This window comes from Accipiter gentilis, chromosome 6 (genome assembly GCF_929443795.1).
Source record: "Accipiter gentilis chromosome 6, bAccGen1.1, whole genome shotgun sequence".
In the NCBI taxonomy this organism is placed as follows: domain Eukaryota; kingdom Metazoa; phylum Chordata; class Aves; order Accipitriformes; family Accipitridae; genus Astur; species Astur gentilis.
Window position 1 is genome coordinate 30119030 of NC_064885.1, and position 139459 is coordinate 30258488.

Here is a 139459-nt window from a genome sequence, read left to right on the forward strand (position 1 = left end):
ACCAACGCCTCTGATGGAGATCACCTCGCCAGCAACAACAGTCATACTTAGGGAGACGAAGAGCTCTTCCCAACACAGAGCACACTGGTGCATTCCCAGCACTGCTGCCAGGCCAGAACTGCTGCAGCCACGTGTTGCACAAGCAGTCGCACAATGAGGTTGGCTGCATGCACCTGGCATGGCCCCTATGCTGTTACCTTTCCCAGGCAAGTGAACCGAGCATGCCAGCCAGGCGTCCCCTGTGGGACATCATTGCAGGCTTGTGCTGGCTGTCCCCATGGCCGTCACAGTGGCCTTTGGGGTCTTTCCTGCCTTGTGGCTTGCAGCAGAGGTGAGCTGAGCACCCGCTGCTCCCTGCTCTGCCAGGGGATGTGGTTTGTGGGGTGTCTGGACCCACTCAAGAGGTTCTTTTGGCCCTCCCAGCCCTGCTGGGGAGGGTCCCTGGGCAGCCTTGCAGCAGCAAGGAGTGGAGAGATGGCAGGAGTGACCTGCTCTCCTCCCTGCAGCGATGCTCTGCAGGCGGAGGTGGGCTTGTGGGCTGCTCTTGGGCTTCCCGGTGAGATGACATAAGCTCTTCAGGCGATGAACTTCTTTGCCCTGGGACTGGGAACAACGTGTCTCCTGTTGCAACTGGTATTTCAGCCACTGAGCTGCCCCTGTGGTCAGGCTGAGAGTCCCTGAGATGGTCAGGACGGCCACTGGCTGCACTGGGTCCTTCATCCCACGGCAATGTGAGGCTGACTGCTTTTGAAGTGCCCCGCACCACTCTTGCACTGCTGTTGGACAGGATCTGAGCAGCCATTGTGCAAAGCAAAACAAACCCTTCCTATCGTGTCAGAGGCTCGGAGGGTGGCTCTGCTTCCAGCTGCGGGGCTGAAGAGGGAGCACAGCCCTGCCAGAGCCCGCTGATAACCATCTCCCCTTGCAAAAGAGTTCAAGTCCCTGCTCCGGCCGGTGATGTCACCTTATCAGCACTTGAAGGCTCCCGACAAAGGGATCAACCTAACTTCAACCGCATTCCCACCTGCAGACACAATGTACAGGGCGCAGCTAAAGTGAGTGGGGCCAGGGCACCGCATGCTCTTTCGCCTTCGGGAGGGTCGCAGCTGCCCAGACCCCGCACGGTGCAGCGTTGGGGCCGGGAACAATAGTGGCGGTGGTGTTGCTGCGGCCAGGGTGGGCGATTACCAAAAATCATGTGCTTACCCCGGCCGCGACAGAGGCAATATGTCAAAGTCCCATTCTCCTTTCCCTGATAAGATAGGGCTCGTGGAGCACAATAATGCTTTCCTGAGATACAATTGTGGCTCTTCTACCCGGCACACACGCAGGGGAGGCTAATTTTGGCCTTGCTGGGCTGGCAGTGGGTGAGAGGAGGCCTCTGTCTGTGCCAGGGCTGCAGTCCAAGGGGCAAAGCGGCTCTCTGAGCCCCGAGGACCAGGACAGCCCCGGGGACAGCAGGGTCACGCTGGCTCCTGTGGGCTGGCACGCTCCCTGCTCCTTGCTGGCACTCCTGGAAGGTGCCATGCCTGCAGAAGCAGCTGTTGTCGCTGGCTTTGTGATATGGAGCCCACGCGATGCGGCACAATGCTGCAGTCCTGCCAACACCTGGTAAGCCCTGCCTGAGGCTGGGGCAGCCACGATCATCAGCACTCGCCCTTACCCTTGCAGACACCTAATGCATGTAGCTGCGCCCTCACACCCTCTTCCCTCCCGTGCTTTGAATGTTATCCCATCCTAAAGGCAGCACCGTGATGCAAGGCCAGTGTTCATGCCCTGGCCGAGGAAAGCTGCCCGTTCCCAGCTGTCTGCACCATGGCTCGCTGGCCAAGCACGGGCAGGAAGGCGATCTCGGCTGCTTGCTGCAAGCCAGTCCCTCCGCAGGCAGCTCCAGTCCCGCAACAATCTCAAGAAGAAAGCACTAAATGGCACCACTGACAAAGTCAGACCTTATGAAATCCCCAGCCTCCCTGGGAACCAGATCTTTTTAATAATATATATAATATTTGTAGGTGCTGGATCTGGCCTTCCTCAGGAGGGTAACGAGCAGCACACCCCTCCGGCAGAGCCAGTGTTTCCATTTTGGCGTATTGCTTGGGATGCACTTTCTGCACAGTTTGAAATCTGAGCATAATGCTATCTTCATGAACCACATTCACCAGTCTGATAATGTGACCCGACAAAAGGTCAATGGAAAAGTTAATATAATTTATTGGCTGATTTAAAAAAAAATCTAATCATCTGTTTTTCCTTTTTCCTGACCCCCCACCCGCACCCAGCGCCCTGCTGACATTTTCCAGCCATTCCCAAAACAATAGCCAGGGTGGGAATGCTCTGAGTGGGCGCAGTTTTGGAGGAGGCTTTTCCTGAGGGGCTGCAGCCACATCTGTCTGCTTGGCTCACCCCCCTCGAGAGGTGTGCAGGGGATGCTCTGCTCAGCCAAGCTCACCAGCCTGGCCAGGGACAGGGCTGGCACCAGGTCAGGTTTGAGCAGACCTAATGGTTTCAGTACATTTGCTGGGTGTCCTCTGCTCCATGGAGTGACTTGAGCTCACCTGCTTTGGGCTTGAAGGGGGACATTCATCTCTGCTGGTTTTGTAGCTGTGGACAGGAGGGAAGGAGGGTCCAGCCAGGTCCCTGGGTGTCAGGCACAGCTGCTGGAGCAGTGTGGCCAGATGTCTTGGATGAAGCCCTGAAGAGCCCCAAGAATATCCTTTCCATGGACACAGCTCTTTGGGGAGGTCCTATCAGCACATGCTATGCTGCCTTGCGGTAAGACTGCAGGAAGCCCAATGCGGTGCATAGGCGTGTGCACATGGGTGCATTCCTTTGCACATATGTGTGAGCAGGTGCTGTCACGCAAGCACCCCTCTTCCTTGCACAGTCTTCTCTTTGGGTTTCCCAGGCACCAAGAGCATGCTGCCGCTCGCTCAGCCTGGGGCAGGGGGGTGAAATCTGCTTCACTCCATAGCTACTCGGCAACTGCTTGTCTCCTCATGCCCTGGAGCCTGCGCTGTCTGCAGAGCCCCAAGAGATGTCTGGAGCAATCAAGCAGCGAGATGGTTGTCAGGGCATGACCTGTCCTGAGGAGGTAGATGAGCTTGCTTCTGTAGGGCAGAGCTGCAAAAGTAATTAGTCATTTCTTATGCTCCTACCTTACAGATGCAAAAGAAAGGACCCCAGAGGGCAAGGGATGGTGGAAGGGATCCAGCAGCATTAGCTGGTGCTTAGAGGTGGTGGCTTTGGAGCTGTCACCCTGCTGAGCTGTGGGAGGGAGAGCACGGGGAAACCATCTTCTGGCATGGGCTGGGGGAAGCAGAAAGCCCAGAGCTGCCCATTTCTGTCAGTCTGCAGCAGGGCCAAGCTCTGTCATGGTGCTACCATGGCTGGGCACAGAAAACTCTGGCTCCTGTCAGCAAGTGACTGTCCTCCCCAGCTTCTTCACAGCACTGTTTCCAGGCCTGGCTGTTACCAAGGGAAGTCTGGAGAGATGGAGGGAGCCTGAGCAGTGTGGCTTGGCAAGCAGCATGCAGAGGAAAAGCAGGTAACTTCTGAAGTCTGTAGTTTCAGAAGAGCAAAGTGAGCCTCAAACATGATCTCACCTTGTGTTTTGTAAAGCTGGTTCGTGCACGTTTGTGCATGGGGCTGGCTGTAGCTCCGGGGCTCCCCAGCCATGCAGCTCTGCCTACTGCCCGCCCTGCCCAGTGCTCTGGGGTGCTGCTGCCTGCCAGCAAACCCAGCCTCCCTGACATGGGGGAACTGGGCTCCCGTGCTGGGGACGCTCCCCTGCCTCATTTGGGGAGCTCAGGAAGGGAGGAGAACTGGAGACAGAGCCCCAGGCCTGGGCTCTGTGGCAGGTAGCCCTGCATTTCTCCAAGCCTTTCCCAAGCAGGAGCCTTTGGATGCTGCTGTGCCCACCAGCCCAGCACGCAGGTACACCTCACCAAGGCCAACAGCAGGCATCCCTTGTGCAGAGCTGCCTGCCTCTTGTTGCTCTGCAGTTACCACCAGACTGTGCTGCTTGTGTTCTCAAGGCTTTCTGCCCGCCCTAGAAACTGCTTTTCAGTGTCTTGGGGGTGAGCTGATCTTCTCTGGCCCTTGCACAAGATGTTCTTTGCCCATCAGCACATTTAGCTCCTGCTCTGTTCCAGCTGGTGCTGGGCCACGCAGGCTGGGCACGCCGGTCTTGATGGCAGCGAAGCTGCCGGTCTGCAGGGCGAACAGGGAGCCACCGGGGCGGCAGAGGGCATTGCAGAAGCACAGCTTCTCAGACCGTAATAAACTTGTGGACTTTGCCCATTTAGTTGAAATAACTGAGATGAAAAAGTTATTAATGAGAATGACTGACAGCGGGCCAAATGACCAGACAGCATAGCCTGCCTAGCTTCCTTCTCCAAGGCGCTGTGCCAGGGAGAGGAGATGCACGCAGGCTCTCTGTGCTCTCTGAAAGCAGGCATGGCCCAGCCTTGCTCTGGAGAGCATGAAGCAGAAGAAAGGCTTCCCAGCGCTCCGCTTTGTTGTAACAGCATCGTCCGCCAGTCTGCTGGGCAGTTTCCCAGGAGGTGCTGTGAGAACAAGGTTGCATAAGTCACTTCAGCAATAACTCCGCTTGCTCTGCCCTGGACCACGCTGTTAAAATTGTGTCCTGTCTCCAGGCACAGCAGGGGTTAGGAGTTGTTCCTTAGCCTGGGAGGACAGGGGCATCTTGGTTTGAGATCCGTGATGAACCCCTGGAGAAGCTGTGAATGCCACCCCACACCCCGTCCTGCCCATGTTGCAGTCCCTGGTGGCATGGCAGTAAAAGGCAGATTTGGTTTTGATTCCCTGATGGGAGGGTATGCCAACTGTCTCCTTGCCCTGGGTTTCAGTGCACTTCAGCTCCTTACTGCATGCTTGCCTGCTCTGGGCCAGCTCCCGTCAGAGATGGCCAGGACGGTGGTCTGCATGGACCTTCAGCGTGGCTCAGGATGGCTGCAAGAGCTGCTGCTTCTCTGCAATTGAAGTCAAAGGACAGAAGGTGAAAGCAACTGTTGCATATGCTATAAAAATCACATCCCGGGTTTTTTTGGTTCAATAGGGAACTTTGCTATCATAAATATGCCTCTGAAACTGGGAACCCAAACAGAAATAGTTCAAAGACATTTTTCTGGTGCTGCAAATCTAAAGCTGCTCATCACGGCGCAGCCCTTGTTGGGCTAAGTGTAACAAGGATTGTACCCCTGCTTCCCGCCAAGGGTATAAAAGCAAGGCACTAATTTGCAGATCTTGAAGAATGTGCCAGTGGTATTTCAGCAGCTCTAATGCTCTGCAGCCTGTGAAGGCTGCACAGTAACTGAAAGGAAATATCTTTGTTTTTATTCACTTGGCCTTATTCCTAATTCACTCTTTGATGCCATCAGCCTGGGATAATACGTTTTCAGAGATATGCTCGAAATTAAGGAAATGAGTCCGATTAAGTCCTTTAAACATACTTTGAGGGAGAAACGTACAACAATAGAGGTATTAAAGGCCCTATTTTCAAGCAATTCTAATATGAAATCAAAACATCGCGCTGCTAGATGGCAAGGTCCATTAGCGGTGTGTATGCATTCTTTAGCTGGAGAGGATCTCTGCTTCTCCAGCTAGGAAAGTTGCCAGAGCTTGAATCTGTCCTCTGCGCTGGGTGGACAGTGAGAGGCAGATTCATTTCACAGTCCCCTTACTTGCGGCCAACTAATAAATGCACAAGCAGTCGCCCTTTGCCAATTGTACTCTGCTAGGTAAAAGTGATGGTTTCTCAAGAGTCTTGTGTTTGAGGTTTGCCTGCATATTTTTTTTTAAACTCTGTTTAGAGAGTTGCTTTATTTTTCTCAGCTGTCCTGGGGTAGTTTATCCGTAAATAGGTTACCTAGTATTGCCGTTATGCTGTCCATTGGTGTGGGTGGAGCTCCCCCCATTTAGGGGGATACTTCCCCGTGAAGTCAGTACCTTTGCAGACACCTGCTGGGTCCCCTTGGCAATTTTTCCCTCTGGCTGGGAGAACTGCTCCCAAACTTAACCCTCCTTCACAGTGCGACAACTTTTGCTCTGCTGTTACTATCACAGTGCTGATGTGGTGCCCAAGGATTTCAGTCTGCCCCAGGGGCTGGATGTGACAAGCCCTGTGCAAGCCCTCAGGAGATCGGTGTCCTCAGTGGAGACGATCCATCAGCGAGCTTTTGGGTGTGTGCTGCATGGCAGCATTAAGAAATAACACGGTGCAAGCATGAAAGCAGGTAAAGGCACCCAGATCCCACTTTTTTTTTAGGTATGATACGGGCCAGGCAAAGTCTGACAGTCCTATCGACTGAAAGGCTTCTGCATTATTTAAAATAAAGAGGGGGAGGGGGGAGGGACAAGCACCAACAAAAAGGACATTTCAAGTAGCTGCACAGTGATTTGGCTATGGCTTTGTGAAAGCAGGGAGCCAGGAGAGGAGAGGGGATGGTAACTTCTGCAGAGGGAATAGTCTTCAAAGGGCCTGGGAAGTAACCTGGCACCTCCTTTACTGCTTCCCATGGCAGTTGTTGGACTAGTGAGAGGAATGGGAAAGCACAGTATTATTTATTCCATCCACTATAAAAAGTGACTATTTAAGATCTTGTTTGAGTAAATGAAGCAATGAATTCCCCTTTCACTCTGACTGCTGCTGAAGGCATGTGACTTATTAGATATGCTGCCGTTGTAATGGAAATAACTAGCCAGGCTATTTTAAACCAAAAAGATCTGGATGTCTGGGGAAAGAGGGGAATAAGGATTGGGTGGCACAAGAGAAAAGAGAGGCTTCATCTGTGACAATCTTGGACACTTTGTACAAGTTGCTCTTTAAGCTGTTTCACAAGCTCTTCTGGCAGAGAAGAGATAAAAAATTGTTTAACAACTCAGGCTTGCCAAAGTAGTTTAAGGAGCTTTCAAAGGAGACTTTTAAAGACTTGTGGCCTCCAACTGCATGTGAATCATCCTCTTGAAGAGTGAAGCTGTAACTGCAGATTGCTAACCACTATTTCATGGGTCACCATGTACCTGTCTGTGCGCTCAGGAGCTCTGGCACTCAGTTGGAGAGTCAGATGTTCCCGTGCAGATCCCATGCCCACATCCAAGAGCCCAGCATGGCAGTGATGCTGTTGCTGTTGCCAACCTACTGAACTTGAAAATCTCAGCTGGCAGAGCCTGCAAACAACTGAGGTCAGGGAAAATGCATAAAGGTAGGAGGAGGAATGTCATGTCCACCCACAGCCAATTCCTTCCCCTCTGTGACTCGGGGAAGGCATGGAGCCTTATCCACTCTCAGCCCTGTTTCTTAGGAGGCTTTTTTTATTTGCCTAAGGATGTATGGGGATTAGAGACAGTGGGCCAGGGGAATTCATCCCCTGAGCGTATAACACCCTTGCCAGGAAAGTCAAAGGAACAGGGCCAGAGGTGTCCCACAGGAGGCCCCACGGCTGTCCCCAGGGAGGGCTGGGTGGCACAGGGCTAGCAGAGGTGTGCTTGCAGCTTCTGGGACCAGATGTGGCCAGCTGCGCGCCTGTGCACCATGGAGGTGGGTCCCATAACCTCCTCTGAGCTAAGGCACATATTTATACAGCCCTACCAGAAAAGGCAGGGTGGAACACACTAATATATACACATTAAAGAGACTGAATAAATAAACAGTAGGTTTTGATTTATTTTCTCTGCTACTTGGATATCTTAGTTTTGGCACAAGATAGATTTCGTACACGAATGTGATCTCCAGATAGGTTCTTGTCCTGGCTGATTTAGAAATCATGTGCAAAGGAGAAAAACTTTGCAAATGTTCTTAAAGCAAAATATTTACACTGTTTACCGGGGAAGCATGTAAAATCCTTGGCCCCCTGTCAGCTAGGTAATATACAACAGGTAACAAAGCTGGTCTCCGCCCTGAAGGATTTACAGTTTAAGATGAGAGATAACAGTGCATACAGTCAGACTGGGAAAGCACATAAAATGTGATTAGTCAGCCTGAGACTCACTAAATGCTGTAAACCTAATGAGCATTGTTCAGCAGATCTGTGCCTCGCCTGGGAGAGTGCAGGGTTTGGTGAGGCAAAGCTGGACACGGAAAACAGTGTATGCCCTCAACACTGGGGAAAAGGTAGTGGAAGGGTGCAATCAAGAAATGTCATGCTTGAAAAATGTTCTAATCACAGGAAGTTGTAAAGGAGCTGGTAAGTTCTACTGTGGTACTTGTACCCAGTGCAGGTGGAATACATGTAACTGTGAAATCAAAATAGTCGTGGGAAGCCTGCTAAGAAAGGCTGCAGAACTTACTGCTCCTTCTGTCCTCAAGCCTCAAGCTGCTTGCCTGCTCCCACATTATTGAGCAAAGTCTTGAGGAATTTCACTGGCTGTGAATGCCCATAACATTGCCAGAAGGGGTGACATTGCTGGATTTTGTGCTCTGGCTCATTTCCTCCTGTTAACCACTCTCAGTAAGGTGAACTGAACAAAGAAAACCTGTTGTTTCCCTTGTCATTTTTTTTTCTTGTTTCTACCAGGTTGAACACCCGATGCTTTAAAAGCACTGAACACCATGATTTCTAGGTCTATACCTAGAAATAACTTGTCATGCCCTGTGACCCATCCCTTCCCTAGAGAAGCTGCAGCCAGCGATGCTGCAGGAGAGCAGGGGTTGCCAGGCACTTCCAGCGGTACAAACCAGAGTGATGCCAAGAGAGATGGAAAGCAGCTGAGAAACAGCTTAAGGAGATGGGTGGAGGGAATGTGCCAACCACAAAATTAATCTCTGAATTAATAAAAGCCTGGATGGTTTGAGGTTTGTGAAGCAATAAACGAGTTGAAATTTGCCAGTGACTGAAAAAGAAAAGCAATTAGGTATTAAGGGAAACCTTCTAATGGGGATAAAGATAATACATTAGAACATGCAATGGGTTGAAAAATGTGATGAGAAATTAATCTGTAATTGAAAATGACTAAAGGAATTTTGACGAAGAACATAGAAATGTATGTATCAAAGCAAATCTTTTTATTCTTATTACAAATAGGGAATGACAGAATAAGAGCTTCTGTTTAATGGCACTAATAACTTTGTAATATTTTTCCTTTGAGTCATATGGTAGACTCTCTTTACCAGTCAATACTTAGTCAAAAAAGTCTCCTCTTTGGCTTCTCTTCATCATAGTCATGTTTTTGGTCTGTATGGATGTCTGCTACTTCTGCTTACGTGTTTTGCCTGTTTTTTTCTTTCCATCAATATGTGGGCAGAATGGTACCCATTTCAATCTCCCTGCCTTCGTATGACCCTACTGGGGACACTGCTGCCCACTACTGAAAGGCTAAAAGCAGTTATGAGCAAAAGCAAGCCTGAGGAAATACTTCAGAGTGACCTGAATGCTAATTGGGGGTGTTCTTCACCAATGTGTTATTAGATGACTCCAATGCTCATGATTTCAATGTCACCAAAGGAGGCTTTTCTGGTTTTAAAGTGAACCAAAATATCCTGCTCAAAAGGGGAGGTATAGGCAACAGTAAAGTATTGTATATAGGTGGAAATTTGGCAAGCTGATAGCAATGGATAGATCAACAGTTTGGAAACAGGGGTAATAAATTAAGGAAATTCAGTGAAAAAATATATGGCCAACATGACTGATCACCACCCAGTGGCATTTCCTTGAGGTGCAAAGCAAATCCTAGCAGTGATTTAGGTTGGATGTTAGACAAAGACAATAATTCAGTAACACAATTCAGTGAAAAAAAGCTGAAATTATTCGGTAAATTTTTCTGTTCTTTGTTTGGAAAATGGACAGAATGATGTCCCCATATTTAACGGAGGTATCTTTCTCTTCCACGTGTAGGCAGAGTGAATGAAAAACACTGGTTAATACCCATCTTTAAAACTTGTACGCAAAAGTATTTTCAAAATTGCCTGAGAAGATCACCAAACCCTTAGTGCTGATTTCTCAGCAAATACTGCATCACTGAATTTCCAGAGAATCAGGGGAATTAATGATTTAGTCATTATATAAAAAACAGTAACTGATGTGTCCCAGGTAAGCAGGAACCAAAGCTGGCTAGGCAGATGCCAGCCTTTGGCAAAAGCAGTAAGGAGGTTGCTGAAGCACGCAGTCAACAGAGAATTAAACTGTGAGAGTACTAGATTTAACATGTTAACAGAAAACAGATGGTTTTCTTTTTTTTTTTTTTCAGTAGAGGAAGGTGGCCATTCTGATTTGACTCAGAGAAGCTCAGTATTGTGCCTGATCAACGGTAGCTGCCAAAAGGGGCAGTTTTGTTTCTCCTTTTCTTTTCCTCTCATTCCCTTAAATAGTGGTCACATGCCTGCCTGTTGAATCAGTTCAGCTCACTGGGCCAACAGAAAACTACGCTTTTTTCTTTCTTTTATTTTTATTTGTTACTGGCAAGAGTTTCCTCCTGGATCCCTGTGCTGACCTGACTCACCCCAGGGCTGTGGGGTCACTGGAGCTGGCACGGGAAGCTGAAAGCGCTGCTGGGGTGATGGGATGCTCTGCCAGATGGATGTAGCCCCTGTTCAGTCGCTGCTGGGGTTGTGTGTGATGAGATACAACAGTCAACGGCTCCCTTAATCCGCAATGGAGGAAAAGTATTGGAAAAAAAGTAGTACTATGAGAAAATATAGACCCTACTGTGGTTTACGGATCCCTTAAATGGTTTCTAGCGCTCTTCAAAATCTTTATCTGATGCATCTGGAAACTTAACCCATCATCCACCCGAGGGTATGTTTAGTGAAGTCACACAGATGTCCGGTTTTTGGCCTTACAATGTTGATTATTTTTATATGTTACCTGAAGATAGTCAAAATAATTTCTGGTATAGTGTCTGGAGAAACGTGTAAGTCAGTGGGATGGTAATTACGAGTAGGCCACCAGGCACGCCACCTCAGCTGGCTTTCTTGGCTGGGCATATACGAGCAATGTGAATTTTACAACATTAAAACGCCGGCTTCTAGGCACTGAGAGCAGAGCGCACGCAAGCGCCAGCTGAGCACACGGTGGAAAGCCGTGACGCAGGAGAGGGCTGCCGATGAGGGAAGCAATAAGCACGTGAGCGCTAGGCACGTTCCTTGGACACCATTACATTTCCAGATAAGCCTATCATTAGCTGACGGCGAATGCAGCTGACAGAACCAGAGATGGGTTACGAAAGGCAGGCGTGTATCGGACGGGGGCTGTGGAAAGACCCCCCTGGCACTCCTGTCAGGCTGAGGGGAAAAGGAGACGAGCGATCTGCTGGCTTTTTCAAACTGAGGGGACTGGGTTGTGTGGTGCCTCTGCTGAGGTGTCGCAGAAGGGACTGGGGGGGTCCCTGAGCCGCTCCCCACCCTCTCTCACCTCCACGTAACATAGGCAGCGGTCCCTCGTAGTCACACAGCAGCCTGCTCCCGCGGGTGCCGCGGCTGACCGACCGTCAGGCCTGCCGTGGCATGGAGTCCTGCCCGGGACAGGGGCCAGCTCCTCCAGCCGAGGCCCGAAGGGCCTGGGCCCGGTGCCCCCCGCGGTGCCGCTCCCCAGCCCACCGCAACTGAGGGCCCAGCCGGCGTGACTCGGGGGGGGCGGGGGGTAACTCGAGGAGTTGGCCCCCAGCTCCACGGGGATCTCTGGCTTTTAGGGGCAACGTCCAGCCCCCAGCCCCCGCGGGACGCCCCACAGCCAGCACCTGCGGCCCGGGGGACACCCGGGAGCCGCCGCTCCCCCCCCCGGAGTGAGGCCCTGCAGCCCACCGCCGTGCTCGGCCGAGACCACCGGCGCTGCCCCACGCCTGCGGGTCCCCAGGGCCCCCCCCCCTCTCCGGCGGGCCTCCCCGGGCCCCGCTGCCCCAGGGACCCCCGTCCTGCCGCACTGACTCTCCCCCCCGCGGCTCCCCCCTGCCCCACGGCCGCCCCCCGCACCGGCAAAGCCCCGCCCCCTCGCCGGGCGAGGCCACGCCCCCCACCGCCCCCTCCCAACCCTGGAGCCGCGCGGCCCCCCGGTCTTCCGGCGCGTGGCGCGCGTGGCGCGCGGGGCGGGGCGGGAGGGGCGTGCCGCGGCGACGTCTCTTCCGCTCCCCTCCCTGCCCCCGCCCAGCGCGGCCGGCGCGTGGAGCCGGTTGGCGGCGGATCCGGTCGCGCCTCACGAGGCAGCCGCGGGCGCGCCGCCGGGCGGGCGGGGTGGGGCGGGGGAGAGCCGGTGCCGCTCCGGTCCCGCGCCCGCCCCGCCGGCATGGGGCTCAGCTGAGGGCGCCGCCGGTGAGTGGGGCCGCGGGGCGGCGGGCCCGGCCCGGCCCGGCCCGGCAGGTGAGGGAGGGTCCGCGGGCCGGGCCGGGCCGGGCCTCCGGCGGCGCCCCGCCGCCTCGGGCTCGGCGCGGCCGTCCGCAGCGCCCTTCAGCCGCGCCGGCCTCTCCTCCGCCCGCAGCAGCCCCCGCGGGGAGGCCCGGCCCGGCCCGGCTCGGGCGCGGAGGTCGTGGCGGGGCCGCTGCCGTGTGTAGCGGCCCCCCGCGCTGCTCGGAGCGGGTCCGGCGGCTGGGGCCGCCCCCGCCGCCCGGGGAGGGGGCGGGCGGGCGGGCGGACGTGCGGCCGAGAGCCCGTGCGCGGCTTGCCCGGGGTCTCCCGGCCGCCGGTGTCTCCGGACACGTGCGTCGCCTCCCCAGCCAGCGGCCCGGTGGTTCCCCAGCCCCTCCCGCTGCCCGGCTTCGCGCCAGCCGCGGCGGTCCGCTCCCGAGGCCGGCCCGGGCTCTCGCTGGCACCTCCAGCAGCTGGGGCAGAAGTCCGATCGCGCTTCTTCCGTCCGCTCTTGCCCGGCGTTGGGCTCTGCCTGCGGGTTCTGGTGACCGAGCGCCGGCCCGCAAAGCGCTTCGCTGCTCGGGCACGCGTGCCCTGATTTTGTCGTGGCAGGGTCGGTGGGGAACGCTAGCCATTAGGTAGCAAAGAGAAACTTCCCCAGGAGAGTGCAAGATGAGGACTCGGAGGTTCTCATCCGTTTTTCAGCAGATGAGTCGGTGCGTTGTGCTGCTGGTGGCAGAGGCTGCGGAGCACTTTTCTGTCAGCTGGGCTGTGGAGATGGTGATCTCGCGCTGCAAGCACCTCTGACAACCACAGCTTCGTCCCGGAGAGGAGGCCTGTTTATGCTTGTTCAGGGATAAACAACTACTCGGTGAATTAAACACTGAAACTTGAAAGGGAAGCCGTGAGGCAGTTTTAAAAACTGCACTGATACTTCAGGCGAAGAAGAACAACTTGAGTATCTGCAGCGTTGGCGCCAAAAGCTTGCCGCTACCACTAGTGCTCTGGGGTGCCCGCGGGGATCTGTATCCCTGCAGGTGCTGTGGTTGGAGGAGCTTTTGGAGCCCTTCAAGAAGCTGTTGTCTCCCTCTGCTGAGGTAGCATAGCCTCCAGCAATGGGAGATGGTTAACTCTGAACTGTTAGAACAGGAGTGCAGCTAGTTGTCTGGCCATGCCAACTGACTGCTTCCTCTTCATCTGAGCTTGCTGAGAATTTTGTTACAGTTTTAGAATTCATTAACGTGTTTTCTTTGCCGTATGCACTCGCTACAACTGTACAGTATTTTCTTAGCTAGGGCAATTAAGCTTAAGTTTCATTTAGCCTATTCATTCCTCTGACTTTTTTTTTTTTAATTGTAGGTGTCTCAGCCGTTGTATGTATGAGATTTGTCCACACACTGGCTCTTCAGACAGGTTAGCTATATTTTTCTGCATCAGTTCCGCTATCTCTGAAAGAGTTGCTGCTTTTGCCTTTTATTAAAATAAAACTGACTTTTGCACAACACTGTGTTATCTCCTGTAGAATACCGATTTTCTTGAACCTATGGAGAAACAGCTTTTTTTGGCGTTATATTTAAATATACTGTATGGCATAAGTCAGGCCCTCATAAACTCAAGTGTCCATGTAGCAGTGTCACACATGACAGATAGATTTTGGCTGCATGTACACTGAGGAAATGTTTGTCTTGGTATGTAGTGTGGCAGTAGGGGCCACATACTGCTAGATTTGTAAGCTGCTTTTTCTTGTTGGCTAAGTACAAATACAACTTTACAAAGTTCAAAGATTGACTGTGTAAACTTTGAACTGTATAATTGACTCGGAAATTTATTGGTACTGACTTAACACTTCTTAGAAGTCAGGAGAGTATGGTTGAGATGGCTTGGTGAAGTAAAAATGTTGTGTATTGTTGGTGTAGTCACCTGTGAGGAAGAACACTGGCTTCTGGCACCATGGAGTGTTCCAGTGTGAGCGCCTGGGTTAGCTAGGAAAGACTGATGTGCTCCGAAGTACTCAGCTTTTAAAGTGCTTTGGAAAACGGGTAAGAGGGATCTTGTTGACTTTGGCTTTGGCCAAAGCTGATTGTCTGTGCCGCAAAGAGGAGAAAAGCAGGGAAGGGGATCTGAGGAATTCTGCAGAGGCAGTCTCCACCAGAGCTGCTGGACAGCAGCTCCTGCCTTCCCGAATACCTCCCAGGAGCAGCGGTGCTGTTCTAGGTGCTCTGCTTGGTGTCTTCTGGTAGTGGTCTCTAGACTTTGAGCTCATTATGCTCTCACACCTTAATTTTTTTGTTAGTTGTCTTCTAGAATCAAGTGTCTGTTCCTGTATTTGTTTTTCATTCATCCCTTTCTCCTCTAGGGAGGGCTTGGTGGCTAGTTTCATCAGGCAGGCACTAATTCATTCGTAACCTGAAGAGAGAGGGATGAAAGGTCCTAGCTGCCTGGTCAGGCAGCTTGCAATGCCTGACGAGGGAGCGTGGAGGCTGCCTAGCAGGGAGGGAAGTTGCATCACGATGGCTGAGTGTGATTGAGAAACTTTGTGATTCAGTCCTCTTCTGCTAGCGTGCCATGTGACAGGCATGGTGCATCAGACAAACTGCTTTGCTGTGGTCCTAGTAAATGACTGTAAAAAAAGAAATTTAAAAAAATCTGTATTGACATGCATCCCTCAGATTAATTTTTCTTATTTTCCTTGAGGACGTAGCATCCTCACTGTCTTCAGTGTGGAGTATAAAACAGCCAACAAGGCTCAGATTTTCAGTGGTATGGAGACAAATTCCATTTATTCTGTGGGAGTAAAATACCTTTTTATTGTTAAAGCCAGATCCAGGCGGGTTGCCAGGTCATAGAGGAAATCTGTACTAGAACTGGGAACTGACATGGAAAGGCCAGGTTTTCGTCAAGCGTCTTAACCATTGCACCCTTGTTCCCTTTTTCTGGAATCCTTCAGATACTGTTTGCTTTATTTCTGTAAAGTACCAACAGTGGATTACTTTGCCTTAGCTTGTCCAAGGTCTGTTGTAGGAATTATTACTTATGCTGTGAAAAATGTTTGAGTGGTATGCTTAAGCATCTCTAACAGCAGGCCAGGGAGAACTTTTCTAACACTTTCCCTATTAAATGTGTGTCTGGTATGAACCTGATGGTAGCTGGCATGGAGGGAAGAGGTTTCATTCCTTTAATACCTTGTGAAACAAAGTCCTTTAGTTAATTCTTCTAAAACTATGAGTTTTGGAAATTAGAAAATTTCTCAGATTTCATTTTCTCAATGCCCAAACAGCATCAGCGTGATGTAAAAATGTATGTTTCTTTAGCGTACATTTAGAGTCATCTTTTGAATGGCTTAAAGACTTGCATTGGAGAACTGAGTGTGTATGTAAGTGTATGCCTTTTTGGGCAGGGATTACCGGTTTCCACAGCATGGCATCTAGTACGGCCAAGACTGCTTTTGGTCTGTAGGCAAGGTATTGTGCAAATTAGTAGGTCTTGTGTTCTTTCAGTGCCAAAAAAACCCAGGCGTTCTGACTAGTGCTTGGATCTGGTTATGTTTAGCATGGGAGAGTTCGTACAGAAGAAATCCTAGTTCAAAAATCCTAATTTCCCAATTAGACACTTAAAAAAATATTTTAAATAAGAGTAATGCCAAAGTGTTTGCCTTTTGTGGTTACACAATGAGCTAAAAATAATTTTCATTCATAAAAAAATCTACTTCCTTTGTTAAATAATCTGCTTAGCAGAGAACAAAAGTTCAGTTTGTAGTAAACTGTAGTTGTATTATAGCCTCAAGTCTGACACCTTTATTCCTGGTTGAAATAAGACTGTAAACTTTAATCTCCGGTAGCTGAAAGGCAGACTTAAATAAAAAAGGATGGGTGATGCACAGTTACTGTTCCGGAGTTACGGATGTGATCTGCACAAAGATCTGAAGTGCTGTATCTTGCTGCTCCTTTTCTAAAATAGATAACTTTAGCACCATCTGCATGGAGCGCTGTGCATGGGTTGGGATTGGGTCTCTGTGGCCGTGGAGTCTAGCTGCTTGCTCTGAAGAGGTGCGGTGTCAATCATGTTCGTAATCCTATCAGTCCTACCAGAATTAGCGGTATTTTGCATTCATTCTGTATTTTTATTTTTTCATTGTATATTTTTCATTTGAAAGAATTTAGCCCTTTTTTGTGGTTCTGGTTTATTAGAATTGTGGCATTGCGTTGTTCATCTTAAAGCAGCTCTTTGGAAGAGGACCAGGTACTGGAAATGGTAGCAAGTCCATTACTACTTAGTTGGGTGAGATTTTATGTGGTATTTAAGACCAAAAGACCATCCTTCAAAATCAAAATACCTAACTCTTGACCTTTATCAAAGTTATGTGATGGTGACATTTTCAGTTTGGAAGGTACATACAGCAACAAAAATGACAATTCCTTTAGATTTTATTCTAGCTAGAGGATGTCAAAAAGAAAGGTGATAAATGGCAACGGCTATGAAATCAGAGCTCATGATCCTTATAAAGGGTAGGAGACAGAACAGCAAAATGGGAAGGCTTTTGAGAAGTAGAGAAAGTAGTAAGACCAACTTATGACCTTTTACTGACTTTGAATGTAAGAAAAAAATACATGTAGAGTTTGAAAGTAAGTCACATTATGAAGAACATGTATAAAAGAATATTAGAGGCAGATATTGGAAAGGCCAAAGTGCAAATGGAATTGCAACTAGCAAGAGGCATAAAAGCTAGCAAGGTTCCTGTAGAAGTACGTTAATAGCAGGAGGAAGACTGGGGAATGTCTCTCGATTCAGTGGAGAACGTATGCATCTACAGAAGGTGCAGAACATTTAAAGTGCTCAGTGCCTATTTTGCTCTTCTTCTCTAACATAGTGTCATGCAGGTGCTTAATCTTATTAATGCTTGTGATGAGGTAGTATTTTAAACTAGAGTGTGCTTCCACTAGATGTTCCTGTGTCAGCTGGCCCTGATAAGCTTCACTGTACGATTCTCAAAAAATGCAAAAATATTATCTAGAAATAATCTGAAGTACTAGAAGACTAGCAAAGGATGAGTCTTCGGAGAGCTCTAATGGAAGAGAGCTGAAGAAGAGGAGTTGAAGTCTGACAGTTCACTTTATCTCATTTTTTTCTATCAATTGAGATTAGTAGGCAAACATTCTATTTTCAAGTGCTTGGAAGATAACTACAAGAAGAATAACAGCATGAACTGATTTGTGGGAAAACAATTGCGTCCAAAGTCTAATACCTTTTTACTGCAGAGCAGAAGGCTTTGTGGCTATGGTAGAAGCAGTGGAGTTCTTGTCCCTGATTGATTAATTGGTTTATTTAATAAGGTTTTCCACATCTTGATGGCCTCATAAGTAAATGGAGACATGATCTGGGGAAAGTAGTCTAGGAAACATGCAAAATTGGGTAGAAGATCCTATTCGGAGAACAGTAATTAGTGATTCAGTGTTGAAATGAGAGGTTATGTTGAAGGGTTCTGTCCTGGGTATTGTTGCCTTTAATGAAAGCATCAGTCAACTGGCTGATTAAATGTGCTTATTAAATTCTCAGGGACTGTGTGTTGGAAGACATGATGAGAGTTCAAATCGACCTGAAAAATAGGATGACTTTCAATAGGGACAAATGCAGAGTACTGCACTTAGGCAGGAATTATCAGCTGTGCAAATGCAGGGTGAGGAATAACTGGTTAGGCACTAGAAAAAGGACCTGGGGGTGTACTGGATCACAAGTTGAACATGAGTCAGTGTCATGCTGTTTGCAGAAAAGGCAAATATCTTACTGGGATGCGTTAACAGGAGTATTGTCTGTGAGATGTAAGGTTTAAGTCCGTTGGCTTTATTTGCTGTTGGTATACTCTCAATGTGCAGACAGCATCTGTTCTGGGTGCCAAAATTCTAGAAGAATTTGGACCATTTGGAAAGAGTTCAGAGGAGAAAAATGCAAATGGTCAGAGTTCGAGGAAACAAATTCATAAAGATGGAAGAACATCCAAATTATTTTGGCAAGAGATGAGGCGGTTAAGGGGACTGTGAGAGATTTCAAGTATTTAAAAGATTTGTAAGAAGGAAATGCTATTTTCAATGACCATGATGGGCAGATTGAAGTGGTATTAAGTTTCATCAAGGAAAACACCGATGGAGCTTTTGACTTTATCACAGTAAAAATGGTACTTTAAGAAGTCTTTTATTGGTGGCCATGAAGAACAATTTAGTGTGTTGAAAAAGACTGGTATAGTTGGTTAAGGTTGGGGAATAGACGAAAAGTTGGTTAAGGATGGGGAGTAGACTAAACTCTCTATTGATGTTCGTTTCATCTTGTTTTATAGGATTCTAGTTTTAGTTTGGGCCAAGGAGAGGGAAATACACAGAATTCTTTTTGTCCATTGCTTGGTCAGTCGTGGTTTTAGACTTTGCACAGGTTCAGATAGCTAGACCATGGTGCTTGTATCTGTTTGGAAACATACGATGTTCTGGATGTTACTCTCTTCTCTGGGATGCTGCCTTTTGCAAATGGAACAAGCTTTCTTGTGCTGTCACGTTGTTCTAAACCTCCATGGTGGAGGTACTACAGGGTGGCAATGTGTGTGTGTATGTAACTTCAGTGTAGCAGAGCACTGAGGAATTTTCAATCATTTTACTGCTCTTAGTAGCTTCAGATTACTGCTTTAGACTCAGGTGGTAATCCTAATGCTTCTGATACATACTTAGAAAGGTCCACCTTTGGCTTTGAAGATCTTTTTGAAGAACACATGCTTTGGTATATTCACCAGTACAGGCAGCCTAAGTGAGGATGGACAGACTTTGAAGTGGAAAGTCCAAATGCGAGTATAGCCTTGTATTTTATATATCATTATTTTCAGGCACTCTTGTAATTGCTTTTGATTGTCTGCAGTAGACAAAACAAAGGATCCAACTAGTCCTTCTATTTCAGTGATTGATATGTAGGATAACTGGAATGTGGGGAAACATTTCAATTAACTCTATGCATTTTGCTGTCATACCAGGTCTCCAAATCAATGAAGAAAAGTACGGTCACCCTTGTGAATTCTGGCCTTTAGATCTGCCACAACATATATTGTAAACAAAATCCTCATTCTGGAGGATATGTGTAATGTGGTAGTAGATAGCAGGAGCTGAAAGTTCAATGGTGTAGATCAGGGTTGGCCTCCAAGGTGGAGATTGTACAGTGCGTTGGCAGTTACGTTGCGTTACCTGCCTGACTTTACCTTCACCCTGTAATAGTATTTATTGAACTGTATAATTTCTGGTACAGAAATCGGATGATTCCTGAAAAGTCCTATTACTGTTGAATTGCTAGAGAATTTTTTTCTCTGAGCAGAGGGATAGTTTTTCTTACCTCTGTTTCTCAAACAGGGGAACTATTTTTATCTTAGAGGAGTGGAGGAATCTTAACATATCTGCCGTTTTCACTAAGTTGTGAAGGCTTGATCCAAAGCCCAGTGAATTCAAAGGGTTATTCCATTGGCTTGGGCAGTCTTTGGCGGAGGGTGCTGCTGTCTAAAACTGGTGCTTCTGTCACTATAGCAGTACTGCAGATCTGACAAGCCAGCAAAAAGTTCTTTTCAGACCAACTGGTAATTCAAACAGGAACATAAAAGGGCTGTCAAATGTGCAGTCTTGTGGAGTGCATTCTTTGGATTAACCCTATCTTCGGTTGGTCCATTTGGTGAGGACCACAAAAAAGTTAAGTAGTGTTTCAAGAGAAGGTCATGATATTACTTCCCTGCATCATAGCCGTGCTTTATTGCTAGGGGCAATCTCCTGAGCCTTAATACTGGCAATATTGAAGATCTGTGGTGTGGAAAGGTTTGGACAGCTGGGCTTCTGCCTATTTGTTGTTCTGTACAGTTGTAATGCTGTGACAGTTATCTAGTGTTTGGGTGAGATCAACCCATGGTGAAGGGCATGTGTGTGGACCAGAGGCAGATGTAATGTTTCTGAGTGAACAGAAGCACTTGGAAAATGACTGTTGTGCAGTCTCCGTTGGTTGAAAGTGTACTTGGGCTCTAGACTTCTTAAGTTCTGTTAGTTCATCTACAAATTTTATTTTTTGTTTGCAATATAAATTGCATTTTTCTTATGACCATGTCTTTTCCAGCAGAAGCTTTATTATAGTAATAAAGAGGCAAAAATGTAGGAATACAAATATTGTCTCGCCACACAAATTGTATGCCTTTTGTAGGGGGAGAGCACAATGAAAAATAACTTAGAGTCTTGTCAGCTTGACAGAGTCCTTACTCTATAGCATCCAAATATAGGTATGCTTATAGCGTTCTTCTCTGTGCCACTCTTTCCTATATCCAGCAACATCCCTTCTCCAGAAAGACAGCTTTTGTCAGTAATGAGACTGGTAGCATAATTGCACTCTGAGGATGTATTATGAAGGATTTTTGTGCCTCAAGCTGATACTGGTATGCTAGTAGCATTTGTAACACCAGTTCTTAGCCTGTGGTCATTTCAGTAGTGATTGCCTGGTACATTAAATTGCTGCTGTCTCTTTGCTGGAGATTGCTGGTCCAGTAACTCCATTGGCAGAAGGGATCATAGGAGTGTTTTGCTCAGGTTTCAATGCAAAGTATTTTGAATTTGCGTAGTCTGCATCTTGCATGTGGAACAAACACAGAGTGCCTCAGTTTCTTCTGCTTGCTGTTATCCTCTGATGGCTTAAATGTCTGGGAAGCAATAGTATGTTAAATGCCATAATTGTCTTGTCCAGCTGAAGTCAGGTAACATTTGTTATATGTAACATTGATGGATGTGGTAGGAGAACATGCACAGACTGTAGTCAGATAGTAATTGTGTTGGTTGATTAGCTACTGTCAACAGAAGCTGTATCAGGTTGAGAATATTTTGGTGTGCACCCTGAGAAACTGCTTTCTGTTGAGTTATTGCTAAAGTGAAGTAATTTACCTTTTGTAAAGCTCATTTTCCTTGCAGGCTGTAATTTTTGATATTCTGGACATTGAGTTCTACATAGGCAGTGTAAACTTGAGTTTAAGTTCATGGGGCAGTGTTTTGTGGTGAATCATCTGTTCGGTGTTTTCACTGTGTCCTCCCATCTTATCTTTGCTAGATTCTTGAAGCGTGTGTTTTATATCTTTGCTTTCCTCCATCAGGGAGGAAATCAGGAGGAACTTCCTCCTTCCTTGGGTGGGCTTGATACCTATAACATCAGCTTGAAAGATAGTAAAAATACAGTAACTTGTGGTTAATTCCCTTCTTAATGTTCCATAGAAATAAGGTAATGTTCAGAGCTTCAGTCTTTTTTAAAACCTTTTTGATCGTTTTGCTTTCATTCAGATAAAGTAGTTGCTTGTGAATTTCCTTTCCCAAGTGCTGTGGCCAAGGAGAAACCAAAGTGCATATTCATACAGCTAGTTGTGATAGTGTTTAAGTTGTGTCTTTCCTAAGTTCTTTTGTTCTACCTTGATAAATGAAGGCATTTAAAAAAACTCTGAGGTGAGGTCGTTGGTACGTTTGCAGGTAGGATGGGAGGTAAGTTAATGTCTGTCAGAAAGTTGCACATGTGGATTTCTAACCGTATTAATCACACTGGTTTGCTTGGTATCTTGGATGAAGCCTACTGCATCTGGAATCAGGCTACTCTGCTGTAGTTTCTGTAAGGAGTGTATGAATTTGAGGATTCTACAGAGCCTCTACAAGGGATTCAGTTTATGCTTAAGTCTTATGATCCAGTCGAAGCTTCAGGGTGAGTTGTCAGCTTTGACAGAGCTGCCCTGTGGTCACTTTTACGTAGACTGTGAATGTCTACCCCCTCTTCCTTTGCGTAGAAAGCCAGGCTAAAAAAACATTGCTTACTTTGTGTTTCAAGTGTTTTCAGATATATGGTGTTCTGCCCGTGATCCCTTTACTGTGGGGTTCAAAGTGTGAGATGGGGATGGGGCTTTGGATGCTGTGACACCATCTGGAGTGGAAGTCACTGGATTTGGAGAGTCTCCTGGGAAGTATCATTATACGACTCTACCTGTGATGTCTCCTTGACTGCTGCTCTTCAGAATGCTGGGCTAAGTGCACATTTGATCTGATCTTTCAGGGACTGTTATTTTGTTGCTCTATTAGCCTTCAGCCAGCCTTTCTATTCTTTGGTTATTTTCATTCAGAGGGTATAGAGTAAAAGCTACTTATGCATTTAATGTATGTGGAGGATTGTGGCAGTCCTTAATGGTAATTTGGAAAGCTGACCTCTGTTTTCACCTAACGATTATGAAAAAACAAGGCTGATGGGGGAAATCTGAGTAGAGCATCTGGACCAGAGGTGTCTGAGAAGAGGCTGCTTCTGAATATTTGGCTAGACAGTGGTGATATTTCAGTTTGTGAGGTCAACGCTTGAGGAAAGAGTGCTCCTTCATAGGTTTAATGTACTTACTTGGAACACTTCAGTCTTGGTTTTAAGAAAAATAACTTTCCTCCTTACAGCAGAGAAGGTGGATACAGTTACATCTCTTAGTACTGTTATAAAAAAGTTTACAGGCTAGGAAAAAAAAAACCCAACCTTCTAAAAAAGGTAGCTCAAATGCAGATGTAAATATTGCTCTAGACATGGAATGTTAAAGGAAAACTTCTCCTTTTAGGTAAGTCTGCAGGATAAAAGTTAACTATAAATAGAGTGATAGCCAGAAGCTATTGCTTGCTGGGAGAAGCAAGTCTGAAGACCTTTACTGACTGTCATCAGTGCTGAGAAGATTGCAGTACTTGAAGGGAGATCACGTGTTAGATTTTTGCAGAGTCTATTTCCGTTATACAGAAGATGTCTCCCACTGCTTATGCTGCGGAAATGATTCCCAAGAGGTACACATGTACTGCGAAGTATCATTTGGACTGAGCTATATAAGGCAATGATGAAACGTATTGTAGTAGGCTGCTGTGAATTCATGTAATTTCTTGGATTGTAGAAGTCCTTCTCTGAGGTATAACTGTTTACTAAATATCTAAAGCTCTTCTGGGTTTGTAGGACTGTTCTGAATGACTGGGATATAGTAGCTAGATGGATGTGGGCCAAAGTTTACATTACAGGCATGCAGGCATTGAGTTAAATGTTACAGTCCTGTATGTCTCTTCTTTTCTTGTCTTTGTCAGACTTCTGTTCATGGACCTAGAGAGTGGAATTTCTCCCCCTCAATTTTTTTCCTCTTGCCTTGTCTGCAAGTAAATTAATCATTTTCAGGAGCTAAGCTGTCAGGTTGTATAAATTCCTGTACGTAAGAAAATAGTCTTCTACAGCAGTCTAATCTCTGAATGGAACTTGTTTGCAGATTTTTCTGTTACTTATTTCAGTTACTAGAATTTGATCAGGGCAAATAAATTGTCCTGCTTGACATCTTAAATTCTTTGATACAACCTTTTAACTTTAATTTTTAGTGTTGTAGAGTTTTAGCAATTTGTCATGCATAGCATTTCTATTGATTGGTGGTTTGGTTGCACGCAAGAAGAGCTCTTTCCTTGAAGCCTTTCTGATCTAAGTAAAGCGAATATGCCACATACTTAAGGCTTTGTATCAATTTATTATGACTGTTTAAAAAATTATACTTTCAGTAAACATTAGAAAACTCAGTTTTAAGTGCTGAAGTTTAACCTATTTGCATGTATTGATCTTCTTACAGAATGAATTTTTAGAAGCGAGTACAATTTGGTGCTATTTCTGTTAATCTGGAAGATATTCTACATGTGTGCATTTAGCAGTCACATAGTTTAACTTTAAGAATCTTGCATCACAATGTCAGGGAAGTGAAGAAATACTGCTTTGTGTCAGAACGCTCAGCTGAAAGCAACAGAAGGTACTAAGTCATACTTACGATGGGAGAGAAAAGCAAGATGCTAAAGCAGATTGCTTGCTTACGATGAGTATGACTGGTTCTCAAACTATGCTGTGGTCATAGCTGTATGCCAACTGTATGCGTTTTTGAGGAAACAAAAGTTAAATGTCTAAACTTTAGAGGAAAGTTCATCACTTGTGATTAGTCTGGTTGTGCTTGATGATCTCCTTGTAAGCGAACATAAATTTGATTCAAATGTTCTTATGTTAACCTCAAAAATATTTTCCAAGAATTTAGAGGAAGAGGAAAAAAGTCATTGCCTCCTTTTACTGAGCATCCATACTACAAAAGCAAATATATCCCAGGAAGCAGATACTCTGCATCGCACAATAAGGCGGCAGCCACGCAGGAAAGGTTGGGTTCTTGGCACGGCCCCTGAGGGGAAATGCTTCCTTGAAAGGACCCATTGTTGCTAGATCTGGGTCTTCAGACTCCCAATTCTCCACTAGAATACTTGCAGTTCTCTTGGTGCTGGATGGGGCATCTTTGCCATCTCCATTATCTGACCATAATAGTCTTGGTTATTTAATCAAATAGAAGGACTGAGTAAAGTTCATGCCCCACGCAAGAAAGGAACATCTTTTTGGAAACAGCTTCAGTACTCAGCTATTGAAAACTCATTCTGGGTGTAATGGTGCCATGCCTTACCCAAGGTATTTGAAACAGTTTAACTTTCTCTTCCAAGAATAAATAAAACATTTCATTGTCTCTGTTGTCAAAGTCTGTGAATTGTAACCCAGATGTCTAGAATACTCTTCCAAGAGTGGAAAGAAACAATAAGCATCTAAAATAAATGTATGCTTTATTGGATTCCCTGACTGTGGGACAGATCTTTCCCTCGTGGCAGCTAGGTAGGAGATCCAGAAATCTAAAAAGGAAACAAGGAGAGACTGTATTTCTGTGTGCCTGAGAGTGAGAACAAGCTTTGGGCAATTTTGACTTTTGGTGCTTGATTTACCAGTTGAAAATTTGCATTAATGTAAATAGCTGCTGCGTGAAGTAAGATAAATGAGATGCCTGGAAGTTTAGGTGGTTAAGTGTTTGACTAGTTGTCCTTGATATGACCGACTGTGTTCCTAAATTCTCTTCTAATGTGTCTTCAACTTGTGCATGTGCTATTATGTTAACAACAAATTTTGAAGTGGTCTGAAATTAACGATCTGAAGAGCAGTTAAAAGTAAGTTTTGAGTATAGTATTGGCTATAGTACTTTGTTATCATGATGAATTCTGATAACTGAGTTTATTGTTAGATGTAGAATTATCTTTCCTTAATGTAGCATATATTCTACTATAAACATTACAATTGCTATTGCAGCCTGCAAAAAGTATACTTTACAAAGAATACACTCTACAAATGTAAATACAATTTTGGTTTGGTGATTGTTGGATACAATGGTCTTCCTTAAGCCTAAACACAGAAACAAAAGCTTGTATTATAACAGAAAGCCCAAGATGGGAAGTGATAAAATAGGTATTGAGTGGAGGGCTTTGTTAAAATTTAGCTCGTGTACTTGTAAAATTTCCATGTATTCATTAAACTATTATGTCATTCTTATTGTTAGAGCTTGGTTAGTTGACTAAAGTGTTAAGCTTTGTTTGTAGTACAAATTATAACCTTAACTCCTTTCAAAATATAGCTGGAGGTTTTTTGATCTTTCATGGTTCTTCCAGCTTGTATGTCTTACCCAGACATTTATTGTGCATTCTGTGGATGACTTCATATTTAAGGGTTCAACCTCAAGCTACTGGAGAACTGTAAATTGCATCAGCTTCCATTCATGTAAGGTGCATTTCTCAGATTGAAGGTGCCTCTCAAGGAGAGGGTCTTTTGCGTTTGTAGTGTGGATTACAAACTTATAAAAATATTGATATGTTAAAATAATACTGAAAGTTTTACAAATAAATTTAAATTACATGTGTAAATTCATCATAGTGTATGTTGAAGTAAAATGTGATAACCTTTGGTTTTTATGATCACAAAAGTGTGATATCCCCAGACTTTTGGCTAAGTTGCCCATCGGGTGTAGAGTGATCTGTTTCAGTTTTGAAGTGGTCTTTGAGTGACCTGGCTTTTATGTTTTGGAGGCAGGCAAAGACAGGCTCTTGCACATGGTGTCAGGTTTGCCAGCTGGTGCGAAAAGTCTCTAGCATTATGATGCAGCTCAGATGGATGGATCCCTCTGAGTCCAGGGTGTAGCGTAATCCCACCTGCCCCAAATTGTGGCTGTGGTCCTAGATACTAAGTGGAACTTGTCCCTGCAACAGTGCACATCAGAGAAGCAAAAATGCTGTGTGCAGGCACACTTGTGTGCAGAAGCTACTTGATGACTGAGAATCCATAAAAAGGAACTTTGGAAACTCTTTCCTTTGAGGAGGTACTGAGACTTATGAGGGATGATGAATTCTGATAACAGACTGTTTGGAGACAAGATGTCATAATGTGGATTTTAGCAGGGTGTTCTTATAGCCTTTAAAACGGGTTCCTAGCTTTTTTTAATTGCAAGTCTTTTTAAAAATAGTCCTTTTTTTCATTTTGAGTGGCTGCAGGTTCTGCCGATCTGTTTTGAAAGCAGCCAGTGGAGAAATTTTAGGAAATAGTACATTATTTTAATAGATGCTGAAATAGGATCCCTTATGTAAAGGAGAAGGACTGGAAAGTAAATATGGGACTTATGTCTAAGACCCTGTAGGCAGAAGCTTTGGTTTCAGCTCTTGAAAACTTGAAATGTTCTGTTCAAGTTTGCTCTTCTTTGTGATTGATTTTTAACGTGTGCAGCATGTTATGTGATATGGTTTGGGAACAGTGTGGTCCCAAATGTTTTCTTACCTTTATTTTATTTTTTTCTGATCCTTACATCTTCTTAGCCTTGTGTCCTTGTCCATTTATTTATTGGTACAGTACGTTTTAAATGATGTCAGTGTTTTAGACTCAGTGTTTCAGGTATTGTATGTGGAACTCATTGGCAGTTGGCATGGGCAGGAGCTGCAAGCTCAAGTAGTAATAGCTGATAAGACTTTTCCTTCTATTTTTATAGCTCCATTTATAAGTGTATTTCTTCTAGAGCATGATCTCTTAAGCTATACCTAGAACTTTTTTCCTCGGCTGCTGCCAATTCTGACATCAGGTTAAATATTACACATGCATTGAAAGCGATCTTTGAATGCAACTCCGCATGATCAGTGCTGTCAAGTCCTGTGTAGACTAGAAAGTCTCGTTAGCAGGATGGCAAAGGAGATCTTGGGTCAAGAACAGTTGGGTTTTTTTGGTTTTTTTTTTTTTTTTTTTTTTTCTGCTGAGAAATGTTTCTGTGGTCTGGGGAGAAGAAAGTTCTTAATCTTTCTGGAATAATTTTGAAGAGGCTTTTCCATTGTTTTTTACTGTTAGTAGTTAGACAAGAGGTACTTCATTTTATATGCATATGGGCATATTGCAACTGTAAAATTTTGAAGAACAGTTAATATTCAGAGCATCTTTGGGCATTTGGCCTGAGGTACAAGTGCAGAACTGTCTTCCAAAGTACCATCTCCTTGGATGTGCCAAGTGTTCCTGTGCAGCACCTGATACACAGTCCTTGCAGGGTGATGTGGAAAGCTGGCTTCTATGGCAGGGCAAAAGAATACACTTTTCCTCTGTGAATCGCTTTGTAGCCCAGGCTGTGTTTTCATCTTTGCTAAGAAATCAGATGGTATTGTGAAACTGAATGTGTTCTCAGAAGATACATTCATACTTCTTCCTGGCCTGTTATTGCTCTTCTAGTTTGAGTACTTCTTCAATTTTTAATTTTATGACTGCCAGTAAGGCAGAGATTGAGCATTAGTTGGTGTTTTGTATATGTAAAGCAATTGCTTACCTCCTGGAGGTCCACTGCATGAATGCCAAAAACCTTTGTCATAAGGCATGGGAAAAAATGGACTGTTTGGTAACTGCTCTCAATGTGTGGCATCGTGTGTTGCTGGAACAAGAATAAGCCCTGATGGTAAACGTTGCCTTTCTAAGGTCTGTTACCTTCTGAGGTTGATTCCTTCTTGTGGTAAAGGGTTGGAAGTATGGCTCTGAAGTGTTTAATTTCTGAGTGACTGAAATAATGTTTGGCTTTCTAGTTTCAAAACAGGGTTTTACTGTGTTTTGACAGCTAGTCAGGTTACAGTTGAAGATGATGTCTGTCTGCTATGGAGTAGGCACTATCTGCAGTTAAGAATGACTGTTCCAAGATGTTTTTAAATTTAGTAATCTGAAAGACTTGCAATGACATCAAGCTACTTAGAAACTTAATTTGCAACTCCAGAGCTGTGAACTTTTTCTTAATGGAGGATGTATTGGTTTAAAATAAGTTCTGGAAAAGGATTTTTAGTCTTTCAGTAGCCCTTAAAGATACTATAATGGTTCCTTTTGGACCCAGGAGGGCCAGACGGGTCACTTAGTAAGATACTAGATCAGATTTCAGGAATATGATTTCATGTTTGATCTATACCATGATCTTTTTCTAGACAGGTCAGTCAGGTTTTTTTGATCTTAATTCTCTTCCTGTAGAAGTTTATGGTGCTTGGTTTATTTAATGACCGTGGTTACATAGGGAGCTGAGGAAAATTGACTCACATTAATCTTTGCACATAGGTGGTTTTTAAACTTGGCTGTTCTCATGCATGTCTCTTGCTTTTCCTGTCTGCCTTGCTAGCTTTTCATTTGCTCTTCATGTTCTTACGAAAGCAGTGCTGGTTGATCCTTGTCTTGTACAGAAAATTAACTCATTTCTACAACATTCAGATAGTGACCAAGTTCCCTTTTTTAGCTTTGTTGCACTTGATCTCTAAGGTCATCTAATATGGTTTATGTGATTGCTTCATTATGCTCTGTCATAAACTGTAAAATGCTGAGAGTGAGAAACGTGTGTATTTCTTAACTGCCGCCTTTATCATCGATTAGCTCCTCAAAATGAATGTTGTCTTCACTCAGAACAGCTGTAAATACAAGGAAGGGTTTGGTCAGAAGCCTATATGCTTTTAGCTGGGCAGATAGTATCAGGACTTGTGCATAGACCTGAAACTGTCTGCAGGCTCCTGGTGAGGCATTTGTGGTTTGAATAGAAGGAGCTGGACCAGGCGGCTGATGCCTGGAAGCGCAGCCTCCGCGCCAGCCCGGCCACAGTCTTGCAATTGTTCGGCCACACTGGAGGGAAGAGGGAAAAAAAAAAGGCATTCCAAGCAGTGCCAAATTTTCTTTGATATGTTAATCTTTTGATAACAGTTTGAAAAGCCCTTGGAGACTTTTTTTAGATTTTAGACAAAATAGTTCATTTGTCAGGACTTCCCTTGTAGATAGGGTCTCAGTTATTAAGAACTGCCTCACTAACTCATGATAACAAAAGCAAGTGCAGAGGACAGCTGCTGGACTGCTTGTTGGTAAGAGAAACTCTTTTAGTTATCTCAGGATTTTTATGAATATCTGAAAAGAATAAAATAGGGAATGTTTAAGATAGAAGTTTATAAGTTTGTTTACTTGCATATTTTAAGCAGATGAATGATGGCAGCATAAGCATATGTAACAACTTGATAATTTTTTAATGCATATCCATACATGGATTTTTACTAAAGACTTAAGCTGTCAAAATTGTATTTTCATCTGAGAAATTTGGTATTTAAATTACCCAGTGACTGCAGGAGACCTTAAAAGTTTCTTCTTTTGTAGCTGTAGTCTTTACAGACCATGGAAATTTTCTCTTGAAATTAAGAAACTTGCAGTTAAACTGGAAAACTGGAAGAATAAACTGCTGGCAACGATGTATGTATGCTAAAGCAGAATTAATATTTAAGGATTATGCACTTGGGACAAATGTTGAGGAGAACAGAGGGAAGTTCTCTGCTTCCCAACCCCCAAACCCAACTTGGAGGGTAAAATTTGGACTGAAGTAGTTTGTTAATTATGCCAGCTATTGGAAAACTGACTTCAGATATGCTAGTAGTCCTTCAAACGTGTGGCTTGCAGAATTCTTCAGGCATACTGATTGAGACTTACTGTATTCTTTAACAACATTTACCTTGATAAATATGCCATGAGTTCACTTGCACCTTTTATACTGTTGCTACAAATGTTTATTCCTTATAAATATTTTGGTAGAACTGCTTGGTATCCTGGTTGTGTAGTCAGGATAGATGAAAAAATAGATATTGGTGTAATTCGGATAATTCAGAAAAGGTATAACATTTTCTTTACTGTGGGGGATGCATGTAGTTTTAAGGTCTGTACACTGCTGTAATTTCTTCAGTGATCCAATTTGTGATCTACTTTAGTTCCAAAATAATATCGACTTAAATATGAAGCTGCAAGTGCTGCCCTACTCATAACTATATACTATTCAGGACAGAGGCAAATAGCAAATACAGTTTAACTTAATTTTTATATACTTTTTTTACGAAGTTGCAGATTGTGATTCAAATGTATGCTCTTAGAAGTACAGTTCAGACACTGTTCAGCTGATGCTATAACATTTGTTAAATTTAGACCTATGTTCTAAAATGTTGCAAATGATTTCATTCTCTTCATCTCAGTGGCAAACAGCATTTCTCTTACAGACCTTTTTGATACTTTCTACTTCTCTGACTCTAGAATATGCTTAGCTATACAATAGTAGCTCAATAAGTAAAAATTATGTAAGTGGAGTGACAGTAATTTTCACCATTTCCATTGGTTTTGGCCCCTTTCTTTAAGAAGAATAAATAGTGCTTTTTGGATGCTGTTTTCAGTTTGTTAAAGGGGGAGAGGACTTGTCTGCCTGTTCACTCCAAGGAATCTGTGCCGGAGAGAGGCTGAGTCCACATTGCTTCTTGTGAGTGAATTTCAACCTCACTTCAATTCTAGTACTAGTAAAATGTTGTATTCCCTTGTAGTCTGAGAAGTCTGGGACTTATATTTATTTAATTAAATATTTAATTAAGTATTGAAATGTTTTAATTTCCCACCATATTATAGAAAGAAGTAAAGATCAAATGCAGATTGCTAAAATCTCTTCTGAATTGGTGAGGTGCTGCTACTTCTTTCTTCAGTCTGACCCAGCAGCCTGAAGTCACCTCCAAAGAAGGCAACCATGTGGAGCCCATGCTGGTGGTGTTCAACCCCAACTTTCAGCAGGGCAGTGAGAAATAAACCCAAAGCAGTTATGCATTTGAACTCTTGATGATGAGCTTGGGCTGATGATGTGCCAAAAGGGATAAGATTGGAGAAAGAGTGCTGTTCTTTGTTGCTGAATAGTAATGATTTTCATGACCCAGCAACTAAGAAAAGATCTCTAATGTTTTCTAAGCTTAGAGATTTGAATTTGAGTTTAATATGGAGAATTACAGGCAGTATGTGAAATATTGAGAATGTCTGTGTTAGTTGAAGGTCGCTCAGTAAATGAGTCTGTATAAAATAATGCAGATGGAGCTAATAATGTGAGTCAAAAATAGCCGCCTAATGCTTCTCATGTACTCCCTGTGTGATTCTACCCAGCTGTTATTGCTGGTGCTCTCAGTGCTGAGATTTCCCTTCGTGCTTCTTCAGACCAACAACTCAATGCTCCTTCCTGGCTGTCGAACAGCCCTAAATTAAGGCAATTGCACTTCTCTCATGCTGCTGTGGTGTCCCATAAGGTGCCTGTTCTGATGCGTTGGCCATATGGAAGTCTCAGTTGAGATTTATTGATGTTGAAGCTGTTTGCATTTATTTTGCTGCCTGGTGCTTTCCTGTATCAAGTATAGTTGTTGCTAGATACGTTCATCAAGATTGGAGTTTTGCCTGCAGGCACTTTTTTGATGTTGCAGTATACTATAGTGGGGAAATGCATGTTTGTTCAAGAACAGACTAGTTCAAGTATGATAAATCTAGTAATTATGTCATGGAGCTGTGAACTCCATTAGAAATAATAATTCTGTAAATACACAGAACTTTTTCTGGCTGCATGACTCCTTGATTGAAAATGTGATTCGTATAGTGTACAGAAAGTTGTTTGATGTTATTAATTCAAAGATTGTTCTCAGGAGCTTTCTTAGCAATCCTGTGTAGGCTTAAGACAGATTTTAACTGGTTGCATATATGTATCTTTCCCAGGATAAAAAGAAGAGTGGCAATTTAAACAAAAAAGTGTTTTAGAACTTACATGATTTGTGCAACAGATAAGGAAGTATCAGTGGTACGCATTTTTTGGCTTGATTTCCAAATTAATCTGCAGTAAGGAAGGTATTCGTAGTTCAGTATTGGATAGTAATAGAAAATTTTCAGCTTAACAAAGCAAGGAGCATGTGAGCTGGTGTTTCTATCAAAGACGACAGTTGTTATCAAATTTGCTTCCTTCCATACAGAACAAAATACAAACTGTATCAAGCATTCAATTTATGAAGTGCTGAGTTGTTTTTCACCTGTAACTGAGCCCTGTGTTGTGATGCAGTTCTTTGCTTCGATTGTGTGTTTATCCCACTAGGATCTTGTTCAGCAGTGGGGGTAGATTTCTGAGGACACCCAGATTTGGGCAGCAACAGAAACCTTTTGTGTTAGGTTCCTTCCTCATTTGTTGGCTTAATTGGAAAGGAGGTGGTAGCTTGCAGAAAACACGTGAGGATGTGATGATGTTGATAAACTGCAGGAATTGGGAGGAAGGACCTTTTGAAGTTGACATTGCTGCTCAATGTAAGTGCATGGATCCAGGGGCTGGCTTTGAGGGGATCTGACTTGAAGTCTGGTGATTCAATTTGTGAAAATGTTGGGGAGTTAATGACAGCAAAGAGCTTGGTAATAGTTGTGCTTTTGTGATAATGCTACCTAATACTAAGTATTTTGAATAGTGGCATCCTAGCCTTCAATGGACAGCTGAGATGAAGTTAAGTGGATGGCTTTCACCTTGATTTTTTTAATTTTTTTTTGGTAACAGCCTTCTGTCTGAAAAATGACAATTACAGTATCTACGTGTGCTATGACAGTGAATCCTTAATACTTGAGGACTGCTTATATGCTGTGGTAGTAAGTGGTGTCTTCAGAGAGATTTGTGTGTGCAGTAAATGAAAACAAAGGTTGTACATTGTCAGTGTAGAGAATGATAGTTAATCCATGCCTTGGCAGGTGAGCACTGGCTATTCAGTGGTTTTAACTATGGTAGGGTGGTCCTGTGGAAATATACGGCTGCATTAATTACAAATTGTATACAATTAACAGGTTCAGGGGTGCCCAAATGGATTCAGTTTTTATTTCAAAAATTTAGCTTTTTGAATTTGATTTTCTTTGTTTGTGATGTTGAAACTTCTGATGAGCCTCATAGTATGTTGTAGCCTTTTGTTTGTAGTTCTTCCCTGTTGGAATAAGGATCTGTGTGCAATATGTTCATCTCATAGTCACTTCATATTTTTTCATGCCCTTCCCTATTCATGAAACTTGTGATCATAATCTATACTCAAATCTCCCCTCAAGATTTGCAACTAGAAGAATTTACAATAAGAAATGAACCCATTGATACAAATTGGATGGTAAAAAAATTGGAAAGAAGGGAAAAGACTAACGGACTGTTAAGCATGTTGTGATTTAGAAATACAAACCTTTTATTAGCACATACTTTTTTTTCTTCTCAGATGAGACATGCACATCTTGGGGGTACAATGCCTTTCCTTGTGGATGATAGCCTGGCTTCTGAAAGCATCTGACTGGAGTTATTACAGTACAGAATGATAGAAATGTGTAATCTTGACCTACTTGAAGGCTTTTTTTTAATTATTATTTTTACAGTTTTAATTTAGGTTTCCATCCTGAAGTTTGTAGAATGTACCAAAACCTGCTTGCTGCGTGTACAATGTAACCAAGTTAAATTGGTACAAGCTCTTTTCCCTCCTTCAAAGCCTGCTGTTTCTCCAGTATTTCACTTGTATTCATCTAGTGTTCAATCTTAAAGCTTTACTAGAGCTCCTTGGGTCATTACTACTGGAAACTAGTAACAGTGAAAATTTAAGATATATATTAATATGTTGTCAGTGTGTTTTATGTGTATGCAGTTACAGAAAATAAAACAAACCTCATACTTCAGTATAAAATCAGTAATGTTGCTTCAGTTTTTAATTCTTTTGTTATTAAAGGTCTTCCATATCTCAAGTAGAGAAGTTCCATATCATACTAAACATGGAGAAAGAAGAAAAGAAATTTGTCAATAAAGCAGAGGAGGATGAGATGGTAATTAATTCTGTTCATGTGTTTTTATACAGTGAAAGAAACACATTTTCATGGTTTTCTCTCTAAATGGGGCATATTACATTAGGAAGTGGACTGTCTCAGTTTAAATGAGTTAAGCAATTTTATATCGTTATCCCTGATAATCTTTTTTTGGTATTAAGAAATGTAGTCTTGGGATAGGGAATGTTTTTGTTGAAAACCTTTGCAAAGGTTCTGGGTTGGCTACATTGAGGTCAGCAGTCCAATGGTAAAAGATTTTGGTACTTGCCATTTTTTTTTTTAAAGGAAAATAGAAGCAAAGTATTGGTGTTTTTTTTCTTTTCTCCAAATTTTGGAGTTTTTTTCTTGTCATGTAAAACAGGTTAATGCTCTATAATCTGACTGTACTCTGCATAATCTTGTATATTCATATTTATGCAGATAAGACCCACCCCTAAAGCATGTCAAGCAGTTTTATGGGTATTTGGTAGCACATAAACTTTGCTTCCTACTAGAGCAATGATATCTCTTATTTCTCCTGGAAGATGCAGCAGTTAGTTTTGACAGGAAAATAGTGGCAGCTGATCTTTAAATGTCTTTCCCATTTTAGAGATAGCAGAAAATATTTGGGATATATAGGGATTTTTGTTTTAAAAAATGGTATTTTCCCGTGAATTGAAGTCCTTGTTCTTTTGTTGTGCATGCTGCTAGGAAAAGCTGCTCTCCACTAGACCAGCTCTGATACGGAGAGTAGGCAAATACACCGTAAAACAAAAAAATGAAACTGAGATACTTATGGTCTGATCACTAAACTAAGTGCTTTTCAGAAGAAGTAATTTTGTTTTGCCCCAAAAGAAGCATTAATCTCTCCCACTATCTTTCACCCACCTGTTTTTATTGGTAAGGAATGAATACTGACTCTAGTGTTTTGGGGGTAACGGAGAATGGGTTTTGTCTCTGATTTGTGTCAGCTGAGAAGGCTACAAAAGGAACGTGTTGAAAAGCCTTTTCGTAGGAAAGGAGTTTAAACAATTTCTAATACCATTTAATGAAAAGTACAAAAAAATTTGCAACAAGTTGGTGTCAATATGAACAATGTGGGTGGGACTCAATGGGAAACTTCATTGCCCTTTTGCAGCAGGAAATATAATCTAATGATGTAATGTGAAACTCGGGAATGTAACACAGCTTCTAGTAAGTCACTGAATTATTTTCTGTTCCTGGCTGTCATCAGGTTAAGTTGGTACTTGCCTTTGACCAAGGCAAACTTAATACTTTGTGGGTTTTTTTAATGGGAGAAGATAATTTTTCCAGCTGGTGCAAGTTACAGAACTTTTGACAGTGCAGCTTGCAGCTTCTGATGTTTCACAGTAGCATTTCTTCTTAAATGGCAGGCAAAATAAGCCAGTTTCTGTATTTAAAAACTAGTGTTTGATGAATATATTTTCATACTAGTTTAGAAAGTATGAAATTCTGCTGGCAACAAAACCTATGTATGATAGCAACAAAAACTAATGCTGTGCTAGTATTCAAAACTATGTATACTAGCTAATGTGGTAAAATCAGCATTTGATTAAACCAAATATGCTTTTACTTCTAACTGCTTGGTTGACTTGTGCTGGGTCATGGTCAAAAATTTGGTTGTTCACTGAGAGTTAAGGTAGAAACCTACCTTAGGGAGCAACATAAGTCCTTAGGGAGCAATGCAGAGAGGAGTCAGGTCCTGTAATGAAATGTTGTAAATGATGCGTATGCTCTGCCTTTCTGAGGCTTTTACTGATGTTAATATTTCTTGCTGAGCAAAACAGTCCTCCTTTTTGTTGCCTCCCTGTCATGTATTAAGTTTTTTTACATCCTTCCCCCAGAAAAGGAGAAAATGGCTTTGAAATTTGATTTGCTTTAAATACCACACTTATGAAAAATTAATGTTGGCTTCCCAAGCCAGAGCAATTAAAGAGGGTCATTGTTTGTTGTTTCTCTGTTTCCATGCAGGAGATCTATGGTTATAATCTGTGTCGTTGGAAGTTGGTGCTAGTTACTGTAGGAGTGATCTGTTCTGGTGGCTTTCTTCTCCTCCTCCTCTACTGGATGCCTCAGTGGCGTGTGAAAGCAACATGCAAAAGGACTACACTTAAAGACTGTGAAGTGGTTCTGCTGAGAACAACTGTAAGTCTATAGGAGGGTGTGCTTCTCCCAGTTTACAGTTGTTTTACATCCCTCTTGCTGCTTGCTAAAGTATACAAATCCTTGCCTGCAATGTAGACATGATTTTGTTTCACAGCACTGCAGAACTGTGCTCCTTGGTACTGTATATAGCTTTGCTGCCCATGTGGGAAGACTGACAGCTGCTTGCAGAGGATGTAGCAAAAAAAGTCTTTGCTTTTGGATTTTAAGAATTAAATACATGATTGCTGTTGTCATCAAAAGTTACAGAACAGATACCTTGTTCATATAACCTGATAACATGGTTTTCAGGTTTTCCCTCCCTTGTTCAGGAAAGATAGATCTGTTGAATTAAGGCATAACTGCAGACCCAAGTGTGGTTTGATTTCAAGTGATTTTTCTTCCTCCACAGTTGCTGGTTATGATCTTGTGTTAAGTCCTCAGTTATTTGAAGTTGCAGGGTGGGTGCAGCTGAATGCATAGGAATTGCATAGTTCCTACTACTACAGAACAACTATTTTAAATTGTGAAGGGCTGAAGATGTCAAAATTCAAGTACCAAGACTCATTGCTTAAAAAAAATAATAAATCTTTCAGCAAAAAACTTTTGGAAAGCAAAAAGCTTTTAGAATTGTGGAAGGAAAATGTATTCTCAAGGTAGCTGATATTAACTTGGGGATATCTTCTGTAGTTATGTATGGCTCTGCTAATCTGTCATCTGTTGTTGACACATTTTGCTACAGATATTGTAGTAAAATGCTGTTTAAATGATGTTTCAACCAACTCATTTTTTTCCCCTCTCTTTTTAAGGATGAATTCAAGATATGGTTTTGTGCAAAGGTTCGCCTTATGCCTTCTTTGGGAGCCAATCCTTTACAGAATCCTAACCCTATTATACACAAGGTTTCAAATGGCCATGCTGTTCATTTCTGTGAATCTGCTGCAGAAGAGAATAAAAATGATTTGAAAAAATATTTGCCTGTAAGTAAACCTGCAATACTACACTTCCTAATTTTCGAAGTATCTCCAGTAGTATCTAGAGTAAACACACACAGTACAGTACACACGAGCTGCGACTTTTTTCTAAAAGGCTAACTCATTCTTTGGGTGGAGCACAAATCTTTTGCTCAATAACCTGTTACTGGAAATTGTGGAATCCTTGAAAGATTATTTTGAAAAGAAAACTATTAATTTTTCAGTGAAGTTTTTCTAAATCCACTTTCTACTGCTGTTCAGAATAAAGCCAGTCAGAAGAGAGGAGTTAAGCGGTGCTAGTTTAATATCTGTCTGTTGCCCTTTCAGATTCGTTATTTCACACATCACAGCGTGAAGTATTTCTGGAATGATTCAGTTCAAAGTTTTGATGTTGTACGGTAAGAATACTTTTTTCTTTTGTGTTGTGCTTCAACTGCATTTTTTTTTTTTAAAATACAATAGCATGCCTAAGAACATGGTGAAAATTGGTATCGTATTCTGACCAGCTGTTTTAGCTCATTGAGTCTTTGTTTGAACCATAGTGAGATTTTAACTTGATGTGACTTTGGAAGGAAGGTATTTGTTTAATCTACCTTTATCGAGCATGATTCGTATAGGGTGACAGGCTGCATGCCTTTGCAGGCTTTTTGCCTGTTCTCGGAGTGTTATTTGAGAATTGAAGCACCTGTTTATAGACAGTAGCTCTCCCTCTATAAACTCTTAAAAACTTTCTTTCTGATGGAATAACTTACTTTTTTTGCATTGCTGCTGAGTTAGACCCAAAAGGAGTATGTAGGAAGAGGGGAATTCACCGAATATCTTGTTGGAATTCACCGAGTATCTTGTTGCTCACCTTTGTGTGTAGGTCTGCTGCTACATTCTAGTCCAGTTGAGCTGAATTTGATCCCTCTTTTATTACTCTCTAGTAACAAAAACAGGTCTCCTGCATTGATAGAAAATGTCTTTTAGTGGGCAGTACTAGCTGTGCTCACTGAATATGATGCACTGTATTTTCTTTTATCCAGCAGCACTGTTGCATGACGTTAGGGTTGAAGAAGAAAGTTCTTTTATCTGATGCTACTGATAAGGCCTTAGCATAGTGCTAACAAGTTAAATGAACTCAGGCTTCTCTCTTTTTTGACAACTGCTTGTTAAAATAAGAAGTTTGGATCAGAAATACAACCTCTTTTTAACTTAATGTTCACTGCATTGAGCTATCATATGGAAGAGTCCAAGCACTACATATAGAAAAAAAATTCTGAACAGGGACTGAAGGAAAGAAAAATAGCCAAAATTTCTGTAAGAAGAAACATACTCTGGAAATGTTTCTTATGTTTTTGAAAAAAGTGTGTGATAATAGTATGGAAAGTTATCAGCGATGACAACAATTTAAAGAAATGATCATAATACAAGGAGTTACAAAACTGAGTACTCCTCTGGGAGGATGGAAGTGACCCAGTTCATGTGTAAATAATTAAAGCTTTGTATGCATTTTTTTTATGTTAAGCCTCCCATGAATTACAGTGGTGCAGGTAGTGACGCTTGTCATTTTGCATTACAGGGTCCTGTTTTCATGCCTATAGTGTTGCTAATTTAAACTGCTCAAAGGGCATATTTCCCACAGATGAGATTAAAACCTTCAAAACTATACTTTTATGCTAAGAACAGATATGGGAAAAAAATCATACGACTCCACGTGTTTAGAAAAAAATGTTGTTCCTTAGAATTAAAGCAGTGACTTGAAACTTGGCATTTGTTGGCTGTTTGACTGTGCCTTTTGATGTTCTTGTGATAACTCAGCCAATTTATAAGCCCTGGAAAAATCTCAGATATGCCTGTGAAGTTATGTGAGCATTTATTCAATCACATTCTTGCTGATGTGCTAAACTTTCATTTGTTTGATGTATTAGCAATGACTGAGCCTCACCACTTATTTAGTCAGGTACTGTAGCTGAGCTGGTCACTGTTTTTTAGCAGTTGGATAATAAAGAGGAGAAACAGCTGGATCTGAGACATACCTGATACTGGTAGAGTATTAAGTCACTTTTCACAAGGTCAAATAAGAATGAGAGTTTGCTATAACTTTTCTTTAAAGTGAATGAGGTATGATCATGTAGTGAAGTACTAGATACCACCTGCAAAATAATAGTTGAACTTATGATAAATATTCTGAAAAGAAGTCTTAATTTGTCCTTCATCGGGGTACTTTTAATCTGCTCTTCAGTTTATGTAAAAAACAGAAATCGGTATTACCTAATAACATAGTAGAGAATTAAGTTAATATTTGTAAAGAGATGGTATATGAGACTGAGGGCTTTGTAGTAAAATCCCCAAGGCAAGCAACACAGTTGTAGTTGTGATCTAAGCCCAGTACTGCATCATGAAAGCAGATTCACTCTGTGCGGTGATTTACGCAAGTATCCAGAGACAGAACAGTTTGATCACATAATTAAAGACTTAGCACAATACAAAAGGGAAGCAAATTAACATTTCTTGGGCAACTGATTTGGTTATGAGAGCTTGAGTTTCATATCATTGTTCTTTTAAAAATAATGTAATGTTAAGATCACTGTTTTAAACAGAGGAAATGCAAGTGTAATTGTTCTTAAACTAAATCAGACTTGGTCACATAGCCAGAGAGGATGCAACTTTGACCTCATATGTCTGTTTTGTTTTAGCTAGTGTCAACTGAATCTCAGAGTGAGTTGATGAGTGCTTTATGTAATAAACTGTGCACACAGGGATTTTTTTTAAATGCCCTGGGAATTCAGTACTGTAACAGTACTGTAAAAAGTAGATAACATCCTGCTAGAAGCTTTGTCTTTGCATGGACATCACACACATAGGTATGCATAGTTGCATATAAAGCACTTAGTTTTAGGGATCCTTCTTAAACCCACTGTTATATTCCTTTTTGTGCAGGAAAAGAAAAATTGAATCATTTGGGATAGAATGGGAGGAAAGGCACAGTTATTAACAGAGAATTGTGTATTTATTAATCTAAAAATTGTTACTTTAAAATTCTTGAATGTGAAAAATTTTAGGGAAACTTTTGTAAACGTATGGCCAGATTAACACATTAACGTTTTTACCTTCTCTTATGAGAAGTTGCTGGAAACATGGTCCTAGCCTTTGCAATAGTGTGGATTTTCAAAGCTTTCCCTGTGTTCTAGAGAATGGAAATAATTTTCACTATATATGCACAAAAAAGAGTTTTTTCTTCACTGGGACAACTCTGAATCCCTTTTAGTAGATAACGTGATAGATGTCCAATATAAAAAAAGATTTGTGTTGAATAGTGCTGGTTTTGTCATGTCATCTGTGAAAGCCTTTTGGAAGGTAGTAATATTTTCCTGTGCATCCAAAGTATGTTCACGAGAAAATGCCTGGATATTGGGCATGGTATGTCTGATTTAATGAGTTTGGTAGTTGAAATGATCCCATAGCTGTAAACATAATGATGTTTCAGATGTGCTTGCTTATCTGCAGATCTTCTAAATTACAGCATTTGTTTTCACAGCATAGAAAAAGGAAGTGTTTAAAATGTAGACTGTACTTTAGTCATGGATAAAATTTTGATAGTAAGATGCTGCATAATAGCTTCAGTATAGATTTGTCTGATAAATTGATTAATAATTTTTTAAAAAATGCTTCCATTACTACTGAGAGGCAAATAAAGATAATTTGAAGGAATATTAATCCGTATTGATTACATACGTTTTATAAAACTTGCTCACTTTTTCTTTTTAGAGGCCTTTGAATACTAGTTATGCTAGTATTTTACTTCATTTTTGAAGTGTAACTTCATTTTGATTGAAATAGATATGACTATCTTACAGAGTAAGATGTGTCAACAAGATGACTGCTTTTAACATCTCACTGGCATCTGTAGTTGTGACAAAAATAGCTGGAAAAACATTAATCCATAGACTTTGTTCTTTTATAATACAGTGTAACTCTTGGCAAAGACCTAGCTCTTTTGAATTACTGCATACTTCATTTTAAATACCGTGTTTGTTAAATAACTCATTGACTTTTTCCTTTACTTAGAGGTCTAGATGAATCTACATTCTGTTCTTCAATTCATAACGAACACAGCACGGGACTGACAAAGGGAATGCATGATTACAGGTAATACTGCAGTATTTCAGGGAAGAATTGTTTTTGTTCCATTACCTGTGCTCACAGTGTTGGCAAAACTAGAAGACAGCTGAGTGACTTGTGTTTACAGACAGGCTCTTACATTTCCTTCAAAGGTGGCTGCTAGATGTATGAAATTCTTGTTTTTCTTACCTATATATTGAGTAGGAACTAGACTCCGATATTGTGTTAACTTACTTTTCTCAAACTACACAGACCATGGGAATTGGAACCACTGCTTAAAGTAATTCAGAATATATTTCTGAAATTGTATTTACTACTTAACATTTTGAAATACAGTGAGTGTACAAAAAGAATAGCAAGCACTTATGTTTTCAACCATGTTGGCAGGTATACAGCAAAATTTGGCAGTTGATGTAAAACAAGGTAGTTATTTTTTCCACATAACTCGCCTTTAAGTGACATAAATGTTACCATAACATATTGCCATTGTTGAAGGGCGTGTGTGGGTTCAGAGGCAAATAGACTGATTCCCAGTGGAAAAGTCCATCAAAAGTTCTTTAGCTGGTAAGATGCTCATTTGTCTCAAGCTGCAGATTGTTGAAGGCTTGAAGGGAACACTGAGGGAGATCGCTCTGCTGCTTCTTGTTTTCTCTACTATCTTTGGCTAACAGTTATTGTGAGAGAGGGGATAGCGTGCTAGATGGCTAATAAGGAACTTTGGATGCCAGGAAGCAGCGACCCTGGCCTAAACTGTAACTAATTTATTATTTTAGGAAGATCAGGCTGAAAATTCCCAGGTCTCAGGACTTTGGCTTTCATTTTAAAAGCTTAGTTAGTATCACAGATGTGTCCCATAGCTTGCATGGATCTGTCTCTGGTTTGTCTGGGGCTAAATGCATTCCCCACTTTTTCTTTTAATTCTGGTTGACAAGAAATAACTGGGGGGGAGGCAGGGGGGGAAGAATAATTTTTTTAACATGCTATTTTAGACTAACGTTGTAAATATGCCTGTCAAGGGACACAGCTGAAGTATGTTGGTAGAGAAGAACTTAGTCTAGAAAAAGCCTTTAAAATGTAACTTTAATGGTACATTGTTCAGGGATTTCTTTGTTCTTAAATGTGAAGAGCAAGCTGGAATATATATTGTGAAAATGTGGATATGTACTTAATTATTAGCGTTTAACTTATTGGTACACTACCTAAACTATTCTAGTTTGGGTTCTGTTGCGTTCCTGGCTGTTTTTTTTTGCAAATGAGATGTTCTTAGAGTTAAAATATGGAAGCACCTCATTGTTCATAGTTCCATTTTCTGTCAATTTGTGTATCTTTCTACGGTAAAAGCCTTTTTCTTAAGACCATCCTTTAAGGGCTTCTTCATATCAATGTAATTTAACCAGCTCAGATCCCATCAGTGCCTAGTTTCTTGCCTCTCTTTCATGATTTGCCTTTCTTCATGCTAAGAATAAAACCAAGATAGAGACCCGTGAAGACAGTGTCTTACTGCAGGGTAGGAGTTAACACTTGTTTGAGCTTAAGTTAATGAGAACCCCATATTGGCTTTCAGAATGACATGTTTAATAACATGGACCTATACACAGTTTACAGGGAAATCTGATTATGAAAGAACCTAATAATTAAGTTACAGTTGAAATTGAAGTATTAAATAATTATCTTTGTATTGGAACATCTCACTGGGTAAATGTTTTTTGATGAACAGCTTTTGAAACAGTATGATAAATAAAAGGGGCCACAGATTAAGTAATATTTTATACGTTCTCATATTAATGGAATTACTTTGAAGTGAGTAAGATTTGTAATAATTTTAACTGTCTTTTGATATTTTTACTTTTCTAATGCAGAAAAGCATTCTATGGAGTAAATGAAATTGCTGTGAAAGTGCCTTCCATTTTTAAGCTTCTGATTAAGGAGGTAAGATCTTTTCTTTAACAAATTGAAAAAAAAAAAGTATATCATTAAAAGTTACTTTAAGTACAATGATTATTGGACTGTTCTTCAAATAATAACGTAAACCAGAAACCTTCCCCCATTTTTGACCTCTCCAAACTTAAGAGGCCTTAACTGTAAGCTCTTCAGAGTTCACAACCTGGTGCCTTAGCAAGGATGTTAGAAAATGTGTCAGAATTCTTTGAGAGGATGTTCATCTTACTTATTTCTCGTTAATTTCAAACATAAAACAACTAATTGTGTTCTCCATTATCAGACCAGGGATTATACATGACAACATATGCATCAAATCAAATGTGTTCTTGCATATACTTTTGTTAGATTTGTTCAATTTTCCATGTATCAGGTGGATTTGAATAATTGAGTTCTTATCCATGTACTATAATAATGCATGACAGAAACTTTTGAACAAAGAAACTCTCCAACCTGAACTATAACAGAGTAAGAACTTGAGGTGTCAGTGCATTTATTAATAAGAAATGGATAATAACATCCAAATTAATTTAAGAATTGTAACTTAAGGTGCATCAGATGTTCCTATCATTTTGCTTTGAGGTATAGGGGGAAAATGCACACAGACTTAAATGTATTAATGTATTATTTTAGCGAGAACTGTGCTTTTGAGGGGTTGAGGAAGTGGTGAAAAAGAGGGATTGGGTTGGCAAAACAGACAGAAATCATGCATAAAGAACAGAAAGGTTTATCTCCTCCATGGAGGAAGAGGATGATTCTGACTCTTCTGACAGAGAATGTGTGTGACCTTTTGGTGTAACTTTAATGTTCTGTCACTCTTCTAGGTTCTCAACCCTTTTTACATTTTTCAGTTGTTCAGTGTGATATTGTGGATCACTGATGAATATCACTACTATGCATTAGCAATTGTGATCATGTCTGTAATATCCATTGTTAGCTCACTCTACACCATTAGAAAGGTAAGTTCAAAGAAAAAAGATACATCTTTTCAGCTTTTTACTGATTGGTTTATTTTGATATGAAATTGCCTACAAATCTTTAAGAATTTTTCAGAGGTATACAGGTAGAATATTGCTATGGGTTTTCCCTCTTTTAGCTGAAAGAATTTGGATTTACAGTTCCCTTTGAGACCCTTCTCTGTTGACTTTCCATGCTGTTGAATCAGTAGGTTGACCTCAGATAACAGAAACACTACCTCACTTAAATAAAACCTGGACACAGGTTTATGTACCAAGTTTTATTGACAGTAGGGATTCCATTGTTTCCTTCTGTTTGGAAAAGTCCAACGGAATTGAGCACCAGACAAACGTGGATTGTTAAATTGGCAATGCATTTTTCTCTGTAGACTTAGCTGTAGCTGATTCAAATCAAAGTAGTAGTTATCCTTAAATTTCAATCTCTGAATTCAGACCAGAAACAACCCCCCACGTCCCCACCTTACCTTAATCCAAGTTCATACAACTACTGCAGTTTTTACTTACGTATGTTAATGACCAAACATTTTTATAACATTTTGTGTGGCATGTGTATTTGCTTCCAGAATGCCGTTAAAAGTAGGAACCTGTACAGGTTGATGCACTCTAGCTTTATTTGCCCATAGGTTTCCTAAACTATGTTCAAGAGAACGTTTTGAGTAACATTTTGTTGTAAAAGAATGTTAGTAAAGAATCTCATCGCTTCTACTTGTAGAGATAGAGCGTGCATTTAGAAGAAGACAACCTGTGCTTTTAAATAATGAACTGTTTTCTCCCCTTTGCAGCAATATGTTATGTTACATGACATGGTAGCAGCTCACAGCATTGTCAGGGTTTCTGTCTGCAGAGGAAACCAAGGTAAATTTCACAGGCAGTTTGGAAGGTTGAGTTTAAATTGTTCATTAAGTGTGAGTGTAAAGTTGGTGTGCATCTGTTCGTTCTTTGATCACCTTGAAATGCTTCCATTTCTTTGCAAAATTGCATGGGGAAAAAGAAGTTGCAAAGTGGAATTTAGATAGGATAATAATCTGTTCATGATTACCCTTCTAGATGGTTTTTTTAGCGAGCATCAGTTTTTTCCCTAGATTTTCTGCTTGTCTTATTCCTGTTTCTCATTATCTACTACTCCACATATGTAACTGTCATTGTAGTTTCTTTTTTGGCTTCCAGACATGCATGTGTTGGGTTTCCATTACAATTTATTACCCAGCAGGGGCTGCAAATTGATTTCTGGATTTTTGCTCATTTGGATACCACAGTAGCTGAAGTTGGTTAGGTTTTGCAAGACATGCATTTGTGTTGGACTTGTGTCTTTATACTGAAGTTATACTGTAGTTAACTGTTAATAGCTTTTGTACAAGCTTGACTCCTTTCATTTGTTATGATGAACTATGTCCATGTGTTCTAGAGTATAATCTGTGATGGAATTGGGTTTATCAATGGCTTTTTCTGTATCTTTTCAAAAACTTTTCATAATGCCATTAATAAAATAGAGTATAAGCTTAGTTGTCACCATCTGGACCTTGGCTGTGAGGATCTTTATCAGGTTTTGTAGATGGTGGCTGTTTTCAGGTAAACTTCTTTGTGTTTTAATATTCAGAAATAGAAGAAATCCTTTCCACCGACCTTGTGCCTGGAGATATCATGTTGATTCCATCTAATGGGACAATTATGCCCTGTGATGCAGTACTTCTCAGTGGTACTTGCATTGTAAATGAAAGTATGTTAACAGGTAAAGTAAACTTGATACCATTTTGTGTGGCTAAACCTATTAGGTTATACCTGTGTGCATGCTTAACTTGCAGTATGTTCTAGCAGAAGTGGATATGTTTATTTTGCTTGAAATGTGTATGTTCTTGCAATTATATATGCTCCTAAGTACCTAGGTACTTGTGTTCTGGTTATCTGCAACAGCTACCTCGTACTGCTTGGCAACTCCAAATATGAGTGATGGTTTTTTGTCGAAAAGCTTTCTTCTTGATAGTTTGTCTTCCTGCCTCTTGACTTTGTGTTCTCAGTGCAGATTGAGTTCTGCAGTGTGTTTCTTCAGGAAAATTTTTGCCCAAACTTTTTAGCTGCTTCCAAGAATGAAGGTAGTAAGTAGAATGTTCTGCTGTATTTAAAAACAGAAATTATCTCCAGTTGTGCCTGCATACTCTGAAACCAGGGACCTGATGTATTTGAAGGACAGCTTCAGTGAGTAGGATGGATTTTTTGTTATTCCTAGCATAATCTGTCCAAACTGGCAGCGTTTAGAATATTGTAGTTCAGAGATTGTGTGTTTTATCATGTTCAATTCTTGGAATATACTTAAGCCCCTTGCTGCTGCTAGCAACTGATAAAAATTGATTGCAATCCTAGCTTGAGTGTACTTGGTCACCAAAAGAGCTGAGAATAAATTTCTTCAGCTCCTAGTTTTTCTGAGTAAAGATGGGGTGATGCCTTGGATCAGGAGAAGGAAGCTTGTCCTGTTTTCTTTCAATGAACTGTATTTTACACCTATCTGATTTGAAGTAAGAGGCACAAAAACTGTATTGGTGAATAATGAATAGAGTTAAATAGGATTTGGATAAGGAATCTGATGAGCTGAGGCTGACGGGTGAGAGACTACCTAATAACGTGCTGAAAGGAAGATGACTTCTATAAGTCTGCTTCTGTGCTGATGAAGTGAGATTATATTGTTCTACTTGAAGTCGTGAAGGAAAAAAAGTCTATTCTTATTTGATCTTGCTTAGAGACTCTTTTTCCATTTAAGGTGAAAGTGTTCCTGTCACAAAGATTAATCTACCAAATCCTTCAGAATATCCGAAAGCAATGGGAGATGAAATATACAGTCCAGAAGTGCATAAACGGCATACTTTGTTCTGTGGAACCAATGTCATTCAAACCCGTTTTTATACTGGAGAATTGGTCAAAGCTCTAGTACTGAGAACAGGTATTGAATGTTGAGTTTATCACTTGTTAACATACTACTTGCTTTTGTAGGTGTATGTCAACTGATACTTAGGAGTATTGTATTGAATGTTGCTAAGCTTGGATAAACGTGTATACCCGAAATAATTTGATAAATGTCGTACAACAATAATAGAGCTAGGTAATGGCCTGGAAAGTATCAGTTGGCAAGCAAGAAAGTGAATCAGTCTTTAGCATCAATTTAAAACTTACCTGAATGCATTTTCAGGTACTTTAGATTTCTTTTATGGTGTGTTACTTCAACTACATATGCCTCTTTGAAAACGTTTGTCATACCTTCGGATTGGTTGGGTAGCAGGGAACAGCTTATTTTAGTGGAGTCATTGGCAATGTCAGATGTTTTTCTTTGCCCATAGTTTTGTCAAAGCACATAACGTTTGCTTAAAAAAATGTGTTTGACCTAGCCCTTTCTACAGAAGTGTTTATTCATACTAATATTTTAAAGGTTTGGTTTTAGATAACACAGATGTTCTATTAAAAACTATTGCACAGACTAATGTAGTTGTGGGATTCTGCTTTACAAAGATGATCTGAAGAAAACCACCACAAAATAAATGAATGTAAGCTATAATCCAAGCTACAATAGTATTGGATAGAATAAATTTGACTATATTGACTAGAATACTATTTAAAGCAAGTTTTCCAACAAGTAACTTCAACCTAATTAGCCTCTTCTTTCTCTGGTGTCTTCTCGTCACCTTCTGTTAGTCTGTTTTAGCTGTAAATGTTCTGATTTTTTTAAGTTCATTAATGTCTTTCTGGAGGCTTTTATTAGTCTGTTTTTCAAAGAAAAATATTTCCTTTCCTGGAACACATCTTCCCTTTAATAATATCCATCTCAACTTCTTTTGTTTCTTAAATAAGAAATTTTATGTGCCCAGCCTGATGTGTATATACAGATAGGTGGTCCAAAACAGCAACAGAAATGAACTGCTGAAGACTTACTTCTCCTATTCTGTGGGAAGGATAATGTTGGGTTTTTTTAAAGCCTGAAACCATGGTCTGGAACTCTTACAAGGAGAATTGTAATTGCTTCCAACACACTGAGCCTTACTGCCCTGGCATGTGAAGTCATTTTTTAAATCTTCTCTTTGCCCATGACAGGTCATCCTATGTTGTAAACAGGATGAATTTAGCTCTGTGGACCTTGTTCAGATTTTACATATGGACAAGTACACTTTTCCTGCTATGACTATATATAGAGAGAGGAGCAAAGGGGTATAAAATTGTCTCTGTTCTCCTGCCTGGTTTACAGGGATGGCTTTTAGGCAAGTAGGGAATTTCCCACTCCACAGCACTGGACAGATGTCACAGTGCTTGTAGCTTCTCACTCCTAAGATGTCCGATAGTAAGAATGAAAGTAATTCTTACCTAGTGTGAGATACAAGTAAAAATCCCTTTCTCTGAGGGAGGGGGATGCCACAAAATTGAAGATGCTAGAAAATTTAGTCCTTAGAAGAATTCTAGGAGAGCAGAACTCCATATGGTTGTGTGCAAAGACATGTAGTCTTAATCTTGTCCTAAATCAGGTTATAAGATTGATCTGCTGGGCCTGTACTGACAGTACTCTTCAGAGTTAAGGCTTTAACATGAAATGTTTGATTATACAGCTAAAATATACATAAAATACCAATCAACTAAATGTATTCTTTTCATTTGTTCCTGAAACTCAGTTCATGGATATATTAGCGTGTATGTCAAAATGTGATCAAGAGGTGGGTTTATCCAAAAGACTCTGTGCACCACAGTTTTTTCTGAATTTTTCTTTCTGGCTGTCAAGGAGACTTACAGAGATTTGCCTTTTAAGTACTTAAGGTTGGACTCTATGAGTAACTTCATTTTCTTTTTGCAAGGACTGGCTTAATTAGACAACTTATAAATATACCCACTAGCTCTGCACCATGGGGGACAAAATGCAGTACAACAATCTCTTCCAGGTCAAACCTGCTGCTGTAGGAGAGGGGTTCATTTGCATCAGCTGCATGTCCTTGCCATAGGAAAGAAGCATTTAGTATGATGTGCACATACATATTTGAAGCACCGTAATTACAGTATTGCAAAACATCTGTTACTGTATACTGAGAAACAGTCTTAATGAAATGAGTAGCTTAAGGGTTTCATTGGGGTTTTTAATATATTTGAATAGCTTTGCTCTTGTCTGTGCTTTTAATAACTTCTTTTTATTTCTAGGCTTTAGTACTGCTAAAGGACAGCTTGTTCGTTCCATACTATATCCAAAGCCAACTGATTTTAAACTCTACAGAGATGCCTATTTGTTTCTCCTGTCTCTGGTAGTGGTGGCGGGCATTGGGTTTCTTTACACAGTTGTCAATAGCATCTTAAATGAGGTATGTTTTAATTTCTGGTCCAGAACTGTCTTATTTTAGAAGAGGGTTGATCATTATTTCCAACACACTTCAGATGATGAGAAACAATTAGGTTTAAGCGAAAATTTCTTTGCTTCAGTTTGTATCAATGGAACGAGAGAGTAAAGCTTACTGAGAACAAAATTCAGCAGAGAAGCAGAATTTGAATATATTACAGTGAAATTTGATTTTACCTCAACTTCTGTTGACCCAATTAGTAGACTTTATTATATGTAAGATTACTGTCTGACTGATATCCAATTGGAAGAAATAGGACACAGCACATCTAAAGCATGCTGCAGGCAAAAAAATCCTTACCAAGAAACTGATAACCTGATAACTAATTTGTTTCTTTCAAAAAATTTTGCATTATTCAGTTACTGTTTTAAAGGAATATATTTGCAGGAGAAAAAGTGAAAACTTGAAGTTACGGGTTGTGGATAATTTAGGAGTGGATTATCATGGTTGCTGATGATGGGTCAAGATTGTGCTAGGTTTCTGGGCAATCCAGAACATGCTGTACTGGGGAAAACAATGTGTGGATTTTGCTTTTGGTAAAGGCAATGTGATGTTTCAGTGGGATAGTGAATCTTTAAGTGGTGAGTTCTTGTTTGTTAACTCTGACCTTTATTGCAGGTTCCGGCTCATACCATCATCATAGAGTCTCTTGACATTATCACTATCACAGTGCCTCCAGCGCTCCCTGCTGCCATGACTGCTGGCATTGTTTATGCACAAAGAAGGCTGAAAAAAATTGGCATTTTCTGCATCAGCCCACAAAGGATAAATATTTGTGGCCAGCTGAATCTTGTGTGTTTTGATAAGGTTAGGTGAATTTTGAAACTTTGTGTTGCCACCTAGAGAGGCATTGTATTTTAAATGGGAATTTGTATAGACTAGCAACTACAGGAAAATTCATCACTTTCATATAAGTTAGATCATTTTTGTGCTGTTAGCTTCCAGGTATTCGGTATTTACCACCTATTAAGTCACTTAATTTAGTCTGCTATAAAAAGTTGTTATATTCCAGAGCTGCTTTCTTATCTCAAGGCTTCAAGTCCTAATTTACTACTGGCACCCCAGAAATGTGAGAGTTGGGGTCTACTAAGAGTTTTATTTAGTACACAGACTTCTGGAAAATTGAAGTGTCAGGTCAGACTTGTTTCTCATTTTAATTTATTTCAATAAAAAGCCAAATCAGCATATTTTGTTATTATTCCTTAACAGAAACATGAGTGAAAGACAGTAATGCCACTAGCCAGAATCCTTTCCTTTTAGCTAATTCTTAGATAAAATTTATTTTCCTCCTTAGATTTTTATCTAAAATCTGAAGTACCCACACTAAATTTATTATTTCTCTTGTAAATATATTCCTGTTACTGTTTTAACTATGTAAGAAAGTAGCACTAAGGGTTTAGTACCTATTTTCTGTTGCCCTCATCCCCTGAGTATAGAGATGTTGAGCTATTATCTCTGGATTTTAAGGGTCTGTTTTGTTTGCCCTGTCTCCAAGGAGGGGCATGATTACTTTGAATGATTTTTAAAGTTATTTTACAGGGTTGGAACTTAGTTACTAGCAAAAAGCAAGGAAGATACTGTATTTCCTGTCCCAAAGTCTTGATTTTTAAGTGAAAACAAAATAAAATATATTGTTCAAGTGTAGTTTGGTTAATTAGCTGTTAATTTTTGCTTTACCTGAGGGTAACTTCTTTCTGAAAGCTTTCTCTTCTTGCCATGCCCCTTGGTTTATTTTGCAGACTGGCACACTTACTGAGGATGGTTTGGATCTTTGGGGAATTCAGCGGGTGGAAAATGCGCGGTAAGGATAAGCTCAGAGCTGATAGCAAATATGATACTTTGTTGTGCTTTAACAGCTTCAGCAGAATAGAACAGAAAATTCAATGTGAGCTCATATATGTTTGCATTTCTGTAATGAGCTGTAAGAATGCAACTGAAAATACAGTTTAGGTGTAGTGAAAGTTAAAACCATCTTATGAGGCTGAGGTGGCATTTAATGTGTTAAAGTCTGAGACTCATTAGGTTCATACCGCAGAAATTATGCAGTTAAAGAATAGCATGTTTCCTTAATCCTGTCCTCCTAAGTGACTTCTTGGGCTGCTAAAATGAATTAGCTTAGCTAATTTTGTTAAGTACAAAGTGATAAGAGGCCTCTGTATGAGGAATGAAAGTAGACAGTGAATTAACACAGTTTTTGAAGGAGACAGAAGTTGTGACTTCTTCTCAAGATTTCAGCCCAGAGTCTTAATCTGTTTTCTGTGATGTGTGAAAATACAAGAGACTTGTGCAGTCAATTTTCTTCTGTTAATCTAAACAAACCTTTTGAATTGGCTCATAATAAATAATTATAGTGCTAAGTATATTATTACTTCATTGTTTTAGTTTCCTTTTGCCGGAAGAGAGGGCTTGCAGTGAGAGCTTGCTGAAGTCTGAGTTTGTTGCTTGCATGGCAACTTGTCATTCCCTTACAAAAATTGAAGGGGTACTTTCTGGGGATCCTCTTGATTTGAAGATGTTTGAAGCAATAGGATGGGTAAGTGTCTGCTTGTTTCAAGAGAAGCAACTTTTTTAAGATTAGTAACCTGAAATTTCCTATGCTTTTACGTACAAGATAAACCATTATATGCTGTTTCAAGCTGCAACTGTAAAGTGGTGGGCTTTTGACAATGCCTCTGTGTCAAAGAAAGTCTTAATAAGAAAATGTTCCTAAAATGTGTTCTGTGCAACAATTCATAGAACTGAAAGAATCTGAAGAGATAATTTACTGCTTTCTGATGTGTGTGGCAAAGTTTCAATGCATATTATAAACATGTAAAATAACTAAGTGGATCTTAAATTAACTGCTAAATTAAGACACTTAATTCTCACAGGAAAATTTATTTAGAAAGATCATTGCACCGTGGGCTGACTTCCAAGCCTGTTTTTTTTTCCCCTGAAAATTACATTATGAGAATATCAAAGATAATGAATGTATAAATTAGTTGATTATTTTTAATACAGATTTTAGAAGAAGCAACTGAAGAGGAAACAGCCCTTCATAATCGAATCATGCCGACAGTGGTTCGACCTTCAAAACAACTTTTCCCAGAATCCAAGCAAGCAACAAATCAAGAAATGGTATAAAAATTTAAAACAATTCTTTGAGTTAAAGTAATCCTTCATGTTAAACAAATACATTTTATTGCATGCTATGGTTCAGGCTGATACAATTCAAACAGGATCAAAACTGTGTGGTTTTTGATGACAGATAGAGAAGACATGTTTGAACTGTTGTTGAAGGTAGTGGTTCAGTGTATGCCACTTTCAAGGTGAGCAGACTGATTATTACCCTTATGGACTGGTTATAAAGTGCTGCAATGATTTTTGAGTTTACACACTTTAATATTAGTATCATTACCAAATTCTTATGGTGCTAATGAAGTGCTTAGGTGTGTTCACCTTGCAGTTTCAGTTAAAACAATTTTTTGTTAATGTCACTGCGTGGCACTGAATTCTTGCCGCTGTCATACCTTCGAGATGTATGCTTTAAGTGCCAAGTTAAAAATAAAATGTACATGGCAGATTTAATTTTTTTTTTCTATCTGCATTTTGAAGTATTCTTGAATACTTCAGGAGGGGAAATTTAAGCATGTGACTGTATATCCAGATTATCACAGAGCAGGGTAGTGGGAGAGTACAACAAGTTGGTTCCTCTCTGAATCTTATTCTGTGGTAGATAGAAGCATCTTTTTTTGTGTTCAGAACTCTGTACAGGCACAGCAGTAAACGGCAGTAGTTGATGTGAACATTCTTGAAACTTATTACATGATTTTTTGGAGATATATGTAATAATCATGGCCTCATTCTGAAATACCATAGTACTTTAATCACTTACATAGGCTAAACAGACAGGCTGGACTATGAAAGGTCTTGCAAATTCTAATCAAGAAATCAAGCTCGGAAGTTCTGTTATGTCTCACTTAAAGGATTTTAAACAGATGTAGTATATTCATATTCAGTTTTTATGAAATCCACTGCTAATATATGTGACTTTATATTGAGAGTGCTGTGTAGATTAATTTACTGATTTATGTTGAAATAGTTTGTAGCTGGAAAAATACTTAAAAATTAATATTTACAGTAAGTGTATTTTTTCTTTTTTTTTAGGAGTTGTTTGAGCTTTCGGTAAGTATGGTTTTTTGATTAAACATGTACCTCTTTTCTTAGAATGTATGTGGATGTAACCCTTTTCTTCCTTCCTTCCTGTATGACACAGACCAGTTATGAGATTGGAATTGTGCGTCAGTTTCCATTTTCTTCAGTTTTGCAACGTATGTGTGTAATAGCGAGAGTGCTAGGGGAGAAGAGAATGGATGCTTACATGAAAGGTGCCCCTGAAGTGATTGCTAGCTTGTGTAAGCAGGAAACAGGTAAAGGAACAAACTATTTTTATTTCTTGTGTAGCTGAGCTGGGGCATGAATAATTTTAATAACTCTAAACTGGACCTTTTTAAAGTTCCTGTTGACTTTGAGTGTGTCCTGGAAGAATACACGAAGCAGGGCTTCCGAGTTATTGCTCTTGCTCACAGAAAACTGGAGTCTAAACTTACGTGGCACAAAGTCCAGACTATTAATAGGTAAGAGTGACTTCCCTTTTTAATAAGTAACAGGCTTTAAAAGCTGTATGCTTTGGATTAATTATATAATGTTTATTCTTGTTTAAATCAATGACTACTCATCTTTAGCTTTCTTCTGTCTTGACATATGTAGTTCTGTGCATTCTTTATTTGTACCCTGGACAATACAGAGAAACTTAAGATAAGGAAGTTTTTCTGCAATACTGTGAATTCTGAGAAACATCTTTAAGTTTGAAATGAACTGTAATACTAATTTTTTGTGGTGTTTAATTTTTGTTAACGTGGCAGAAAACCTCATTTGATTTCTGTTACTTGAACATACTTATGTCATCTGTGTTTATTAAAGATAATAGCATGTAGTAGAAACCCTCCTGTGCATGTTTGAGTTTGTTCATGCTTTATAGGCAGCATGTCCATTTTCTCATTGCAAAGCGTGTCAGAAAGGCTTGGAAGGTAGAAACATTTCTTCCTTCAGAGAGTAGTATTTCCTGTTAATTATTTTTCAGCTGGTCCTAGTTTTGTGGATAATGCTGTCTTTTTCATAGAGTTTGAAAGTGTAGCATCACTATGAAAATGCCAGCTTTGACTCTGTTCTTTTGTATCAGCTCTGTGTACAAGATGAACTTTTTGCAAAGCAGTACAAAGCAGAGAAATGGCTTTTCCAATTTGGGGTGTGAAAATCGTATGTAGCAGTAAAATACCCAAGACCTGTAAACACACTGACTTTCATGTAAACTAAAGTTAATTGGTTGCTCTACTTAATTAGCTAATGTCTATTAATCTTACTAGCCTTGGTAACATAGTTTGGTAGCTTGTATGTTAAGGTTCAGCTAATTTGGAAATTAGAGATATGCATTCTAAACAAATCTTAATTTGGCTGTGAATGCAGTTAGCTTCAGAGCATTTTTTCTAGCAGTAACCTTTTTGAGGATGTAATCTCTTTTAGAAAGAGTTCTCGTGAAAGAAACTAAAAATTGTGCTTGAGAGGAAACAATGTTTTCTCAATACTCTTTTTCAACTACAAAACAAGGGGAATAAGTATAAATGATTGTGAATAATGATATCTTTCGGGTCAATTTATGAAGTAAATACTTCACTTTTCATGGTTAGAAATAAACATTTCCCTTTACTTTGATAAACAGAAACCCAGGCTCTTTAGAAGAATTACAATTATTAGGTGTAGCTTAATGTTCTCTTCTTTGCCTCCTTTTCTATAGAGATGCTATTGAAAGCAACATGGATTTTATGGGGTTAATTATCATGCAAAACAAGCTGAAGCAAGAAACCCCTGCTGTACTTGAAGATTTGCATAAAGCCAACATTCGCACCGTCATGGTTACAGGTTAGCATGTAAACATTCATACTCAAAAGACAAAAATCCATCTCTTTTTTGGTCTTATTTTAATTATAGTGTATGAAGTAAAATTTTAGTGTCAATAGGCTGGAATTACACTGTATTTATAGCAAGAGGGAAGTTTAGAAACTATTGTGAGACTATTCAGACACCAATCTGTTTCTTTTTGGATGACGGTTGCTTTGCTAAGTCAGAGTTCATAAACCGGTATAGGGATTAATTCTACTTCATAGCTTCTTCTTTCTAGCTTCATGCACAAGTTACTTTCTACTGAATTGAAGAATGAAAAACCTTAGAGGTCTTCCAAATCAGACTAGGTGAAAGTCCTGTTCTAGTCTTATGACTGACCCTGCTTTGAGTGGGAGGTTGGACTAGATGACCTCCTAAGGGTCCCTACCATTTTGAATTATATTATGATAAGTCACTTTGTATTGGGTGTTTTTTTGTAAGAATGACTTCTGTCCCCATAAGCGGGCCAGGTGTCTGTGCTCAGTGTTTTCCATGCAATATGTGTGTTTGCTTTTTAAATCGTAGGTATTGCAACGTTGGAATGATGTTTTGATATGCTAGCAATACAACTCACGTTCACATGTTCTGTGACTGTGTTTAAAAAGTGGTGTTTTAAATGGCTGTGTTTTCTGCTTGTTTTTCAATGTATACTAAAATTTGGTCAATAAGACATCTTTATGGCTGAAAGAAGCATACAAAGTTTCTAGTGATGTTAGTGCAGGGGAGGAGTTTAACGGGCTAGGCTTTTGGAATTTTGTCTGTAGGCTTGGTTTGCCCTAAGGTCGTCACTGGTATGTTAGGCAGTCCTCTTCCTAGTTTAAAAATGGCTTTGTTACCTTTTCTTTTATGTGGAATATCAGTATATGGTATTGATTCTTTTCTAACTGAAACCTTTTTAAATGCAATTGTTTAACAGGGGATAACATGTTAACTGCTATCTCTGTGGCCAGAGACTGTGGAATGATTCTACCTCAGGATAAGGTCATTATTGCTGAAGCACTACCTCCAAAGGATGGGCAGGCTGCCAGGATCAACTGGCATTATGCAGATACCTTAGCAAAATGCACTAGTTCATCACCAGCCATAAACTCAGAGGTACTATGAGTATTATTATGCCCTTAGAGTGTAAGCAGTTAGTTTCACTGTTGAGTTTCTTTCTTTTTATCTTAACTCTGTTAAATAACAAATCTGCTGTTAAGTGTCAAATCAAAATTGATGTACTAGTTAACTTTCAGATCTTAAAATACCATAGTCGTAAAACAGCTGGGGGAGCTAGTTTTTCAACCGTGATAAAGACATTTGACATTAGTTGTGCAGGAGACAGGTTTGGTTCCCCGCCCCCCCACGTTTCATTCTGTTAAGACTGCTCTAGCTGCTTGCAGTTGAAACATTAAGCCACATTTTCTTTTTACTAAGTAAGTGTTTTCATTGTATGAAGTTTTCTTTCAAGTAACATTCTTAGAAACTTCCTCTAGTGTGGGATCTCTAGGAATACCCCTGTGAGTATTAGCTTGAAATTACAAGCTATCTGTGTAAATACACTACAGCTAGAATATTAACTCCTTTTGATAGGATATTCCAGTTAAATTGGTCCATGAAAGCCTTGAGGATCTCCAGATGACCAAATACCATTTTGCAATGAATGGAAAGTCGTTTGCAGTGATTTTGGAGCATTTTCAGGACCTGGTACCCAAGGTGAGCGTTTTACTTGAGTATGGGCACTTTTGATGGTGAACAGACTTTGCCCTGTGACCATTAAGAAATCTTTTGTCTTCCAGCTTGTGTTACATGGCACTGTGTTTGCTCGCATGGCGCCTGATCAGAAAACTCAGTTGGTGGAAGCTTTACAAAATGTAGAGTAAGTATTTGCTTAAGCATAGAAAGCGGGAGGGTTGACAGAGTGTTTGGTGTGATAGGAGGAAAAAATTATGTATGCTGCTAGCTGTTTTGCCAAATGAAAAAAGGCTGGGCTAATATAACTTCCTTGAGCTGGTAAATCAGCCTATTAGCTGAGCATGAATGAGAGTAGTACCATCTGGTGGCGAGTTGTGAAAGTTTCAGACTTTTCATGAAGTTATAAATTATCAATAACTAAACTGACTAACATGTTATAAATGTGGTTGCTTGGCTTAATAAACAAATCCATCAAATGTCTTCTGTTTATTAAAGAACTATTAACAGGATGACTTCCATTCACATATGGTCAGTATACTACTGTCTGTTGGTGTCATGCCTTGCAGCTATACAAAATACTACGAAAGTCTGTTTGCCTACAGCAAAAATGCTTTAGACTGCCTTGGAATGATAGAGGGCTGATAATCATTATTGGTTTGATTGACCTGGCTAAGTCATACTACTTCTCTGTCTACTTCCTTACATGTATAATGGCAACAGCAATTGCTTTCAGCATTAACAATCACCCATTACTATGCAAACCCCGAATAAGTCAAATAACATAGAAGTATTTAATGGAATAAGCTAAATGGACTATGATTAGGGAATGGTCCAGAATGCTGACATCTGTTTGGTTTTTATAGTTACTATGTGGGCATGTGTGGAGATGGAGCAAATGACTGTGGCGTAAGTATATTTTTATTTTCCATACAGAACTGCTCAGTTAAATTTTACAGCTGAAAGCAAGTTTAAAATGTTCTCTATTTCAATATTAACTGGCAGGCGCTAAAGAGGGCACATGGTGGTATATCTTTGTCTGAACTTGAGGCTTCTGTGGCATCACCATTCACTTCCAGGACACCTAGTATTTCCTGCGTGCCAAAGCTGATCAGGTAATGCCGCTTAGTTTGAACTTAAATGTGTCCAGGTAACTTGTTTTGCATACCTTCTATTAGTATATGTTTGAAGCTGTAGGAGGCCAGTTTGAATTAAAGAACAAGCCATACATTTTTAGTAGTTCTGTTTCTTTACTGAAGGTATTCTGAGCATAAGCTTGCCATAGCATGGTTTAGTATTTTTTAAAAAAACCCTTTTGTCCGCATGAAGTTAATTTTTAGAGCGTGAGCGAGCTTCTATACGTTAGTATTTAATTTGATATCTTAGTGACTGTGCTAGTTTCCATAAAGGCTGTATGTAATTGCAAGCAGTAAAATTCTCCAGGTGACTGCTCAGCACTATACAAAGTAGAAAATAAATTTTCTAAATAGGGGTTGACCAATTTTCTATTCTAGAATTGGAAGTTGGGTAATAATTTTGGATAAAGGTCAGTCAGAGAAGAATCTACTTAAGTCTGTGTGGAACTAATGAAGTAATGTGTAATCAGAAACATTTCTGAAGTCAGCAGCTCTGTGGCTGACTGCATGTTCATTCAATCTGTGTAGTAAACTAGTGCTTCATAGGTGCTTTTGCAAGCAGACCTTCATTTTAAAACCTCTGTTGGAAAACTGTGTGAAGTCCAAAGAACACAGAAGTAAGGTGGTGGCTTGGTTCAGAAGGCATGCTCACAACTTTGTACTTGAAAGTGTACCATTCTGACTGCCTTTTCTCGGTTTGTCTTCAGTCTAATGTCCCTCAAAGAGTTTGGTGATGTGTTTAATTGCAGCTAACGTTTTGCTAGGCAGAATTTAACTGCTTGCTCAGAAAGCTTTCTAGTTACATGATTGCCTTTGTTTTGACAGGGAAGGCCGTGCTGCTTTAATAACTTCCTTCTGTGTATTTAAGTTCATGGCATTATACAGCATTATCCAGTACATCAGTGTTACTCTGCTATATTCTGTAAGTATTCTGTAAGTGCTTAAGCAGTGCCAATGTAATTCAGAGATTTGAAAACTGGTAGATATTTAATATAAATTGTTGCAAGTCTCTTTGAGTACACAACACCTGCATTCTAAAAACTATCATTGGACTAAAAGTAGTGTTAGTATTTTTTGCCTATTTTTTTATTTATTAACTGTATGAAAAACATGGTAATATCTATTTTAAAAAGGCAAGAACTAATTCCTGTGAATAGAAAGTCTCTACGGTGGGAACTCCAAATAAACATAAACTGAACAAAAATACAAATTTCAATTATTTAAAAACTGTCAGCATTTTAAAATAGCCTAACTTTATTTAAAGGGCAGTGCATTCCTTTTGTGTAAAGCTTGAAAGAGAGCAGCTTGCAAGTATTGAGTTAGGAGTGGGGAAAAAAGCCAAGTGGAGTATTTCCTGCTAATGTGATTGGATTCACAGTATGGCATGAGGTAGAAATCCTGTATTTTAATTTGTATTCTGAGTAAGTTAAACATGCAAAGTATTAAAGGACCTTTGAGGTGGAAATTTTGACAACTGTGTGACTACATAGTAAGGTTATGGTGTTTATAGAACTGTGGGCCTAAGCTATTATTTCATTGGTTTGTAAGATTCAGTAATATAAGTTTGATTACAAACAAATTTCAATTACAGATAGCTTATGCATGTTGAAACTGTAATTATTTCATACCTTCATACTTCCGAAATTGATCTGTGAATTGTAGAGTACTCAAGACTCCTGCAGATAAAGGAAGCCAGTTTGACAAGAGACTGTCTTGTTTATTAGTGAAATGTAAAGAATTAATGTTGTAGGACTGTCACTGTAAGATGTATTTTGGTGTGAAGAAATTACCAATGTTTCAGTTGTGATTTCTGTCTAGATCCTGAGCAATTTGGGAGATTTCCAGTTTCTCTTCATTGATTTGGCAATCATTTTGGTGGTTGTCTTCACTAGTAAGTATTGTGCTGAATTACTGCTGCTGGCTTCTATGAAGCAGGTTTTGCTTGGTCAAATTTTCTTTAATATCTAATTACACACTGTTTGGAGCAGGCACTGTGACATACAGTTAAGATGTTACGACTACTACAGTATATGCATTAAAAAACCCAAACCACTGTGTACCGAGTTATTCATCTGAAGTTTGTGAAATGTCCTCATACAAAAAGCAGGTTGTGGGCATGATCTTAGAAAAAGTAGTTCTTCACATTACAGGAAGTCATAAATCTCTATTGATATGAGGAAACTGTTTTTGGAATCAAAACAGGAGTTGTTCCAATACAATCTTTCTCAAATGTTTTGATTTCTTGTATTTTTAGTTGCACTTCTGTCCACAAAATGTTATACTTGAAAACTTTTACCTAGTGAAGTATCTGATTCCACATGTGAACTTAGAACTCAGTTTATTGGCTAACAGTAGAATTCCATTTTCAAGTTTGAGAGACTGCTTCTTTGAAGCAATGGCAGGCCAAAACTGAGGAGACGAGCTGTAAGTCCTTGTGCCAGACAACGGGAATTTGGCCAGACATTACTAATTCCTTAAGTTTCATGGCTTCTGTTATTGTCCCCTGCTGTCCTGTGCTGCTGGGGGTAACCAGCCTGTAGAAGGCACTGTGGCATTATTCTAGTGTGGTATAATCTTTTCAAGGTGGTTTCACACTTGCAGTTCTGGCCTAATTTTTATAGTGATGTCATGAGCAAGCCATTCTAATCCCACAGAATGTGAACAGAGTAACTCTTGAAAACCATAATTATGTAACGTGTAATTTGTTATTCTTTCTCTTTCCAGTGAGTCTGAACCCTGCTTGGAAGGAGCTTGTTGCGCGAAGGCCTCCATCAGGTCTTATCTCAGGTCCACTTCTGTGTTCCGTTTTGTCTCAGATCATCATCTGCCTTGCTTTCCAAACCTTTGGGTTTTTTTGGGTCAAACAGCAGTCCTGGTATGAGCCTTGGACAATGGAATCTGAGTAAGTGTTTCAGTGGCTCCATGCAGGATACAGCAATGATTGGAAAGCTATAGGCAATAATTGCTTTCTTCTTTATTGACCCCCTTTGGGGACTTTGTAAATAAAGCTTCTGTATGGCAGCTTGTTAATCTGTTGAAGTTTTTGTGAAAAGCATACTAATACATAGGAGTTACCCAATGACTGAAATGCAAAACTGGGGCAGAGCCAGGCTGCGCAGGGTCTGAAGACTCCTCAACTTTGGGACAGTGGAGGTTGAAATTTGAAATTAATGGTTCAGACCTATTTTAACTGATCTATGTTATGAAGTTTTGTTTTCCTGTTAGAGATCCAGTGAGTCAAATTCATATGTCTGAAAATGAAGGGGTGTTTTAATCTTTTTTTAGATGGCAATATTTTCTTGCCTGTCCTTGAAGTTTATCTACAGTGATAGTTTCTAAACAGTTCATGTAGTGAACTTACAAGCTGGAAGCGTAAAAGAACTGGAAGCATAAAATTCACAAAAATTGCAGTTTTGAGTTATTTATTACTACCTGTAATAGGTTTTCAAGGATAAGCTTTTACTAGTGTAGCAGTTTGTTCTGTCATTACTTCAGTTAATAAGTAGACCTTGTTTGCATCTTCTCCTTAACTCAGTGGTTTTTTTGTGTTGTAGTGCATGTAATGTATTGGATGCCACAAACAACAGCTCTGCACCCCATGGGAATGAAACTCTTCATGATGAACATTACATTAAAAATTATGAAAACACAACTTTGTTTTTTATATCCAGCTTTCAGTACCTCATAGTGGCAATTGTCTTTTCTAAAGGAAAGCCCTTTAGACAACCATGCTACAAAAATTGTAAGTCCTTTTTTACTATATACAGTTCTAAGTAAAACTCCAAGTGACTGTGCACTCGTTTATCCGTGGTTCGCTTACAATTCTGTTGTGCCACTCAGGCAGTAATAGTGTTGCCAGGAGAACATAATACAATTACCCTCTGATAATCAGAGGTAGAAATAGGGAAGTATTAAACTGTGTGGAGAAATTTGTGTTAATAGTTGCTTTGTTTGTAGAAGTATATGTGTATATATGTTTCAGCTCCACAAATGAGTCGGTGAGAAATTGAGTCTGGTGTTCTGTCTCTTTATGGCTGTCAGGACAACTTGTATTACCAAAAATCTGCCTGGAAGGTGTTTAGAGGGAAAAAGAGGTTATTTCCAGGGAGTAATGAACCCATGATACATGGAAGAACTGTCTAAAACTCTGATTGTGAGATGGTCTAATTAAAATATTTTTTCTTCTTTTACAGTTCTGTTTGTTATATCTGTGATAGTTCTTTATGTCTTCATATTTTTCATCATGTTGCATCCTGTTGAATCTATTGACACATTTCTTGAGGTAAGATTCAGCAGATATGCAGGTGTCTCTATTTCCTAGGATAACTGATTGGCTGCCTTCTGGGCAAGCTTGACCCCTTTAGAGCTTTAACTTCGCATCTTGGGGGGGGGAGGGAGAATTTATAACTCTGAGCCTGTTTTGAAAGTGTGTTTACTTCGTATGTGTTGCTAACCTCTGGCAACTTTTTCTCACAGCTCGTGTGTGTGCCATATGAGTGGCGCCTAAGAATTCTCATCATTGTTATTCTCAATGCAATTGTATCCGTGCTGACGGAGGTAAGAAATTCAAATGGAAAAAATCCTTGTCTGTTAAGTGGGTTTTTTTCAGGGTACGTGTTTGTCTTTTGTTTAGAAGGTCTCTCTTCACAGCCCGCCAGTGTAAGTGGCCACTGTTTTCTGGTTAAGTTTGTATTCCTAAAAATGTCCTTGTAGGCTAGATTTAAGATGTCAAGGTTTTCTGTGTTAAAAGCATAATTTAAAAAATCTTTTTCATTAATTAAAAAAAGAAGGGGGACGTTGGAAGACTTGTAAATTATTTCAGCTATTTCATAGGGCAGTATTCTCCATATTTATTTGCTGTGTTAATTCAGTTCAGAATACCATAACATAGTAAAGAACTATATAAAATCCTTAGGGGAGCCCATCTTCTTTCAGGTGGATCATATGCATAGCTTACTGTTCAGAATAATGCAGGTCTACCTAACTTGTTCATCTAATCCAATCCAAGTCTAGAAGTAGAAATGTTCATGCAGATCTTTTTTTTCCAGCCCTGAGCTTGTCCAAAGTCAGTCACTCTGGATATTGACCTCTTCTGCTGTAATTCCAGAGTTAATGTGGGCAGAAACATGCCCTACGTTTTCTCCAGGTACCCCTACATTGTTTCCAAGAATCGAAGTTTGACAGATAGATCTTCCAGAATGAGTATGGATTCAAAGTCGGTCATTTGTTCCTGTGGTTAGTTCTTGTTAAACCAATGCCTTATTTCCAACCTGAATACATGTGGGTTTTGGTTGCAGCCACTAGTCACTTTTTTTTTACTGCAAGATGAAAAAGCATTTCAACATTATCTAGTGCTTGCACACTACAATTATCTGTTTTTACTGTATAACATTTTCTGCAGCTTCTAGTCAGTATTTCCATTACTATACGAGGGATTGCTATCAAGGTAACCAGCATAATGTTTGCTTGGATCATAACATTTTGGCCTTTGAAGATTACTACAGCATTAATACTCTTCCCAGCTGACTATTTTTTTTTTTTGCTTTTATTCATGACTTAGTAAAAATAAATTCAACCAAAGGGGTTTTTTTGATACTTTAATCAAAATTATCAAGGCTTTGTTCAAAATGTTGTTCCAAACAGAATTTGCAATATAAGCTATTATGTTGCTGCCTATTGTAACATGTTTTTCAGTGTTTTCACATGATAGGCCATAACTTCTCTTTTCGAAAACATGGCAGTAGATAAGAATTTTTTGGCCTTTGTCTTGTTAACAAGTTTATCCTCTCTTAAAGATCCTATGCCTTTCTTACATTGTCCTATATTTATGCTAACCCTGCTTGTGATGTTTTCCTTTATGCCCTTTCTTTCCTTTTTTTTACTACTAAACTCTAATAGTTTTCTTTTTTTGCATCCTTTTTTGTTTGTTAAAAGTTAAATTTTGTGTATATTGCTGTCTTTGCTACTGAAACAAAATAGTTATTCTGAAGCTGCATAATCATGGCTTTTTTGTCTTCTGATAAATTTGAAACAAACCTCCTAGATAGAAATATTTTTTCCTGTTTACTTTTTCTAGTCAGTTTTGATGGGTTTTTTTTTACCATCTCTGGGAAATCAGCTTTTTTGAAGCACTAAGATTATTCCTTGGAATCAAGCTTTGTGTTGATACATGGAGTGTAAATAGGTGGTGGTTACAATTTTCAGTCCAGTGATAAATGTTCCTGAGAGAAATAAATTTACCTTCTGCTGAAAAATTACTTTGTTCTGCAGGTGATCTTTCTAACTTGCATACAGTCTGATGTTTCTGTTCTGGAAGTGTAAGGGCTTCAGTAGGAAGTCTGTACAGTATGTCAATCCATGTATCAGCACATGCCTCTCGAGGACAAATGGTTCTCCTCTGGTTTAAATGTTCATAAGGTTCCACTCCTGGACCTTGCCAGTTGCCACATCGATCTGTAAACTTCTGAGTTTCTACTAAGCATAACCTAAGCAATATAATTACTGTAGAGCGTTTGTTTTCACCCAGTATTTCAACACCCCCCCCCCCCCACACACACACACACTTTTTTTCCTATGCCGTTTTGAGTTAGCATCTTTCAACACTTTAGTCACTCAACTGTCATTACCAAAACTGGTAGGATGATTTGTCACATCCCTTTTAAACAGACTTTCCTATTTATCTTGTTGCCCATACTTTAGTAGTGGAATAGAAGTACCTATAGAATTTAGTTTTCTTGACATTAATTGTTTGGGTCGCTCTGCTTTGACTTAAAACCTGTTTCTTCCACTTTGTTAGTTGAATGCTTTGTTTAGACAGAGAGATAAGTTGTCTTACTGTACAGCAGGTGTCCAACGGAACCATTGTCTAGTGATCCTCAAATCCCAAGCCTTGTTTTACAACACACACTTCATCTCCCATAACTTCAACCTGCTTTTGTCCCACCTTTTGAACTGTATTTGTCCAACTCCAGCAGTATTACTGTAGGCTCCCTGAAGCTTTTTCATGTGGTGCCAACTCATTGGGTCCAGTGTGTTGTGTAGGAATCGCAGGCTGTTTCATTCCGTCGTTTCAAGTAGAGTTCATTGCCTTTCTGTCTTTGTGTGTCTGGCTGGATTTTCTGCTCACTACACTTTTTACTACAGAGTTACTGGGTACCACAGATCATATTCTGAGTATCTAGGAAAAACTGCTGGTGGCATCTCCTGATTTCTTTTAACAAAGTACTCTGTATGCGTATTACCTAGAGTTTGTTCTGCTGAGACTAATCTCTCAGTAATTGCCTCTTTAAGTGTCTCATAATGATGAGCTATCTTCTTTTGTCACGCTTGCCAGTTTGACGCTTTTGTGTCACACTATGATCATACGTAGTTTCTTCATTGTTTCTGCAACAGGGATGGCGTCTGACTGTGGTTGTCCCAAACATGTTTTCTGAAATGCTGTGTAAAGCTTTTGCTCCTTCCATCTGGGTGCCAGACTAGGTTCACAAAGCATGCATATTCTTTCTACCAGATGACAGAAATTATTGCACAACAAAGGCAGATCCTAGCAGATGTTACCCCTGATGCCTGGTATAGACATACTTAAGCCAGACTGGCTTCAAAAATGAACATCTAACAAGCTGAAGATTTGTTGGCAAATGCTTTATAAAAGCACTATAAAATTCTGGGATATTATAAAATCATAAGCATTATAAAATCTACTATAAAAGTCTGGCTAATCAGCTCCCCTTTCTCAATTGCAGAGGTTAGTCAGATGTTAGAAATGGAATCTGTCCAAAGATCAGAGTTGTAGGCTCAAGGCCATGGAAGATATGGGTTCACACCTGTGTTGCCGGATTTGTTCAAGGCTCTCAAGTCCACCCACACAGCCATATGAGAATAACCAGATGTACTGAACATACTGTTCAACTTCTGCCCTTTTCTCCAAAATCTGGAACAGCTCCTACAGAATTCCTTCAGACTTCCTGCTGGTAGCTCAGCTTTGCCACCCCACTGAAGCTTTTCTGGGAATGTCACTGGTTTAAAACAAACCACGAACAAAGCATAGCTCCAGCATGAAGTACACTATAATGTTAAAGATGTTTTGAGGGGAAACTGCTTTAAGCACTCATGTCTGCAGTGCTTCATAGGTTTTTTAGAGTATTGAAACACGTTAAGAATGTGTATTTATGGTTTTTACCGGTATCAATGGATGCAGTTTTGGTCATTGTTGCTATTGATTTAAAGTACATAAAGTTCATATTCTTAAATCTCATGTGAGCACTTTAAGAATGAAACTGTTTATCACTTAAGTAGTGACAAGTAATGTGAACTCTTCATTTTGCCTGGCACTGAATTAATTATGCCTAACACACTACTATTTCAGGTTTTATTTGTAATGTGCACACTAACAACAAATGATCATTAGTTTCTTTAATTCTTCCTGCTCACTGCAATGTCTCACAGAATGTCCTCCTTGATATGATCCTTTGGAAGGTTGTGTTCAATCGAGACAAACAAGGAGAATATCGCCTCACCATACCCCAGCCGCCTCAGGTTGGAGACTAGTATTTTGCTGTCATCATTTGAGTGCATGCAGATTAATTTGGTTTTGTCTTTTTATGATCTATAAGTGTCTGTTGCCTTATTTTAAGCTTAAGACTGCTTAAATTGGATTTCTGTAACTAGAATACTAAAAGGAAAATCTTCTGGGTTTGTTTTTCTCCTTGTTGACACTTAAAGAATTTAGCTCTGTATGCAAGAGCTGCGAGGCAAACCCAGAGGATTGCTTTTAAGACTTTTCTCACTTTATCTTCAGTTTGCACATTAGCAAATTTTACTTGTGTTGTCACAAGTTAGCATACTAGAACTGGGAACGTCTTGATTTGCTTGGAAGCAGAATTGCTGATGCTGGGTCTAATCCAGTTCTTTATTAAATTAATTTGGTTTAGACTTCTAGATCATTGTCTGAGAGCAGTAATTTATAGCACGTACAAATGAAATGAAAGAAAATGGCAATGAAAGTGCGTTACTACTACTTCATATGTTTTAGGAGACTGAAGGATTTAGCTTCTCAGGTGCTTTTCAGGTGACCATTAATCTTGGCCTGGTCTGCCCCTCCTGTCATTAATACATGAAGGAAATCTATGTGAATCCTATAAAATCTAGCTTTTTCTTTAAGTCTGTTGGCTTATAACTTTTAGTTGGTTATACATTTGTTCTTGCTAGAATTACAGTTGTTTATTTCTCAGCACTAAATTTTATTAAATGTATTCACTTTAGATTTACATTTGTCCTTTTGAGGCTGTTCAAGAACAAATTGCTTTGTGTTCACTGAAGAATGGAAGTTGTGCTTAAGGCTCATGTTTGGTTCAGTTCATCAGTTGATAGAAATTCAGAGCATGAAGAAAATCACAGAATATATCTCCATTAAAATGTCAGCCCTGCAGACTATAGGTGCTCTCTGAGACATGAGAGTGATCCAGTCCTGCGAATGAGGAATGGTGTTTCTCTTCTCCAGTTAGTTACGTTACACGCATTTAGGACTGGGAGAGGAAAAATACGAAAGAAGACTTAAGTTCAATAACTTGTGTCTGTTTTAATAACTATTAATACCTGTAGGACTTAGGTTTCATTGTATCAGCAAGTGAAATTCTGCCATTTTCAGCTGGCTGGCTGGCTTCAGTTAAACAATTCATTGCTTAGAAAGTGTTTTGAGACTCTGGGAATTTGACTGCTTTTTTCTAGGCCAGGCTTTTATTTTTCAATAGTAACATCATTTAGTGGTGCCTGTTATACCTTTTATTGACACTGTTGTAAAATATGCATAAAAGCTGTTGGTGACCTTAGATGTTATGATAATGCAGAATACTTGGGTTTTCTTCATGTTTTTTAAATGTCATTGCTACCATAGTATAGAAGAGGTGACACAACAGAAGAGTTTCTGTACTATGCTTTCTAGGTCCAATGTGACAATGAAATAGTAAATTAGAAACTAAAATAATAATTTTTCTTCTAGAGATTTACTTTATTGTTAGCTATATTAATTTTTTTCTTATGGTAATCCAGTTTTCAAATCTGTTCCTTTCTGCAGGAGGCTGTAGATCGCTGTGGAGTCTGTTTCCTTTCTTCCCTGTTTGGCTGTAGAGAGAAGACACCAAAAGCCAAGTATATGCATCTAGCTCAGGAACTGCTGGTTGATCCAGAATGGCCACCAAAACCCAGAACAACAACAGAAGCGAAAGTCCCATCCCAAGAAAATGGTTCATATCAAATCATCACTGTAACATAACAGTGGATTTTGGTGGCATGTGTCTTCAGTAGTATTCAGAAGAATGTAATTTTAAGGCTTTATTTGGAATTGCGGTATACTAAATGTCAAATTCTAATGCAGATATTTCCAACTGTTTTGTCTCTCTGAATACAAAGTTCAGAGCCAGACATCTTATGGCTATACATTTTAAAAATGTAGGTTACCTTAGGCAGAACAAAAAATGATTGTTTCCTTCTACCTTCTTTCAAATTTTGTTATTCCTGAATGAGATGTATTTGAAGGTTTAAACTGCAGGGCAGTTAAAACAGGTTCACTTTATTTGCCTGGAGTATCTTAATCGTTGTTCTAACCTGCTTACCTGGGCACGTGTTCATGTAAACCCTATGATGTCATCGTCTCATGATAGTACTAGAGGTACATAATAACCTTGTCATGCTTTTTTTTCTTTTCTTTTGATATTCACTGTTGAAAAGCTTTGTGCCTCAGAACGGTTCTAAAGTTTTGGTGTGTGTACCTCTAAGTTTGTCCCTACTAGTAAGGAGTGTTTTTAAGTTTAATTCTTCAGTCTGCCATAGCAGGAATTGGGAATGCTATAGAAACAATATGCTTTGTCCTTAAGAAGAAAACACGTTGCTTTCAAGTGGGTTCTTGGCTTCTTTTCTAGCTAACTCCAAGGAAGGGCTTAGGTGGCCTGCAGAGGGGGAGGCATTTGGCTACACTAAAGTTTTTGGAGAAGGAAGGCTGGAGAATCTTAACACTTTCTTCTGTCTCATGTTTTATTACATTTAGCTATACATTTCTCCACAGACCTTGCTTTTCCCAGCAGAAGGGTTGGATTTTCCCTTTGTGGACCATGTTTTGTTTTAAATCTTAAGACAATTTTCCTATATACCTTGAAGTAGTAAGGTCAGAGTTACTGCTGCAAGGGAAATGGGTGTGGGAGGGAGGAATATTTTCACATGCCCACGCTTGGGATTTGTGCATGTTAAGAACATATGCATTTCAAAGAGTCTGCTAGTGTCTTAAGCACTATATGTAGCTGTATGAAACAAAATTAAGATAAAATAGATGAGCTAAAATCTGTCTTGCTGCAGAGCTATAAGGCTTATGTGGATTTTATTTATTTAAAAAAAAAAAAAGAAAAAAAAGAAAAAAGAAAAGCTTAAAAGCTTACATACTAGTAATGCTGCTTAAGCACTTGGGGTAGTGATAAATTATTTTGCCATTAGGCGGTGTCAAAACACAAGACCACTAGAAAAATAGGTCTGCAAAGATGTAGAGGCAGGCATCATTTTCACATGCAAAGCTTAATGCTTTTCTTTCTTTTTTTTTTTTCTTTCCTTAAACCACAAATTATTTATCTCCAAACCATCTTCAACTTGCTAAACTTTCAGAAAACTCTCTGGTGTCTTTGGGAAGATGATAAAATACCGACTCTTGATCAACCTGTTTTGACCAGATGCAACTGACTGCTTTGGGAGGGGATCTGGGATCTGGAGAAGTTACGATTCTGGAGAGATCCTTTAGAGAAGGAAGTCAGGTCCTTTAGTCATGGAAGGAGGGCCCCAAACTCCTTGGCCGGCTGGGATAATTTTGAAGTGTGTATATTCTGATGATGGAATTTGAGGTTTTATTTGGCGGGGGGTGGGGTGGGGAGTGGTTTGGTTGGTGTTTTGTTGTTTTTTTTTTTTTTAAACTCCTGTGGAGACAATTCCATTCCAGCACTGGTTTAATAAGGGGAATTTTTCAGGTTGGGCCTAATTCCCTTGTGCTGTTCTGCAAGGTAGTATGGACAGTGTCCCCCACTGCTCGTGTTATGGTTTCTGCAGTGCTGAACATATTCTGCCAATGGGGAATTTAAAAGTGGTGCTAAATGGTTTGGAAGACTTTTCCCTAGAACTTGTGGGTTTAAGTTCCTAGTACTTGCTCCTCATAAATAGTATGCATATGGTATACTATCCTCCAGTCCAGCTGTCAACTCTTTTCCTGATTTTTTTTTTTTTTTTGGGGGGGGGGGGGGGGGGGGGGGGGGGTGTTGTTTGGTTTTGAGGCGTGGAGTGGGAGGAAGGGGGAAGTGGTTTTCTTAGCATTCATTCAACAGAGCAATGTAAAAGTCTTATTATCCTGGCTTCTTAAGGTCATAAACGTTGAATAACATCGGCAGCTTTTAAGGGGTCTGCAGTTGTGGACTTGGATAAATTTATTAATCATGAACTTGAGTCAGCTGGCTAATTTCTGTCAATGTTGCTTTTCCAAAATCTTTGTAGCATGGAATAATTGATGAAGAATAATTCTTAGCTGTGTAAGTAGTATTCAGATTTAAAGAAAAATAATATTTTAGTTGAAAAATGTTGTGAAGCTATGCATCTTGGACCTGGGAGCTGTGACTTACCTTTAAACGCATAAGCTTTTGCTTTCCATTTCATTGACCATTTAAACTTAATTATTCCATCAGAAGTAAAAGAAAATATTTCTGTCTTTCCCTTTTATATGCTTTTACTTAATACTTTCTCTAAACTGATAATTTGTCTCAGCTTGTTTGGTTTCTGAAGCTAGTCTTTCAATCTTATTCTGGTTTTAGACTTATCTAGAAAGTGATGAGGAAACAGCTTATTAGGGTGGGCTTGTCTTTGGAGAACATTTTGGGGAACTCTTACTAAGACTGAAATTGCCAAGTGTCTCCACTTGATTGAGTGACTAATGGTTCATAAGCCTATTAAACTTGAATATTTTGCAAATGGGAGCTAGTTTCCTCAAGGTATGCATTCAGAGTTAGTAAATGTTCTTGAGGTTGCATGCTTGAGCTCTGACCTATTTGCTTCTGACGCTTAGTCAAGAATAATAAATCAGCTTTTCTAAGAATCCTTGTTGTTGCAAGTTCAGCCACAAAATAAGCTTTTGCATCTTTTGCAATTATTGGGATTTATGCCTTCCTGCCCAAGAGCTGAGTTTGGCCACCTATAATTTTTCCCATTTTGAGCAGTTTATTTTTTCTGGTTTTCAGAAATGCAGCAAACTAGATCTGCACTAGTGTGTATTCAGTTTCTGCTTTGAAGTAAGATGAAATCCAGTTTGTAGTGAAAAGAATCTCTACTAATGTTCATCTTGGAAGTCTGAATTCAGGTGAACAGACCAATTTAGTGAGCTCCACTAGATACTTGGTAGACATTTTCTTCCTGCTGTATATTTTGGCCTTTACGTTGAGGAGTTTGATTTATTCTTAAATTATTTGTGTATGCAGACTTTAATCTGTACGTATTTTACTTTGATATATTAGGATTTGTAAATATTACTGATTTTTAAATATTATTTATGCACATACTTAAAGGACTGGTCTATCCAGAAAAAGCAATTGCTAAATAATACATGTTATTTTTTAGGAATAAATTGCAAGATCATTAAATTGTATATCCCTCAGGGTTATTTTTAAGGTTTTCTTTTTTTTTTTCTTCCCTTCAGATTCAATTAGCAGTAACTCTTGTTTCATGTACTATAGAACTAAATCTACTGTAAAAAGAAAATGCTGCGAATAATGCTCGAGTAGAAGCGGCTAAAACACCCACAGAACTGACTGTCCATATTCATTATAACTTTAAATTGGAAACTCTTACTGTTGCACTTTTAAAAAGTTGTTGGATTTTTAATTCTATTTATTTTTTTCTTTCTTCATGAAGGTTGTGCTGAACAGTCATCCCAAATTGGGTAAATAATCCTGTACTGTATATGTGTATACAGTATAATACTAAGCAGATGTGGAGTCCTTTTTATGCTGCAAATTTTTAATGCTTATGTTGGTCATCACAAAATGAGAGAGCTGAAGTTCTGTAGGATTTCTCCCATGAAATTCTGAATTGTAAACTTAGGGTTTTGTATGTCTAAGGGAAAGCTGTGGGGTTTTGACAATTTTTAGAGTCTTGAATATGTTGATTTTATACAGTAAAGCGTCAAGTTTTTAAAGCTATTTTCAACAAACTGCAGCTTCTTTGATAATTATGTGAAGCAGAAACTACTCAGTTTATCATGAATTCCTCAAGCCTAACACAAATTAAAAGGTTCATCATTACAGCGCTCTCTAGAAGCTCAGCTTCCTTTTTATTTTTAGATCTGAAATGATACTACATCTTTGTATTTAAAATATGTATTGCTGCTCTAGAATGGTACCCTGTTGTCAAGAGGCATACATAAATAACTGTACAATAGAATTGTAAATAGACTTGTAAATCATTTTTGTGACTGAAGCTCTTTGAAAATAAAATTAAAATGAACAGATATTTTAACTCTTTTCATTAGTTTCATGAAATTGTTTTTAATCTGTATACAATTGGATCTAAAGCTTGTTGAAGAATACAGACTTACTCCCACTGATGTCATGGGTATCTTGTTCAGTGCCTCTGTGTTTTTGAAGATGGGGGTGGAGAAGTATGCATGCTGCGTGTTAGCAGTGCATGTGGTAGCACTGCTGTTCTGCACTGGAATAATATTGCCTGTACTCTTACGTGGTGGCTTACGAGAGCCATTTTAAGGTCAGACCTTATACACGTGATAGCAACTTGTTTCTACCTTCTGTTGTCCAGATGTTCCTTCTGTTCTTTGGCACGTGGGAGGCATTATCTTGAAAAGACTCTGGGCAAATGTTCCGGGTTGTGAGCTGTCATGGTTGTCGCAGTCATCTTCAGAAAAATCATACAGAAATGAAGACCTCTTTTCCATCCTGTGGCTCACCTTCCATTTAAACATTCATTGGCAGGCCACATTATTTTAAGCTTCAAGACAAGATACTTGAAATACCTGGTTAGTTAATTACAAAAACTTAATCTTTCAATTTCAAGCTAATATTTTGATAACTTAAAGCTTTTCTCTCTTCAGAGTCTTTCAGGCTTTAGGTTTTGTTGGCCTGTGACTCCAGAAGACTTGGAGGAAATACAGAAGCTAAATGGGTCAACCTTGGATTGCTTAGCCAAAGCATTAAGTAAAAAACTCTTCATTCCGTACTTAAAATTGCTTTGACTCCAATCCTGCAAGAAAGTAAAAGTTGGAGCATCCTTGTGAAGGTACATATCAATCACTTGGTTGTTTAAAGTAGATGTGTCCACTCCTTCAAAACCTAATGCACCTGTGTAGCAGACTATGATGAAACTGTCTTAACAAATTTGAATTTTTTTATCATAATTCAAATTGAAATGTAGATTTCTGACTTCACCCAGATTGGCATTGGGTTGATTGAAGCACATATTCCAATATCGCTATCAAAGAAGCTACAAGTGGTTTTTGTGCTGTTGCATGTGTGACTTCAAACTTTCTCCTGTTCTGTGAGCGGTCTCAGATTCTACTTCTGCAGTTGCACACAACCTATGGAAGCTGGTTGCTTACACAAATGTAGGCAAAATCTGCTCTGCAACTTAAAATATTCTTTGGCCTTTCACAATAGTTAGGCAGATGTGGGTGAAAGTGTTATCTAGAGGATGCGTTCTGCTGTTTTACTTCCCATTTAAAGTGCAGAATCATGGTGAAGCCTGATTGCCTGCTATGCTTCTAGCAAGTTCCTCTAAAAAGCAGATAAGTTTCTAAGGTACAGTTCAAAATTTCTTCATGCTCGTATGAGTTTAGAAACTTGCAAGAAAGTAAAAAAAGTTAAGCGCCATAGGAAATGGTAAGTGTGCTCACTATTTGTGAAACTAAGTTCAAAACTGATTTGTGACTTTTAATATAGTAACAGTATTAATGTATTGCTTCTGGCATCCTTTCATCGTCTTGAGAAACATTAAGGGGGTGGTAGAAAGGAAAAGAGGCTGTAGACCAGAACATGGTAAATGACCAGCAAGGCTGGTGTCCTTTCTGGAATGCCAGGTGTCTCACGTGAGGGTTTGAGAAAATTTTAATATGCAGGAATGTATAATTAGGACCCTTATGTGGATCTTACTATATTTTCTACTATTAAAATCTTCAGTTATGGAAGTTTAAATATTTCTTCAGAAAATACCATCAGGAGCTCTAGATGTTTGAGATGCATAGGATTATCCAGTTCCTGTGCCAGTCATACACTGGTGGCCTTAACCTCTTGCAAAGAATGTCTACCATTTCATTGTTTGTTTGTGAAAATGTGTGTCTTCTAGCAATTCTGGGTGTCTAACTTTGTCTTGTTGAATACTCTCTTACCTTTTGTTACAAGACCAGGAAAACTGACATCCCTGGTTTACAGTCTAGTGTTAGCCTGTTTCTTATTTTAAACTCTAGCCTGCTGTCATGCCATCTGAGGGACCTGCATTTGCAGTCTGTAGCATAGTAAATTGTTTTGGTTTGTTTTTTTCTTCCCCATTTCGTTCTCTAGATCCTTTTTTCTCTCATCTCACTGAATCCCGTAGTTCTGCTGTGGTCTTGGGTTGAGTCGGTGCAGGTTGAGATGCCCATCAGGGCTTGAAACAAATTTCTTGGTGCATTTCTGCCCTGCGTGGAGGGTTGTGCTCCTGCATCACCCAAAAGCAGCTTGCCGGCTGCCTGCTCTGGGGGCTGTAGGCTGAGGTGCTTGCCATGGGTGCACGGGGATGCGTTCATCGGCGTGCTGAGGTGGGGATAGGTAGGATCGGGGACAGGCTGGCTTACGAGTTTGAGCTGAAGGCATCACTGGTTTATGAGAGATGGTCAGGTTTGGAGTGGGGGGGGGATTACTACGAGGGTGAGATTCTCTGAAAGATTCTTGTTTGACATGGAAGAGTCCTTTGGAAGGCTGAAATCTCATTGCCTGTTTTTGGTGACTTAGTCTCTTTCAAAGAGTCGTAGAAAGCCCAGTGAGATCTCGCTTTGCGGCACTGTGTTGCCGGTAGTTGATACCACTAGATGCCATGTCCTTCCCTTCCTGAGGAAGAGATGCAGATTTTACCAGTCTTCAGTGCTCTGAACCTAAGCAAGAATTTTTAAGTACACCCTTTTGCTTTTTTTTTGATGCAGCAGCTGTTTTTGATCCATGGTGGTACGTTCTTATCAGCAGTTAAGGCATGTGAGAAGTTCTGCTATCCCGCCTGGCTTTTTAAGTGGTGGGGTTTGTACCCATGTCTCTTTGTGTGCTTGGTATGGGAGAGCTTCATCCTTGCCCCTGGAAAAGGGAATGCTGGGATGGAGCCCTCCTCGCCCCCAGCATTCTCGGTGCCAAAGACTGACACGGTGTCGGCTATTTGTCCAGCTATTCCAGCAGTCCCAGCTGCTGCTTCTCGTACTGATCAGCCAGATACTTGGCTTCCAGCTTTCCGATACACTTGGACTTGTTGACTTTAGTAAGGAAGTACTTCTAAACTGTGGATTTCTGTTTGACTTGCTCTTTTATAACTATAGTTACAATGATTGCTTTCCTGTTACTTTTTTGTTTGGAAATCTATACAACTTTCCAACTCTGTGGTATGTCATGCAGATCTACCTCTATTGCTACAGCTTTCTAGCTAATTTCATCATACTTCTTTCCTCTCATTTCATTGTACTTTTAATACTGCTGATAACTTAGTTGTGTTAAGCTGTTGAAATGAGACTCATTGGTTGTCGGAGGCTTGCTACTGTCCTGCAGTACATGAGCTCTTGCATGGTATTTTCAGGCTATGTCAAAAATAGCCTGTTGCTTCTTGTGTGTTCTTGGGCTGTTCCAAGAAGTGATCACTTGTAAATGCTGAGAGATGATCTGACAGAACTGTGTGCTGTTTTGCTTTTGGCCACTTAAAATATAGGACACCCTTTTTACCTCCATGATCTATTTTTGCAGGCTAAACTTTATTTTTAAACCTCAGGTAACCTACAATAAAAAAATATTGTGGGTGCAGGACCTTTTGATAATTTATTTTTTTTAAAGTCTTTCTGTGTGTAACATAGTATAATGCTTTTCTGTTCAAATAAATACATGCCTTATGACTCCTTAGTTTCATCATGATTTTCATATGCTTTTATTATACTTGACTAGTACAAATATAAACAAGGAATACTTGATTTACAAAAGAGCTTTATCTGTACTTCTCAGTGTAAGCGGAGCACCTTAGAAATATTTGCAGTCAACAGTAATAGAGATTCTGAAGTTTGCTTTCAAGCCAAGAGAAATTTCACACACATTTGCAGGTTTTATGATATATTCACACAACTTCGTTGGCTGCTAAGTTGTTAACTACCTGTGATCAAATCCTGACTCTCTCTTATCTCTTGTAACAGCTAATGTTTCTGGCACTTCAACAAGGATGTTGGTGTTTCGTTTGTCAGTGATGATCAAGCTTTTCTTCCAGCTGGATGCATCCATTTGTCCTGAGAAGTGTGACTGCTCTTCAAAAAATGCAATTCATTGCTCTGGTCCCCACCTAAAAGACCTGGAATCGTTAAATCTGCCTTGCAACATGACAGCAATTCACGTAACAGACACTAATGTAACATACTTGCAGGATGTGTTTTCTAGGATGGTGAAACTGCAGCATCTCATCTTGTCTTCAAACAACATCTCTCTGATTTCACCAATGGCTTTTAAAGGCTTGAGAAGGCTAAAAGTCCTCAAACTGCTAGATAATAAGCTGGTCGAATTACCCCCAGAAGTGTTTGATGACATGGTACAGCTTCAGCAACTGATCATTGAAAATAACAGGTTGAAATCCGTAGAAGAAAATCTGTTTGACAAACTAGCTAGTTTGGAGGAGCTTTTCTTGAACAAAAACCAACTAACAGCACTTCCTAGTGGCGTGCTGAAGAAACTCGCCAAACTCAAAGTACTGAACTTGTCGAGAAATTATTTGGCAGCACTGCCTAGAAATATATTTAGTGCGTTAACCAAGCTTGAGAAGCTGATGCTGTATTTTAACAGGCTGTCTTCAATAGAGTCTGGTATGTTTGACAGCCTGAAGGAGCTGCTGGAACTCTTCCTGCATTCCAATAACATCCAGTCCATTGCTCCTGATGCATTTCATTGTCTTCATAAGCTGAGAAGCCTAACGCTCTCCAGAAACAAGCTTGAGGTTTTGCCTCCTGGGCTCTTTCTGCACTTGCATGACCTGTCTAAATTGACCTTGTACAGGAACCCACTGAAGTCTCTTCCCCAAGTATTGTTTGGAGAAATGAGGCATCTTGGTAGCCTGTGGCTGTATCACACAAAGCTCTCGACAGTACCAGATTTTGTGTTCAGTAACTTGACAAATTTAGAGCTGCTTGTGCTGAGTTTTAATCCAGAGCTTAGTGTTCTTCCTAAGAATGTATTCAGTGGTCTGAATGAACTGCGGGGCCTTTCTCTGCATACAAATAATATTTCCAGTTTGCCAGAGGGCATCTTCCTGAGCCTTCAGAAACTGCAGAACATTTCTCTTTTTGATAAGAGGCTTGAGGTTCTTCCTAGAAACCTCTTTCATAATCTCAAGCACCTTCAGAAAGTCTACCTGAATAGTACTAAGCTGCAGTCCCTTCCCGGAGACTTCTTTACCACTTTACCTGAGCTACAAGAAGTCTTCCTTGACGACAACCCTTGGAAATGTGATTGCCAAATTCTTGGCTTCCAAGAGTGGCTCCAAAAGAGCATGGAGGTAGTTAAAAATGTGCCATCTCTAATCTGTCACAGCCCGCCGGCACTACAGAATATTTCTCTTGTGGCTCTAACAGTCGATCACCTGAAGTGCCTGCCAACCACAGCCGTTACATACCAGACGTTCAGCTCAACTTACTCCCAGACTTCCACTTCTCTTGTGATGGAGCACTTAACATCATCTTGGGAGACTACTGTGACAGCAGTGTCCGACATGGATACCAGCACACCCACATCAATTCCTCTTGCAACTCCGGCTTTTACCTACTCACACGTTGAACATGTTGGACAGCCTAGGTTTCATTTCTCAGATGTTCCAGCCAAAACTTCTGCCAGTGTCATAGTACAAACCAACAGTGTCAGAGGAACAGATTTAACTACTCTTGCCTGGTGGGATGAGCTGCCAGCCCACAGGAGTGCTAAACCCTTTTTTAATACCAGAGTTGCTTATTGTCAGCTATTCTTGTGCCTTCACAGTTTGATTTTAGCACTTCAGACTGTAACCATTGTGCTCAGTCTGTATGTGATGGGTAAAACCAGGCAACTCTTGCGCTCTAGAAATAGTCCTGCTCAGCCTGTAGTTCTGATAAAATTTTTAAGAAGATAGAGAATACCAGCCAAAGAGGAGTAGAAACATTGTTTTGGGTGCATTTTGGGCAGTTGACACTTGATTCAGATATGGAGTACAAATCTTCATAGCAAGAACCATAAAGACCTTGTCTTTACAGCATAATGAAAATGTGCTTTTAGGTACCTCACAGTGTTTGCCAAAAGTGGTTGTAATCACTGTATATTGCCGCAGCACTTGCTGCGTGAAGCCAGAGGGAGAGCTGAAAGAAAATCTGTGGTCACGTCTATGCGTGTACTACTGGTTTCCTGCTTGGGACTGCAGCCCTGTCCCTGCCTGATGCCACTGCCTGCTGTCGTGCTCATGCGGCTCTGATGGAAGCAGCATCAGCGCAGGGAAGCCTACGTAGGAACACATCTTTAGCTGTACTTTAAAGGTTGCCCCTAGTACTCCAAATGCTATTATGCCTTATACTGCCTGCAATGTTTTGTCTCCTTATTGAGAAAACAAACGGTATTTTTTGGGAGGAGATGCTGGGGGACCTTTTAAAAATGGGGGCGGGGACAGAATGGTATGGTGCAAGTGTCTTAGGTTTTGCTTTCTGTCCTCAGCCCCTTTCCAGGACACGGCAGGAGGAAGGGGTACCATTTAAAGCTAACAGTGCTTTCGTCCAGCTTAACTAGAGGAAGATAAGGAAAATTCTGGGCTAGGAAGTATAGTCTTGATCTATTTTGTTGTTTGGTTGGTTTTGAAACTTTGTAATGTTACTACAACTCTGAATTTTAAGTAAACGCTTTCATCCTTAAACTTTGATCGGTGGCCTCAAAAGCAAGGTGTTACTCGCTGCATGATGCAGTGAGTCTTGAAACCAGAGTACCAGGCAGATGCGCAGGACTAAGGCTTGGCTCCACAGGGGCGTAGCTGGTTTGAGAGCTGGTCTTGACTGAGCTGGGAGAGAAAGGGGTGCTTTCTGCTGGGCTTGGCTAGTAAAACATAAGCGTGCAGCAAAGTGGCAGGGAGCCTGCCTGAACTGAGGGCCCTGAAATGTCCCCACCTTTTTTTGCAGTTGGCTGGGGAACATCCGCATCTCTATCAAATTGCAGTATGCAGTAGCATCTACAGTCTCAGTATTTTTTACCTTTTCTTATTATGTAGTGTTACTCCCTGACTTCCAGCCCTTTCAAGTCTTGGTATACAAAGGCAACTATGAGGCAGTAGTGTGGGTTTTGATCTTCATACGGAAATGTTTATTAATGTTTTGAATTATATGAATATTTTAGTTTGTAAGTAGACTGGTAGCTGTCAGACTGCATGTGCTTTGGCAGCTCTTGGATTTAACTATTAGCTTTTATCTTAAATTAATGTTTTGAATTATATGAATATTTTAGTTTGTAAGTAGACTGGTAGCTGTCAGACTGCATGTGCTTTGGCAGCTCTTGGATTTAACTATTAGCTTTTATTTTAATTATGTGACTTAGCTTGTTCTTAAAAGCTCTGACGTGCTAAAAAGCCTCTGGATGTGGTTCCCTGGCTACTTGGGCAGGCGATGCTATACTCTAGGAGTCCTTTCATAGCCTTACTGGCTTTCTAACTAGAGGTCTTTCCTGAATGGCCTTGAAATGGCACATTACAAGCCTGAGGTGAAGAGAGCTTACATTTGCTGCAGGTTTGTGGCTTGTTCCCTGCTGTGTGTTACTCTAGGCAATGAGAATAAACGACATTTCAGGGTGCTCTGCTGCTGGACTTGAATTCCTCTTCTAGGCTGTGAAAAGAGACAACGTGCTTCTGTGGTGTTAAATAATCATTGTCTTGCTGGTGAGGTTCAACAAAATCTAGCAACCCTGGCTAAATAGTAGTTAGAGCCATCTCTAAAGAAGGAGAAATAGGAGTCGCTACAGCTGGTGCAAAGCAAACTGGGACTGGCTTCATAAACAGAAGCTCCAGAACATTTATTGCAATATATTTGAGAGAAGGACAAAACCAACATGAAGCTGTCTCGGTGGTGGTTCTGGGTGGTTGCATGCTAGTGCTTAAAAGGAGGCAGTTGTTACAAATTTAGGTTCTTGGTTGGGCAACTGTAATGACCACTTAGTGTTGTGCCAGCTCCAGTGCTGTCTTACTGGTGCCACGCAAGCATCTGCTTGCAGCAGGCAGGAGATAAGTATAATCTGGACTAACGAGGAAATTGTTCTACAAACCATGCTGGTTATTGTTTGCTTGGGTGAGGCACTGAAGAAGAGCGCCCGTGGCTATGAGCCCTTGGATGCACACTGTCCAATTTCTAAGAAAAAGCAACAGGTTGGTCACCACATGGGCATACGACACCCTGATGTCCGACCTCTGGAAGAGCAGTGGATTAGCAGCAACTGCTATCTTTCTGAACTCTCCTTCGGCTTCCCTGGCCCTTCTGGGTCTCCGCGCTGCTCCTTTGGCTCCCGTTGCGCACTCGCTGAGCTCTGGCACGTGGGGGCTTTGGCACACGGCTGCGTACAGTCAAGTGCTTAAGAGGAGGATGATTCGTCTTTACATGCTGTCATCGGGCTTTCCCCATGCTTGAGCCAGACGGGGAAGTGAAGTCAGCAGACAACAAAAGGCTGGAGCAATAAGGGCCTGGGGTGTTTTACTAACTCTTCCTCTGAGGTGTCCTGTTTTGAGCTGCCTCTGATTCATTGCTTGTTGCCAACAGAGCTCAGCCCTTCCTGCAAAACTCCCTGGCCTGGGAAATCTGAGGATATGCTTATTAATGTCCCATCTCTGTTTTTCCCGGAGAAGGGACGGTCTTCCAGGTCAGTGTGACGGTGGCAGGCGGGGAGGCAGCAGGGAAGGCTCCTCAGGAAAAGTGCAGCTGCACCTCAGACCCTCTCTCTGGGCAGTATCGCCTTGCTGCTGTCTCAAGGCGCTGACAGCTTGCCATCGCCAGTGTATTGGCAAGGCTTTTCCCGGTCCCTGCAGCCCGGGCCTCCCGGTAAGGTTTTTCCTGGTCCCTGCAGCCCATGCTTTAATGATCTACTGCCCAACCTTTGTCACCAGGCTGGGCTTGGGGCGACAGTGGGCTGGAAAAGGTTGGAGGTATCTATTCCCTGGTCCAGGGGTTCCCTGCTCCTGGGGAAAGGGTGGATGCAAAGCACGTCTACACTCAGGGGCTGAGGGGATCGGCTCCACGCTCTAGGCTCCTGTGCGGGATGCGGAGTCATGGTTAACAGCGCTGTGTGTTAACCAGACCTCCGAGTTCAGGAGCTGCCTCTGGGACCGCATCCTAGTTGGGAGCACTTTGGGTTCACCCTCAACACAGCCTAGCCGAGGGTCTTCCATAACTCAGTTCCCTCAAATGCTTGTTTCTGTGGCGGTTGCTCCTGCTCTCTCTGCTTTAGGAAATCCTGGAGCAGTGGGAGCTCTGAACCCCATGCCAGGCCATGGGAGTATGCAGCGTGTTTCCAGCCTGATGTCACTGCAGCTGCCATTCTCCTTTGCTTGTTGGGACTTGAAGAGTGGGGTGGCAAGGAGGGAATTAACTGCTGCCATAAGTGCTGGCAGCTCTCTGCCCGTTTCCCCGCTGCTGCAGGACCCTTCCAAGCCACCAGTACTCATGTCCGGTGCTTGTGTCCCTGGTGTCTCTGTCCCTCCCATCTCTCCTCTGCCACGCGAGGCCGGTAGCTGCTGGAGAGCCCTTGTCGCTGCTGGCAGAGGGGAGTGAGCTCAGGTAGGCACCTACTAAATGCAGCTCCAGCCCTCCAGCACACAGCAGCAAGATCAGAGCCTACGCCTCAGATCTTCCCTCTCCTGGTGGCAAAGAGAAGCCGGGTGAAGGCAGATGTGCTCGGAGAAGATACCCAGCAGTGCTTCGTGGTTCAGGAGTGCGTGCAACCGCTGGCTGTGAGGCAGGAGCTCTGGGAGCCTCTGCCTGACGTTATGGAGCGTTGGCTGTGTTTCCTCTAGGCCTCCGACCAGCCCATCTCGCCTGGGGATGCTGATTCAGCAGCCACGATATCGGAACACGGCATTTCCTAGGGATGACAGAATAGCTGGGAGGAGATGCAGCCAAAGGCACATACCCGTGGGACAAGACTGGGCTTGTGAGTGTTCACAGACTCTCACAGTGATCAGGAGGCCTGAAGCTCCTGCTTTGCCCCTGCTCTGTGCAGAGATGGGCAAGCTATGGAGGTGTTACGCCTCCATTTTCCTAGCCCAAGTCTGGGTTCGCATCGCCTTCCCTCCTGGGTGTTTTGGGTGGACGAGCCCTGGCGAAGCCTCTTGCTTGGGCCACGGTGGGTGAGTCCCACTTCACCGTGGGGTGGGGGGCTGCTGCTGCAGCAGCACCGGAGCTGTCCTGCCGCTGGGCTCGGGCCCCTCTTGTGCAACCGCTGCTGTAGGACTGTCATGTTTCTCCGTGACGTGCCAGGCTTCCAGCTGTGCCTTTGTGTCTCTCTAGATGAAAAAAAGCCCAGGGCAGGGAGCCAGCAATGGCTGGCAGCAGCTCTGCAGCCTGCTCTGCGCTCCGCAGCTGGCTTCTCCTGGGCGTTGGGGAGAGATGGGGCCCCTTCTCCCTCGGGGTGTTAGGAAGGGGTCCCTGGGGCGCTTCCTGGTGCCAGGGGTGGCTTTGTGGAGATGGAGAACGGGGCGAAGCTGGTCCAGCGAACACCTCTCAGTGCATGAGCAGGGACAGCCTCCCGCCATCCCCTTTTGCTCCAGCCGGTCCTTCCCCCCTCTCGCAGCGCCCGTCGGACAAGCTCTTTCCGCTTTGGATTATCTCTCCAGGCGGACTTGGCTGCAAGCCCCACATTCCTTCCAGCCTAGCGCTGCCCTGAGCCCACGCCAAGCCCTGCCTGCTTCTGCTATCGCTCGGGGCTCAGGCCAGGGCCGAGCCTGGAAGGGACGAGCTGGGCGAGCCTTAGACCCCAAATGCCATTTTCTTTGAGCTCCAGGAGGGTTGTGGTGGGTCTTGTGCTGATGCTTGGATGGAGGTTAGCTTGATGGCCATCCCTGCTGCCCATCCTGGAGGGACCAGGGCTGCTGCTCCTTCCCGAAGCTCCCACTCTGCACATGCACTTCCCAAGGGAAGGCAGGACATGTCCCTGTCCCTTGGGGCAGATGCAGAGGGGGCATCCTGTAGCCGTGAGCGGCGAGGCAGCCCTGACCCTGCATTCCTGAAGCAGGGAGCTGAAAATGCTGCAGGGGCTGGATCACTGGCCCTATGGAGAAACTCTCTGGTTTGGGCTCCTCAGAGGGTTAGGGTGGGCGTGTGGTGGAGAAAGGGGCTGCTGGTGCCTCTCTAGTGTGTGGTGGGGGCCCCAGCGCTGGTGTCTGAGGGACTAATGCACCTCCCTTCACCCCTCCGCTGTGGCTTGAGTCTCTGCATCCTGCTGCATGTCTCAGGCCTAGGGGTGTCTCCTCGTGCTGGAGCACTGAGGGGACCCCCTCCCCGGCCCTTAGCCCAGCCCTCCGCCCTCCTCCTCCGCCTCAGCAGAGCAGAGTTTGGCCCGATGCCCTGGGCCAGCTGGTCTCTGCAAGCACCGGGGGCCACCATGGGGGTTTCTCAGAGCGTGGTGGGTGCTTTGCAGCAGTGCAAAATAACTGGGGGGGTCTCAGCCCTGTGCTGTGGGGAGCGGTGGGACCTGGGGATGTCCTATCCCTCCCAGGGGTGCCAATTCGGCTGGGAGCTGGAGGTGTGCGGGGAGCAGGGGCTGAGGCGAGAGCTTGAGGGGAGCTGGGGCTGCTGGGCTGTGGAGCTGCGTGGCGTGGGTGAGCGTGCTCAGCTGTTTGGCAGATGAACAATGCGCTTTCCCAGCCAAGCCCACAAGCTGCTAATTTTAGCGATTACATGAATTTTTCCAAGCAGTCTCGAGTCCCTTGATGATTCAGAGCCACTCAGCTTTGCTGCACCCGCCACCGTGGGGATGCACTGGAGGTGTGCCAGCATGGACAGACCCGGGACTGTCCCGCTGTCTGGGAGCGAGGCAGACCTCCCCAAAACTAGGTGATGCTGCTGTTCTGGGGCTCCTGGAACCTCCCTGCTTGGTGGTGTTTTGGGGCTCAGCTCGGCATGGGGGAGCACCAGGACTAGGGCCAGAGCTCACAGGACAGATGGGAGCCATAGCAGGGCTGGGAACCCAGATTGTGTTAAATGCAAGTGGCTCTGAGAGTGTGGCCAAGGGTTGCCGGCTGCTGGCCTCCGAGAGCCCCAGGCAGGGTTATGTCAAAGCACAAGGGGTAACACTAAGCAGGGACCACTTGCCTGCAGGACCTCTGGCCCTTCTGCAGGCTCAGCAGCATGCGGACAAACGCCTGCAGAAGGTGCTGGGGGCTGTTCGGTGCAAGGGCACCTTCAGCCCAGGCTGCGACTGCCAGCAGCGGCTGGGCTGTGGGGCAGCACCATGAGCTCTTGTTTTTCCCTGTGCAGTGGCATTTGGCCACTGCCTTTGGTGAGGAATCGGAAAACTGCGTTTGTGCAGGTGAGGGGGGCTGAGGGCTCTGGGGGAAGGAGCCACCCCCCCCAGCCAGCCCAGCTGTGACCACAGGTTTCACTGCCAGTCTCGTCTCATAGGGGCACAGCGCATGGCAGGTGCCCACCCTTGGCCTCCATCATCCCCTTAGAGGTGTAGGGCCGTGGCAGTGACTCCACGCCATCCTGAGCCTGGTTTGGGGGGGTTCAGCCTTTCTCTGGCTGGTGTGGCTGGAGGTGAGGAAGGTCCCCAGAACACTGCTGGACCCTGAGACTTCCCTGTGGCGTGAGGCTTGCTCCACTCCATCCAGCGCCGTGTGAGCTCCCAGCTATGCGGAGCAGCCTGCCTCTGCAAAACGCTTATCTCACCCTCAATCACATCCCTGTGCGGTCTCGGGGAGCTGCCTCTCCCCTCCAGATGTGTGGAGTGTGTCCATGCTGCTGTCCGAAGCTCTCACACCCTCTCTTTCTCTCCCTTGCGTGTAGCCTGGGGCAAGCTCCTGTGCGCTCACCTCTGGGAGCAGCTCCCTCTCCGCTGCGGGTGCGGTGCACGGGTTTGTGCCATTACTCAGCCTTACTTTATTTTTAGGGATGTCTTGAAAACAGACCCGTCCTTCCTAGCCAAGAGCTGGAGCTGGGTTCCCGAGGCCTGGGTAGAGGCAGCTGGGTTTTTAGCAGAGCTGTTACCTGGGCTCCTCTGAAACTTTGGGCATTCTGTGTGGCCATAGGGACCATAACCTGATCACCCCCCTCCTGGGGGCAGGGGGTTTGAGGGTACCCACCACTGCACCCCTATCCCGCCCTCGGGGCAGCGCTGCTTGGAAGGAGCTGAGTCCGACATTCCTCTGTCAGACTGGGATTGGGGTGGTGGTTTTTCGGAAGTGCTGGGGTTTAATTTCTGTGTTGCCTTGCTGAAAAGCTGTGTGCTTCTGGGATGAGTCAGAGCAGGCAGGAACCCAGCAGCGCTGGTGCTGGCGGTGGGCAGACAGAGCTGGCGATAAGGTTGCGATAAGGCCACGAGAGCCCTACTTTCGTGCCAGGGCTGCAGGGAGTGGGCAGCTCCCAAGCCCGCTGCCTGACCTCCAGCTGCACCGCTGTCAAGGAAGCAGGGAGGTTATTTTGGGAACCACGGCACTGGGAAAATCTGCTATGTCAACAGAGCGTGAGCTAAAGCACTTGCGGGTGGTATTTTCAAAACGCCCCTTCTCTGTGCCCAAATGCCTGGGCTTTGCCCCAGGACCAGGCAGGGAGCGTGGCTGGGGGATAGCCCCAGCCTCGGTGCTCGCTCCCTGGCCAGGGAGGGGTCCGTGGCCATCCGGCATGTCCCGTGGCAGCCGGGCCCCGCATGCAATCTGACACTGGTGGCAGTTGCCTCCAGCTGAGGTCCCATTCCCTATCCTCTTCCCACGATCCCTGTCGTCTTCCTCCAAGTCTGGCGGGAAGCTCCCCTCCCCATCCCTGTGGTTTGCTGTTTATCCTGGTCTGGTTCCCTCTTTGAACAGGGTCCCTGTCCCCTACAGTGCCCTGCGCCCTCCCACCCATCGCGGCATGGTGCGACACGCTGGAGCATGGGGACGGAGGCAGCCTTCCTCCCCTGCCTCTGGCGGCAGCCCTGTGCTGTTCCCATCTTGAGCAACTCGTTAGCACCAGCTGGGACCTGAGCAGGGGCTGCTGTGGCCAGAGGAAACATGGGTGGGCTGAGATGGGATTAGATGTGGTCAGGGAAATTCCAGCTGCCCCGTGGTTAGCACGGGGCTGCTCTGGATCCGGGAAGCCCAAAGAGGCCACTCATGCTGGCTCCCTTAAGCTGCTTCCTCCTGAATATCCGTTCCCAGCAGCTGCTGGACTGGGGCTGTCCAGGAGAGGTAGGCGAGGGGGGGACCTGGGGCACCCCTGTGCACCCATGTGGGCTAGAAGGGACAGGGAAGGGGTGGCAGCAGGCACCCCTGAACAAGTGGATGGGACGGGCTTGTACCCTGCTTCCCAAATGGCCCTGGGTGCTGGGCTCCATCACCCATCATGTGTCAAGGCTGCTGAGGATGAAGAGCAGCATACGGGCTGCGGCACAGCCGTGGCAGCCCCTGGGAGATGGCAGTATATGCCACTTTGGGGTTGCAAGTCTGCCTGCAATTGGTGCCTAGGGGGTTTCTCAGTGCCTGCAGGCACAGCAGTGCTGGTGGGAGGCAGCTGAAGCAGCCTGGCCTCCGGCTGGCACCGGCACATGCTGCTGGTCCCTGCTTGGTGCCCGCTCCCTGGCTGGGCGAGATGCTTGCAGGGCAGAGTGGGTGCTTGTGGGCTCCTGGCCTGTTTGCATCTGCGGCTGGAGGGAGTGAATGAGAGCTGTGACCCCAGGCAGGGTCGGCATGCTGGGGGGCTGCCTGTGCTGCTGACCCTGGGTTGAGGCACGGCCGGAGGTCCTGACGCTTGCAGAAGCTGTAGCTGGGGAGGCAAGTGCTGTGCATGTGCCGAGGCGACGCCGTGGAGCAGCCCCGGTGTGAACGTGTGCCAGCGAAGGGCAGGATTGTACCCAAGGGCCTGGCTTTGCCTTGCCTGCCCCCGTGGGTCGGGGTACTTAGCTGCGTCCCACTCCACTGGGTACCGGGGGGGCTCACAGGGCCGAGCTGCTGCCGGGGCACTGGCTGACATGAGCAGCATGTTCATGGGACCATCTGCTTGTCTTCAAACAAGAGCACTGAGGTTCAGGAGAGGGAAACCCAAAACTCCATCCTTGAGATGCTTGCTCTGTTTGCCGAGGAAATAGGAGTTGGAAGCAGCTCTGCTCCAGTGCTTTCCCTAACCCCGACGCTGCCCCTGTGCTGATTCATTGATTTGGACGGGTTATATACTGGGAGGGGAAGCATGAACCACACTCAGCTCTCTTGCCAGCACAGAGCTGTGCTCGCTCGGCGCTCGTGGCTGCAGGACACTCGGGTAAGTCTTCTCTGCGCTACCGACCCTGTGAGCGGCCCTGGGCCTGGGGGACTCCCGGGGCAGCTCCGAGGGGTGGTGGTGCGGCAGCGGGATCTGCACGTTAAGAATCTTTTGATTTGATGGAGATGTTTGTCTTGCGAGGATTCTCCGAAAAAGTGAGACCACTTAGGCGTTGTGGGAGCTGAAATAGGTTATTATTTAAGATATGTTGCCTATATAACAACAGAGAAAATTAAGGGGGGCAAAGTAACATTTAGGGGGGCTGAGGTTAGGAGCCCTGGGATGCTGAGGGGTTGAGCGGTAGGGAATATTCAGCCCCTTGGTCTGTAAGCTTTTTGTCCCTAGAAGAAAAGAGGAAATAAATTGTTTTCAGCTGCCTTTTCTGAAGGGCGCTCCAGCGTGGATGCTCTCTGAGCTGCCTTACCAGGGAGTGACATGAGCAGGGCTTTTGATGTGCAGAGCGTTTGGGGAAGTTCATAAATGGCTTGTTATAAACAAAGCTGTTCTTGGATGCAGATTGTTTCCATATGGGAAACATAAACCGTGCTGGCTTGTGGAGGGTTCCTCCCTCCCTACCGGAGAGCAAGCGTGTTCCCTGGAGGGAGCCTGGGGCGGAGGGCAGGGGCTGTGCCCCAGCACCCTGGGGTGCTGTGCCAGCCGGGGCAGCGTGCCCAGACCCCTGCGCTGCCAGACTTGCCCGTCTGGCTGAGCCGTCCTCGGGACCGTGGGAGCAGCAGGTTTTCTCCCTCCCTTGTGCCACACAAAGTTGTTAGAGGGGAGCTGCTCCGTGCCAGCCTGGCACAAGGCTGCTGCTTTAATCTAGGGAGGGAGGAAGCTCCCAGGCCGGAGGAGGGAGGAGAGGGTGTCCATGGTGGCTGTGCTTGTGGGGTGATGGAGGACCTTGCTGCAAAGCTCTCGTTCCCCCTCAAGCTCCAGGGCTCCCCTGGGACCAGCCAGCATACAGGTGCCCACGCTGAACACCCCGCTCTCACAGCCAAAACCAGCCAGGGCCGAGACCTTCTGCTGGGGATGGGGTGCAGACAGGCCACCCCCGTACCCAGTCTGGGCTGGGGAGCTGGCAGAGGGTCCTGTTGACCCAGGTTCCTGCAGGATCAGCACTAAAGCACACCCAGGCAGTGGGTGCCAGCGTTGCTCTTGGCTCTGCGACAGGAGCTTAGAGCTGCTCGCCACTGGGCAGAGCCAGGAGGGTGCTTGGGGTACTGGGCGTGGGGGGGGGAGGGCACCTTTCTTCCTCCCTCCACCCAGCATCCCCGGGACCCGCTCGGCTGTGGGTGCCACAGGCTGGCTCCGGTGCAGGTCTCGGCTCTTCAGTGGTGCCAGGAAGCCAGCGCTGTTGGTAGCAGCTCACCACGATCGCTGCAAAACAGGAAACCACGCTCCTGGCCGCTGGAGGAGCCAAGCGAGGGGGACGCCAGGGATGCCACTAATAGCTGTGGTATGGCAGCCAGGCGCCACGGCCCCCATCTCTGTCCTGCTCTGCGCTCCTGCCTGGGCTGTGCCCAGCCCTGCCTGCTCCCAGCCTTCCTCGCCCATCCTCCTCTGCCTCGCTGCTATGCTGGGGGCAGGATCCCACTGCCTCGTGGCCTTTTCCAGGGAGAAAGCAGCACCCATCCCTGGCAGTGGCCCTGGGAGCTGGGAAATCGCAGGGGCTGAGCCCGCCTCCTTTGTTTTTACTGCAGGCTCAATGGAGCGGGGAGGCTGGCAGCGGTGGCTGCTGCTGCTGGTGGGCATCCAGCTGGCCAGTGGCCAATGCCCAGAGCAGTGCCAGTGCGTCCGCACTGCCCAGGTGGAGTGCTCCGGCGCTGGCATCACCGCGGTCCCCAGCCCCATCCCTGCAAACGCTATGACCCTCCAGATCATTAACACGCGCATCGCCGAGCTGGGTGACGCGTCCTTCGGCAACGCCTCCCTGCTGATCGGGCTGCGCATCGAGAAGAACAACCTGTCGCGCATCAGCCCCGGGGCCTTCCAGCACCTGCCTGACCTGCGCTACCTCAGCCTGGCCAGCAACAAGCTGCAGGAGCTCCCCGTGCAGGTCTTCGAGCCCCTGGGCAAGCTGGAGTCTCTGCTCCTCTCCAGCAACCAGATCCTCCAGGTCGAGCCTTCCCACTTCGCCCACCTGAGCAACCTCAAGGAGCTGCAGCTGCACGGGAACAACCTGCAGGAGCTGAAGGAGGGGGTGTTTGACCAGCTCACCAGCCTCACCAAGCTCAACCTGGCCAGGAACAACATCGACCGCCTGCCGCCCCGGGCCTTTGAGCGGCTGGCACGGCTGCAGGTGCTGCGGCTCTACGAGAACCGGCTCCGGCAGATCCCGGCAGGCGCCTTTGACGGGCTGCCGGAGCTTCAGGAGCTGGGGCTGCACCAGAACCAGCTGGAGATGCTGTCCCCGGAGCTCTTTGTGCACAACGGGAACCTGCAGAAGCTCTACCTGTCCAACAACCTCCTCGCCACCCTGCCGAGCGGCATCTTCTTGCCCCTGCGTGCCCTTGCCAAGATCACCCTGCACGTCAACCGCCTGCGGGACATCTCCCCCAGTGCCTTCGGGCCCATGCCGGACCTGCGGGAGCTGTGGCTCTACGAGAACGAGCTTTCCACCCTCCCGGCCGCCGTCTTCAGCAACCTCACCCAGCTGCAGCTCCTGGTCCTCAGCAAGAACCGGCTGCGCTCGGTGGCGCCGGGGGCTTTCCGGGGCTTGGGGGAGGTGCTGGAGCTGTCGTTGCACTCCAACTCCCTGCGCCGCCTGGACGCCCGGGCGCTGGAGGGGATGCCCAAGCTGCAGAACATCTCCCTGCACCACAACCAGCTGCAGGCGCTGCCGCGGGGCCTCTTCGGGGCCACCCCGGGGCTGCAGCACCTGCAGCTGCACTCCAATGCCCTGGAGTACCTGCCCGCCGGCATCTTCTCCCCCCTGGCCACCCTGCGAGAGGTGAGGCTGCACAACAACTCCTGGCGCTGTGACGAGGGCATCCTGCCCCTGCGGGGCTGGCTGGAGGACAACCCCCACAAGGTGGGCGAGACACCCCCCCTCTGTGCCCAGCCCCCCACCTTGCGGGGCACCCCTATTGCCAGGCTGCCACGGGACCAGCTCCTCGCCCCCCGGTCCCCCACTGCCTCCCCCCAGCCCAGCACCCCGCTCCCCGCTCGCCCCTCCGAGGTGGCGTTGCCAGAGGGTGCCTGGACGGAGCCCTCCTCGGGGCTGCCAGTGTCCCCACAGCAGGAGGAGAAGGAGGAGGAGGAAGAGGAGAGGGGCCGGTGGGGGCTGACACGCATGCAGAGCGGGGTGGTGGTGGCGGTCATTGTGCTGGTGTGTGTGGCCCTGCTCGCCGCTCTGGTGGCACTGGTGGTCTACGGCTGTAGGAAGAAGAGCCACGTCGTGCTCATGAGGATGAAGGCGCCCAATGAAGCCTGAGCGCCCGGCAGACCCTGGGGGGAGCGGTGCTGGCAGGGCATCCCCTCCCTGTGGGGCCAAGGGACGTGACAGTGGCTCTGTATCAGCTGCCCTTGCTGATTGGGATGGGCCAGCATCATCCCGTGTGCTGCGCGTCCCCCTGTCCTGCTCTGCTTTGCCCTGCTCTGCAGCCGGGCGTCCCCCCCGGGTGACCTCCCACGGCTGCCCTCTGTCCCCAGCCCCTCCTGCCTCCAGTGCAGCCTCTGTGCTCGTTCCCTGCCTGGGGGCCAGCAGCTGGGGTGCGGGGTGCCGAGAGGGCCCCCTCGAGCAGGGAGCCACAGCCTGACCACGATGGTGCTTACCCCTCCACCTTACATCATCATCCCCTCCACCTTACATCATCTCCTCCAGCGCTGCCTGCCCTCGCACTGTTTGCCACCCATCCCCAGCTCATCTGCCCCATCTTCCCCCCGTCCCTGCTCTGCCTTCAGCCTCTGCCCCTGCCGGGGCAGCCGGGTGCTAGCTGTCCCACAGGGCCAGGAGCTGAGCGAGCGCCTTTGCCCCCAGCAGAGCCTCGTGTCCTCGCGCTGCCTCGTAGCTCACCCGCGTCCGGGCGCGTATCCCCGCAGGGCTGGGCTGCCTGGGCCTCACGCTGCTGCTAGCGTGGCACACCCTGAGTGACTCGGCCGTGTCCAAGCTGCCCTCCCTGCCCGCAGGCAGGGTGGGCCAGAGCGCAGCCAGCATCTTCCCCTGCTCCGAGCAGCCTCCTGCTTCCCCCGCCCTTGCGCATCTCCAGCCAGGAGAGCCGCGGGGCAGCGTGCTGGTGTCTGGGTGCAGCGGCAGCCCCCCTCAGTCCTCGCCGCACCCTGGTGCTAACCCTCCTGTGGCCGTGCCCCTGCCTGCTGAGCCCTGCCCCAACCCCGTGGGTGCTCGGGGGGCGGCTTGCACCAGCCCCTGCTGCAGGGGAAATTATAGGGGTGGGACGACGGGTGTGAAGTGTCTGCCAGGGGCTGGGAGAGGCTCCTGTGCTTGTGCCCCAGGGCTGCTGGAGCACGCCAGGGCTGCTCCTGCTGCACCCCATCCCTGGTCCTCGCTGCTTCAATTACCCTCGTGCACCCTCCACCAGCTAGTGAGCAGACTGGCCCTGCTCTGCCTGGCAAGGCTTCTTCCTCCTCCTTCCTCGCATGTCCTCCTGTATGTGCCTAGTCCTGCTGCCTGCTTGCAGCCCTCAGGCAGCAGAGGTGCTGGCAGCCCACAGTGGGGGGGGGGGGGTCAGCAAGCGCTGGCTGCTCTGCAATTCACAGGTGGGTGCTGTGCCAACCCCCCCGCAGCACCTGCATCCAGCGGTCACCCTGCCTCCTCCAGCTGTGGCACAGCCACGGAGGGGTCCAGCTCACCTCTGTGCACGGCGCGGCAGTGCCAGGCTGCCTGGGGATTACTGCCACGGGACGAGGGTCACGCTTGGTGTGCACCCCATAGTGCTGGCTGCTCACAGCACCCCAGGAGCCAGAGCTGGTGCAAGCAGCCCCACGCTCGTGCGCGTGATGGGATACTCCTCTGGACTGTGACCTGCATGGCGGCGGGAGACGGGACTGTGCCACGGGGCTATTGGTGCTGTTCAGTGACTTCTCCATTAAAGTGCAGTTGTCCACCTCCAGTGCCAAAAGCTGTTTATTCACTCCTCTGTGATGCGCAGCCGAGGAGTGACCCAGCAGGGTCAGGAGCTGTGCTGAATTTCCACACCTAAGAGTTTTTTTCATGTTGAGGAAAAGCCCATACAGGCTGGTGAGGCTGGAAGAGGGTTAGTGGGCTGTGGTCGCAGAGCCCATGCTGGTCCTTGGGCTCCAACCTGGGGTGAGGGACCAGGGAGGGCTCAGCCATCCAACAGCAGCGGATGGCTTTTGAAGAGTGAGCTGAGACCTCAGCAAGCTTCTGGGGCAGGGCCCCGAGGGTTTAGCCAGCACCACCCTGGAGCGGTGGGGAGCTCGCTTGGCTCCCCTCAGAGCTGGCTGCCGCTGGCTTGTGTCAGCTGAGTTTCTCCATGTGTCACTGTTTGTTCCACCAGTCTGGCTGACTGTGTGTAAGTGTCCCTCCTCCTGCCCCTGGGGGTGCCTCCATGGCTGCTGCCACCCCAGCCTGCTCCAGCACAGGCCCTTGCAAGGCAGGCCTTAAGGTGGTGTATGCTGCTCCCCCGGGCAGGTTGCAAGCTCCCAGGGAGTCCAACTGGTCCACAGGTCCCTCTGGCCATCCCACCGCTGGCTGGGTGCATGTCATGGGCTGCAAAACACCTGGTGCATCTCCGTATGGTGGTCCCAGGGTGGTCACCTCCCCATGGCATTGCTTTGCCTTGCTAAGCTGTGCTTGGTCCCCTCTCATGCAAGAGATGTTTTCTAGCACCAGTTCCCAGTGAAATTTAATAAAGTCCAGGGGGGTCTCTCTCAGGGGCTGCCAGAAGCAAGCATGCTGACCTCAGTGTGGGACTGGTGCCACCCATGACAGCAGCACCCTGCCACCATCCCCAGGCCAGTGGATGTCCAGGGCCGGAACCCCGCTTCCCTGCCAGGATGCTTGCTGGCAGCTGCCTCTGGCCTCACCTCCAGTTCCTCTGGGGCTGGGTTATTTTTTGAAGCACTCCAAGGACACGGGTTGTTGTTGCCGATAAGCAACAAGGGGCAGCTCCGCCCTAGCAGGAACAGCTCATCGCCTGACTTCCCATCCGCCCCAGGATACGTCCCATCTCAGTGAGCAGCGTGCCTGCAAACCTGCCGCAGGCTCGGTGGCAGTCTCCACGATGCCACACTCGGTAAGTAGTGGCCACGCCACTTGGGTAGTTTGGGGGGCCCGGGGCGGGTGGGAGCTGCTGTTGGCTCTGGTGAAAACAAGTGAGATGGACAGGAAAAGCCAAGCCCAACACTGCTCTCAAGTGCTGGTGTTAAGTCCAGGGTAGCCCCACTTGCGCAGGGTGCCTGCAAGAGGGCATTGCTGTGGGGCGGGCAGCATCCCCCATCATGCGGCAGCACTGGCATGTATCCCAAGTAGGGAGGGACTGGCAGAGGTCTGCAGGCTACTGCCTCAAAAAGTGCCTCCCGTGGGCTGGGAGCAGGCGTTTGGTCAAGCTGAATATCCCTTGGGCAGGTTTGATGCCGCTCTAGTTGCTTGCAGAGAAAGAAGTACTTGATGGGCAATTAGAAATACAACCGGTGGAGCCCGCTCCTTTTGTCACTGAGCAAAGAGCAGCCCTGCAGCGCTGTCCCCACCACCCAGTGCGTGCAGCACATCCCCGTGCTTTGCATGCTCCCCCAGCCCAGAGCCCGGCTTTGTGCCCACGGAGATACCTCGCGAGGCCACAGGTTCCCCCAAGGCCCCCCCGTGGGAGCAGACAGGTCCCACCTCGGCCGCTGCTCTGCAGGACGTGGGGACCTTTCATGAGGGTGGCACCACCCTGGTTGTCACAGGGCAGACTGGAGTGGGGCTGGGGTGCAGGAGAAGAGCCCCAGCCCACGGCATGGAGCAGGCGGGAGAGTTTTGGGAGGGAAGTGCTCCTTGTTCCCGCAAGCGGAGTGCTGGGGTGGTGCGGGCAGCCGTGGCTGGAGAGACGCCCCATGGCCAGGGCAGCTGCCCACGCTGGCAGTGCCCCAGAGGTTGCTCCCGCTGCCTTTCTGGCTGCAGAAGCTGCTTTTCCAGCAGTGCCCACCTGCGGGTGCAGATTTCTGCCTCACCAAGGCAGAGGATGAGGCTCGACTCCTTCTCCAGTGCAGGCTGCTGGTCTACGCACTGCTGGGGCTGGGGTCCCTGCTGGTGGGGGGGCTGCCCCTGCCCTGCCCCCCCACCTGCCAGTGTTATGACACCTCCAAAGTCTTCTGCTCGGAGGAGAGGATGCGGGAGATCCCGGCGGGCCTGCCAGGGAACGCCACCCAGATCTTCTTCGTGGAGACAGCCCTGAGCAGCGTCCGCAGAGGGGCCCTGGGCTCCAGCACCACCCTCACCAAGCTGGTCTTCCTCAACAACAACATCCAGGAGCTGGAGGCTGGCGCCTTTCAGGGGCTGCCCAGCCTCATGGAGCTGGAGGTGTCGGGCAACCCCTTGCCAGCAGTCAGCCCAGAGGTGCTGGTGGGGCTGCCCAGCCTCAGCAAGCTCTCCCTGGGCGCCAACGCCATCCGCTCCCTGCAGCCGGGGCTCTTCGCCACTGCTTGTCACCTGCAGGACCTGCGCTTGCCAGGGAACAAGATTGAGGTTCTGCCCCCCAACATCTTCCGCCCGCTCCGACGCCTCCAGACCCTGGACCTCTCGCAGAATGCCCTGGCCGAGCTGCCGGCTGGGCTGCTGACGCCACTCGTCACCCTCCGCATCCTCAAGCTCAGTGACAACCTGCTGACACGGGTGCCCTCCGGCGCTTTCGGGGCACTGGGCCGGCTGGTCGAGCTCCACCTGGATGGTAACTGGCTGGAGGAGCTGCCGGCCAGCGCCTTTGCTGGACTGGGGGGGCTGCGGCGGCTGCAGCTGCAGCACAACCACCTCAGCAGCCTGGCCCCTGACATCTTTGCCGGTCTCCCCAACCTCACCGTCCTCAGCCTGGAGGGCAACCGCCTGGCCACCCTGCCTGCCGCCCTCTTCACCGGCACCCCTCACCTCCTCCACCTCTCGCTGGCTCGCAACCAGCTGGAGACGCTGCCCCAGGGGCTCTTTGCCAACCTGTCGTCGCTGCAGACCCTGATGCTCTCGCACAACGCCATGATCCATCTCCCCGCCGGGGTTTTCCAGGCCCTGGCAGGGCTGACAGCGCTGCAGCTGAGCCACAACAACCTCTCCAGCCTGCCGGCCGGGCTGCTGGCCGGGCTGCCCCTCCTCACCGCCCTGGCGCTGGACCACAACCGCCTGGCCCACTTGCCCCCGGGGCTCTTCGATGCCAACGAGGGGCTGGCACACGTGGGGCTGGCCGACAACCCCTGGGCCTGCGACTGCCGCCTCGCCTATCTCCTGGGCTGGCTCCAGGACTTCGCCGAGCCCCTCACCCACACGCAAGCCTCCTGCGCCGGCCCGGCCGCTCTCCAGGGACGGTTCCTGCTGGAGGTCTCCCAGGGGCAGCTGGAGTGCCCGGGAGCGCCTGGCATCGCCCAGGAGGAGGGCTGGGACAAGGAGCCGGGGGAGGATGCTCTGGGGCAGTGCACCTACAGCAACCCTGAGGGCACCGTAAGCGTGGCCTGTGATGCCACGAGCTGCCAGCAGCTCAGCCTTCGCCTCCCTCCTCCTCCTCCTCCTCCCGGGCAGGTGGCGAGGACAGGGCTGGTGTACCAGGGTGCCTGGGTGCTGCGCTCCCGCTGTGGCACGCTGCAGGTCAGCGTCCTTGTCAGGGCGCAGAGCGGGGATGAGGCCATGTCACCAGCTCTCCCCGCTGAGCCCTAGAGCTCAGGCAGGCGCCAGCTTCTGCCTGCTCTTGCATTGGCAACCTGGGAAACAGCATGCCATCTCGCTCCGCTACCCCGGTGTGGTCACCAGCCAACACCAAGCTCTCTGCAAAAGCTGGCCTAGTGGTATTTATTCTCCCAGCTATGCGTTTGCCCTGTATTTCAAACATAATTAAAATGTATATATGACTTCTGTGCAGCCAGTTCCCATGGTGGAGAGTAGAAACGCTGTTCCCCTTGCCTCTGTCCGTGCATCTGGGAGGAGCGGTGAAGGTTGCTGTGGTCCGCCGGGGACTTGGCCGGGGCTGTGCGTGGTGTGGCATGGGTGCAGGAGCCTGGCAGTGAGTAGGTGCCACTCTCCGGCGTGCTCATCTTCTGCCCGCTGCAGCCTGGCACTAACCCCCAGGGCACGGGTTTGGGGTGGGGTGTCCAAGGGAGACGTGGGCAAGTGCTGCCGACCGCCCAGCGAGGGGCACGGGCTGCCTGGCTGCAGGGTGGGCTCCAGCCCAGGGCTGTGCACCGGCAGGTCCCCCACTCACCCTGGCCGGGCTTGGCCTGCAGCGCCCCCCCCCCGCAGTCAGCCCCACGGAGGCTCCGCGGAAATGGGGCGCAAAGTCCCAGCGGCGCTGCCCACCCAGGGGACGGCAGGTAAGGTGGGTGCTCCCCTAAGAGAGCAAGCGCGTGTGCACGCACGGGTGGGTGCGTGTTCGTGGGTGCACGCCCCGCAGGCGGCAGCGAGCTAGAGCCCTTCTGCCGGCGGTTGCGGCGCGGTGTTCCTGCACCATCTTGCGGCCGCTGGGATGGCCACCTCCAAGCCTGGACCAGCGATGCTGCTGCGGCTGGTTGCAGCTCCCCAAACCCTGGCACAGCTGCCACACCACGGCCTGTGGAGGCTGGTGTCACGCCCGCTGTGAGCTCCGGCTCCTCGTCCACCCTGGCTCCTGCCACCCTGCAGCCTCCGCCGGAGCAGCCTGGCAGCGAGCGGGGACCTGGACGCGTATGGCACTGATGTTGGAAAGGGGGTATGGGTATGGCTGTTGAAAATGTGCAGTAGGTTGAGTGTTTTTAAATATGCCGGGAAAGGTATAATGAAGCCCAGCATGTGCAAGCTGAGAGCAGGTGAAAACTGAGGAAGAAATGTTTAAATGCAACTAGTGCAATTAGCCTTTGGGAAGCGATGGATGCCTTGTCATTTTAAGTCTTTGCATCAAACAGGGTGTTTCTTCCCACAAGACACCCTGCACTGACCAGGAGCCCTGGGTGTCACCGTGGGAGGGTCTTCGGCTTGTGCTAGGATGGAGGGGAGCACAAGGCTGAGCCCCAGCCCTACGGCCAGCGAGGTGTGGAGCTGTGGGGCTGAGCCCAGAGCCTGGGTGTCAGTGCATCTGCCCGGCCGCCACAGATGTTATTCCTGTTATAAGCTTAAACAAACGGCTTCAGAGCAGCACCTTTAGCTACATAAGGCAATTCCCGAGGAAGGAAACAGCTGGATATTTTTAATAGGAAAAGCTTTAAATAGGAAAACTTTCTGTTGTGTCGGTGGGGGTGGTGCCTGTGAAGCTGATGGGTTACGCTGGTGGAGATGTGGGACTGCAGAGAGCACCAGCTACAAAACAGGCTGGCCTGGAGATCTTCAGGTTTTCCTGGATGTAACTAGTCAAGTGGTGCCAGCAGATAACACCTGGGGGGTACGTGCCTGTGAGTTCTCTGAGGGGTTTCTGCAATGGCCTCCCACACTGGGGGTGCAGCTCCGCTGCCTGCTCCCTGGCTGTCCCTTATCTCCCCACGCAGACCTGTGCCCTGACCTCATGCGAAACCAAGCCCTGCGCCTGGGCCGTGGATAAAGAGCTGGCCAGGTGATGGGACCCTCGTCTGGTGGCCTCGCTCCTCACACGGCACAGCTCGCTCTGGCGGCTGGACTCGTTCGCAAGCGCTCAGCCAAGTAAGTCATGCAAAATGCTTTATTTGCTCTTTAAAATGTGCTGGGAGGGAGAGCTCTGGGGGAGCTGGTGATTGTTTCCTTGCAGCAGGTAGCAGGAGAGGCTGCAGCACCGTGAGCTGGGGCCGTCCCTCCCTGTCCCTGTGCTGCTGGGGGGTGGGACAAGTAAGAAGCCACACTGAGGTCCACCACAGCCAGACGGGGTGAGGGAGAGTTTTAAAAGAGCTTTGCAGTTCAAAACCGTTTATTTTCATGCCCGTGCACTCAGTCCAGCCATTCCCACCTGTGCATTTAACCCATTGTGCTGCCCCTGCAGCTGAAGTGAAGCAGGCACTTTTGCATCCGCACCCCCGGCTCCTGCACCCGGGTGTCCCAGGGGAGAGGATGGGCAGGGGTCAGCAGCAGCTTATGCCCTGGGGAACCCCACGGGGCAGCTGGCACATACCTAACCTCCCATCGGTTTCTCTTCAAACCCAGTGGCTTTCAGCCTCCTGTATTTGCTGACCTCTCAACATTTTTCAAAAAAAATAACTTTTCATAGCAAATTTACCCTCCCAGCATAAGTATTTTTGCATGGTCAGCTTTGATGGACACCCAAGAAGCAACCCACAGCCATTTCCCCTGCTCCCACCCAAGGCTGTGAACCACAAGCTGGAAACTATGGTCTCAGTATGATGCTCTCAGCCATTAAACCCCAGCTAATGTGTTAGCTGAGTGTTTCCAAATGACTCGATGGAAGTGGTGGACTTTACGTGGCTATTGGTGGGTGTGCATGAGTGACTTCACTTCCTAACTGCAGGTCAGAGCCCTAAATGCTAGGTGTTGAAGAGTTCATCTGTGGACATTTCATAGTCTTTTAATGAGCCTCGCTCTAAAGCTTGGTTGCTGTTCACAGGTTAACCATTTCTATCTGACAGAGCTGCATAACCAAGGCCAAAATATGATGTGATTAGCAAGAATCTTGAAAAGGAGATGCTTAGAAGCCATGTTTTAAATGACCCCCCTGAACTGAGAGAAGCACCAATGAAATAGCAAGTCCATCCAGCACAGTGTGGAAATTCTGAGTAAACAAGGTCATCTGGTCTTGGCTGGCTTCTGGGACCCTTTCTGGTGCCTCATTAGCAAGCGCAGGGCTGACTGCTTCTGTTGTTGCATGAATGGGCTGTTGCCCTGCTGAGTAACTGGACCCACTGGGGCAGCGCTAATGGGCAGCAGCACTTTGCCTTCTTCACCCAGACAGATGCCGAGCCTACAGCCCAAATATGGGAGAAGGAGGGCCAGAGAACAGACCGTCCAGCCCTTGTCCCTCCTGGAACGTCTCCCAGTGCCAAGCCATGAGCTGGCTCGCTCTGCCTTCCTCTCCATCCCTCGGTACCAACGGCCATGAACTCTTGTAAATGTATCGTACATTGGCTTGTACGGTCTCTCTCTTTCTCCTAAAATGAGTTATGATATGTGAATAGAAGAATCCTGAGAGTTGAATGATAGTGTGGTACCACAGTTCATGAGCTGTGGACGGATATTTTTTGTTCTTCATAACTGATTTTTGAAATCTTTTTTTCAGGACAATGTACCAGCATTTCCTCTTCCTTTTCTTCCTCTCCTTCCATCTCCATAAATGCCAAGATCAAATCCTGGGTGAAGATCCATATGAAATGCCCAAAGACTACCAGGAGGTCTACAGAGGGACAAAAAATGACATCAAAGAGATCCCAAAGATTGTAAAGCCCTTCATTTCTGAGATGATCTTTGTGCAAACCAGCATCACTGCTATAAGGAAAGGTGCCTTCGGGTACATGCCCAACCTGATCAAGATTTTGTTTATTGGCAATAAAATCAAGACAGTTGAACCTGGAGCCTTTGATAATTTGGTCAAGCTGAGGGACTTGGAGATCTCTGGTGCCTTGTTGGAAGAACTAGCTGTGGGCACTTTCCAAAACCTCCCAAGCTTGCAGAGGCTGGAGCTGAGAGACAGCCACCTCAGATACATCCCCAAAGGCCTGTTTGATGGGCTGGAAAATTTGGGAGAGCTCTCTCTGCACATCAATGCAATCTCTTCTCTTCCAGAAGGCATTTTTGATTCTCTCGTCAATCTAACATTTTTGGACCTTGCTAGAAACAGGATCACAACTCTTCCTGGGGATGCCTTTAGCAAACTCCCTCAGCTGCAAGTCCTCCGGCTGTATGAGAATGAGTTGCAGGACCTCCCAGAGGGGCTGCTAGACAGTCAGTCGGGACTGCTGGAGCTCAGCCTTCAGAGGAACAGGCTCAGGGCACTGCCATCCATGTTTCTGAGGAGGCTGCCTCACCTGGAGAAGCTCCTCTTGGACAACAACTTCATCGAGGTTCTCCCACCTCAGGGCTTTTTTGGTTTAAACAAATTGAAGCTGCTGACTCTGAGTTCAAACCACATTACTGAGCTCCCCTGCTGCCTTTTTGACATCATGCCACACCTGCGGGAGCTGGACCTGGGCAGGAACAGTTTGGCCACACTTCCAGATGGCATCTTTGTCAACCTCACGTCTCTTGGCAAACTCATCTTGTCCCACAACCAGCTAGCAGCCCTGCCAAGAGGAGCCTTCACTGGGCTCAGCAAGCTGTTGGACCTCCAGCTGGACACAAATCAGCTCTCTGCTCTGGATGATGAGGTCTTTGCTTCTCTCCCAAATCTGAAAACCCTCAACCTTCGGAAGAACCAGCTGGAGACTGTGCCCCGAGGGCTTCTGGACCCCCTGAAGAAGCTCAGCTCAGTGTATCTGAGTGGAAACCCATGGAGATGTGACTGCAACCTCTGCTACCTGCACAGCTGGATCCTAGGCAACAGTGAGAAGGTCAAATTGTCCACCCAAGTATCATGCAAGAGTCCACCCCAGCTGGCAGGGCAAGCAGTGACATCGCTGAGGGATGACCACTTAACTTGCCAAGCTACTCTGCCTCTTTCAGCTTCTTTTACCCCATCTCTGCCATTCACCTCCACATCGTCACAGGGGATATCAACATTGCTGTCACCTGGAGCCTTGCCCACTGCAGCGCCCACCACGTTGTCACTAGCAGCCTTTCCCATCATGGCACTGCCAACCAAGCTGTCACCTGTGGCCACCTCTGCCATGATGCCAACCATGCCAACGGAGGCCTTCTTCACTACTCCATCACCAACTGTGCTGCTGAAGGCCTTCATTGCTACCCCATCACCAACTGTGCTGCCCAAGACCTCCATCGCCACTTCATCATCAACCAATGTGCCCAAGACCTCCATCACCACACCATCATCAACCATGCTGCCCAAGACATCCATCACCATGACAACATCAACCATGCTGCCAAAGGCCTCCATCACCACCCCATCATCATCTGTGCTGCCTGAGACCTCCATCACCACCCCATCACCAACTGTGCTGTCTGAGACCTCCATCACCACCCTATCACCAGTTGTGCCACCTGAGGCCTCCATCACCACCCTATCACCAATTGTGCCACCTGAGGCCTCCATCACCACCCCATCACCAACTGTGCCACCTGAGATCTCCATCACCACTCCATCACCAGTTGTGCCACCTGAGGTCTCCATCACCACGCCATCACCAGCTGTGCTGCCAGAGACCTCCATCAACACACCATCATCAACCATGCCGCCAAAGGCCTCCATCACCATCCCATCACCAGCTGTGTTGCCCGAGACCTCTGTCACCACCCCATCACCAGCTGTGCTGCCAGAGACCTCCATCAATACACCATCACCAACTGTGCTGCCCAAGGCTTCCATCACCACCCCGTCACCCGCTGTGCCACAGGAGGCCTTCAGCCTGTGTGTAACTCCAGCCGTCATAAGCCTACAGCTCCCTGGGACCCCCAGCCCAGAGTCTGCACTGTCCACTCTAGCTTCTGCCACCACATCAGTGCCAACCAGCCCGCTGGCAGCCACCACCAGACAAGTGTCTCCTGCTCTTCTGGTGCCCGTGGAGAGGCCAGCCACCACCCAGTGGGGGACATCCAGCATCTCCCTTGTCTCGGCCCTCCCTGAGGCACTCTGGCCACCCCCCAGGGCTGCTGTGCCGGGCACGGTCCTTCTGGCCTCACACTCCCCGTCCCACCGTGCTCCTGCGCCAGGCGGGGAGCAGGACCATGCCACCGCATGGAGCTTGTCCAAGGTTGGCACCCAGCCCGCTCCCACTGCCCCCCAACGCGCTCCCACCCCTGCAGGCACCGTCCTGCTCCCGACACCTCCTGTCCCCCCGCCGCCAGACCATACAAGCCCCTGGCCGGCCTCCCCACCCCTGGCCCCCAGCGGCCGTCACACCTGGGGCTTCGCCCTGCGGTCCAGCCCACGGCACTGCCGGGTCTCCCTGGCCCTGGGCCTGGCCGCGCTGGCGCTGCAGGCAGGCTGCACGCTGCTGTGGGGGACACTCGTCCTTCTCCTGCGCCAAGCCACCTGCCGCCGGGGCCACCCCATGCCACCGGTGAGGCTGCTGCGTCTCCAAACCCTGGGTGCCCCGGGGCCCCCCGAGCGAGCCCGGGCGCCGCTTTGAGCTTGGCTGCCCCTGCGTGAGCTGGGCAGTGCCCATCGCCCTCCTTTGGGGGGTCTGGAGCCGCGGGGTGCGTATGTCGTGGGGTGCGGACCGTCCCCCGGGGGTGGGTGTCCCAGCACCCAGGCTGTTTTGGGGTGCCTCCCAGCTGGCCTCCGGAGATGCTGTGAGCCTGTGCGCGGTGTCGCTGCCTGACGGGCCCTTCTGGCAAGCGACACTAGATGGCATCCCGACACAGGCGGTGGCTGCCACTGCCTGCCCAGGGCCACCGGCAGCAGAGAGGGCGAACGGTGGCCCCGAAATGCCGGAGACCCCGCACCCGGCCAGCTGGAGACCTCGCTGGACCCCGGGCACGGCCCGCTCTTGCCTGCAGGGTCTGGTCGGGGCTTCTGCCTGCATCTCCTCCCCATCCCTGGCAGGTAACTGCAGGGTGCAAGCAGCCCTTGGGGAAGGAGATCCCAAGGCCTCCTGCCCCGCGCCCCAGCTTCTTCCCCGCGTCGCATTACGGGATGTGTCGGTGCCCGTACATCCATCGTAACACTCTGACCTCTTCCTCTCTCTTTCTCCCTTCCCTCCTCACTGATATTAAAGCCTCCGCTGCATCTCTGCCATGCGCTGAAGGGCTGGAGAGAGGAGTATTTTCACCCCAGGGCTTTTCTCACCGTGACCTGCTGCGGGGATTCCTGTGGCTTGCGGGAGCGTGGGGGTCCCCAGTCAGTGCTGGCCGTCGGGGACCGGTGTAGGACCAGGGTTGCACACCCTCCTGCAGGCAGCAGCATAGTGAGACAATAGACGTGCTTTTCTCCCCCCTCTTAAATCTCATACCCCCAAAACCTCTTTGCGATGCTGCCTGTCCTGGCCTCTCTCGAAGAGTAATGTTTGAGCATGGCCAGCCACGCGGTTCTCATACCATAACTTCACCTGGTGCTGAGCCCTGACTGCAGGCTGGGCACCCGCTCTTCGGAAGCTCGGGAGGAAGGGGCTAACTCTCCTCATAACAGAAGGGCTGATGTGTGCCTTCACCTCTGCAGTCCTGGGCTGCCGCCAGGGCCAGGCAAGTGCCAAACCTAAACAGAAGTGGCTGTTTCTGCGGGTTTTCTGCCATCACAGAAAGTGCTGAAACTTTCACTGGAAAGCTTTAGCCCAGGAGATTTTTGAGCCGATGAACACAGGGGTTGTTCCTTGGTTTGGGTCTCTGGGTACCTTATTTTGCTCTAGGCTCAGCGTTGACTTTGCCCTGTGCCAGCCAAGCTGCTCCCAAATTTAATCACCTCGGTTACTACAGGGTTGCAGGTATCTGTCTTCAACTCCTCACCTTTGCCAGTGGCACTTTCTCTGTCCTACCCTGCCTTTGGGTGCCCTTCCACAGGTGTGGGGCGTAGGGGCTGCCTAGCTTTGGGGGGGTCTCAGGAAGATGAACCCCTGAAAATCAATAGTCTGGGCATGTGCTGGGCAAAGAGCCATGGGGAAGCGGCTCAGAAACCTCCTGGCTGGGGAGCCCCAGCTCCCCTGCCTGGTGCAAGACCAAGGGAGGGGGAAAGGGGCTTCGCGTTAGGGTATGTGCCTGTGGCTGTGCATTAGGGACCTGGATATATGTCTTTGCTAAGAGCCTGTGCAGTGTTACAGGCCCTTCGGCTGCTCCTTGAAGTCCTGCTGACGGCTGTGAAATACGGGAGGCGAGTGCAGGGCAGCACATCTGGGCGGGTTGGAGCGAGCAGCTCCAGGGCTGGGGCTGGCACGGCAGGTAATGAGACGCAGATGAGGGGGAGGGAGTGTTTTTCCTGGCAGTCCAGATGGGCTCGACTTAATACTTGATTTAGAGGGTTTGAAAGCGGGGCCTGGCTGCTGGGGAACAGACCCCAAGCACTTCCTGGGGCGGCAAGGGGGGGTCTCCGCTGGCTTTTCAGATATTTAATGGCCCAGCGCAGCCTAAACAGGGAAGTACTTCGGGGTGAGATTAGCACAACATAATCACATCTTAAAAGGTCTTCAGAGACACCAGGCACGTCCGCTCTCATATTAATTACTTGTTATTAATAAAGCTGAGGTCAGGCTAGAGGTGTTCGCTCTGGAGCGTGCTGATTCCCTCTTTGCAGAGCGGTGGTGTATCTGAAAGCAGCACAAAGCCCCGCCAGCCTCCACCTGTGCCCGTCCTGCTCCAGAAACCAAATGGCCAACATTCCTATAGCTGCCTTTAAAACTAATTTGCCCCATAATACCCCAAAAGGGCCATGTCTTTCTAAGTGCCCAGAACACCTCAGAGTGCTGTAAAATAATAATAGCCAGGGTGTTCCCAGCACGGGAATTTCCTGCTATGATTGATTTCTAATTTGCAATGAAAATACAGCTGCCTGTGTTCCCGGGTTCACAGGCAGGAGTCAGCTCCCTCCATTGCTGTGGGGCCGATCCCTGGAGGGCTACGGCTGGGCTGGGCTGGGAGGAATTGGCAGCCATTCCCGTTTGCCCCTGGTCGCCCTGGTGTCCCCTGGGAGGGAAGGGACTGAGAGGCGGGTGGGATGCAGGGTGTACTGGGGGTGATGTGCCTGGGCAGCCTGTGGGGGAACACGCTTGGGTTTGACCACTGAGCAAGAGCAGACAGAGAGCATGCAGGGATGGGGCAGAGCATAGGGGGTCTGCCCCGCGGAGACCAGAGTACAGGTTTGCTGCTTCAGAGCTGCACCTCTCCACGATGCCAAGGAGAGGCCTTCCTCCCAGCGGGGAGGTACGTGGCCGGGGCAGGTGTGCAGGGAGTACACAGCCCCCAGCACGCCCTCCCCGCTCTGCTGGGGGCAGCCCGGGCAGCCCTTTGCAGGACAGCCATTGCACTGAGTAGCGCTTGATGATTTTTTAATCCGTGAATTTCTCTGGTTTCTCTGAACTCGGGTAAGATTTTAGCATCTGTGGCACCCTGTGACGAGGAATGCCCAGGATTGCCCACGCAGTGAACGAGGCGGCGCCTCCCTTTGCTCTGCCCCTGCTCACCGGTCCTTGCACGGGATGCCCCTGGTTCTTGCATTGGAAAAAAAAAAAAAGGTGAGCCTCCCTGTGTGGCATCTCCAGGCTGTTTGTGACACTGTAAACGTCTTCCCAGTTGCTGTGACTGCCTGAGGTCCTCGAAGTTAGCCTCAGGTGACAACCAGTCAGAAGTGGAGACAGGACACTGTGCGTGCATGTCCTTGAGCCGCGCTGGGACTAGGGGGTCTCCAGCATGGCCTGGGAGTCCCACAGCTGCTGCTGGCTCTCTTCCTGCCCCGTGCAGACGAGACGTGGTTCCCACAGCCCTCTCACTTGTGCTGCAGTACCAACCCATAACCCCTCTGCTCGTCAGCCTCGCCGGGACCCCCCCGCGCAGCCTGGCCTGTCCCTGCCACCTGCCTCCGGTCCCCTTCCTGCCCCTGAGGCGCCCCGTGGGCGGGAAGGGGGCTCGCGAGCAACAGCCCTTTCTTGTGGCTGGCGGGAAGGGGGGCAACGAACACCTGCATGGGGGGATTTGCACAATAACCCGGCCGGGGAGCAAACCCGGGCCTCCGGCAGGCAAGTCCCGCTGCCGGCTTGCGGCTGGGAACCCGCCCCAGCCCACGGCCACACTGCCGCGGCTTCCTCTCCAGGCGCCCACCTCGTGTGCCGGCCCCAAACACATGCCATGGCTGTGCTGGGAGGGCTGTGTGGTGTGGTTTGAGCCCCCACGTCTCTCGTGACTGCCTGCCCCGGCGGGGCGGGGGGCTGGGGGCTCCATGTGCTGCAGGCAGGGCGAGGAGGGGCTGCTTTGGGTCCTTTAGGAGCAGGGAGGTGCTGGCACCGCTGCCTGGAGGTGGGACAGGCGACGTGGGACCTGCGGGGTGAGGACCCGAGCTGGGGCAGGTCCCTGGCAGAGGCAGCTGCAGCTCCTGGGATCAGCCTAAAGACCTGCATGTCCGGCACCCAGCCATTCCCTGTTGCGCTCAGCAGAGATGACCGTGGGCTGGCAGTCATTGCTCGGTGTTGCTGCTGTGCCCTCTCGATGCCGATGATGGTTTTGAACACCAGCACCACTCCTCTGTGTGTCCTCTGCACGGTCTGCCTCTGCCTCCCCATCCTTCACCCACAGCATCCCTCCCTGCACCCACTCATGGCATCCATCCAGCCACACCAGGCTGCTCCTTGCCAAGAAGCCCTGTGAGACATAAGGGGCAGGAGCTGAACTGGGACGTTCATTTGTCTGCTTTGGCCTTGGCATCTCCCAAGCCTCCTGCAAAAGGGCTGCAGCCACATCCTGCCGGGGAAGGGGCCTGACCTCCCCCAGGGCAGCTGGGGCAGCGAGAAGACACCCAGGCATGGGGGACGGGGCTCAAGGGGGTGCAGGGCTGGCACCCCCAGCATTCCCACCCTTGGCCCACCTGCTTCACACCTTGCGCTGCCCATGCTTTTATCCAGGATTTGGGCAGGGCACGAGAGCAAAGGCAAGGAAAACCAGCCGGCGCATCCTCCCTTGGGCAGCGGGAGAGCCCGGAGGAGCGGAAGTCTCCTGTTTGTTTAAGGTGCAAACAAGTGCTGTTAATCTGCTGCCTGTTTGTATTTCTTTAGAGCCCCTGAGCGCGGGGCCGGGGGGGGGGGGGGAACGGAGATGGGGTCTCCCCTTTGTGCGGGGGCAGGGTCAGGCTATTGGAAATGGAGGTGAGAAAACACAGAGGGGCAGCTGGAACCTGCTTTGGGAGGGAAAGATTTTTTTTGGCTATTTATGATAATTAGTGGGAAACGTTCCTCAAGCGTTTCAGATGATTCTGTAATGAAGTTGGGCCGAATGTTGCCGCTTTGTTCCCCTGGAACCATTAAAAATCCCCCTTCTTTGGCTGCCTTAATGCAATGCTGAAAAGGCACAATGGCATAAAAGTGGCTCTGGGCAGGGCGGCACGCCTCCTGCCCCGCCAGATAGAGCCCTTCAGAGCCCAGATTTTCTGGGTTATAAACCTCAGTGCTTGCAGTGTTCATGCACAGGCTGCTGCGGATCCTGCGCCTGGGGCTCCTTCACATCCCTGATGCCGGTCAGTGTGTGTGAGTGCCAGCCGGCCAGCACCACCAAGCTTGCAGCACGCTCAGGGGGAACAGCGGCCAACACAAACACACCAGAGTGAGAAAGGGCAGGCACGGCTAGGGATGCCATCGCTCCGCTTTTATAGAAAAGCTGCTTTCGGGCCGTGGTTGTGCTAGGAGTTTGCTGGGGTGAAATGCTGCCCTGGGAGGGGACCGATCCCTGTGCAGGGGGAAATGGGGAGTCCAGCCCCAAGAAAAGTGCTTCTGAGTCAGTGCTGTTCTGGGCCAGATCCTGCCCTCCTACTAGGGCCAGGCAGTCCCCCAGGCACCAGCGCAGAACAAGATGTGTGAAATCCAGCCGTGACACTGGGTGGATCGCTACCAAGCTGCAAGAGCTGGCTCATTCTCTTCTTGCTTTTAGCAGTGGAAGGCTTCTCCGGCATAAATGATGAAAAGAAAATCCACCTGCCTGATCTCACGCATCTGTCAGCGCTATTTGCCCAAAAATGATGTGTAAAGCTAATGGGAGCTCTCCTGCTAAAGCCGTGATAAAAAGGGAAAAATGGCAGGAGCTTTTAGCGTACTGGTGGGGGCTGAATGTGATGGTTTTCAGTGTCCCCATCAATATTCCCATCCAGACTCTGGCTGGTGAGCTCAGTATCCCCAGCTGGAACATGGTGCTGCAGCTGGCAGAGGGAAGCTGCTCCCCTCCTTCTCCACCTTCAGCTGGACGAGGGTGGCTGGGGAGTTCTTGGGCACCGGGCATGGGCACAGGCACGGGCACGGGCACAGGCACAGGCACAGGCACAGGCACAGGCACAGGCACAGGCACAGGCACAGGCACCAGCAGCACAACCCTGCAGTGCTGCAGAGGTGGGAGGGTGCTGTGTCTGCTGGCCAGGCACCTTCCTTCCCAACCACAGCTGGCGTTATTTAGAGGGTGAGCACTAATTGGGATCACGTCACCCTTAATGCCCACCTGCTGCCCCATGGCTGGAGCCGATGTGCTCCACTAAGGCATTAAATCATCAGGCTGGGGAGGAGAGGTTAAGGGCTGGGAGCACAACTCTCCGGGAGCTGCCCTGTCTCTCCACCTCAACTGCCCCAGCTGTAATCAAGTGATTGTCTCAGCCCCCTCGCTCCATTCAATGGGGGAAAATTTGCAGACAAATTCCTGCCAGCGGGACGTTGGAGCTCTCCTGGGTGGCAGGACAAAGATACCTGTCACCTCCTCCCGGCCCTGCCGCCGGCTCACGCTGGGAGCACGGCTGGGGAGCTCTGCGCTGGCTGCAGGGCTGGTGACACCAGGCAGTGTGGGAACAGGCCAGGAGGGCTCCCGGGAGGAGCGGGAGGGCTTTCCTTTTCCCGAGATAATGCATGGCCCGCAGCAGTGGGGTGATGCAATGAGCCCAGCTGTGAATAGGCTGGAGCCCTTACCAGCTGGTTTCTGTTATGGCAAGTCCTGAAGCACCACTTGAATTATGATGCCGTTGCCAGTCCCTGTGACTGTCCCGGCTATCTTTTTTTTGGGAAAAATATCTCTATATACACAGTAAATTTTCTTTGGGAGCCGGAGCAGAGGTATTTGAATGCCTGCTGGCACTGGGATGGAGTATTCAGCTGGTGTATGTCTGCAGGCAGGGGTGGTGGTTCCTGGGCGAAGTGTGGTGCGTTCGCTCTCGGAGATGGGGACGTCAGCACGGGGTGCTGCCTGCATCATGATTTAAGCCTCCACACTGAGCCAAACTGCTCTCTTTGCAAAGTTTGCCGTGGGAAACCGGCTATCTCAATGTGTAAAGGTGATGATATGGAGCCTTGTGGACCATGGCAAGCCTGTGGCTTCCCGAGCAGCATGCAGTAGCTCTGGCCAAGACGCAGCGTGTCTGATGAACCAGGCAGCTCCGGTACCACGTCCCTCCCCGCCGGCACACCTCCACCCCTTCACTCTGCTTCCCCCCCAGGTCCGGCCATCGCTTTCCGACAAATTATTTCCATAAGCTCTCAGCCGCGGCTGGAGACAAAAACTCAGGTACGGAGCGGCGACGTGCTCCTGACCTTTCCCACCGCCGGACAAATGGAGCCGGCAGCACGAGGCGGGCGCACAAAGGCACTGCGCCGGCCGGAGCGCTGACCCCGCCGTGCCACAGCTACCTGCTGCTCCGCCACAATGGCCCCGCGGCCCCGGCCGGCCTGTCGGGGCGATGAAAAAGGGTCCGAGATAATAATGAGCCTGACTACCACTGCTCTCTTCAGAGAACCGAGTCAACTCCTTGGGAAGAAAGAAAAAAAAAAAGAAGAAAAAAAAAAAGAAAGAAAAACCCCTCTTGGATAATAAAGAAGTAACAAATGAAGACTGAAAGCCTATAGAAGGCGTCTTAACCCAGTGAAGAAAAAAAATGTCAACATCTGTGGAGCTGTCTGCAAAAACAGACCGAACCCCTAATGAATACCCTCTAGAAAAGGCATTCACTCAAGGAAAGGCAAAAGGCTACATTTTTCTATGGAGGTATAAAGATTTTGATGAATCTGCCCTTTCCCTTTCCAGTGCAGTTGAACCAAGCACTAATGTTCATCTTCAGCTGTATTAAAGGGTGCGGAGGGGGGCGGAGGGGGGAAGAGTCTTGATCTGAAAGCTTATGAGGAGGGTGGATTTAGGGAGCCTGGATAGATGTCTGAGCACTAAAGCAAGGAAGAAAAGCAACAGGCATTAGAGAAAATACTGTTTAACAAGAGTTTCTTTAGTCAGCCCATTTGAGCAGAGATTGGTGCGCCATAAACGTAATCCTCTTAGTGCTGACTTAAACGTGTTTGTACAAAACAGGGAAATATAATATGAATGTAATAGTCACGTTTGCTAAAATGCTTAATAAAAAGACAAAAGTCCTTTATTTTGATCTTCAGCTCCGGTGCGGGCTTGGGGCACAGCAGATGTTTTCTCAGAAGTCTGCTTGAAAAAAAAAAAGAAAGAAATTCAGAATATGCCTGTGTCCCGGCTGGCTGTGCCACGCGGCACCCCAGCATCTTTACCGGGTTCATTGCCGGTGAAGCCAGCCCTTGCCTAATGAGCCCCCGAGCTCTCCAGTATGCGAGGAGAGCCGCCATGGTTTTGAACCAATAAACGCTTGATGAGGAGTGGCTAGTAAACAAGGCATATTTCAGACGGGAAGGCACAGACAATTTTCTTTACTGTCCCCAGAGGCTTTGCTGAGGGAGGAACAGTGTTAAGGAATAGTCCCCACCTGGAAAGGGTGCAGTTCCTCCTGAGCCAGACAGAGTTTAAGAAGTCCCGGACTGTCAGATTCAGACCCAGCTGGAGCTGTTGTGGAGGGACCGTACCAGTCATTCCCAGGTGCTTCCTACCTTGTGCTACAAACACAGCAGGAAAACCAATGGGTAGAGTTGCTGTAATCACCATCCTGACATCTATGCTAAACACAGATAAATTTTAAAGACACAAGTGAAATTTTGCAGGTTTTTTGTTTTGTTTGGGGTGTTCGGTTTTTTTTCTGTCATTTCTATAGAATAATCATGGAAAATGCTAAATTGAAATGCCAGTGTTTGGATTTGACTTAGCTTTCTAAACTTTCAATTAGTGTTGATGATGTACAGCCATACTGGCTAATGTTAAATATATTAGATGTTTGTCTTGGGCACTGTTGGTACTTCACATTGTGAAACACCAGCAGTATGGGCAGAAGATACGGTGATAAAATCAGGTCACTTTGCCAGATCTAATAGACAAACATTGCTATTCCACAGTAATTTTCAGACCTTTCTTCCGACTGGGGACAAAGAGCAGCACTGTGCTTCTCAAACAGATATCATCCTGCCCTGAGAAGCTGTGGTTCCACCTCGGGCCAGCCCAGATGGGTGCTGGCAGTTGGTGCTTGATGGCCCACAGGACTTGCTTGGGTCAAAGCTTGGGTCAAAGCTTGGGTCAAAGCCAGGGTTTGTGCTGCAGGTTTGGGTGCCTGGTCATGCCAGGTTGTCCCTACGATGCCACCTCCCAGAGATGGAGGGGTGGCATGGGGACAGGGCTGCTTGCTTTCTGCTGCCACAAATGTCAGTGCAAACTAGGTAAAACTTGTTTCCTGAAGAAAATTTCCACTCTAATAGGAAAAGAAATGCCCCAGCGGTTTTGGAAGCACATCAGATGTTTCTGGTATGGCCCACAATGTGTACAGCGAACGCAAGGCATTTTCTGTGGAGAGCAGATATTTTCCACAATAACAACATGTTTTGTTAAAAAAAAAAAATCATCCGGTCTCCCAAATAAGAAGAAAGAAAGAAAAGCTTTGAAAGTAGATATTTTCTGACTGCCAGAGTCCTGTGCTTAGCTGCTGCAGCAGCACACAGGGATGGAGCAGCCCCTCCAGCTACAGAGGAGCGAATGGGAGCCGGGGGGGGTGAGCTGGGCTGGTACCCGTGCCTGGCTTCTGTTAGCGGGTACGTGCGGTCGCGTTGATGCCACGTGGTTCAGATCCCCAGCATCACCCAGCCCCTCTCCATCACTTGTCACCAGGCGGGGAGGATGACAGGTCCTGTGTTTCCCACCAGGCACGTGCTCGGGAAGGTCTGCTGGGGCCACCGAGGCAGGTGGCAGTTCCGGGGAAAAACCAGGGACATTTGGAGCCAGGCTGGCGGGGGCATGCCTGTAATGCAGTTCATCCAGACCTGTACAGCCAGACGGTGATGGCTGATAAGCTTTGGTGCTGGTCTGGGACAATCAGTCCTCGTTTGGGTGTGAAATGGTGAAAAAAGACTTAAACCAGCCAACTTGCTGCCTGCAGAGAATGGCTGTGTTTTTAGTAGTGAGAAAAAAGGAAACTGATTAATTATTTGGGTCCACCGTCACTTTGTTTGGAGGCTGCTTCCTTGGCTAAGGGAAAATTAAACATGGGAGATTTTTGCGTGGGGCAGGGAAGCTCTTGGTGCTCAGGGCTGCTCGCTCGGGCAGCAGTGCCCTTGTTCTGTTCTGGGCTGCAAACCCAATGTGTTGCATGTTCCCAGGTGCTGCGGGAGGCAGTGCGAGTGCTGGAGCAAGGCTCAGCGAAGGGCATCAAAACAGAGCCGAGGAGCCGGCAGATACCCCGAGCACCCCGGGTCTGAACTTGCCTGGTGGTGGGTGGGTTGTGCAGCCCTGTGTTAGTGAGCAGGGGAGCTGAGCACCAGCGAGCCAGGGCCGGGGCAGATAAAGCAAAGGGCTGAAAGGCACAGCAGTCCTGGAGGTAATCGTAGCATCTCCGTGATGCCTCCTCCTGCTTTCTCCCATGCCTGCTTTGTTTCTCTCTCTGTTACCCCAATGGTGACAGCAGAGCGTCCAAACCCTGCTACGTTTCCTCCTGGCACACCTGGTTCCCGAGCCTCGTGTGCGAAAGGCACATTTCTTCACTAGCAACGTCATTACTGTAACGGGAACAACGCATTTTACAGCCCAATAAACCCCACGTCCTTCTGTGCAGGCTCCTCTTACGTGATGCTAATGCTTACAAGATGTGCAACGCTGCGGGACAGCCCCGGTAACCAACGCCCCAGCAAACGGCTCGTGTTTTACATTGCTCTGCGGCCACAGCCTTTGCTAATTAATCCCAGGGACGAGCCTCCTGCTATTGGCAGCCCTGCGGCCGCTGGGCGCCGGTGCCCGCCACGGCTCCCGCTCCCAGCTCTGCGGCAAGGCACGAGGCTCTCTCCTGCCTGCCGTGGGTGCCCCCCGCTGCAGCCCACCCTCGGTCCCCGCTTTCGTCCGCAGCTCGGGGCTGTTTATAGCCCGGTCCTGGCCACGGCTCGGCGGGATGCCCGGGCGCCGGGGGAAGCACAGCATTGTCTCGCAGCGGCGTTGTGATCACACACTGCGGCTAACGTGATTTACATCCCATATTCGACCTCTGGCGACTTCAAAGCTCAGGCAAGAGGGGGATTAAGCGGAGGGGCTGGGGCCAGGGGAGCCAGGGGGGGCCCGGCTCACCTTTGAGCTCCCGTCATCCCCTCCCCACCGGACCCGGGATAATCATCTCCCTTTGTGCTGCCAGGGAAAGCCGGGGTGCAAACACAGGGACCTTGTCAATATTGGTTTTTGAGAAGACTTTTTTCTATTCTCCCATGTCTGGAGTTTTTGTACCCAAATCCCCCTGGGGCTGCCCAGTCTTCCCCTGGGAAATCGGGATCCCGGGGGTCCCTGCTAACACCAGCCATTGATTGAAATTTCACACCCACCTGTTTGCACACAAGATTTAATTTGGTTGATTCTTCATGCCCTTTTCCTGCTTAATCGTCAACCTATTGACCTTAATATTAAAAGGGGCTAAGGGCGAGGGAGAGAGAGACTACATTTCTGTAAGGGAACAAAAGCTTCCAGAGAATAAAGTAGGCACAGCCAGCCCTGAGCTAATGAGTCCCCGCCGCACATGGGAGCAGAAAACCCTGTGCGCTGCCCTTGGCTGGTTGCAGCACTCCTCTCCTGTGCAAACGGGGCGCATTTTGCTGCCTGTCCCTTTCCTTGCTGCCCTTTACAGGACTCTCAGGCTTAAGGCCAGAAGGGATGGGAGACCACCCAGGCTGAGCCTGGGCACCTACCAGCCCACTGTGTTTTGCTTTCCTCCCGGCACTTGCGCAGGGTGAACTTGCCTTGCTGAAACGCCTGCTGTTTGATGGAAGATGCCGGGATGCAGGAAACTTCGCTCCAGTGATGCAGGAGCAGCGGGCAGAGGTCAGGAACACCCCGCACACCTGTACGGCAAGCGCCGGTCCGTGCCGTGCCCCGGTGCCTTGGTATGGCTCTTACACACGCATCAGAGCAGCATCCGTGCAGCAGCGTGAAGCCCAGCCCGGCACCGCAGCCTGCACCCAGGGGTAATGCCGAGCCCTGCCGTGCTCCCGCGACCCAGCCGGCGTGCCCGGTGAGCTGGGGCTGGGCCAGCTGCCCAACGGTACATCCTCTGCCCGGCGTGAAGCAGCCCGTGGTGAACAGCTGCCCTGGCCTGTGAATTAAATACTGCACCAGCTCGCTCAGCCCCGGGGGCTGGCAGCCGGCAGGAGCAGCACCGGGGCATTGGGTCTGCCATTGTGCCATGGCTGGGCAGCCTTCCCGCTCTCTGGGGGTCCGGCCGCTCTCACGCTTGCTCTGCCTCTGAGCACAGGCAGGGAAAGGGCAGGAGAAAAGGCTTTTGGTGTCCACCGAGGTCGGAGCGGGGCGGGGGGGAACACATTTGCCATCAGCCCCCACCCGTGCTGGGACCGTGGGGGCAGCAGGAGGGGTCGGGTGTGCCGGTAAAGGGAGGGCACAGCCCACATGGCCCCGCGTGTGAAGCGTGCGCACCCACGGGGGCCGGCACGTGGCTGCTCCTTGCCGGAGGCGTGTGTCCAGCCCAGGGGTGAGACCCCGAGCAGAAGCTTTGCTGCGGGGGTACCGGCCAGCCCAGAGCCTGGGGGCTTCTGGCCACCTTCCCTGCATCACCCTGTTTCACGGGGTAGAGTTTTCGGCAGTTTCTGCACTTGGAGATGTAATCTGCCTGCTGGAAAACAAAAAAGGAAAAGGAGCTCTGGTTTTTTTTCCCTGCTCTGCCTTAGCTGATGTGAAACCCAAGCTGTGTGGGAGCCTGCGAGCGTGTGTGGCTGTGCTCACACGTGTGTGCGGCGAGCCGCCCATGTCCTGCACCCTGGCTGGGGCCGTACCGGGGCGGGGGGGGGGGTGGGGGGGCATGCGGGTGCGGGTGCATGTGTGCCTTTCCCCAGGGGGGCTGTTTCGGTCTGCAGAGTGCGGTCGTGTTTATTTAATATCTGACGTCCCTTCTGTCTTCAGCGCTGACATTAATTGCCAGACAATGAGCAATGGAGCCCAGATGTTCCCCGGCGGTGGCCTCCCTTCCTTCGCCAGCACTATGCGGGTGATAAAAAATCCAAGGGGGAGTCGTGTTTGGGCCGCTGTTGCTGCAGGGCCATTAGCGGGAGTGCACAGGGGGCCTGCGGGTCAGCTCCCACAGCTGGGAATGCCCACGCACGGGCAGCTCCCGCCCCAGCCCCTCTGCGCCGGGAGATGGGCACGGGCAGCGCAGGCGTCGGGGAGCAGGGGCCGTGCAGATTGTTGGAGGCAAAACCCACCGGCAGACAGGCTGATCTCCGGGACCTCCCCAAGCGCCTGCCTGCCCGGACTGCGGCAAAAGGCTTTCGCAGGCTGCGCCGGGCTGCTGCGCTGCTGGCATGCTCGCTTGCCAACCAGAGATTAACACTGCAGCCTGTCATTTCATAAATATCCTTACTTGCAAAACCAGAGGCCGTTTTACAACCAGACGTGGCCTTATTGGAGAGCTGCAGTGCTGCTGGGGCCCCCACGCATCCAGCCAAGCACCCGTGCCATGGCTCTACGGCTGCGTGGGGGGCTCTGGGTGTCCCTGGGATTTGTCCTTGAGAGGTGGGGCAGGATCAGTGAAATACTGCTGATGGGTTTGCGAGGGCTGAAATGGCTGGGCTGGGCAGAGGAAGGCAGTGTGCCCCCTCTGTCCTCTGCCGTCGGTAGGACACGCCACCGAGGAATATGGTCGGGTGGTTTGTGGGGAGGCAGCCCAATTTCTTGCTCTGCCAGGACCTTAGTATGCAGCCACTGCTAATCATTACCCATTATTCTTTAATTAGGAATGAATTATTAGAACAAACGGCACTGGAGACTAATGCATGGGATGGTGGTATTTTTAGAAATGATGTCTGTTACGGTGGCATCACTTCCTAAAGGGACGCGTGTGACAGGGAGTATAACCAGCAAACCGGCCTGACCAGCAAATAACCCCTTGCACGGTTTCCATATTGCCTTTTTAAACAGGAAGGGAACATGATACAAACGCTATGCGAATTATGATCTGAAAAGTTTTCCTGGCAGGTTGTCACACGAGTTGTTAGTGTCATTCTTTGACATGCACATTCAAAGCCTTTCTGTACCGCTGGTTTAACCCTCTCACCCCCCGTGAGGGCTGCCAGGCGGAGCTTTTCTTCCCCGCTTCTCAGGTCAGCCCTTTTCTCAGGTACCCCTGAGAAGTGACTTCACACCAGTGCTTGAGCCGGGCTCCCCAGCTGCTGAATTTTGGGTACAGCTCGAGGCGTTGGTGAGCCGGGGCAGGCAGCGAGACATCATGCCGGCTGCAGCTGCCCCCTCGCCCCAGGGCTGCCAGGCTGGGAAGCGGCTGAATAACCCCTCGGGCGCACCACCTCCTCTCCCCCCGGGGCATCCTCACCCCAAAAAAGCCTCCCTGGCTGAGGCGGGGGTCCCTGCCCACGCGTGTGCTCATCTCCTTCAGGGCTGCCTTGGCCGCAGCTCTGCGCGGAGCCCAGCTGCACTCCGGCCAGGGAACATCCGCTGTGGAAACCTGGGAGGAGCTGACAATCCCCAAAGATTGGCTGCACACCCGGCCAAGCAAGAGCTGCTGGCTCCCGGCCTAATTAGTTGCAAATGTGCTTCCATGTGGTTCCAATCTGGAGCCCCCGCTCCCTCCCCGTGCTGCCCCCCGGGGCTCGGCAGGGGCCGGGAGCAGCCGAGCGGGGCAGAGCCAGGAGCAGCCCCGATGCCGGCCCGGGCAGGCGACAGCCGCCCGGTTCCCCGACCCTGAGACGAGTCCCCCGGCCGGTCCTCTCCTGGGGGGGAGGGGGGCACAGGGAACCTCCGCCCCCTGCAAGGGGCGAGACCCGGCTCACAGCAAATTCCCGCTGGGGACACGGTGCCCGGAAAGGTTCCTGCTGGCCTGCACCCCGTGGAGGGGCTAACATCGCTCCTTTGGCGCTCAGCCCGGCCCCAGGCATCGTCTTCCCATCGGGGTTTGATTTTCATCTGCCACTGGGTGATTTGTGGGGGCAGCACTGGGCCGGCAGCCAGGAGCGGCCAGCATCCTTATTTAGCCTTCGCTTTGCTCTCCCCGGCTGTCGGCCGGGGCTGTGGCCGCCTCCTCCCCGTCCTCTGGCACAGGTGGGCTCCGGGGGCACGGCACCCTCTCTGCCCTCCCTGCCAGCTCCTGCCAGGTTGGCAGGGTTTGGGACAGGAGGGAGAAAGGTTGGGTCCTGCTCACAGCCATCTGTGCGCGGAGGCCTGCCGGGGCTGCCGGCAGTGCTGCGTCGCTGCCCCTGTGCCGTCCTGCCTGCGAGGCTCTGCTCTGCTGTGCTGTGCCGTGCCCATCGGCCCCCCGGCAGCGCCGGTGACACCGCGTCACCCCCAGCACGCTGGCTCCAGCAGAGATGTCCTCGGGCAGCACGGGGCTCCTGAGCCCGCCTGTCCCTGCATTTCCTTGCAGGACTTGAAGCATCTGGCCCAGAAGCAGGGCAGCTCTCAGCACCCCAGGACCAGCACTGTGGGGACTCGGGACCAGCGAGCTCCCTGCCTACACCCTGGTGCACAGTCCCAGCACCAGCAGTTCCAGGTAGGTCTTCCTCTTGTCCCGTGCACCCACCTGGGTTTAACGTCTCAAACTAGTGCAAACACCATATATTCATTTCAGGTCTTCCACCTGAGGGTCTTTCCCCATCTTTTGGGGTCCTTGCCTACACCCTGCAATGTCCCTTTGGTGCCACCAAGCAACTTCAAGCTCAATTAAAATGAGTCCAGACTCAAACACCCTCTTCCCGGCCAGCTCATGCATTTGGAAGGAGATTGCATTAAAGCTTCAAACTAATCAATAAAAAATTGCCCCATTAAGCAAGGTTGCAGTCCCTCTGCTCTCCTGTGTTTATAGCTAGATTAAAAATGCCTGGCACAAGGTTAACCCTCAGAGCATTGAAATAAAATGGTATAGAATGAGTTCAGTTCTCCTCAGGTTTCAGGAGAAGCCGGGTGAACCATGCGGGGGAGTGAGCAGGGCCAGGGCCGGCACCTGCAATAACATCTTTGGTGTCACTGCAGAAGCGGAAAAGGAAATGAGCAGCCAAGGAGCCGGGAGCAGCACGGCGGTGGCCGGCCGGGCTGGGCTGGGATTGCCGCCCCGCCACCCCTCACCGAATCCAGAGCCCCCCTGCGGGCAGCGCTGAGCCGCCAGCACCCCGGGGTGGCTGCATGGCGGCTGTGGGCGGCATTGTCCCCTGGGTAGCCTGCAGTGCCTGTAGCACTGGGAAGGGTGACCTGGACGTGGAGCTGCCGTGGTGGAGATGGGGAGATGGGGTCCCTCTGTCACCCTTTGCCTCCAGCCATCGGGGTGGGTCCAGGTGCTGAGAAGGGAGAAATCTCCCTGGCAAATGCTTTGGATCCTGGGGAATAAGTGGCTCGGCTGCGATGCAGAAGCAGTAATGACGGCTGGGGAGGCTGCGGGAGGACACACCCACCGGCATCGCCCCACAAAGGGCTTTGCCACGCGCCACCACTGCAGGGAGGTGCAGGGATGAGCTTGGCCAGACCCTGCAGAGCACGGGAAGCCCCTGACCCCAAGAGACTGGGCTCCCTCCCTCCATAAAAAGCCAAGCTAACCGCTTCAGGGGGGAGTCAGGGCTGCTGTCAGCTTTGCAGGAGCAGTGTCGGGGTCTGTGTTGGGGCGGTGGGGTGAGAGCTGTTGCCTGGACACCCTGCGAGGTGTGCAGCCCTCGCTGTGCCGGAGCACTGCCGCCCCAGTGCAGCCAGGCGTTGTGCTTGGCCTTTTAAGATCAGAAAGGTTTTTGAACTGACGTTAGCTCTGGTACGTGGAGGAGAGCGTACAGCAGGGTAATTAAAGTGTAAGAGCGAGGCTGGGTTCGCCTTTAATGGCTTGCAGCTGCAAATATTTTTATGTCTTCTTGAGCCCACTTGTAAGCTGTCTGGCTGTATTTCTCATCCTGGCCAATTAGATTCCCATGTGTGCTGCAGGAGTGAAAATATAGAAAGTGAATAATCCTCCAATTCTGCTCCTCGCTGCAGAGGCCTTTGAACCTCTGGCTGCCGTGGCTGCCTTCCACCCCAGCCCCACTGCAGCCCCGGCCAGCCCCCTCTGCGCCTGCCCTGGCTCCCCTCTTTGCAACTGAACTTCACCTCTAGCAAATCTGCCTGGGCATCACTGCGATTCATCTTCAAGCCTTTCTGATCAAAGCTGGGGGCTTCCCCCCCCGCCCCCCCCTCCCCTTTTGCTGAGTTTTACAGCCATTTGCCTTTTTGGATGCTGGTTTTCTGCCAAAAGTTCCACTCTAAAATCAAAAGGGGCAGTCCATTAATACGAGGCAGCTGTAACAAGTACACTATTGTGTTGTCTCTTCCAAGGTACCCGGGACTTTTAATAAACTGTGGGGCGTGGGGAGCTGGTTGCCTCCAAGAAAGGGGAGGCAAGAGAGGGGAGGAGGGAGCTGGCAGAAACCACGGTGCCATAAAACGCAGCCCGGCGGCGCGGGGCCCTCGGCACGCTCGGCACTGCGTGGCGGTGGGAGCGGTGCAGGAGGCACTCGGCAGCCTCCCGGCTCCCTTCCAGCTCCAGGATCAGGTATCGGTCGGGAAACGCTGCTCGCTTTGATCCCTGTGGGCTGACAAGGCTCTATGCCAGGACCCACGCGGTGAAAACAGGCTCACCGCCCCGGCTGCCCTGCACCGGGCTGCCCGCAGCTGCCAGGGCGGTTCGCTCCAGGGATGGGACCTACAAGTCCTGGGGGAAAGCAGGGGAGCCAGGCAGGGTGGGGAGCACAGAAACCGCTTGGGCTGCAAAGGGGTCCCCGTGCTCCCCGTGCGTGTGGGACACGCAGGGTGGATGGTCACAGTGCCTTTACTACTCGCAGCCACCCTGGTGCAGGGAGGGGAGCTCAGCCCCCTCAGGGACCCCCTGCCTGTGGGATTGGGGCTGCCTTGTCTCTGTGCCTCGGTGCCGGCTCTCCAGCCCCACGGTGCCGGCAGCCTCGCCGCCCCACTTGGCACAGCTCTGCCCTGGCCTTGGCTGTCGGGCTACAACCTGTCAGCACCGCTTGCCCGGGAAATGCCAGGCGCACGGCTGGGCTTGGCGGTGGCAGCTGACCCCGCGGCATCTGCAGCCATGCCATTTCCCAGCCCCGGGGGGGGACTGCGTCCCTGCCCGGGCAGCCCCCTCTCAGCCACGTGCTCCTCTGCCCGGGCTGGGGGATGACCTGCCGGCACGGCTCACTGCAAGGGGCTGGTGAGGTCAAGGGCCCCCGTGCACCAGCTGGAAAGCTGGTAGGGAGCTCCAGTAAGTGCAATGGGGTGTAAACCTGAAACAGCTGTGGCCGTCAAGAGCCCAGACCCCGGTCCCCAGTTGGGTTTGGGTCTCTCTGGGAAATGTCTGTGTTATTTCCGATTCAGGCTCAGCCCCGCTGGGGAAGGTCCCTGAGACTTTCTCTGTCTCAATCTCCATGAGGGACATCAGCCAGGACCCAGGAGGGCTGTGTGTGAACCGCCTTGTCCAGTCAGGAGCTGTGCGTGATGCTCCCCGAGACCCCCATCGCCCGTGGCCAAGCCGCTGGAGCCAGGCAGGCAGAGCAAACCCCAGCTGGAGCTGCCACACCAGCCAATTCGGTTGAGCACCCCTCGCTGCAAATCCCCACAGCTCCTGCCCTCTGCTCCCACGGGGACCAGGCAGCACCCTACGGCGGGGTGAGCTGAGGGCAGGGAGGCAGGTCCCCCTGCGCTGGGGTTTGGGAGCAGCGGGGCGAAGGGGCCGACCCCGCAGGCTTGCCATTGCAAGTCAAGGTGAGGACGGGCTGGGAGCAGATGGGACCTGCTCTGCTGGTGAAAGAGTGTTTCTGCTATTTATGCTAAGCGGTGGGAATGCTTCTCAAGCATTTCGGATGGCTCTGTAATGAGGCCGGCCTAAATATGCCAGCATTGTTTGTGCCGGACAATTAAAAACTCCCCCTTGCCACATTAACGGTGTCTCTGGTGGCGGAAGGGCCCGGGAAGGCGCGGGCGAGGGCAGCCCACAAAGCCCGCCTTTTGTTTCGTGCTCCTTTGAACCCTCTCAAAGCCCCCGTTTCAAGGGGTGGCTTTTGTTTTCTTTTCAGCAGGCCTGAACCCAGAGCCGCCTGTTGTTTAGCAACACAGAAATGTGACCTTAATTGACTCTGCTCTCGGGTGCACTGTGTAAATCACTTCTGGCACCCAGGGGGAGTGCATGAAGTGCCCCCCCCATCCCTGGCCCCGGTACACCGGGGGAGCATCCTTCCTCTGGACACTCCTGGTCCCCAGCGTAGGGGGACCCTGGCTCTGCACATCCCAGCTGGCAGGGGAGCGGAATGGGAAGCGGAGCTGGGAACACTCCTGTCCCCGTGGCAGAGGGTTTCCCATTTCCACGGGGGAGCAGGGAAAACTGTTTCCCTCTGCTCTTCAAACCCCTTTTGCAGCCGGTGCCTCCTGCTTGTGTTTACAGTCCAGCCGGGCTGGTAAGCCTCTTCACCTGCCTTCCCCAGGACTCACTGGGTTAAAGTTTATTGCGAGATGAATTAATTGATGATGATGAAAATGATTAAGTGATGAAAAGGTAACAACTCCTCCTGCGAACGCCTGACATGCACTTAGCCAGACGACTTATTTGTAGGATACCAGGGGGCTGATACATTAACAGATATAATTTGCGGTCTCCCGAGGAGAGGTTAAGGGCTGGGAGCACGGCTCCCTGGGAGCTGCCCCGTCTCTCCACCTCGCCTGCCCCGGCCTTAATCAAGCGATCATCTCAGCCCGCGCCTTGCCGGCCCCCTCGCTCCATTCAATGGGGGAAAATTTGCAGACAAATTCCTGCCAGCGGGATGTTGGAGCTCTCCTGCGTGGCGGGATAAAGATACCTGTCACCTCCGCCCGGCCCTGCCGCCAGCTCACGCTGGGAGTGCCGTTCAAGGAGCACCATGCTGATACCCTTATTTGATTACGCCTCTTCATGCCTTCCTCTGTGCGGGAAGAGCTATTCAGCATGGGCTCCACGGCGCTCCCAGCACGGGCTGGCCCCGCTGCTGGCCTTTTGTTAGCCCCGTTGGCGGCACGCCGGGCGTCAGGGCCGCACGGGGGGCCCTGCGCCACCCCCTCCAAGCCAGGGCTTTTCCCGATGCCTTGCAACAGGGCCCTGGCCAGGCTGTTGATTTTTAACCAGCAAACTGTAAAAACGAGGGGAAAAATAGGATTTAAACAGAAACATGAATGGCTTCGTGAGAGAAGCGCTCTGTTCCTATTTCAGCTTCACCACGCTTTTGGCATGATGAAGATGCAGCTGCCTGGTACCTGTTAGCTGTGTCCAGCAGGAGATCCCAGAGGCACATTATTGGGATCAGCCCCCCCCCCCTCCCCCCCCCCCCCCGTGCTGCCAGGTGATCCAGCTCCCCTGTGGCCTCAGGAGCTTTTGGTCGGGTTTGTGAGCTTGCAGAGAGGGGATCAATTTTCCCTCTGCTCAGAAGCTCGAACCTCAGCAGCTGGAGATCCCGCTGCACAAAGAGCTTTCGGCTGCAATCTCAACATAAATGCCATTTTTGCAGATTCCCTGGCCAGAGCCACCCGCCCCATACCATGCTACCCCTGCTCCCGGACAATGCCACCTGCACCTTGCCTTGTCCCAAGCACCAGCGGTGGCCACCTCGCCTGCCGAGAAGAGGTGTGCCCTCTGCAGCCGAAGCATTTAATGGGTCACCCCACACTGCCCCAGCCCCACAGCCCCTCTGCCATCTCCAAAAGTTTCTTGTACCTTCCATTAAGGTAAAATACGCTGCTCCAGGTGTTGCTGGGGTGGGAGACCCCAGCCAGCCCTGCAGCAGCCCTGGGAAGGCAGCCTGGGTTCCTGCTTCTCATTCTGGAGTTAATCACTCGGACTGCTAGAAATGTGGAGCAATTGGCCCTTGTTTTGCTTTTCCCTGCTAGATTAAAGAGCTCTTAAGTACCTGGCTTGTTATTTCTGCCAAGGTACTTACGCACCAAGGTCCTTGTGACTGTAATCAAGCCGCCCCTTGATCTTCTTCCTGATAAACTAAGTAGGCTGAGTGTCCTGTCTGCCTCCATCGGAAATGTCCTCAGCTCTTGTCGAGCTCTCCCGGGGTTTCTCTGCAGACTCTCCAGCTTGGGGCACAGCCTGCTTCGGCAACGTGCGCGGCCTCAAGTGTGCCAGGATTGGATCTGCCGGTGCAAAGTCACTGCCCTGTCCCAGCTCCTCCGAAACAGCCCTTATGTCTTGCAAAGCCAGTGGTGGAAGGGACAGGGTGGCTGCACGAACCTCCAGGCTCTCCCTGCCTGCACAGCTGCAAATCCCCCCCATTAAGCCCACAGGCTTTGGGCACCTGCCCCTTCCCCCCTTCTCCCCACCAAAGTTTGCTCCAAGCATCAACCGCCCTCAAATCTCTCTCCAGCGAGTTCTGCTCCGCTGGGCAGAAGCAAGGCTCTGGGGAGCTGTGCAGCAATGAGTGAGTGTGATTGGGGCAGAGCATTTCTGGAAGGGAGGTGACTGTCCAAGCAGCCAGGGAGGGACCTGTGAAGACCAGCCCTTACCTGGGTGTCATGTCCATCTTCTGATGCCCAAGCCCAGCTCCAGGTTCTCAGAGAGCCCCAATGGGCTCCAACGCCAATTGCTGCCAGTTTCTCCACCTTAGCAGCTGATGGCCTACACATGGCTGGCTGGAGAGTGGTGATCTGGGTGGTCACAGCACAGCAAGGAAGACATCTGAGACCTTGGATGCAAGGTGTCACCTGCAGGAGCCCAGTCCCTTGAGTCAGAGCCACGATGCAAGTAGCGCCTGCGGTCTTTGCTGGCTCCAAAGTCGCTTTGGAGAGAAGAGAGAAGTGCCAGATGGGCCGAATCACCACTATGTTTGTAAAGATAAAATGACACTCCGGTACTTAATTAAAGTGACGGTTGATATTTTACTTTTGACCAAAATACGCCCATATTGCAGGTGTTTTGCGGATTGGGGCTAGCTCTTCTTAACAAGTGCTTCCCGCCCCGCAGGGAGCATCCCCCCGTCCCCGGTGCCGGGCCGGCGCTGCTGCCCTGTGCACGCTCACCCACCCAGGCCGAAAAGTGGCATTTGCTGGACTCAGGTCACTGCCCTCCAGCAAAGGGGCTCTCGGCCGAGCCCCAGCAGCATGTCCTGCCACCGGCACCTCCTGAAAGGGACCTTCCGCCGCAGCCCCGGCCCATTGTCCGGGGGGATAATTGGAGGGAGAAGTGAAACGGGGCTGTAATGAATTCTGCTGCTATTCAGCGGGGCCGGGAGGCAGAAAGCTCGCTGCTCCTGCCAAAGTGCTGAGGCTGCTACTTCCATTCTGCGGCCGGAGGGGAGGTCTCTGGAGGGCAGCTCGCTATTGAGGAGGCTCCGGGGTTGAAACAACACCCGGCGTCTGAAGTTATACTCTTTCTGCGCGAATGTGCTCCGATGTGGCTGTGCACAGGGTCCTTCCCCGCAGGCTTAGCGGGGCTGTAGCCAAGCTGCTGGTGCTCCCTGGCTTGCACAGCGCAGGGCTGCGGCTGCGCGACGCGTCGGGGTGTCCCCGCGTCTGTCACTGTGCTGTGCTGACACCAGCCTCAGTCCTGCTGCCCTTTTGCCCGGGCTGCCCTCGGGGGCTCTCCCTGGCCAAATCCTCATTCCCTCATTCCCTCCTCCCCCAGGGTCCTGTGCAAAGCTCCCTCGGCCACAGTGACCCCCCCCCCAGGCCCCAGACCGATGCCTGACCCACCCCCAGCACCCAGCAGCACAAGCACAGCTCCCCCAGCCCCCTGCCAGGGGCTGCTTCCTCCCCCTCCCCATGTTTTTTGGGGTGATGGAGCAGACCTGGAGGGGGGACCCAACCCCGGGGGCGGATGGAAAAATCTGTGCTGCTCTTTCCAGGCGTGCCAAGGCTGCGAAGGGCCGGACGGCGAAGCGTCTGTGTGGTCCCTCCCGCGCGCAGGCAGAACCCCGTGGCGGGCAGCTCCTCTCCCACGCGCTCCTGCCGGTAGCTGGCCGTCTCCAGACATCTTGCATCGTTCTGCTCAGCTCTGCTGCAGCTGCTGCCGAGCTCCTGCTGCGGCCTCGCACGCGGGGTGGGGTTCCCCCCACTCTCAAAAGCCTGCGGACCCTCCCGGCAGCATCCGGCTGGAGGCAGGGACGCTGCCAGGAGCGGTCCCCTGGGATGCTGGGCTGGCTCAGCCAGCCACACGTAGCCTGGGTCCGTGGTGCCTCGGCCCCCGGGGGGAAGCTTTCTGCCAATTTGCCGGAGCTGCAGAGGGAAGGGTGCCAGAAGAAGAGCTGGCAGCCTGCGCGGGGGCTGGCCTCCCACACGCGAAGCCCGCAGGGGGTGCGGGGGTGCCCAGCTGCCTCCCCGGCCCAGGCAGGCGTGCGGGGGCAGCGAGCTGGCGTTACAGGGCAGTCCCCAGGGATGCTGGCGTTGCTCCTGCCCTGAGGCGCACGGGTCTTACTTTACATCCAGGCACTCTTTAAGCAAATGCTAAGTAAATCCCTTTCCCTTCTTGCTCGTCAGGATGACACGGTTTCAAACCTTCAAGGGGATTTAGGGCCTTTGTCTCTGGCCCGGCAAACCGGGCGGGCACGCAATCAGCAAACCACTGGCAATTACAGCCATCACAATTTTCTGCTTCAGTGCCATAAACAAGCGGGCAGGGGAGCCCAGAGCACAGCACCCTGAAGAGCAAGGGAAGACAAACAGGACTTTGTCCCAAGGTTTAGAGCAAGCTGCAGGCATCCCCAGGGCTAAATGCTGTTCTTCCCAGCACATGGTGCTCTCGTAACACCTTGGCTCAGCGGAGCTTAGCAAGCTGTCACAAGCCCAAGGAGAGCCCTCCTGACCTCCCCGGGAAACGACTCCAGTGAGCAATAAACTGGCTCCTGTTTACTTGGTGGGGGGCGGGGGGGGGGGAGTGTCTCAGAGGGCTTTAACACAGGAGGGATGACTCTGAGCTGTGAAATGACACCGGAGCCATCGCTGGAGCAGCCCACAGCCGCCAGCAAGTACAGGGAGCCAGCTGGGGTCCGAGCCTCCCTCATGAAAGATGAGGGGCCACAGGTATCCCGTCCCATCAGATCTTCTCCTGTCCTCTTACCCATGGGTGATGGTTAACCAGCCCCATCTGCAGCGTGCTTCACCAGACAGGCAAACAGTGGGCGATAAAGGAGCCCTCGCCCCGTGCAAGGTCTGCCGCGGGGGCGAAGGCGGGAGGGGGGAGCGGTGGCTGCGCCGTGGGCTGCCCCGGCATCGGAGGAGCTCCCCGAGAGGTGCCTTGTGACCCTCACGCTCGCCGTGACGCTGGCTGAGCAAGCACAATGCAGCTCATGGCTGTGCCCCTCTCCCCTTTGCCTGTTTGCCTGCTCCCATCCCACTGCTCTCGTCCGTTTGTCCAGCAGCGGGTGGCCATGGTGGTCCAGCTCCTCATCCCTTTGGGGAGACGTTATCCTGTTCACCCGGTGCCCAGCACCAGACCCGCTCTCAAACCTCCGGGGAGGGCTGACCCAAACAGGCAGGGGGCTGCCCACAGCCTCTGCCTGCAGCCTGCCCACACACAGCTGAGCCCAGCAGGGAAGGCAGCGAGCGCCAGCGCCGTCTGCGAGCACAAACAGCTGCTTGGAGCCCGCTCAGAAACACCAGCCCAAGCTGTCCAGCTGCCAGCCCCTCTGTTTCAGAGCACAATGAAAGCCGAAGGATGGCTGAAAACAAGCCACCCCGTGGGAAGGGAAGTGCAGAGCTCTGTGCTGCAGGACAAGCCAGCACTGACCCCACGGCGAGGACCAACGCTTCGCTGCAGGGAGAAAGGAAGCATCCGTCAGGCCCACCAGGGTCCTCGCTGTGAGACCCTCGTGCAGCTGCTGACCAGCCAGAACCCTCCCAGATGCAGAGCTGGGGATGAGGGCTCCAATTTACCTGTCCATTCACCATACGTGGGGCTGGCTCGGTTGGTAACACTGCCTACTGGAAGGGTTTGTCCCGATGCATCATCATCCCAAAGCTCTCCCATCCCCTTCTAGGCTCATCGTCTCCTCCAGCATGCACCGTGATGCAGCCCTGAAGGATGTCCTCGTCTCTCCTCCGTAGCCAGGAAGGTCTCCGGTATTGCTCTGCATTTACATGTTGCAGTCAAACCCCTGAGTGCAATGGGCCATTTGCTCTCCCTCACCATAAAACAGGTTCATTTCACTGCTGGGACAAAGGCAGGTTGTCTTCCAGGTTCGGAGATGAGCTTGTTGCTGATGGAGCCAGGAATGGGGCTCAGCCTGATACTGGAGCTGCAAACAAAGCCAAATGTTTCCCGAGCCCGGCAGGATCAGCCTGTGTTGGTCCTACTTTACACTGGTTGTTAGCCTTAGTGAGGATGCTGCTGGCCTGTGGTGGGCTCCAGCCCAGAACTGTCTCCCCTATTTGGCAGGTGCCCTATGCGTGTCAGCACTGCCAAAAGAGATGGGGGTTTATCTGTGCCTGGGCTGCAGCAGGGCTGTGGGAGCGAGAGCCAGGCAAGATACGTAACTGTGAGGTTCAGCATGTGTCTCTACATCCTGCTCCCTCTCTTGGTACAAACACTGTCCAGATTTCCAACGTCAGAGAGAGAGACACCAGCCAGATTGTTTTATGGTTTCAAGAACTCATAATGTTTTCCAGAAAACAGAGCTGCAGCCCATCTTCTGCAGCAGGAAGAGCCGTGGCAGCCTCCAGTCATTGCTGACAGCCCTCTGACCTCCTCGGCAGCCAAAAAAAGCCGACAAAACACAGGGAACCCTTGGAAAGGCTCTTGCGATGCACCCTGGTGCGCCCACATCCAGGGTGGCATGTGCCGTCCCGGTCCCCGAGGACCCAAAGGAGAGAGCAGCCTCCTCCTGGTGCTGCCTCGGCAGACGTCTCCCTCGCAGGGCGAGCACGTTCGCTGGCAGTCCCGGTGCTGGCGCGGCTGGGCAGTGCGATGGGAGCCGACAGCCCGGGGATGGCGTGGGACCCCGCTTGGGGGGAAGGACCCAGCGGAGGCCCAGCTCTGGGCGCTATTTTAGGGATGACTTTTGGTGAGGTGTTAAGCAGCAGCAAGCTGGATTGGAGGCAGGCTGTGTTTCCTCAGAGGTCTGGGAGGACACAAAGGGAGACCTGGCTTTGCAGGGAGTTACAGGGTGACCCAGTCCCGGCTCCCAGTCCCGCAGTGAGGCTGAGTCCCAGCCTCCGTTCTAGCAGAGCTGCCCGAGCCATGCTGGTGTGCTGGCAGGCTCATTATAGCAGGTCTGCTTTTAATTAAGCGGGATGCTGCTTTTGTACAGCTGAACCCCTCAGGAGTTTGGGTACGGAGCCTTCGCCCCTGCGGCCAGGCTCCCACTGCTTGCCCCTGTGCGGTGGGTGGCAGGTGAAGGGAGCCGGTGGCAGGGGCTTTGGGAGCACGCGCCAGGCAGCGCGTCCCACCCGCGCAGGACGCCAGCTGTGCCCCCAAGGTGACAGGGCACGGTGCAGGCCAGTGCCATGCCCTGCCACGGGTGTTTGCTCTCCTCTGGCCTGAAGGCAAAGCCCAGGGCTCTTATCGTGCCGGGCAGATAAGAGTTAATGCCCCAGCAGTTGTGCTGAGCTGGCTTTATTGGCAATAAACCCCGGCTGGAAACAGCTTCCTAATCATTACAGATTGCAGGTAGCCCTACCTCCACGGCTGTCCTTCAGCAACAGCAGCTCTGCCCTGCCCTGCCCTGCTGATCCTCATGGCAAACACACCAGGGGCAGCCCCCCTCCGGCCCTGCACCCCTCCAGTGCCACATAGCCCCTGTGCCACCCTTGCTGCAGTGCTGGCACGAAGGACACTTGCCCCCAGCCTGCTCCCTGTGCTCCCCATGGGTGCTGGCCCAGGGCTGAGCCACAACTGTGCATGACAAGAGCGGACCACAGCCTGCGTGGGTCAAACCACCGTCCTCGGACACTTGCAAGGCACTGTGACGGGGAGCTGGTAGCCCTGGGGCATGGCTCTGCCAGGGGCACAGCTCTGCCGGGGCAGGGGACATGGGACTTTGCTCCTGCTGCAGATGCTGGGAAAGGGAGAAGTTTGTCCCAGCTCAGCCGGGAAAGCCATCCCCAGCACCAGCTGATGGCATGGCCACGAATGTTTAACGAACAGGAGTGGAGTCATTTGTCTGGGCTGACCCCCCCCCCAGGAAATCTGCGCTCCGCAAAACAAACTGGGCTTTTGTTTGACTTAAGTAAAACACGTCACCCCTGTAAATCACAGGTCCCGTTCCCTGCCCTGCCCCAGGGGCAGCGGCAGAGGAAAGGCAGGAGCTGGCCTCGAGGTGCTGGTGCAAGCCCGAGTCACAGGCTGCCCGGGCTCTGGGCAGGATCTGGCCCCCCCACCGTCAGGCTGCGTGCCCAGGCCGGGAGCCTCGGGGCTGGAGCATCCCAGTCCCCGCAGCGAGCGGCCAGCCGCCGCAACCTGCTCGTGCGTGCTGGTCCCTGGGGTCTCTCGCCCTGGGACCCCCAGACCGCCCGCCTTGCTCCTCCCAGTAATCCCAGCCCAGCTGCCAGGCTGCTTTTTCACCATCCCCATGCTCCCCGCAGGCTGGATGCCTGGATCCCAGCCCAAGGTCGGCCGGCGGCCGCGGGCCCTTGGCACGAGCGAGGACGATGGTTCAGGACAGCCGGCCGGGGGGCCACGCCGCCGCGGGGCCGGGTCTCGTCCGAGGCGTGCGGGCGGCGTGCGGCGGCGGGCTGCCGGCGTTCGGCCTCGCCGCCTGCCAGCGGGGGCCGGAGCGGGCTCGTGTGCCGGCGGCAGCGGCGGCGCGCTCCCTCCCGCGCTCCCCACGCCGCCTGGCAGCCCGCCATCGCGCCGGGGGTTCGCTCCTTTCTCACGACCTCTCAGGTTCCTGAGCTCATCTGGGAGCTATTCATTTCCTGCCAGAAAACAGCCTTGCCTGCTAAAAAAACCACCTTGGCCGCAGAGCGGCCCAGGGCTTGGTACGAGGGCTCTCCCGGCTTAAATCATAAAGCTCCGGCTGTCTGGCTGGAATCAAAGGCAGGGCGGGCGCAGGGCGGGGGGGCGCGGGGGCCCATGCCATATGGTAGCACTTAAGAGCCAAGGAGGAAGCGAGGAGGGGTTTTTGCGCTGCTCGCGAGGAGTGTGGGAAAAGTTAATTGACTTTAATGACAGGTTTCCCGGGACTGCAGCGGCGGCCGATGGAAGGGAGCTGCAGGGATGCGAGGGGCAGCCGAGGATGCAATCCCCGTGGTGGTGGTGGGGCACGGCCGGGTGCTGGGGGAGGCAGGCAAAGCCCCCTGCCCGCAGACCCCTGTGCAGGTGCACTGCAGGCAGGGATGGAGCACTGCTCCCTCCAGCTTGGTGCTCTCTGGGCTGCAAACACATGCACCGCATTGTGGCAGACTGCTTACAAGGCCAAGAGCAATAATCTGAGAGGGGCAGACCTGGCTGCAGCCCTCCCCAGGGCCCTCTCGGCTGGCAGGCAGGGCTCACCAGGGTGCCCAGGGAAGCCAACGGGAGCTGCATCCCATCCGGCAGCACCGACCCCAGTCCCTTTTCCTACCTGTCCTGCACAGCCCTGTGCAGGGTCACAGCCAAACAAGAGGCCACCATCCAGCAGCCCAGCCCTGTCCCCTCCCTGGCACTCCCCATCCCTCCCTTACCCTTGCCTGCTCACCCCATGGCTCCAGTTTTAAGGCACTCACGGCACCTGAAGAGCAACTCCTGCACATAATGATCCATGGACCCACAGCCTGCATTTGTCATCCCAATTTGTCACAGGCTCAGTGAATTGGCATCAAGAGCACGGCTCCTGGGAATTGCTCTGATCCCCTCAAAGCTCACAAACTCAAGCAGATCTCTCATGTCAACAGGCTGTGGGACAGAGTAAACACAGAAAGCTTTGGAAAAACCAGTCCAAGCATGGCATATCTGCTTTATACTAGGCTATTTAAACTCCATTAGCAAATAGGTTCGTCTTGTCTTTCACTCCTGGATCTGCTATGTGTTCTCCATTAGCCTACAGCAGAGCCTTTTTTTCTCTAATGCACTTTCCAAACCAACTGCTTCAGCAGAAAAGGAAGACTCTGCTAAGCTGGAACAGCCTCAGCTCTTACAGGTGATGTGTTACTAGTCTGCATCAGCTCCATGCAGGCCATCCAGCAGCAGGAGTTGGTCTGATGAGATTGCCAGACAGGTCCTGCAAGCGCTTCTCTGAACAGAAGGTGGGCTCAGTCCTGCCTTTGGTACCTCCAATACAGCAAAGCGACAGTATGGCTGGTGTAAGGGAAGGCAGGCTCAGCCCATACAGCCACATACCTGCCTAGGGACAGCAAACCCAACATTCCCAAGCCTGGCACACAAAACCTGGCTGCAAGATGCCACCATGATGAGGGTGGCAATGCAGGCAGGCCAGCAAGGCATTGGGAGACACAGAAGGGGAAGCCCTTTCGCATCACCCAGGGAGATCAGCCCCTGCGGCCCCTTTTAAAAGAGAGCTGCCACCGGCCCCAACCTCATCAGTACACCCTGCAGAGAGAGCTCCTGGACACTCCTCCCCCTCCAAAATCCATCCCAAGAACTATTTTCAGATCAGGAGCATGTATTTGTATACAGGGAGAAGGGGGCAAAAGCTGGGGAGGGATTCAAACCCCAGCAGGTTTAATCTGTCTGGTCTTGCACTCTCCCCAGCTTTCATTTCCCCAGCACCTGGATACAGTCAAGCACCTGGCTGATCCGGACAAAATCCAACAAGCTTTTGCAGCAGGATTTGGAAGGAATCCCCAGTGGATCCTGGCACATTTTAAAGCTGTCCGCTCCGAGTTAGGACTTGTTAAGAAGGGCGACGCAAGCTGTAACCTGAGGCTGCTGCTCACCTCTACCTAAGGCTTGCATCTTGCCTGGAAATGGGGCATCCCCCAAGTCAAAGGGGTCAGCTGCTGCTCAGCTACAGAGATAGTCCGCACAGCCCCGCATCACTCCCCCGGACACATGTTTTCCATATAATAGCAAAGGAAATGCCCAACTCTATCAAAAACACATGCAGAGCATTAATCATCAAGCAGATCCTGGCTGGTGCTCAGGGCCAGGAACAGTTCTGTGCTTTTAAGTCCAGGTGGAGGTGGTGCCCAGTGCCTGCTGCTGTCTGTCAGCCAGGAGACAGGAGCACTCGTGTCAGGCTTGTCCTGCAGAGAGACGCTGTTTTTGTAACAGGAGAAGCTGGCAGGCACCGCTCTCTAAATCAACTGACTGAAGTCATTTGCAATTTACACCACGGCCTGGGAGCAGGCCCCTCCAGGTCCAGGGCAGGAGGCTCAAACAGGCAGCCTAGACTGGGAGCCAGGCTGTCAGGCTCTGTGCTGAATCTGTCTCGCTTTACCTGGGCAACTCCACTCCGTCAGCCTGAGGAGCCAGGAACAGAGCAGAGGTGCCTCCCTCAACACATCCACCAGCTCTGCAAACATAAGCTCTTTTTAACAAGTCTGATCAGTCAAGCTGCTCCCAAGGAAGCAGTAATTATATCTGCCCCGGGGCAGGGAGAGGGGCCAGGTAATTTCACAAGAAGAGAGAGGGGACAAAGGGTCTGAGTGACAGCTCCAGCCTGGAAAGCAGGACAAGGCAGCCCTGGAGCAGCACAATCCACAGGCAGTCAGGGGCAAGCCAGGAGCTGGGCTCCCTCCTATGCACACATGCTAGCACTCCAATTTATCTCCAAAGGCCTTCCAAAATGGAAGAGACACTTTTATTTTAAGAGCATTCAAAAAAAAAACCAAAAAAACCAAAAACCCCGATCTTTGGTGTCACATAAGGAAGGGGAGGGAAGGGAGAAAAAAGATCTCGTGTAAAACACGAAACGCTGTCGAGGGAGTGCTATGGTACAAAGGCACAATCCAATATGAACATATAACCTATATACAGCCGTGCCAGCAGCACGGGGTGCTGTGCTCAGTCCAGTCCGGTGCCCGCCACCCTCACCAGGGTCTCCAGACCGAGTCGGCGGTGCCGGGTGGCGGGCCAGGCGGCGAGGCGGCAGTGGCAGCTGTGGGTGGGCCGCCATACAGGGGCAGCACAGCACCGCCGGGAGCAAAGGCGGTGCTGGGGATGAGGAAGGCGAACTGCCCATCGGAAGCTGGCAGCAGCTGGAAGCCACCGTACACCTTGGCTGCGTCCGCGCCCGGCTTGCAGGGCATGCCTGGGAGCGGCCCCGTGCCACTGCCCGGCGGCACCAGCGGTGGCCCAAAGGCTGCGGCTGGTGGCAGCGGGGGCGGTGGGGGGGGCGCAGGGTAGTTCATGGCGTTGATCTGGGTCATGCAGCTGGCCAGGTGGCCCAGGAGCCGGGTGCGCACCTCAGTGTTGACGCCCTCGCAGGTGGAGAGGAACCGTGTCACCTCGTTCATGCACTCGCTGAAGCCGGCGCGGTACTTGCCCAGCACCGTGGGGTCTGTGCTCAGTGCGGCTGCAGGGGGAGAGAGGCGCACAGCGGTCAGCTGGCTCTGCAGGGGATGGGAACGTGCAGCCTACTGGTGTTGGGTCCTGCAACCCCTCCGAGCTGGGAATCCAGGGCCCTCTGGCAGCGTGTCTTGTGCTCCTGGGTGCCAAGGATCTGGACGGAGAGCACGGCCCCTCTGGCACCAGGAACCCAGGTGGGGAACAGACAACCCCAGGAGTCCTCCTGTGCCCTTAAGCACTGGGGATCCAGGTTGGGAGCACAGTCCCCCTGGCAGCTCTCGTGCTTCCCGTCCCCCCAAAAGAGAGGCAGGTGGGGAGTACAGCTCTGCTAGCAGAGAGGACCCAAGCCAGGACCGCAGCCCTCCCAGTGCCCTCCAGTACCAGGGATGCAGATGGAGAGCGCAGTGCCCCCCACAGCCCCCCTGTGCTGGGGATACAGGTACAGAGCAGGGTGCCCCTCACCGCCCCCCCCCCTCCCACCCCCAGTACCAGGGATGCAGGTGTGGAGCCGGGTGCCCCCGTCATCCTCACTACCGAGGATGCAGGCAGGGAGTGCGATTCCCCCCCCCAGCCCCGCTTCCCCCCCCGCGGGACTCACCGGTCATCTGGGCTCGCTGGAGGCTCCGCAGGTGCTTGACGGTCATCTCCAGGATGTCAGCCTTCTCCAGCTTGGAGTGCCGCGAGCTCTGCGGGCACAGGCGGGGCTCAGACCGGCCCGGCAGCGGCGCCGGTCCCCCCCGCGCCCACCGCCCCGGGTGTCCCCGTCCCCCCCCCCCGCTTACATCCTTCTTCAGCGCGTCTAGGATGAGCGTCTTCAGCTGCCCCAGGCTCTCGTTGATGCGCGCCCGCCGCCGCTTCTCCATGATGGGCTTGGAAGACTGCAAGAGAGGCGGCGGTCAGCGCCCGGCCGCTGGCTCCCTACGGCACCGCCCGTCCCGGCGCCGCCCGGTCGCGGCCGCCCTTACCTTCCGGTGCTCCGCCGCCGTCTTCGGCTTGTCGGGCGTCGCGTTGACGCTGGCGGGGGTGGCGGCCACCGGCGAGGCGCTGCTCTTCTCCATCAGGTCGGCCGGCATCCTGCGCCCGCGCCGGCAGCGCCCGCCGCCGCGGAAGAGGCGCCGCCGCCGCGGCAGGAGCAGCAACAGCGGCGGCAGCGGGGGGGGGGCCGGGGGCGGCGGGGCGGGGGCGGGCGCGCGCTCCAGGCCGGCGGTGCGGCGGCGGGGCCGGCAGGGCGCGGGTGCCGCGCGCCCTTGGCCGCCCCTACTTATAGCGCGCGCCGCACGCGCGCGGCTCGTGTGAAACGTCCCCCGCCGCCGTTCCCACACTCGCGCCCAGCCAATGGGCGCCGCCCGCACGCGGCCCCGCTCGTGGACGGCGCCCGGCCATTGGCTGGGCGCCGCGCGGCGGCCGCCGGCCAATGGCGCGGGGCGGGCGGGCGGGCGGGCGGGCGGGCGGCCGCGGTTAACCCCTTGGGCACCGCCCGCGGAGGCGGGGGGGGGAGGGATTGGGGGGCGGGAGGAGGACTTCGGCGGGGAGGAGGCGGGGGCGGCCCTCGGGGAGCGCCGCGCTAATTACCGGGTTAATTGGCGCCCGTGGCAGGCGCGGCCCCGCCCGCTCCCCTCGGGGGGCGCCGGCTGCCGGCCCCGGGGCGGGCTGCGCCGTGGGGGGCCGCGGCCCGCCGGGGCGAAGGCCTGGACGTGGCGGCCCGGGCCCGGCTGTGGTGGCCGGAGCCCCGCTACCGTGTGCGGGACCTGTGGCGGCCCCCGGTCCCCGCCGCGGTGGCCTGCGTCCCGCCACGGTGCCCTCAGCATCGCCACGGCGGCCCGGGCCTTGCCAGGGCGGCCTGCCCCTGCCCACACGCAGGTGTCGCCAAGGCCGGGCACCGTCCGCGCCCGGCCCATCTGCAGCGGAGCGTGCGGCGGAGGGCAGGGATGCGTGGTGGCACACGCAGGGCTGAGGGAAGTCGTCGTCGTGGGTTACGCTCCCCGGCACTCGCTCGCTCGCTCGCTCGCACGCGTCGGTGGCGGCGTGGCCGTGGCCGCAGATGCGGTGGTGCGTGCGCTCCCATCAGCGGGCGAGTGCGAAACCACAGGGTGGTGCCTGTCCCTCGGCCCGGGCCCAGCCGCGCTTCTCCTGCTACCTCCAGCTGGTTGGGACAGTTTGTGGGTTACTTTAAAAAAAAAAAAAAAAAAAAAAAGTATTTTTGCCTGGGGACTCGAATCTTTTTTTTTTTTTTTTCCCCTCCGCTTGACTGACTTTCTCACACTCCTATTCCCATAGTCTGCCAGCTAAGCCTGAGTCATCCTGCCAAGAACTAGACCTGGCCTATTCAAAAATGTGCTCACTTGCTCTTTCTTTCTCTCTGCCTCTCTTTCTTTTCTTTCTTTCTTTTCTTTTTTTTTTTTTTTTTTGAGTATACACAGTAATGTTTTTCCACCTCCTCCAGTACCTGATCTGCACCTGTACAGGGCCAATCCCACACGTATCACCTGATCTTGCCTTTTCAGAGACCGTGAGAAAAATAAAGTTCAAGAAAGAAGAGACATGTTTGCAGATCTCACCGGTGCAAAGCCCTCGTCTCTGCAGAGGCTTGCCTGCTGAGCCTTCAGAGTTTAAAAAAAGGAAAATAAAGAAAAGGGAGAGTGTCATGTTTAAAACTGCAGAAAAGTACGAATCCAAGCTTTCTTTCAGCTCCTTGATGGAGCCACAAGCCTTTTGATTTAAAAACAAAGAGCAGCCTTCAGCATGTAGGATTTAACTTCAGATGAGCAATATTTGACGTAAGCTTCAATTAGCTAGACATTTGGACAAACTCGAGCGAGGAAAAGATCGAGACTGCACTGGGAAGCCACTACCGAAAAGCCTTTTCACTGTCACCCTTATGGGGAAATCGAAGACAACCGATTAGCATGAAAATTGCAATATATTTCTGGAGAGCCTAAAAAGTTCTTCAGTGGACCAATATTTTTTCTAGTGCTGACATTTGCTTATATTTGGGGGGTGGAGGGGGTGGGGAGGGAAGGAAAGTTATCACAGTTACTGAGCTGGCGTTCTCCCTCCTGCAGGGATTTGCAAAGGGCTCAGGAAATGCGGAGCGGGGCAGCCCCGTCCCTCCGGCCCGGGAGTGAGAACAGGCTGCAATTATGTCCATGTTTATGGTAGCCGAGGAGCTGCTTAACCGCCTCTAATTGCCGGCAACAGGTCGGTGTCTCTGGGGGACGAGAGTGGGGCAGGCAGCGAGAACAGGCTGTCCTTAGGGGTTGCCAGCGCTTGCCCACGCCGGGGACCTGGGAAGAGCCCGGCAGCAGCTCCCCTTGCCTGCGCTCCCACCCTGCCGCAGCCCAGCCCCTGCCCGCTGCAGAGCCCACGGGGAGGGTTTTGCTTTGGGGGTGTGCGAGGAGCCGGGCTGTGGGGCGCTGGGCCTCCAAAAGCATCTGCTTCAGTGGACGCTTCTTGGATCCACGGGCAGCGGGGGAGTCAGTGACACTGGTGTCCCCGCTCCACATCTCCTCCTTTGCCAGCCTCCTGCTGTGAAATGCCTTACACGTGCGAGGGTTGTGATCCCCGAGTGGAAGCGCATATATGTGTGAATTCCCCGGGGATCAGGAGAGGAAGGGGAGGATTTGCATGGAAGGATGTCTCTGGAAATGAAGTGGCCGAGGCCACGTTTAGGCTGGAAGGAGGTGGTAAAGGGGTTTGGAACCCTTGGGCGGACCTGGAACAGATCCTCTGGGCTTCTCCAACCCTGCCTTTGCTTGTGAAAGAGGCGTCAAGGGGGTGATAAAGCCCAGAGATAAGGGGCTGCCCCAGGGACTGGGGTTTCCCTTGTCCCGCAGTCCTCCAGCAGTGGTTTTTTCCTTGCTCGGGCAGTCATCTTGGGTTACAAATTGGGAATTGTCCAAAACAGATTTGGGAAGAACCTTTAGACAGCGCATTAGGGCATTATTGACTGGCAGAATATCTTGGAGGAAAAATGTATTGGCAAGAAAATTTAGACTAGTCCTGGGCACGGGCCCAGGGTTTGGAAGGTGGAATAAAATCGGATGGTGCTGCTAGTGCGGCAGGCAGGGGGTTGAGGAGGTGGCACGGCTGGCTGTGCCTGCTCTCCAGTCCTTTAGGAAGCAGCCAAGATGAGCAAAATGTGCTTCTAGAGATCCAAGAGCCTTAATATCCAAAGCTTGCAGGATCCTAGAAAATAGAGAAAATAGAAACCAAGTTGCTTGTAAGAGCTGGGGTACAATCTGGAGCCCAGGAATGGCACACCAAGCCTTTCCTCTTTGGGTCACGGACTAAAAACCTAGCCTGGCTGCAGCTCAAAGTTGTGACCACCCTGAAGGCTGGAAACCAAGTCCTATGTCTCAGGGACATGTCCCTGGCTCAGATGTCTCCTCTGGGCAGCCCCGCACACATGCCTCCAACTTGTGGTTCCCATCCCAGAAGCTGTTGTACAATCCATACCCAATCCAGCTCCCCAGGGAGGTGTGATCTCAGAAGCTTTGGGCGCAGGTTTCAGGGTTTATTTCCCATCCATAAATGTTTGCCAGATCTTTGGGACAAGGTCACTTTCAAACTGACTTCCTGACAGAGC

At 48.5% G+C, this 139459-nt stretch overlaps 6 protein-coding genes across 10 annotated transcripts; 4 read left to right on the plus strand and 2 right to left on the minus strand.

The window, feature by feature from the left end:
* Nucleotides 1-12110: 12110 nt before the first annotated feature.
* ATP13A3 (ATPase 13A3) lies at nucleotides 12111-69983 on the plus strand. Of its 4 annotated transcripts, XM_049803116.1 has the most exons (35): nucleotides 12111-12259; nucleotides 13652-13705; nucleotides 30892-30974; nucleotides 34240-34333; nucleotides 36305-36478; nucleotides 37285-37455; nucleotides 37777-37847; nucleotides 41500-41580; nucleotides 43413-43482; nucleotides 44316-44450; nucleotides 45251-45323; nucleotides 46066-46197; nucleotides 47221-47400; nucleotides 49629-49786; nucleotides 50441-50629; nucleotides 51562-51623; nucleotides 52205-52355; nucleotides 52823-52939; nucleotides 53969-53986; nucleotides 54078-54231; nucleotides 54318-54438; nucleotides 55656-55780; nucleotides 56718-56896; nucleotides 57374-57496; nucleotides 57580-57659; nucleotides 58339-58381; nucleotides 58478-58587; nucleotides 59434-59530; nucleotides 60427-60499; nucleotides 61333-61510; nucleotides 62163-62350; nucleotides 62802-62890; nucleotides 63085-63165; nucleotides 67054-67143; nucleotides 68681-69983. In XM_049803116.1, the coding sequence occupies exons 4-35, from the start codon at nucleotides 34283-34285 to the stop codon at nucleotides 68876-68878; spliced, it is 3762 nt and encodes a 1253-aa protein (XP_049659073.1). In that variant the 5' UTR covers nucleotides 12111-12259; nucleotides 13652-13705; nucleotides 30892-30974; nucleotides 34240-34282; the 3' UTR covers nucleotides 68879-69983. The 4 variants fall into 4 exon arrangements, with proteins under 4 accessions (XP_049659073.1, XP_049659071.1, XP_049659072.1 ...); XM_049803114.1 differs by lacking the exon at nucleotides 30892-30974; XM_049803115.1 differs by lacking the exon at nucleotides 30892-30974 and having other exon boundaries at nucleotides 46066-46185.
* Nucleotides 69984-74528: 4545 nt separating this feature from the next.
* On the plus strand, nucleotides 74529-82371 carry LOC126039241 (platelet glycoprotein V-like). The gene is given in 3 exon segments (XM_049802059.1): nucleotides 74529-76029; nucleotides 76031-76128; nucleotides 77042-82371. Coding segments are annotated over 3 exon segments (2280 nt in total). The 5' UTR covers nucleotides 74529-75799; the 3' UTR covers nucleotides 78994-82371.
* A 77-nt stretch (nucleotides 82372-82448) lies between these two features.
* On the plus strand, nucleotides 82449-97283 carry LRRC15 (leucine rich repeat containing 15). The gene is made up of 4 exons (XM_049802496.1): nucleotides 82449-91754; nucleotides 92335-92658; nucleotides 94462-94618; nucleotides 95167-97283. The coding sequence occupies exons 1-4, from the start codon at nucleotides 89763-89765 to the stop codon at nucleotides 97137-97139; spliced, it is 4446 nt and encodes a 1481-aa protein (XP_049658453.1). The 5' UTR covers nucleotides 82449-89762; the 3' UTR covers nucleotides 97140-97283.
* Nucleotides 97284-97436: 153 nt separating this feature from the next.
* On the plus strand, nucleotides 97437-108165 carry LOC126039240 (uncharacterized). Of its 2 annotated transcripts, XM_049802058.1 has the most exons (3): nucleotides 97437-99083; nucleotides 100645-103228; nucleotides 104195-108165. In XM_049802058.1, exons 1-3 carry the CDS (start codon nucleotides 99001-99003, stop codon nucleotides 104393-104395), a joined length of 2868 nt encoding a protein of 955 aa, XP_049658015.1. In that variant the 5' UTR covers nucleotides 97437-99000; the 3' UTR covers nucleotides 104396-108165. The 2 variants fall into 2 exon arrangements, with proteins under 2 accessions (XP_049658015.1, XP_049658014.1); XM_049802057.1 differs by having other exon boundaries at nucleotides 100645-104284.
* Nucleotides 108166-117772: 9607 nt separating this feature from the next.
* On the minus strand, nucleotides 117773-127701 carry LOC126039408 (uncharacterized). The gene is made up of 5 exons (XM_049802497.1): nucleotides 127605-127701; nucleotides 126281-126886; nucleotides 125001-125272; nucleotides 118791-120410; nucleotides 117773-118743 (listed from the first exon to the last, which is right to left on the minus strand). Exons 1-4 carry the CDS (start codon nucleotides 127699-127701, stop codon nucleotides 120381-120383), a joined length of 1005 nt encoding a protein of 334 aa, XP_049658454.1. The 3' UTR covers nucleotides 117773-118743; nucleotides 118791-120380.
* A 6470-nt stretch (nucleotides 127702-134171) lies between these two features.
* On the minus strand, nucleotides 134172-136001 carry HES1 (hes family bHLH transcription factor 1). Its single transcript, XM_049802551.1, has 4 exons — nucleotides 135840-136001; nucleotides 135657-135752; nucleotides 135473-135560; nucleotides 134172-134881 (listed from the first exon to the last, which is right to left on the minus strand). Exons 1-4 carry the CDS (start codon nucleotides 135945-135947, stop codon nucleotides 134397-134399), a joined length of 777 nt encoding a protein of 258 aa, XP_049658508.1. The 5' UTR covers nucleotides 135948-136001; the 3' UTR covers nucleotides 134172-134396.
* Nucleotides 136002-139459: the final 3458 nt, after the last annotated feature.

Coding starts and splice junctions, on each gene's coding strand:
- LOC126039240 (XM_049802057.1), top strand. CDS start 99,001: ATGGGACCCTCGTCTGGTGGCCTCGCTCCTCACACGGCACAGCTCGCT. Junction 99,084..100,644: donor GTTCGCAAGCGCTCAGCCAA/GTAAGTCATGCA, acceptor TCTTTTTTTCAG/GACAATGTACCAGCATTTCC.
- ATP13A3 (XM_049803114.1), top strand. CDS start 13,668: ATGTATGAGATTTGTCCACACACTGGCTCTTCAGACAG. Junction 45,324..46,065: donor TGTCTGCAGAGGAAACCAAG/GTAAATTTCACA, acceptor TTTAATATTCAG/AAATAGAAGAAATCCTTTCC. Junction 46,198..47,220: donor AAATGAAAGTATGTTAACAG/GTAAAGTAAACT, acceptor TTTCCATTTAAG/GTGAAAGTGTTCCTGTCACA.
- LOC126039408 (XM_049802497.1), bottom strand. CDS start 127,701: ATGCCGGGGCAGCCCACGGCGCAGCCACCGCTCCCCCCTCCCGCCTTC. Junction 126,887..127,604: donor GGGCTCCTTTATCGCCCACT/GTTTGCCTGTCT, acceptor CGTGCGCCTCAG/GGCAGGAGCAACGCCAGCAT. Junction 125,273..126,280: donor GGGTTGGGTCCCCCCTCCAG/GTCTGCTCCATC, acceptor TTCTCTCCAAAG/CGACTTTGGAGCCAGCAAAG.
- LRRC15 (XM_049802496.1), top strand. CDS start 89,763: ATGCCACTAATAGCTGTGGTATGGCAGCCAGGCGCCACGGCCCCCATC. Junction 91,755..92,334: donor TGAAGGCGCCCAATGAAGCC/TGAGCGCCCGGC, acceptor GCTGCCTCGTAG/CTCACCCGCGTCCGGGCGCG. Junction 94,619..95,166: donor GTTGGCTCTGGTGAAAACAA/GTGAGATGGACA, acceptor ACCTTTCATGAG/GGTGGCACCACCCTGGTTGT.
- HES1 (XM_049802551.1), bottom strand. CDS start 135,947: ATGCCGGCCGACCTGATGGAGAAGAGCAGCGCCTCGCCGGTGGCCGCC. Junction 135,753..135,839: donor CGGCGGCGGAGCACCGGAAG/GTAAGGGCGGCC, acceptor CCTCTCTTGCAG/TCTTCCAAGCCCATCATGGA. Junction 134,882..135,472: donor CCAGCGAGCCCAGATGACCG/GTGAGTCCCGCG, acceptor CTCCCCCTGCAG/CCGCACTGAGCACAGACCCC.